This window comes from Colossoma macropomum, unplaced genomic scaffold (assembly GCF_904425465.1).
Source record: "Colossoma macropomum unplaced genomic scaffold, Colossoma_macropomum, whole genome shotgun sequence".
Taxonomy (NCBI): Eukaryota; Metazoa; Chordata; class Actinopteri; order Characiformes; family Serrasalmidae; genus Colossoma; species Colossoma macropomum.
In genome coordinates, this window is record NW_023494785.1 from 313896 (window position 1) to 427516 (window position 113621).

A 113621-nucleotide genomic window follows, 5' to 3' on the forward strand; every position below is an offset into this window, starting at 1 on the left:
CTTTAGTTATCGGTTAGTAAAGAATTTAATAGGGTTACATTAGGCAGCTAGGTAGCTGATGCTAATGTCATGTATGCCAGCAGTGCCCTCATCAGCACACTCATCAGGCAAAGTGATGGTACTGCATGGTTTTCAATGTCTGGGTTCTCTGGAGGTCTAGACTAGTGGACCACCTCAGCATGTAAACACATGTTACCTGCGCTCTCTGTGTGCTATGGGATGTTGCTGCCGGGTGATGAAGGTGCTCCCCCACACCGGGCTGCTGTGACTGTTCCTCATCCAGCCCACCGGGGGCGCCGGAGGGTACGCGGCGCTGCTGAAGCCGTGCTCCGACTCTGTCTCCGTCGCTAAAGACGACGCCGAACTGCCCATCGCCACGATGACCGAACTGCCAGAAACAGCACGTGCACTACGGTCAGGTGTTCTCAAACCTCTCCTCAACCAGTCCAGATCCAGCAGTCTCCATTTCATACATACATCACTGGCCTCAACAGCATAGCCTCCACTGACCACTCAGACTGCTGGACACATCTGTCAGATTGCCGGACCGAACCCTCAGACTGCCGGACTGACCCCTCAGACTGCCGGAGTACCTCTCAAAATGCTGGACTGACCCCTCAGACTGCCGAACTGACCCCTCAGACTGCCGAACTGACCCCTCAGACTGCTGGACACTCAGGGAGCCTGACCAACCCCACGAACAACCTGACTGACCTCTCAGACTACTAGAAAGACCGCTCAGACTGCTGAATAGACCCCTCTAACTGCCTGACAGACCACTTAGACTGCCGGACAGACCACTAAGACTGCCGGACAGACCACTAAGACTTCTGGACAGACCACTAAAACTGCCGGACAGACCCCTCTAACTACCTGACAGACCACTTAGACTGTCGGACAGACCACTTAGACTGCTGGACAGACCACTAAGACTGCTGGACAGACCCCTCTAATTACCTGACAGACCACTCAGACTGCTGGACAGACATCTAAGACTGCTGGATAGACCAACTGCCTGACTGACCACTCAGACAGCCAGACTTATCACTCAGACTGAAGGACAGACCCCTCAGGCTGACAGAGCGACTGCCTGTGGGTCACTCCTCCGTCCACTCCGGTCCACTCTCTCCCCCCCTCCTCGTAAGAGACGGTATTCCCAGAATGCCGTTCGGCTGATGCTGCCTCCTCTCTCTGGCCCACTTTTGCGCTCCAAATTAGCCTCCGACCCCCTCCGCTGCGCGCGCCTGCGTCCCCTCTCCGCCCGTGTCTCTCGTGCAGTGTATGACGCGCCGGTGTGCGCGAGGCTCCTCTCGGTGCCGCAGCTGCTGTGGAGATTAGCCTCCGTGTAGTGTGTGCGCGCGTTTGTGTTTAGCATTAGCCCCGCTAGCACTGCGGGAAGAAGGAGCCTCCTCGCGCTCCTCGGAAAACAGATCTCGTGCAGCCTCGCTCTCCGAGCCAAACGAAGGACGAATATAAACCGGCGGGTTTTCCCTGGCGCGTGTGCGCGCGCGATAATATCCCTACAGATTCCCAGAGCCTCCTGCAGAGGAAGATGCGTGCGCGTGCCCGTCCGTCCTTTCGCTTTGCACGAGATGCCGCTTATCCTCCGTCGCGAGCTCCAGCCAAAAAATGCGTCCTGCATGCGGGTCTCGCGCGCTTGAGGGGGGGAGAGAGAGCGTTCCCCCCCACCTCTTCTTCTCTATAAGGTCTCTCTCTCTCTCTCTCTCTCACCACTCTCTCTCTCTCTCTCTCACCACTCTCTCTCTCTCTCTCTCACCACTCTCTCTCTCTCCCTGATGCTGCTCTGCTTTCGCGAGGATTACTGCGAGTCAGCAGTGCGCATGCGCAGCAGCTCGAGGTTCCAGGCAGCGGAGAACAGGGCTCTGTTGAAGAATCCTGTCTGACTGAGAGACTGAAGGGAACCAGTGCTGCTGTTTTATGAATACACACATATATACATATATACACATATATACACACACAAACATACATTAATACACACACACACACACTATATATATTACACACACACACACACATATATATATACATATGTGTGTGATAAATTCTGTCGTTTCATTATGTGATATATATATATATATATATATATATATATATATATATATATATATATTTATATATATATATATAATCTATATGTACTGTTCCCAGCTGATCAGATACTCAACAACTCTTGATGGAAGCTGAACATTTAGAGAGTTAACAAATAACACACAACAAACAACACTCTACTGTACAGATTCAGAGAGGAAACCCAGCATTCAGCCAACACTCTCAGAATGATCATATTAACAATATAGAGCTTTTTAAATGAAACAGTAGAAGCCATGTCGCCCCCTACACTTCCTGTAGTGAACATTATAGAGTGCTTTTGTCAGTGGTCAGAAAGCGCTTTAAAGGCTAACTTTGTTCTTCCTTATTTGGTAGTTCGTACTGTAAAATCATCATATATATATATATATATATATATATATATATATATATATACATATACATACATACATACATACATGTATATATACACACACAAATATATTCTGAACCCTGAACACGTTTAGTCACTAAAGCCGTTCTTATCCATTATCAGGGCGTTGCAAGTTCACATTTTATAGCAGAAACGGTCATACGCCAGCGCTGTTCTCCAGCAGAACCTGATAAATCCATTCAGCCAATCAGCATGCAATATTCAGGTCAAGTGATGCAGCACTGCCAGCTGTTTTAGGCAGAATCTGAAACGGCTCCCTTCTCCCTACATAGTTTCAGCTCTTTACCTGCTTGTTAAAGAATGTTTTATACTGCATTTAAAAGAAACCTGTATCCATTAAATGGCTTTAACTCTGAAACATGAAATGACCTTTGGAATTATCTGCTTTTGCCATAAAACAAAACATAAAAAAAACAAAACAAATTTTTGGGTTTTGCAGAAATTGCATCTGCATATTATTTGTCATGTATACATTACTTGACAGGAGAATATCACCAAGTTACAGTCTAAACAATACAAAGGATTAGGTTCTAAACCCAAAGGCCAAACACTGACTTTGTGGTGGGCTGAGGGCCAAAAAAGGCAAAATAAAGCATAAATTAGGAACATCGGCAGGTTTCAAACTGATTTTTTTTAAATGTATTTGTTCAAAATTCTACTGTATTCTTACTAAAATCCTTAAAAAATACAACTTTTAATTACAAAATAAGGTTTTAATGAGTTCCATATATTATGAGAATATGTTGTCCTCTCTCTGGGTGAGGGGGGTGGTGTTAGGCTAAGTTTCTGGTGGGCCATGTCAAACGTCCTGATGGGCCAATAGCTCCACCCTAAAGAGTTAAAAACACGGCACGTTTTTAAAAAAGATTACGAGACCGTCGCGACTGACTTCAGCACATCTTACAGCCGCAGACAGCTCGTTATCGGACATTCAAATCGTCCAACTTGACAGCCATCAGCCATCTGTCAGTGATTCACGATACTATCAGCCGGCTGAAGCTGTATCAGTGAAACCCAGAGGAGGTCCGAGGTCAGCGATTTATGGATGGCACTCCTACAGATGTGATGAAATGATAAAATTCCCGAAAACATGAACTGATACGCATGTAAATGTCACGGCAGTTATTCCAGTAACGCTGTGAGGAAATACCACAACCACCCCGACTGGTCTGACAACAGCTGACACACAAACACACACCTGCTCAGGAGTGAACAGCTGCTGAGTGACCGCTGTGCACAGACTCTCTCTCTCTCTCTCTTTCCCTCTCTCTCTCTCGTTCCCTCTCTCTCTCTTTCCCTCTCTCTCTCTTTCCTTCTCTCTCTCTTTCCCTCTCCCTCTCCCTCTCTCTCTCTCTTTCCCTCTCTTTCCCTCTCTCTCTCTCTCTCCCTCTCTCTCCCTCTCTCTCCCTCTCTTTCTCTCTCTCCTTTCTGACTGTGTGGCAGGTGTTGAGTAACAGGTGATACTGAACATACAAGAGAGAGAAACTGAAGAGAGAGAAAAGAGCGGAAAAGACAGAGAACTAGAATGAGTCAGAGAAAGTAAGAAAGAAGGAAAAAGAGACAGAATGAGAAAGAGAGAGAGAGAAAAGAGAGAGAAAAAGAGAGAAAAGGAAAGGGAGAAAGAGACAGCAGGAGTGAGAAATAGAGAGAGAGAGAAAGAAAGCAAGAGGGAGAGAGAAAATAAGGAAAAAGAGAAAGAATGGAAATGAGAGAGAGAAAAGAGAAAGAGAGAGAAAGCTAAAAAAAAGAAAGGGAGAAAGAGAGAGTAGGAATGAGAAAGAGAGAGATACAGAGAGAGAGAGCAAGAACGAGAGAGAAACTGAAAAGAGAGAGAGAAAAGGAGGAAGGAGAAAGAACTGGAATGAGACAGAAAGAGACAGAGTAAGAAAGAAGGAAAAAGAGAGAAAGAGAGAGGGAAAAGAGGGAAAAAGAGGGGGCGGAGGGAGAGAGTAAGAATGAGGAAGAGGGAAGGAAAAAGGGAAAGAGAAACTGTACGATGACGGGCAGCAGCGTGTGATCACTGCAGCACACACTCAGTATCTGATTCAGTCACCTGTTACTCAGCAACACCTGACAGAGAGAGAGAGAGAGAGGCACAGAGAGAGAGAGAGAGAGAGAGAGAGAGAGAGAAAGAGAACAGAGAGAGAGAGAGAGAGAGAGAAAGAGAACAGAGAGAGAGAGAGAGAGAGCACAGAGAGAGAGAGAGCACAGAGAGAGAGAGATAGAGGGAGAGAAAGAAAACACAGAGAGAGAGAGAGTGACAGAGAGAGACAGAGAGAGGGAGAGAACAGAGAGAGACAGAGTGAGAGAGGGGGGGGAGAGACAGAGAGAGGGAGAGAAAGAGAGAGAAAGAAAACAGAGAGAGAGAGAGAGAGAGAAAGAGAACACAGAGAGAGAGAGACAGAGAGAGAGAGAGACAGAGAGAGAGACAGAGAGAGAGACAGAGAGAGAGAGAGAACAGAGAGAGACAGAGACAGAGAGAGAGAGAGAGAGAGAGAGACAGAGAGAGAGAGAGAGACAGAGAGAGAGACAGAGAGAGAGAGAACAGAGAGAGAGACAGAGAGAGAGAGAACAGAGAGAGACAGAGACAGAGACAGAGAGAGAGAGAGAGAGAGGGAGAGAAAAGAGAAGCGTGGTTGAATAGAGGTGTGTAACACGGGTGTAACGACACACATTCAGGATTAGATTCTATTTCTGATGCTGTCAGTGTTTGGAGAGTTCTTGACTCCACAGAGCCCTAATTCTGTTCTGCACAGGTCACGCTGACTCTGATAAATAAAGGTTCTCCAGTAGAACCGTTCTAGCTCCTGCTGCGCCGCCCTCTAACAAAAATAAACCACAAAAATCACAACCACTACCTTTTATAAGCTCTGCAGAAAAAAGCCCAGTCTTCTGAGAGAGAGTGTGAATACGGTAGGGCTGGACAATATGATGATAATTATCCATATCGAGATAAATTCCACCAGAATGTGTCAAAATCCATCTTATTTTTATCTCATGAACCCTGTATTTTACAGATCACACAAAAAACAAAGTAAATGTAATTAAAAGCTTGTCATGAACTTACAATGTACACATTTATACTAAAGTTGACATCAAAATCCAACATACATCAGTACGAGCATAAAAATTCCATCACAATACATCGTATTTTTGACATGTGACCGCTGCATTTTCGAGATAATGGCCATAATATCCAGTTGGGTAATGGAAGGGTTGTTCACTAATGTTTTAGCCAAGTCAAATAATGTGTGATTACTTGTAAATTTATCATTTTATGTCCCCTTAGACGTCTCTGAAGCTTTTCTGGGAGACTGTGCAGTTTGCAGTGGTCACTCCAACCAGGTGAAATTGAAACTACAGAAAGACAGGAAAGTTACGACCATAAACCTCTCGAGAAGCGCAGACTTATAACTGTAGGTTCATAATCACTGCTCAAAAAAGCCCAGTTATTACTGCTGCGTTCATAAAATCCAGCTGATGAACTGCCAGCTGAACATCTCTGGCTGCTGCTAACAGACTAACAGGTTTACGCTCTCTATTCTCTTTATAACTGGCTGAGTAAGTTAGCAGAGAGCTAAACGGCTAGCAGGCTAACGCTCCGATGATAAAGGACTCAGAGTTCAAGCCTTGACAGAAAGACTCAGGCCTAACCTAAAAACTGGGACACACAAAGTAAAGCATACGTTATTAAAAGCCTTTTACGAGCTCAAAATGTCTTTATTTAAACTAGAGCTGACAGCAAAATCCACACAGCGCTGAGCTAACCACGCTAGCTTGGCGCTAACATACCATTAAACTCCTACATAAAGCATTGCTATGTATTTGCACTAACTTACGGTTTTATGCCAGTACTGACAGCAGCACAAGCATATCGCTGCTGTTGGAACAAAACCCTGTATCTTCATTTTTGTTTTTTAGTTTTTTACATAATATAAAAATGCCTGTTTCTCTTTACATTGTGTGTCAATTTCATGATGAATGGACCGAAACAAACAGCCCAAAATGACCTGGAAAAAAGTCTGGTTCCACTGACTTACATTAAAAGTAAATTAGATTCCTTCCTTCTTCCTTCCTGTGTAAAGTTACCATTTTGGAAATATGAGATTTTGTTCCGACAACAGCGAAATGCATATAGTACAAACATGCTTGTATAACAATAATTATCAATAAATGATCGATAAATTCCATCACGATATATCATAATCCACCTTATTTGCGCCATAGGACAGCTGCATTTTCGAGATTATGGCTAAAATATCTGGTTGGGAAACAGAATTATTGTTCATTACAGTTTTAGCCAAGATAAATAACGTGTGATTACATGTAAAAGTCACTGGTTTATGTCCTGTTTAATGTCCCTGAAGCGTTTCTGGGAGATTTGCGGCGTTCCCTACAGCCCAGTGAAACTACAACTACAGCAAGAACAGGACAGTTCAGAACTTCAGAGGACGTATGAACGTAGCTTCATTATCACTGCTTGAAAAAGCCCAGTTACTGTTGAAAAAGTTGTTATTGTTGAAGTCCACGTACATAAAATCCAACTACACGATGAACTGCCAGCTGAACGTCACTGTTCGCTCCTAACAGACTCTCTTCAACTGGTTTACACGGTATATTCTCTTTATTACTGGATATTCTGCCCTCACGACAACAGGCTGAGCAGGTAGCAGAAAGCTAACCAGCTAACAGGCTAATGCTACAATAATTAAAAGTCCAATCCTTCACAGAAAGACTTAAAAACGCGACACACAAAGCCAAATGTTATGAAAAGCCTGCTGCAAGCATAAAATGTCTGTATTTAAACTGGACCTGACATTAAAAGTCAACAAAATGCTGAGCTAACCCCGCTAGCTTAGTGCTAACATACTGTATGAGGAGCAATATCTTAGCACTGGCTAAAAACAAAGAAAATAAACAAAGTAATAGATTTCTTCATGACAAATCGCTATGTAACGGCACTGGTTTAGGGTTTCAGCTTCTACTTCAGAGTGTTAACAAAATGGAAAAGTTTTATTAGCTTATTAGCATAAGTAATCGGTGTAGCTGTAAACAGGATCCTCTGACTAAAGCGCTTCTCTCATACAGGGTCAGATTTCTGTTGAAAAACCGATCAGCACAAAAGCATTTAACCAACCCGACAGTAAAGATTACTTACACTTTTATCTATTCCAACATTTCTATTGTGTTAGGATGTTATTATTTATCTGTCGGAACAAAACCTTGTATCTCCATTTTTGTCGTTTTTCAGTTTTTTGACATAATTTGAAAATGCCTGTTGGTCTTTACACTGTATGTAAGTTTCATGATGAATGGACCAAAACAGACGACCCAAAATGACTTGGAAAAAATTCTGGTTCAATTGACTTACATTAAAAATAAAGTAGGTTTTTCCTTCTGTTGTAAAGTTATCAAATCGGAGATACAATGCTTTGATCCGACAGCAGTGATATACAGACTTCACAAGAAGTTCTATCCAGAAACTACTCAAAGTATCACAGGACGCAGGAATAAAGTGGACAGGCTTTTCTGAGTTGTAGATGTCGTCAGTACTTCTAGAAAACGGACTAACTGCACCATTAGTCCTGTTTACCTGGATGTAGTGAAGTGCAGTGTGGGAAATGTTCAATGAAACTCATGCATAATTTTCTGATAGTATTTTTCTTAAAGGTGGCACTACTGGCTATTCCAACTGTACACCGATCAGACATAACATTATGACCACCTTCTTGTTTCTACACTCATTGTCCATTTTATCAGCTCCACTTACTATATAGGTGCACTTTGTAGTTCTACAATTACAGTTCAGTGGTTAGGACCCCCATGGACCCAATGGTCTGTAATTGGACAGAGCTGATAAAATGGACAGTAAGTGTAGAAACAAGGAGGTGGTCATAATGTTATGCCTGATCATTGTATGTCTACGTATTTAGAGTCGGTGTATATATTTCTTTTTTCTTATACACACACACACACACACACACACATACACATACACATATATATATATAAACTGAAATGTCACAAACACATTCTTACATCTCCGTCATGCTATGAAATGCTGTGTGCGTTGCTAAGTACACGCCCTGCTGAGAATAAATAACCATGGAAACCATTAAACGTGTCTGCTCGTTCCTGGTGGTTTTGTAATGTGTTCTGTGTTTTAGTTAATGGCTTAACAGCTGTTCTGATTCCAGATGCATTTGATGGTTTTATGATTTTGTGAGAACTACACACTTTAAAAAGATGGTGCTTCAAGGGTTCCTTAGTAAAGGCAATGGTTCTATTTAGAATTATGTGTTCTACACAGAACCACTTCATGCCTAATTGGTTCTTTGCATGGCGAAATGGTTCTTGAGATTGATGGAGAATGTGTTGTAATGGGTTCTATGTAGGACCTTATTGAAAAGGGTTCTATATAGCACCAAAAAGGCTTCGTCTATTGTTACAAGCTGGCATTGTAACAATAGCAGAACGCTTTTTCATGCTATACAGAGCCGTATACAAATAAATGGAAAGAACCATTTAAGCATGCAAATGGAATTAATATAGAAATATATATTGTTCTAAACAGAACCACTGCCTTTACTAAAGAACCCTTGAAGAACCATCTTTAAGTGTGTAGGATAACTATACCAGCTGATGTTAGCTAGACCCAGAAACAACAATGTCGGCACATAGTGGAATCATACGAAGAGTCCTCATTAGTACCTAGTGTTGTACCGGTTAGCTCTGTTAGCTCATCTGAAGAGGCAGCTTCCGCTACTCACACATCACAGAAACCTACCACTATTTTTCAATAATAAAACACGTTTTCGAATGCATTTCTCTGCATGCTCCCAGATTTTTGTGCTACACAAAACCAAATTTTCCCATTTTTTTACAAAAAGAAAGTGTTTGATGTAGTGTGTAAACATAGGGTTCGAGTATAGTTTACACCTCAGTCCATACAGTCCGAATCAGTCTGGACTGATTTTAGAATGAAGCATAATACAGGGCAGCCTATCAGAGCAGAGACCATTTACATACGTCTCTCTTGAAGGCTCAGTAACAGAAACAGTCTATTTAATTCTAAAGGATAGAGAAACATTGTAAAATGGTCAAGTAGAAATTAATTACGTCAGTTATTGGTACATGAACCAAAGTCCAGTCAGATTATCCAGGACGGACGTTAATTCCGGAAGGAGGGATGAGCATTCCGACTAATTTTGATATCTGAGTGTTCGTATGAGCTCCTGAACTGACATTCGGTTCATTTAAAACAGCGACAACAAAAGCAAAACAAAAATTGGACTAAATTGGACTAAACTACTGTAGACTGACTATTTAAAGAGGCTGCATTTTAGCTCAGTAATCAGATTTCTCAGTGCATGTAAACTCTTACTCTGATTTCTTTCAGATTTCTCAGTCTGAGCATGTGTGAAAACAGATGGTGGTACTGGAAATAAGCGAGCAGCTGATTTTCTGCAGTTATCGGATTATTAAGTGCTTGTAAACACACTCAGTGTTGGACGGTGATGGAGATTTAATAATTTCTACACAAGGTTTTTTCTCATCAGCAGACAACATGACCACCTAACATCAGCCAGAGCGGCTAACGTTTAGTCTAGTTAGCAATAAAACTGCGCTTTCTCAATCTCAGCCATGGCAACGCATAAACAAATACGAGGAATACAGTCACACTTTACAGGCCTGTTAAACAGTAAAACTATCGTTTCCCTGAATCGTAAGCCTGTAGATTTTCCTTGTCTTCCAGCAATGAAACGTAATGAATATGCGAATAGTGATTTCAGCACTCACATACTGGTTAAAGGACAATTTCACTCATTTCCTCAAAATTCCCCATAACTCATTGTGAGAGATGTAAACAGAGTGATTCAGAGTGGTTTGGTGTGAAATAGCCCAGATGTCTTTACAGTGGTGGTGACAGGAACCAGGGGTCGCCATGACTACAACACAGATATAGACATTTTATTTACTATCCAGAACCACCAGTGAACCTACACGAGTCTTCTGAGCTTATATGGAATGATGATGATGAAAATAGTGGAAAATCTGAAATAATACGTTTTCTTTGGGGACTATTTTGCCTCACAGCGCCCTGCATGTATCCCTCCACCATGAATGGAGTTCTCAAAAGTTCTCTAAAACTATCATAAAACAGTGTCTCAGTCATCAGGCAGTGAATTCATAACCATTTCATGTAGGAACTTTCTGTGAGGAGCTTTTAGAGGTGGACGTCTGGTTCCTATCACCACCACTGTGAACAGTTCTGACTCTGTAAGATTCTCTAGAACGGAGTGTTTCACACCAAACCACTCTGAACCACTCTGTTTACATCTTAACCATTCATGTAGGAAGTTTTGAAAAATGGGTGGAATTCCCCTGGCACCCTTGCCCACATCCCTAGCCAGGTGTGCCAGGTGTGAAAGGTGTGAAAGGTGTGAAAGGGGCGTGTACAGTTCCATTTTCACATTTGATTCCTCAAAGCTGTGCTGAAATCAGTACACCCTTCCGGACTGAGGGGGGACTCTCAGTGTGTTCAGAACCAGCACCGGCCTTTGGGTCTTTAAACTCCACCTTAAGTCAACTTTAATGGGCCTAAAGTGCAGCGCGCGCGCGCGCACACACACACACACACACACACACACACACACACACACACACACACACACACAGGACGAGTAAACACCAACGTGTAAATAAAGTTCAGTTCCGCTTTTGATTGGAATTGTCCGTTCCACCTTAAATGGGGCAGCAGTTACACTCTCAGCCTCAGGCGCCAGAATGTAACTGCTGCCCCATTTAAGGTGGAACGTAGAAGTCCAATCAGAAGCCAACTCCAGCTTCATCTCTCCTCTAAACACAAAACAGAGTCTCTTCTCCTTTTCTCTCTTTCTCTTCCCTTCCCTCCTCTTCCCTCTCTCCTCCTCTCTTTCCCTTTCTGTTTATGGGTGGTAAAGCTGGTGAACTTACCCGGATGAGGGCTCTGTTGTCTCGGTTAACTTTTACAGCCGCGATACAAAATAGCCAACTTATTCGTGCGCGTCCTCGCGAGCGGGGCGATCAAACAGCTCCTCATCTCGCCGCGCGCCCTCCTCTCCGCCCGTACATGGCACCGCGCGCCGGTCTCAGTGCGTTAAAGTGCAGTTTTAGTCTTTTTCTCTCCCTCCGTTTCTCTCCCTCCCTCCGCTCCTGCTCTCCGGGCTGCTCTCCGAACACTGCATTAATCCCGTACGCTACCTCAAACAGCCCCAGGAAGGAAGCACGGCAGCGAGGGAGGGAGGGGCGCGCTCCAATCCGCACACTCCTCCACTACCTAGGGCCCTAAGTAGAACGCTACTCTGGAGCGTGTTTTTTGCATTTACATGATTGTGTGTGTTTACACCATAAAACTGTACACGCTTAAAAAAGGTTCTGTTTAGAACCGTGAGTTCTATATAGAACCGTTTGCATGCTTAACGGTTGCCTGCATGATGAAATGGTTCATACATAGTATACGGTTCTACCAAGTACCAAAATGGGTTCCTTTGCTGATGTCAAGCTTGTAGCAATAGAAGAACCCTTATTGGGACTACATAGAACCATTTTCAAACAGGTTCTATACAGAACCATTTGCACGCTTAAATAGTTATTTGCATGTTGTAATGGTACTTCAGATTGATGGAGAACGTGTTGTATATGGTTCTATGCAGAACCTTTTTGAAAATGTGTTCTACATAGTACCAAAAGTGTGTTCTGTATACCACCAAGAAGGGTTCTGTGATTGTTATGATGTCAAGCCTGTAACAATAAAGGAACTCTTTTTGGTGCTATATAGAACCATTTTCAAACAGGTTATATACAGAACCATTTGCATGTTTGAATGGTTCTTTGCATAGTGGAATGGTTCTTCAGATTGTTCGGCTCATTTAAATATGTAAATAAGGTTCTAAACTGTATGTGTTCTCTAAATTTAACCGTCTCGATCAGAAATATAAACGACTACAAAGCGTGTCGGGTGGATAATGTCACTGTAGCGCATCCTGCTCTCTTAAAAAAGATGGTTCTTCAAGGGTTCTTTAGTAAAGGGAATGGTCCTACCCTGCTAGAAAAAACCAGCAAAGAACAGCAACACCAACAAAACCAGCATGTGTTAAGTTCCGTAATGCTGGTATTGTGGTCAACCAGTATGACCATGCTGGGGTGACCCGCAAAACCGGCACCAGACCAGCATAAACCAGCATGGAACGCTCGCTGGTCTGTAATGTTTTTTTGTTTTTTTTCAGCAGAGTATTTAGAACCAAGAGATAGACATAGAACCATTTACATGTTTAATGGTTCTCTGCATGGTGAAATGGTTCCTTAGATGGAGAATGTGTTGTATATGGTTCTATAATAGCACAAAATAGGTTCTGCCACTCTTACAAGCTTGACATTATAACAAGAGCAGAACCCTTTTTGGTGCAGAACCATTTTCAAAAAGGTTCTATATAGAACCACATACCACACATTCTGAAGAACAATTTCACCATCCGGAGAACCTTTTAAGCTCTAAATAAGACTCATGGTGGTTCCGAATAGAACCCTTTCCTGAAGAACTCTTGAAGAATCATCTTTTTAAAAAAGTAGTGCCCGCACTGATTTGTGGGTTTCGTAGTTTACTTGTAGTTTACGTGTATTTTAGTTCTACAAGAGGCCAGAGGGCGCAGGTCTGCACTCTCCGCTCCCCGCGCTGCGCACTAGCTAAGCGCCCTACTCACTGCACTGGTCCGCAGATTGGAGCGCAGCCCGAGACTCCGCCGCCGACTGCGCGAAACACCGCGAGAACACAGCAGCGCGCGCCACGAGCGATCGCGAACGGCCAATACGGAGTATACAGAGCTCAGAACGTCATGTCCCACAATGCAACCGCGTGCCCGAGGGAGGAGACCCGGATGTGGCGGGTCAGTTCAGTTCAGTTGACTCAGAGCGGACAAATCGCTAAAAACAGCCTGAAACACTAAAACTGCCTGATAAACTGGATTAGTCTCGAGTCTGTGAGTAAAGCAGACCAGCAGCTCTGTGTTTACAAACATGCAGCTTCATAAACCTCCAGACTGAGTTATAAACTCAGCGAGACGGCTCTGCTGTGTCTTCAGGGTCATTACAGGACAAAACTGTACTTTGTTAGGTCGATTAATTCACTATTTCACTATTTACTGTGTTTGTTTTCTCCACACTGTTGCTGGTTGCCGTGGTTTCCCCTGCTGTGGTTTCACTGTCCTGCATCGCCACCCAGTGGACACCGGAGGAAGCGCAGTCAGCCACGAATAATGCCCTGATGACTCAAACTGAAGCAGAAAATCAGAGGAACGTGTATTTTACTTTCCATCATTAATACAATGTGTGTCTTTGTGTATTTGCTTATGTTTAGGGTTAAGATTAAACATCAGGATCTGTATACTGAATGAATCTGCATTGAATTGATTATAGATTATCGTTCCCAAAGGAAATGATGTAAATCATGTAAATGAAGTATAAGATTTATGTAAATGATCAGACACAGTGAAATAAATAAGTAAAAAAAGAATATTTCTTTTAGATTTCTTACTTATGTTCAAATAAAGCTGTGCTTTATCAAAATAAAAGCTTGACATTAGAAGGTCACAGTGTCTCAGTCATCAGGTTGTGAATTCATAACCATTTGATGTAATAACTTTGTAATAAGTGTTTCTAAAAGACGCACTGGAAAGTAATCAGGTCATTTTTAGTTTTAGCACAAGTTTGAAGAATCATCTGTGAGGGAAATTTGAATGGACCTGAGTGATCGAAGCACTACTTCCTCAAATGAGAAAAAAAAACGGAAGTAACTCACCTGAGCAGGTAAAGAAGCCTCAGTAGAGAAGGAAAGAAGATTCCTGACACGATTTAACACGGTAAAATCATAACTAGCATAACTAGAAATGGAAAACTGAAGTGGAGGTTAAAGCAGATTAAAGCAGGAACAGGTTTTTATCCTAACTGATCGGTGGATTAAACTACTAGTCCTTTTTAAATGACTGACAGTCGAGACAAACATCAGAAATGTTTATTTGAATGGACATATTTAACTGGACTGTTGTCTGTAACCTTTGAGTGCAATATCAGTAGCTAGTTGGTTGTCAGTTTGCATGAATATACAGTCATATTAATGATGATAATGACACTGTGTGTTGTGTTCAGTTCATTAGTGTTTAATTTGAGCATCTTAACCTGTAAACAGCTTCTGTTACAGGCACAGCCATAATTAATATAATGTGTGTCTTTGTGCATTTGCTTATGTTTAGGGTTAAGATTAAACATTGAGTTGAATACAGATAATTGTTCCCAAAGGAAATTATGTAAAAGCATGTAAATGAAAGATAAGAGATAAGTATAAGATTAATGTAATTTATTTATGACACAGTAAATAAATAAGTAAAAAAAAATATTTCTTTTAGATTTCTTACTTGTTATATTCAAATAAAGCTGTGCTTTCTCAAAATAAAAGCTTGACATTAAAAGGTCACAGTTTCTTGAAGATAATGACTCATTTTTTCCATTGACTTACTAAATGAAAATCTTGAGAAGGTAAGTCTTTATTTTGACGTAATGATACTTGATTCTCAGTTCAACCCTTTACAGATGTATTGCAGGTGTGATGTGTGTTTGGTCTACAAGGACCAAATCATTCCACTTTTGAGTCCCTATAGTGTCTTTCACTCAGTGGGCAATGGTGGAAAAAGAGGCATCACACACTAACACACCACCACCACGTCAGTGCCACTGCAGTGCTGAGAATGATCCACCACCCGAATTGTACCTGCTCTGTGAGGGTCCATGGGGGTCCTGACCACTGAAGAACAGGGTAAAAGGGGGCTAACAAAGTATCAGAGAAACAGATGGACTACAGTCTGTAACTGTAGAACTACAGAGTGAAACTATATGGTCAGTGGAGCTGATACAGTGGACAGTGAGTGTAGAAACAAGGAGGTGGACTTAATGAAGTGACCGCTAGGTGTACTTCTCCACTACGAATACATTTAAAGCAGGAACAGGTTTTTGATCTCAGCTGGTTGGTGGACTAAACTACTAGTCCTTTTTAAATGGCCGACAGTGAAATATGTCGACACAAACATCAGAAATGTTTATTCGAATGGACAGATTTAACTGGACTGTTGTCTGTAACCTTTGAGTGCAATATCAGTAGCTAGTTGGTTGTCAGTTTGCATGAATATAGAGTCATATTTAATGATGATAATGACACTGTGTGTTGTGTTCAGCTCATTAGTGTTTAATTTGAGCGCTGCATGATGGATCTTCATAACTCCAGCAGAGGTGGAGGAACCTCTGACCCAAAGTGAGTAGCTTTACATCACTGCTTAATCTGAGAAAAACAAATAAGATCTATTCTGTTTTGATTAAGTTTATACTAAATAAGTTTTATTAAAGAGACTCATGAATTGAATAGATTTGTTTCTTCAGATTAAATCATCACTAATGATGAGAGTAAACAGTTGAGTAATGAGTCTCCTTGATAAAACTTATTTATTATAAATAAATAAAAACAAGACAATAAAATGGCATTTGGAATTAAAAAACGAAATTCCTAAATTCCTAAATCTAAATATGTCAATACATTTGTTAATATAATCTATTAATGAAGAATTAACAATTTTAATGGAAATACATTCAAATGTATTTTTGTACATTATTGAAAAAAATTAGGTAAAAATTCCTGCACGCACGTTACATACAGGAAAAGTACATAAACTGATCAATAAGATGTCACAATAAGGAGGTGATGGAGACAGGATGAAGGCAAGAGATTCAAGTTTAATAAACCAACACTAATACTAAAAAAACAAAAACACTCACAGCTGAGAAACAGGAAGAAAAGACAAAACAGAGAATAAACTCAAACAAAAAGCACTAACAAAAAAGAAGCTGATGGACACAAAACCAGACATAGGAAGATGGAAACATGGGGGATAGAAAAGACAAGACTAGAACCACCTGGACAGAGAAGAGTAACAAACAGTGCACAGGTAAACAGACTGAAGGGGGTAAAAACACAGAGACACGAACGAAAACAACGCCACAAGCACAAAGTCAGGAGTATTACAGTCAATTTAAAAAGCTATAAGATAGATCCAAACATTTAATCTCAACAAAGAGCTGTAACACTAGTGACATTGCTGTAGAAGTTTGGGGTATATTATTACTACTATATATATATATATATATATATATATATATATGAGAAATCATTTTTATTATTAATAGTAATTAGAAGTGGGTGCAGGACAAAATAGTCTCTGAATGAGGTACGCTTCGGCCCAGTCCCATTTCAGCCCTCACCCCTACCACTCAGCCCTACCCTCCGTTTTGTGCGTTCACGTCTAGGGGTAGGGTGTCCTGATCCTGGTTGAGACAGAGGGGTAGGGTGAAGTGTTGGGGCTACATGACTCTCCAAACAGAGGTTTTTCAGAGACTCCAAACAGAGAGATATGAGAAAAAAAGAAAAACTGCGAGACGGCTGAACCAGAGACCAAAGAAACACACAAATATGAGAATGTTCCCTGTTAAAAATGATGACAACTATCGTATTATCTTAGTTTAATGTCGTTTCAGTGTATTATGGTCATTTTCTTCATAACAAACATAAAAAGCGCTAATAGCATGCTAATGTCTCGGTAGCTAGCTAACTTTCCCGTTCCACCTTAAATAGTCCAGCAGTTCTGATGCCTGAAGCGCCAGAATGTAACTGCTGCACCATTTAAGGTGGAACAGAAAAAATTTGAACAAAAATCTGGTGAATATCTGACTTCAGCTTCATATCACTGAAGAATTAGGGGTGGGTGATAATAAATAATTGCCCCCCTCTTTTCAGTCATATGATGAACTGAACTTTACCCTCCTCTGCTGTCACAGCAGACTGGCAGGGTCGCCTACAGAGCAGCGCTAGTAGCTGTTAATGAAGTAACACTCTTTTTATTTGAGGGTTGTTCCATTTTGTAGAGAAAGATTTCAACTACTACCCCCTGTAGCTCACTTCCAAGGGGCAAGGTGACACTCAAAAACAAGGGGTAGGGGAAAAAATAAGAAATGGGATTGGGCCTTTCATAGTTAACCGTACAAAGACATTTAATAAATACAAGGACGACATACAACAATAATGAACTCATCTATATATAATTTACACCCAATGGGGTTCTAGAGTGTTAGAGGGCTGCCAACTCTCACGCACTGGCAGTGAGACTCACACATTTAAGTCTAATCTCACGCTCTCAAGCCACACATTTTCCATCTCTCCTCAAAACGACCTGCTGATGAACCTGAACACACATAAAGTTTCACACTTCTGCTCAGCACTGCAGCTTTACTGATCAGAAACACTCTGGACGGGCAGCGGTGGTTTACTTTAGTGCCAGTGAAGGAAAACACACTAGCTAATCAGTAACTGCTGTTCAGTGTATTTTCGATCAATGGAGGAGCCGGTATCAGTAAACTAATCGGTACTTAGTAAACTAAACATGACCAATAAACACAGGTCTTAAATGTAATGTGAAGAGCAAGAGCAGCATCCATGACTCCACACAGAAACACAGTTTACGCTGAATAAACGCAGTTCTGTCTTACTAATAAGCTAAACAGTTTTAGCTGAACAGCTAAAAGCAGGTTATTCTTACCCATCTTCACTGTGTAGCTGTTAGCTTTGAAATCTGTGTTTAACAAGTGCAACCAGGTGAGGAATTAGATGGCTGGTTACTGATAACAGACATTTTCAACTGATCTGTATTGCATGTTCTCTGTAACTGGACTGTATTCTGCCCTCAGTAGAACAGGCTGACCTGTTCAGTGGAGAGATAACAACAAATTATCAATACTGAACAAAAGCAGAGCTTTCAGTCTTTGTTCCTCTGAAAGCGTACATGTTGTCACTCCTCATTGTCACTTAATATTATTTTATGAGTAAATTAAGCAAAAATGATATATGTATACTCTGGATGTGAGTGATGTACAACCCCATTTCCAAAAAAGTTGGGATGCTGTGCAAATGTAAATAAAAACAGAATGCAATGATGTGCAAATCATTTATACCCTATATTTAATTGAAATATGACTAAATACATAAAAATGTATGGAAGTGTTCTGACAACACCAGTGACAAACATTTTTGGCATTAAAAAAAGTTTGGCTAAGGAAAATGTCAATTTTATGGTTATGGAATCCTGATTATGTTAATATCATTATAATCAGGATCAGAATCAAGCTTTTGGCCAATTATGCTTGCACATACAAGGAATTTGGCTTTGGTTACTGGGCATCACTGGCCCCTGAGCATTGGCCCCACTGGCCTGGTCAGTAATTCTTCCTTATATTGCACTTTTATGCACAATTTTATATTTATTGCAAAGTTTAAATGAATAAAAAAAAATAAAATACTAAATGTGGCATAAAGTTTGCACAGGCCACATTTAATGTTTTATTTTTTCACCATTTCAATTCAGCAAATAAACAGTAATTTTGCATTAAAATTAAAAAGGATGTTTGCTGTGTAGAGAATATGTACTTTGACAATGAACAAAATGTAATTTGACATGCCAAACATTTCTATATGACTGTGTAGCTGCTAAATCACACATGTACATAAACAATGCCAGTGCTATTGTACATACAACTCTCCTGTAGCACTGAATATTTATTAAATGGCAGATTATTTTTAGTTGATGATTATTTTAAGGTGATGTCATGCTCACTACACTGTCAGTATTGACTATTTGTTTTGAGATCCCGCCCCTTTGACAGCTCCATCAATCATTTTCCAGTCCAGGCAAAAATGACATTCTACATCCAATAAGTGTTGAGATGGTTCTAATATGCAAAAAGCACTCTCAACAGTCTCACAGACTCCAAGTGCAGCCCAGCAACCAGACAGGATGCAGAAAGCCTGCTGTCCAATAACCATTGTTGGATTCCAGCATGCAGTTGAATCTGCCATTAATTGAAGCTTGGCTTCACAAGGGTCCTGTGGGACATTATAGTAGGGTTCTATGGAATGAGCTTCAGTAGGGTTCTATGTACTGAAAGTATGTTATCAGCAGTTAAAGTGCTGTTGCATTAAAATATTAAAAACAAGTGTTGCCTTACTTAAAAAAAAACTCAAATATAATCTAATTAGTTAAATATGAACAAGGAATCTGTAATGTTTGTGTGTGATGTTTCTAGATTGCAGACTAAGAGAGCAGTTGGTCCTGTGTCCAGCTGTGTCTCTATGAAGAGCGACTGGTCTATGGGGAATCCTGTTGGTTTTAGCAGCATACCTGGGACCTCTGACCAAGAGTGAGTTATTATACATCAGTGTAACACAGAACTGAACTGAACAACTTCCTTTTGTTCCTGTTGCTCCATGACTCTGACTTTAACCCTAAGCAGTGGAGAAAGAGACTGGCCTGTCCAGTCACTGGCTGGATACAGCCATGTTTAACAATGATTTGTAGATATTTACAGACGATTATTATTATTTATAGTATTTATATATATATAGTATGATATATAGTATTTATAAATAATTATTATTTTAAATAGTATTACTACTGCTCTATTTCAGTCTAATTAGATTAATAATTAAAACTTCTTACAGCAAGAAGAATGTGAAGTTATTATCATCAGAAAGAAGCGCAGTCATTAAAATGGCTTGATTACTGAATTATGCTGTGTGAAGTCTGGATATGAAGTCATGGGAAAACTCTGAATATGATATTTGGCATATAAGCAGATTCATTAGTATTGATGGTTTTTGTGTTTCTGTGTTTAATCTCCATCAGGAAGTGCTCCGCAGATGCAGCACTGCAGATACACATGGACACACTGATGGTGGGAACTGGAAACCTGCAGCAGGATTCTTACCAACCTGTGCATGTTGTTCTACACAGAGTCTTAGAGAGACACAAATCCAGCATTAAAAACAAGTATGACAGCTTATTTGAGGGAATCAAAATAAAAGAGAATAAAACTCTTCTGAACAGGATTTATACACAGCTCTACATCATAGAGGGACAGAGTGAAGGAGTGAATGAAGAACATGAGGTTTTACAGATGGAGAAAACAGCTAGGAAACATTTACAAGGCACTGCAATCAACTGCTTAGACATCTTCAAACCTCTACAAGGTCCTAAGGAAGAGAAAAAAAAAGAGATCATTAGAGCAGTGCTGGCTAAAGGTCTCACACAGAAAGACAGAAAGGAAGACAAAGGACCAACAGTACAAAAGCTCAGAATAGTGGCCACCAAAGGCATTGCTGGAATTGGAAAAACTGTCTCTGTGCAGAAGTTCATTCTGGACTGGGCTGAAGGAAAAGCCAATCAGGATGTAGATTTCATGTTTGTGCTTCCGTTCCGGGAGCTGAACCTGATTAAAGATGACCAATACAGTCTTCATGGACTTCTGTGTGACTTCCATCCTGAGCTCAAAGATCTGGACCCAAAGATTTATGATCAGATCAGAGCTGTGTTTATATTTGATGGTCTGGATGAAAGCAGAATTCCACTGAACTTTTTGCAGTGTGAGACAGTATCTGACATAACTGTGAAATCATCAGTGGATGTTTTGATAACAAACTTAATCAAAGGAGAGCTGCTTCCCTCTGCCCTCATCTGGATAACCTCTCGACCAGCAGCAGCCAATCAGATCCCTCCTAAATACATCAACCGTGTGACAGAAATTCAGGGATTCAATGACCCACAGAAGGAGGAATACTTCAGGAAGAGGATCAGTGATGAAGACCAAGCCAAGAAAATGATCTCCCACATTAAGACAGTGAGGAGCCTCCACATCATGTGCCACATTCCAGTCTTCTGCTGGATCTCAGCCACTGTTCTTCCTCAAATCATGAAAGAGCAAAATACAGAAATCCCTAAACTCTGACTAAAATGTACTCACACTTCCTGATCACTCAGACCAACATGAAGAATGAGAAGTATTAGGAGAAAGATGAGAGAGATCCAAAGAACCTGCTGGAGTCCAACAGAACAATTCTTCTGAAACTGGCTGAACTGGCTTTCAAACAGCTGATGAAGGGCAATGTGATGTTCTATTAAGAGGACCTGAGAGAATGTGCATTGATGTCACTGAGGCCTGGAATTTGCACTGAGATCTTTAGGGAGGAATGTGTGCTTTACCAGAGGAAGGTCTACTGTTTTGTTCATCTGAGCTGTCAGGAGTTCCTGGCCGCTGTTTATGTATTTCTCTGCTATGAGAGCAAGAACATGGAGATATTGCAGCGGTTTAAACCTCGACACAGAGAGTGGTGTGAGAATGTTTCACTGGATGGGCCACTGGAGGGAGCAGTGGATAAAGCCTTGGAGAGTAAAAATGGACACCTGGATCTTTTTCTCCGTTTCCTGCTGGGCATCTCACTGGAGTCCAATCAGAGACGCCTGCAGGGCCTACTGACGCAAAGACACAAAAGCTCATAGAGAGTCACAGACTACATCAAGAAATTAATTAAAGGAGATGAAAAAGATAATCATTACTTCTTAACTGACAGATCTCTATCTACTGAGATCTTTTCCTCTGTTTGTCTGAAATGAATGACCAGTCTCTCTCCAGAGAGATTCAAGAATATCTAAAATCAGAGAAACACTCGGAGGAGAAGCTTTCTCCTGGACAGTGTTCAGCACTAGCCTATATGCTTCTGAACTCAGAGGAGGTGCTGGATGAGCTGAGCTTGAAGAAATACAACACCTCAGAGGAGGATTATAGGAGACTGATCCCAGCTGTGAATGCCTGCAGAAAGGATCTGTGAGTGTTATATATACATTAATAATACAGGTACACCATATGGCAGCTAAAAGATAATAAATCTAGTGTTTTGCTTTCACCATCTTATAATGAGAGGACCAATTTCTCCCGCTGTCCACTTTATTAGAAACCCCTCCCTTGTAGCTCCACCTTATGGGTGTACAGTCAGAGCCTTAGCCCATCTGTTGATGTATAATTTGTGTTGTGGGATAGTTGTTAAAAATTTCTTTTAATTTTACATTCTCTTAAAATTGTACTTGTTTACTGTGTTATTCTTTTGCAGATTAGCTGGCTGTTTTCTTACCACAAACTCCTGTGAAAAACTCTCATCAGCTCTACAATCAGCAAACTCTTCCCTGATAGAACTGGATCTTAGTAATAATTACCTGCAGGATTCAAGAGTGCAGCTGCTCTCTGCTGGACTAAAGAGTTCACACTGCAAACTGGAGTCACTCAGGTGAGATTTCTGTGAATTCTTTTATAAATCGTGAATGTAAAACAAGGCGTTCTTTGAGTATTACAAATATTTGTGTGATTACTGAGTTTTGACAATGAATTGTAAAATCTTCTGTATTTTCTCTGTGTTAGCAGATTAGCTATCTGTAATCTTGGTGAAAAATCTTGTAAAAATCTGGGATCAAGTTTACAACAAGTAAACACCTCCCTGAAAGAACTAGACCTCAGTAACAATGACCTTCAGGATTCTGGAGTGGAGCTCCTCTCTGCTGGAGTGAAGTGTTCACACTGTAAACTGGAGACTCTTAGGTGAACTTTCTTTGAATAAGGTCTTAAATGATAAATGTTAAGAACTTAAATTCAACGATGTTAGATGTGAAGAGAAAATGAGGCTGATATACACAGTTCAATCAATTAAAATTCACTAGTTGTAAAATCAGTCCACTATTAGAAATGATGGGAAGTAACAGTTTGATAATCTGAGGGTGAAACCTGTTCCTGAGTCTGATGTTCTGAACAGGATGTTCTGATTATGCTTGCTAGATAGCAGAAAGGGGAACAGTCAATGGCTGGGATGTGAGGGATCTGAGAATGCTTTGGGCTTTTCTCAGACACCTGTTATCTTTGATGCATTTGATGGGTGGAGGGGAAATATCAGTAAATCACTGTGCCTTTTTCATACTGTAGTACCTTGCAGTTAGTGATTTTGGAGCTGTCTAACCTAGATTATTGCTCTCCAACATGGATCCATAGACACTGGGGACAAAACATCTAAATAGACTTTCTTCCATTTCTTCCTTAGGAAGTGCAGTAACTATTGAGCCTTTTTAACAAGGCAACTCTGAGTAATCCTTAGAGTTAAAAATGTTCCTAAGAAAATCATCCATCTTAATAGATTGACAACAAATTAATTACAATGAAAAATAAATAAATTCATTTGAAACTTGCATGTCTTTTACACACTTTCATAAGAGTACCAGTGGCACCAGGCCTTATGGTTACAAATCACTCATGAAATGATCAGTTGCATGCATTCATTTGTAACCTACTCTTTACAGAACTCACAAGAAGTTATCTACATAAAATCTGAGGATAGTAGACAGTAGTCTGCCTACTTTACCCCAATACATGTAACAAGTCAAGATAGAGAATTCATGTAACAGCTGAAATATTTTCTCACTCTTACCAACTTAGCCACAAAGAACAGTGAATCCCCAGCCAAAACTTTCCAACAGCCATAATATTACATTATTTTCACTGAATGTCCATCAACAGCCTTTTGAGCGCAGATGGCAGTCTTTTAATTGACCTTAAACAAAAAAAGAGCTTAAATAGCTCTTAAAGAGATTAAATAGCTCCCACCAGTTTATCTTGTGTTGTCTCTCCTGTGTTACAGGGGAGATGCAAAGAGTATTTGGGGAGGAGTGGAACTCAGCAACAATCCACAATCCAAAGCCCATATATATGGTTCCAAACAAGGAGACATGCAACAATGTAATCACGTTAAACAAGCTCCCTCTGAACACAGAGCCCAGGTTTAGATGAGCTAAACCAAAAGTAACTGTTATTAGCATAATGCTAGACCAACATTTCCCAGGGTATGAAACAATAAATATCTAGTACAAGCAGAATATATGTTTGCATGAAAACTAGGCTAACTGGCCAAATATACAAATATAACAAAAAATATATTTAAAGTAAGCATAAAATATGAGGTTTCCTCCTAAGCTGCCTTAGACTGATAGATAGCATGTATTTTGCAAACAACTCTTTAACTTTTCCTAAGCTACTTCTTGCTTAAAAGAGTGTAGGGTAAGAGCAAACAGCCCCAACGGCCCCTTAAATGATAGAACATTCTTCAGTGTGGAGTACTTCTTTACTGCCCCCTGCTGCGACCTCGTGGCATATGCCACAAAATGTTATTGCCAATCATCATCATCTTACAATTTTACAATCAATTACATACAAGTAGCATTTTTATTTTTGAGTGGAGCACATTGAGTGGAGCTGCCCTTTGTCTCTTGCCTCTTCATGGCTTCAACCTTGCTCAGTTTAGTTAAGATACCATCCCCAGAGTTGACATGAAAACTAAGGATTTCTGCAGCAGGTTGCACTTTTTCATCCCTTAGGAGGTGTCTGAATACCTTTTGCAGATGATGGAGATGGCAGTCTACTGTGTATGAGTATATCGTGATGTCATCTACATAGACAAAACAGCTCTTTCCTTGAAGGTTTGCCAATACAGTTTCCATCAAGCTGCTGTGACAATGCTGCAGTATTTAATCCCACATTGAAAAACCACACATTTGAAGTGATCTTATTAGGCAGTGAATGCAGTTTTCATTGTGCTGGCTGGCTCCAGACCAACCTGCCAATAGCTACTCATCAGACTTAAGGTGCTGAAGATTTTGGCCCCATGGAGTGACTCTAGAATCTCTGTGGCATCTGATACCCATCAAGATACATTTCTGCCTTCAGTCTGTGGCAATTTGTACAAAACCTCACGCCTTCATCCTTTTTTTCTAATGATATCTCATGTCATCTATAGCCTCCTTGATAGTCTCTTGTTTTTTTTTAGGGATTTTCACTATGGTGGTTTGCATTTAGGTTTAGCTGTTGCTTGTCAGACAAAATGTCATCAGCTTGTTCTACTAGCCATTGTATGGCCAGCATTTTCTTCCTGGTTTCTTCCAGGTATCACCCTGGAAGTAAATTTCAAGTTTGTGTCTCAGAGGAAACTCAGGCCTACCACCAAGGGAAAAGCCAAATCATATCCTAGGGAATGCAGTAAACCTCAAAAAGCACCCTGGTGGCCTGTCTCTGGCTGTTGACAAAATGAAAGTCAGGGCTATGACATTTTTGGGTCATGCCTTTCAAGGATGATAGATTGGGTGCTGGTTGGGCTGCCAAGTAACTGATGTGTGGTGTACTTAGATGATCTGCTCATGCATGTGCCCAAATTTGGTGAAGCGCCGAGACGCACTGAGGAAGACTATTACTGCTATGTAAAACACAAATCTTAAACTCCAGTACAAAATGTGCAGTCCCCTCCACTGCAAAGTCCAGTTTTAGGGCCATGTTTTCAGTGACAAAGGAGTAAACAATGATCCTGAAAAAGTGGAGACTGTCCAGCAGCGGTCTTCTACATGCTATGTCAAACAGCTACAGAACTTTGTGAGCTTAGCATCCTACTGCTGGAATTTTAAGCGGGAATTTGTAAACATTGCAGCTCTATCACAACCAAGGGAGGGAATGAGCGAGATAGCCACTTCATCTACACATATGCCAGCAACAAAGATACATGAGGGATTTTGTTGTAGATCCAGAATGGAGAGAAAATGGCTATTGCTTTCTACCGCTATCCCCTCAGCAAGCCACAACCGAGTTTCACAGCATGAGCTGTTGGCCTTGGCAGCTGGACTCAAACACCTCAGGCCATATATTTATGGCATGCCTCTCACTCTGAGCACAGATGATGGTGACCTGGAAGATGCAGTTTAACCCTCGAAATGCTATTTTTTTAAATGTTATCTTTGTCACTACATTCCAAAATTGCTGCAGCAGCTATAAACATTTTGCACACCATTTCATTTGTCATTACATGTGTTGTGTTAACTGTGAAATAAAAAATGAGTTTTGTTACATTAGTAATGTAATGGGAGCTCAACAGGCTGCACCAGTAGTGGTGGCAGTGGGTTGGAGTATCTCAGTTCTGTCTTTGACATCTCAACATGAGACCGTGGATGCTTGTATTCAGTTTTCAGTCTCAGTTTCAGAATTGTTACACACCTACTTATCATACATTATAAGTTTTGAATGTTTTTATTCTTCTCCTGTAAAATTACCATGATATAATATTATATAATATTTGCCTTAGATTAGGTAACAGATAAAGTGCTATATACCATGTCCAATAGAACTGCTAGCCAATTCACAGAATTCTTCTCGTCCAATAAATTGTCTGGTTTGTAGGTGAAGTCCCGGATGCAGAGCATTCTAGCTGTGGGGCAGAATTTCACATACACAAACTGAAACCTTTGTGAGCACAGCAGCTATGAAACAATAGCAAGAGCAGAATGGTTTACTGAGACAGGTAACTGTGAAGATTAAATGACAACTGAACTACAAAACTCAGGGCTTTGTGGGATATATAGTAGTGATGTCATCCGCTTGCTGCCTGGGCTGTCTCATAAGTCAGTGCCTTAGAAGGCAACCTTGTGATGAAGGTACCTGCAGGTGAATTGAGTTTGAGACATGCTTTGAAGGCAGTGATACTTCACATCATTGCTAAGACATGACAGCTCACTGTTAGCTGTTAGCATTAGCCCTTAGCATCTTTTTCCAGAAAAGAATTCTTTGAAGAAGGCTAGTATGTTAAACTTTTTATAATCAGAATAAAAAGTATTTTTGTTTTTCTTTTGTATATGAACTGATCTTTCTCCTCCATTGAGTCAGTGCTGATGTTTTCTACATCACACTAAAAAGGATTATGGGAAATGTAAACACTGAAGGAAGTATCTATGCTGCCTTCAGAAACGGCTGAACACAGGAACCTCAGTAGGAGTGTTTTATACACAGAGAAATGAATGGGCAGATCTAAAAATGGCCAGCAGAAAGTGCAGATCTGCACTCCTTAGTCTTATGATGTTTAGCTGCAGCTGGTTCAGCTTATACCAGTCAACAAAGTCCTTCACCAGCTTCCTGTATTCCTCTTCCTGTCCATTTCTCATGCACCCCACAATAGCCGTGTCGTTCAAGAATTTTTGCAGACATCACTCAGTGTTGTACCTGAAGTCAGAGTTGTACAGGTTGAACGGGAATGGAACTAACACAGTCCCCTGGGGTGCCCCAACACTGCACACAGATGAGCTCAGATGAGCTAGCATCAGCATTTCAGGTGTTTTCATTAAGTGGGATGTCAGTGCAACCGGTCGATAATCATTCAGTGCTGTCGGTTGCCTTTTCTTGGGGACGGGAACCACACAAAATGTTTTCCACATAACTGGGACTCTCTTCAGGCTGCAACACAGAGTGAAGATGTGCTGAAGAATTCCACACAGCTGCTCTGCACACAGTTTCAGCGCCCTGGGTTCAATGCCATCAGGTCAATTTAATAAAGGCAAACATTGGAACGCAGCTGGCAAGGACCTGCTAGCAGAGCGATATGGCAGCCTGGCAGCGTTGACCGCTGCACTCCAGTGATGCTTTGAGCAGGCACTTGTGGCGTGGCTGGCCAGATGGCTGCTTCCTGAATCGCGAGTGGGCGAGCTGGTGGTGGAGCTGAGCGCGATGAGTAAGCAGGCATATCCGGCGTTCAAGGAGGCAATGCAGGAGGGAGGTTTTCATCTTTGTTGATGAGTTCATACCACTCTATTCACCCTTCCATAACTCAACTGAGGGGATCATACCATCCCATTCACCCTTCCTGAACCCTATTGAAGAGTTCTTCTCAGCTAGAGATGGAAGGTGGATAATCGCCAGTTGCAAAAGCATTTGTCTTCACTTGAGGTTGTGAATGCTTGTTATGAGGACAACATGGCTGAGGGTTGCAGAGAGTGTTTCTGACACATAAGAAGGTTTTTGCCCTCCAGTCCTTGGAAGCATGACATCAGGTGTCATGCTGATGAAGTGTTGCATGCACAATGACTAACATCATGTTATTTTTACAGACATCAGGCTTAGCTTTGTTTCATTTTGTGCTTGTGGCATTAATTAAAATTGTACAAATCATCTTTTTTTCTTCACATTATTGTGTGGGACAATATTTTGTTACTTTCAGGAATACAGGGCCTCATTCACCAACTGTTTTAAGAAGAAGTTTCTTCTTAAAACCCACTTACGCAGTTTTCACAAAGATTCTGACATTCACCAGTGTTCTCTTATTTGGGATTTGTTCTTTGGTAAGAACAGAATCTACACACACTCAAGAGCACAAAGGTGAGAACAGTTCTGCGCTTTAAGAACGTCATGAATCTGACAGAGACTTTTTCTTACGACCTTTCTCAAGAACACATTTATGAACAAACATAGGAGGATATTGGTGAATGAGGCCCACTGTTCAGTCAAACATAACATACTTTTAGCTTTATCTCAGGTTAGGTTTGTCCTGTAGCCAGTGATCAGTTAATTGGATTGTGATAATTACACACACAACCAAATAAGTGATAACTTTAAGGGTAACTCATTACTAACAAGGTAAATAGGCACTAATAATATGTTAATAGATATAATAATAATAATAATTATTAATAATATAATAATAATTTTTATATAGCTCAAAGTTTTTTACAGACAGGTGACAAAACATAGTTATACAAGAAATCATTAGTATTTATTTAGAATCAGAAGAAAATGAAAAAGATCTGTAAAAGATATGTAAAGAGAAGCTAGAGACATGAGATTCACTGGATGAAGATACTGTATTTAGCTGAAACTTGGAAAGAGCTGTTTTATGGGGTTTAAGTAGTATACAGAATGGAATATGAATGCTAGTGTAATCACTGATCTAGGTTTAAATTAAAAGTGGGGGGGCACCAAGCACGGAGACCTAATCATATAGCTACAGAAGTGAGAGTGCCTTACTGCCTCAAATCTTAAGGAGGAGATTGGCAGCCCTGTGTGCTGTTTAGAGGAGTGTCCTTGCATCACAGTAGAGCCCCCAGGGACGTTACCCCAGAAACAATAAAACAACTGGCCTGGATGAATGAGTGCAGTGAACTTCAGTTGGTTTGCGTTGGCCTCTCTTGAGGATGACGGACTCTTCCAGTTCTTCTGCAGTGGCTGGTGACATCAGTCCGCAGTTTAAAACCGTGCTGCTGAAGCAAACTTCTGTGATGGCTTGCTGGTTTATTTCTGTCCGTAATTCTTCACCTATGCTCACAGATTTCGCAATGACTCGTCACTGGCCAATCAAAACTTACAAAATGAATCAACGGAATGTAGTCTAAATGCAGCTCTGTTGGATTATTCAATGTGCAAATGCAGTAAGTCTGTCAGATTGCTGTGTGAGTGAAGAAAAAAAACGAACTGAACATAGACATGATGAACTGAGACATGAAACAAAAATAAAAATCTGCATATTTAAAGTGCAAAGTATGAGCTCTTCTTTTTCTTCTGTTACATCTTCCTTTCCTTGTTTTTCTTTGTCCTATTATATGAATGGAACTTTTTATAGGCAGAGCTAAGGTAGGGAAAAGGGGTTTCACACCCAATTTCCTAATGAATATGCATCTCTTTGTCTGAGCATCTGCTCAAATTCACCATTAAATAACTTGATGTACATCAATTGAGTGTGATTCCAAAGCATTGAGCATGTAATCCATACATCCATAGGCATGTAATTTCATATATAAACATTATTATTTTTCACATTTTACATATTACATTTTAATTTAAATATTACATACAACCTATTATATTTGAAATACTCTACAGCTATATGAAACTTCAAACAATCCTACTTCTATAAGAAACAGGAAATGAGAATTCTTAGGAAAAAAACATTATTTCAAGGTTAGTGTTAATTACCACTATAACATCTCTAAATAATGCTTAAATGAAAAAAGAAGTTAACACAGTACAGAGCAAAAGAAATACTGAGTACATTTTCTAATTATTATCAATATTTCCAGTGAATATTTAGGGGAGTAATACTTTATTACATTTTTCATTAAAAAAGTTACTCAAGTTATAAATTTACTTTCACATTTCTCCTTTGGTTAGGAAGAGTAATTAACATGATTAATAAATGGAAAGCAAATATGAGGTTAAAACATGATTTATAGGAATATATTTAACATACTTAACCTTATGAGATTTCTAAAGTTGATTAAAGTTGAGATGTTCTGAACTATCAAAATAATAATAATTTCAAATAATAAAATTGGCTTACAGTTTAAAAATTATAAAGTAATTATCAAAACTGTAGGGAATCTTCACATCCAACCATTCTGCATGGGGAAATATGAGTTTGAATTACACTGTCATGCCTCCCTCAAGCTTGGCTGTAACTCCTTGCTGCATCACTTGACTGAGGACTCACTGATCCACCTATCAGTGTTCCTCATCTCTGAACTAATAATTTCATAGACGTGTCCCTAGTTTTTGTTGTTAGTTAGTTTAGTATATATGCCCTGGCTATAGCTTAGGTTATTTGTGAAGTATCGTCACTCCTATGTGCATATCAAGCGTTTCTCCTACGTTCCTGACTGCTTTCCTGTGTATGACCCATTTTCTGTTTAAGATCTTGATTCTAGCTGTACCCCTTTGTTGTGTGTTGTTTCTCTGGCTTTCAACTTTCTGCTTTTGTTTATCGACTGTGATTTTGGATAACCCCTTTGGCATTAAAGATTATAACTCATTCCTCTGCTGCGAGCATCTGGTTCTGTCTGCCACTGTTACGTTCACATCAATAATTTAACCCAGAAACACAGACAGCATTCTTTCAAAGTATGATTAGGAAAGGGGAGTCATTCGATTTAACATTTGGTCAAAGATTGGCATGTCATATAGTTTGCCAGAGAGCAGGAGAATGAGCAGGATTTTTAACAGTCAGTCTCTGAAAGGACCTGAAGGAATTTGGAATGTGCGGGAGAGAGTAAAGAGAGGGACAGGGGTGGATGCTTTCCTAGAGTGTTTGCAAAAGGGATTTTGTGGGGTAATCCTATAGCATTGTAGACTCAGGGTTATCTGGTCATTGCTGTATTCTATCTTGGTCCTTGAGGCCAGGTCCTCCTCTTGCACAATGCTGCCATGATCTGAGAAATGTGGCAGATGAGGAGGGTTGAGGGAGTCCTTAGAGGATTCTGGAATAAACTTGGTTGGTGATTCCTCTTTGTATTTTAAGCCAAAATGGTCAACTTTGTCTTGGGAGTTCCGCTCAGTTTACAAATAAAAATAGCCAAATCTCCTACAATTCATGTAACCTATTGAACTTGTTAGGCCTTAAGGGACTGTTAGAAATAGTCCAACAGATTAAGAATTGTCATTAGGAATTGTCAGTTGTCAGAGATTTTTTGTAATTGTCATCAGCTGACTGAGGATCTGACAATGAAGCCAGTTGATGATTACAAAGCTGGCAAAGTGAAAAATATAAAAGCACTTCCAGCTCACAATTTCCACTGTCCAAAATCTCATTGAGGAATGACAGGGGAACAGTGTAAGTCAAGCTACGATCTGGAAGACCAAGAAAATTCTCAAAAAGAATTCCTCCTATGCTGGTCAGAAAGGATTAGCAAAAACATATGACAAAAACATAAGACAGAAAAGGATCTGTAGGGGGTTTAACTGACACAGGTGGTGGTGCACTGTTCTAATGTGGAGCATTGCTTGCACAAACATGATCTGTATGGAAAAAGCATCAGAAAAAAACCTTTCCTGTGATCTCATGAGAAATAAAGGAGCAGCATTGAATGAAAAGAACTCCTTGCCAACTGGGGGTGGATCTATTATGCTTGAGGATTGTGCAGGAACGAGTGTTGCAGGAAATGGAAGAATAGATTCCACTCAATATCAACAAATTCTGGAAGCAAGTGTAACACTGTCAGTCAAAAAACTGAAGCTGAGAAGAGGCTGGCTTCTACAACAGGAAAATGATCCAGAACATACCTCAAAATCCACTATGAACTAGTTCAGGAAATACAAGCTGAAACTTTTGGAATGGCCATCACAGTCTCTGAACTGAACATCATTGAAAAACTGTTGGTAGATCTTAAACACGCTCTGCATACAAGACAGCGGAAGAGAATGAATGCAACATTGAATCAGATGTTTGGTTCACTGAAACTGAGAGTTCAAGCCCGATTTAAAAGCCTTGCATACAGGCCCAGGGATGACTTATTACATTTTCTGTTTTTCCAGACACCTCCAGTGACTCTGAGGCCTCCCAAGATCATGAGCAGCCCACTGATTCACCAGCTCCTGCCAACCCTGTAACCTCCACAGAATAAAGACCTCCATTTCATACATCTGAACACTCTCTTCAACAACATTTTAACTCTGGCACTTTACTGTAACTAAAACCTTGTTGCACAGTTCACCTACAACTGTTTGTTGAGGGGTTGTGTTGGGGCCCACTGGCATCTGCCACTCAAAGAGGGTGAAGACAAGTACACTTTCTAACGTGTTTTCCCTCCATGGGGTGTTGGGATGTAACAAATAAAAAGATATTCAGTTAAAACATTATTTGTTATATTTCACTGGGGCTTCAATACACTTAAACACACTTCCAAAAATTTAACACATTATGGAACAACAGTACATTATCAGTATAGCACCTTAATGACAAAGTTTAAAGTAAATGATGAAAGGACTTTACATTCACATTTAGAGGGCTGTGACAAGCTTGACATGTTGGTGAAATCAAAGCTTAGGCATAGCTTAAAAAACTCACCAAGTCACAAAGATAACCTAGAGGATTATAGTAACTAACTAAAAACATTATGACATTGGGCCAGACAATAGATAATGGTACTGGATAAAATAGTTAAATATGTAGGCTTATAAATATTAACAACGTGGGCTAATACAAATTCTGCATCCACTTATCAAGTCTCATTAAGTCTGATGTGCACACTGGAAAAATATTGTGTAGCACACAGGCCCAAACAAGCACAATAATATCTAACTTGTTTACTTGCATTGTAGACAACACTGGATAATACGTTTTATACAGTTATGTAACTGATTTATTTTACAGAGGAAAAAAGCATGAAGCCAAAGTGAAGTCCCATTTCATATTTTGCAGGTTTGAAATCTAACACTCGTTTTAACCGATTTTTCATTTCAGTTCAAAATTTCACCTGCCTACAGGAGACTAGAATTAGTTATAAAACATGCAGGTGATGGCAACTGTTACCTTTTAAAAAGGCCAAAATATATCACATAACTAAAAGTGAAAAACATAGTTAAGTCTATTTGATATTGCTAAATCACTTGACATGGTCTGAGACAAGCGTGTGATAATTTAGGCTGGAATGTAGTTTCATGCCAATTGTTGAGGAATAAGCTTCCATTACTCGTTACCTACACTAGCCTTTTAGCTTCAGTGCTAAAAATAAAGAAGCAAATTTCAGGCACTAAACATGTCTTGGTTAATCAACTAAGTGACAAAGGAAAATTAGATTCTGTACGAAGCCATTGCTTTAAAGGCAATGCTCCTTCTCTCTGTGTCTGAAGACTCAGGTATTCTCCTGGGTAGAGAAAGCTATTCCATCTGACACACATAAACTGAGGAGCCATCCCAAACCCTAAAGCCCGCATGCAGGGGTTCAGTGAAGGTAGTTTGGAATGTATGTAAGTGAGTCAGTATGTGAGTGTCAGGTGAAACACTGTAGAAGGACAGAGTGCCGGCCACCCAGTCCAGATATACTCCTACTCTGTTGGAGAAGGAGGGAGGGTCAAGTATGGCAGTGTCCTTCTTATTGTGCCAGGCAGCGTATGTGATCTCAGAGTCTTCAGGGTCATAAAAACAACATAGACTCCAGGCCTTTTCATTCCATCCAAACTTACATTCGTCACTCTCTCCTTTCCTGATGATTGTTTTATAGGTCATTGCTATAGCAACCTCCTCTCCTGTCCACTCAGTCTCCCAGTAACAACGTCCAGTCAAACCCTCTGTACAGAGAACTTGCACACACTCATCAAATCTGTCTGGATGATCTGGATATGGCTGGTGCTCTTTCACACACGTCACTTTTTTGTTCCCCTCCGACAGAGAGAGGAATATATGAGCTGTATTTGGATCCAGATTGAGATCACAGACATCTGCACACAAGAAGAGATGATTAGAGAAGAGGACATCTCCAACATACATAAAATGCATGGTCAAATGTGTTTTGGTGAGTCTGAGTCAACTCATATCTTGTCCAGTAAAAGTCTGGCTTGGGATTTGGAAAAGTCAAATTCCAAATCCCAAGCCATCAAGTCTGAGTCAAGTCTGAAGTCTTTAGCTAAACAGTCCAAGTCAATTCCTAATTTCATAGCCATAGAGTCTGAATCGATTCCATAGTTCCAATAGACGCCAAAGATTCTGAGCCAAGTCCAGAGTGTCTAGTTGCAGAGTTCACTTTGAGTCCTGAGTCACTAGCCATAGAGCCTGAATCGAGGACAGTGTATCTAGCCATAGAGTCAAAGTAGAGTCCAGAGTCCCTAGATGTAGAATCTGAACTCATTTTAGAGTCTGTGGCCATACAGTCTGAATCGAGTCCAGAGTCCCTAGCCATTGAGTCTGGATTAAGTCCAGTGTACCAGCTGTACAGACTATAAATTGTCGAGTCAATAGCTATACAGTCTGAATCAAGTCCGGAGTTTCTACCTGTAGTCTAGTCCAGTATCTCAAGCCCTAGAGTCTGAGCCATTTGTTTGACATGCATCTCTTTTTTTTTAGTCAAAAGAAACAGAAATTGACATCCTGATGGAAGAATAGATTCACAGTATTGTTCAACATATGTGGTTATGCACATTTTAGAGTGACTTAAGCGAAATTAGTTACTGAGATATGATGCTAATGCATTATTTCTAAATTACATACATATTTTCTAAAATAGATATATTTTTCTGCATACAGTTTAAGTTACTTGAATCACAGGGCTGTGGAAAAAAATAGGGACTCAAGTGTGACTTAAGTCACTGGACTGAGATTCCCATCTCTGGTGTGTATGTGTGTGCATATGTGTGTTTGAACTTACATTTTCTTAGTCCTGGCTTGATCCTCAACATCCCAGCATGCTCCATTCTAAAGAGGAATGTGGAAACACATAAACAAACATATTAATGCACTCATTCAAATTATGAGCATTTAAACAATTTAATATAAGCAATGCTAATCATTCTCTTCCCAACAGACAACACAATGTTTTGGCATTTTCCCTCATATTGTCATGCTACTAGCTTTGCTACAAACTGACTTTACAGTCCAGCACAAGTTATGTTACAATGTCTGAAGAATTTGTTCAAAAACTTTCCAGATTAAAAAAAAAATCTATTGAAAGTTCAAAAATGGTGCAAAAAGATACAGTAAAACTGTTAAAGGATGTTTTCCACAGTATTGTATAAAAATGTTTTTTGCAAGTTTTAGAAAAACTAATTGGACAAGCAAAAACAGAATTATCCATATTAGTCTGTAATTTAATGAACATATGACTGAATAATAATAATAATAAACTTTTAGCATGTAGGCACTGCTCTATCCTTGTTACACTCTTGAAACAGTTGAAAACAACACATTCTGTCCTTAACAAGGTACATCGGAGTGTTCAGAATGTATCAAAACTATTTTCAAAAATAGCATTTTGCTGCAAATGTGAATGTGTGGTTACTTTAAATGTGCTTAACTAAAGATAAAGAACAAAATAAAATTGGAATTGTGGCAAGTTTGGACATCCAGTTAAGTCTCAGAATGCAATTCATTTCACCTTAAATGACTTGTTAGGGCTGGTTAGGCAGATCTGAAATTGTCATTAGGAATTGTCACCTAATTACAATTCTAGAGTGTAAAAAATTCTCTGACTCTTCAACGTTGTGCTAATACTAAACAGCCATGGGTTGAGGACTTATAAAAAATGAAAATTAAATGTTAATAAAAGCAGGATGATGGGAGAATCAAGGCAGCTATGGAAGACCTTACATATTTACAAGGATTACGTTATGATCTTTTTTCAAACTCAAGACAATGATAAGCAAAATATATAGAAAATCATAATTTTCAGGGTATTTACTGTTGGAATGCAGCTGACCCAAAAATTAAACCCTAAATTTCAACTTCTGAAAATAATACTTTTCGTTTAAAGTGAAGTTGAAAGATTTAGATTTATCATGAGTTTAATATTTAAATAAAAAAAACTTTATTCAAAAAATGCTGTCCCACATTTTCAAGTCACTAGCTTAAAAATAGTTTTAGTCCATAAGTATAGCCTTATTTTACCAACACTCAAAAACACTTTCCTTTTAATTAAGCTTTTTAATCATTTGGGAATTAAAGGCACTAATTGTTGCAATTTTGCAGGTGGAATTTTTGCCAATTATTGCTTGATACAAGACTGTAGTCCGTGGTCATCATTATCTGATTCTCCTCTTCATGATGCACCATACATTTTCAATAGGAGACAGATCTGGATTGCAGACAGGCCAGTCAAGCACACGCATGCTGTGTCTATGAAGTGACGCTGTTACAGCATCTGCAGAACAAGGTCTGGCATTGTCTTGCTGAAACAAGCAGGGACATCCTGGGAAAACATCATCTTGATGGCAGCATATGACTCTCTAAAATCACAGTCTCTCAGTTATGCATATGCAACAGTGATTTCCAGACTTGCCCTACATGGACTGAGATTTCTCTAGATCACCTGAATCCTTTCCCAATGTTATGTACAGTAGATGGCAAAAGACCTAGATTCTTTGCAATCTTTCATTGAGAAATGTTCTTTTTGAACTGTTTCCCACAACATTTGGCACAAAGTGTTGAGCCACGACCCATCTTTACTTGCAAAGACTGAGCCTTTGGTGGATGCTCCTTTTATATCCAATCATGAAACTATGACCTGCTACCAATTCACCTTTGTATTGGGGAATGTTTCAAAACAGTGCAACTTAAATATACTATAAACTTTTCACTCTTACTTTCCCCCAGTCCCAACTTTTTTGAGTGTGCTGCAAACATCAAAAATGAAAATTTGTTAATATTTACAAAATACAGTCAATTTGGTCATCCAACACATTAAAAGTCATTTCTGAGTAATTTTGGCAGTTACATAAAAGTTCAAGAGAATCAGCATATCACAGATTCTTGCTTTTATTGCATTTTACACAATGTCTTAACTCTTCTGAAAATGGGGTTGGTATATCCTTTGGACTCTATCTTGATTTGGCATTGTCACCTCTAGTGCTAATTAGGCACAATGGACACCTTGCACTTCAAATAATACTTTGCAAACCTTTTCATGGCCCACAACTCCACTCTGTGTCATAAGGCATCTTAGCACAACTGTACACATTCATACTATTCTGTAGTATACTGTAACCTAATGCCAACAACTCTAAATGTTCATATCATTCTGTGATATACAGAATAGCAAACTGGAGCGGAACTTCAGCAGCTTTAGTTCATCTCAACAGCAAACAGAGCTGAGCTCCAGTGCTATAATTTGATGGAAATGTAAAATGTTTTGTAAATTTGTATGAAATCCATTTAAATATTCAATGTGATAAACCACGATGAGAAATAAGTTCTAACCCCAAGGCCTTGGAGTTTACCCTGCACATTTAAACAATCATAATCATATAATTTCCTGAATGTATGACCTATAGGTATTGGTTGGTTAATTCCTGTCATTTCATGTTTTAACAAGATAAATAGATTTTATTAAATTATATTATTCCTCAACAAGTAGCCTGCAGTATTTGCCCTTATTTATTATTTTAAATCTGACATTCTATTTCAGGGTAAAGTTGAGTTGGTGTAGCCAGATACAGCTGTTAGAAGTTACTGAGGAAGCTAAATCAAACATTTGTTCATACATTAGTTCTGCTCTGTGTAACTGGGTTTTTACTGGATTTTATAAGCCTGGCATAATTATGATGTTCAGCCCATATTTTGCTAACTGACTGTTGCAAAATGTGCTGTAAATGCACGCTAGATTGATACATCTAAAGGGGCACTTGGATTAATTAAAATTGGGCATTGATTGCATTAAACTAGAACAGGCGTTGAATGCAAAGAAACTTATAATCCATAACACATTTCCATTTGTAAGTAGAAGAGAAGGCATTTTGTCATGATATGAATTTGATGGAGTTATTTTTGTACATGTAGTTTTATTTTGTGGAAAGTGAATCATTCACTTATACCTTTCCAGTAATTTGTACAGTAGTGTTTCAGCAGTGACAAATTAAGGCTTGGTCTTGAAGAGGACTTGATTTTTTGGGTTTTGGTCTTGATGCAGTCTCTCTCTCTCATTTAGACCTGGTCACTTCTCTCAGTATTTTGCTGTGATGATTTGTATACATGTACTGATATTGTACAGCTCATTTTTTATAACATTATAAACATTTATAACATTTATAAGTATGGTTTATGTTCAAATTCTGATGAACAAATGATTTCTTTATAGCTATTAATAGTTAGTAAATGTTTTACTAAAGAAAGTTATTTTAAAGGGTGACTGCTTAAGATTACTACCTTACTTCAGGGGTCAAATATCAAAAGCTTGTCCAAACAATAAATACGGCTTGTTCTTGTGAGGTGGAGGAACCAAACCAGATGGTTATGGATGATGTGAGAATGGACTTGGTGATTGCTGTCTAGAACTGGATCATCAGACTCTGGGGAAGGTTGAATTTCTTCAGCTGTCTCAGGAAGAACATTCTTTACTGTGCTTTCTTTGGTATAGGGACCATGTTCCTCTCCCACTTCAGGTCCCTGGATACAGTAGCGCCCAGGAAATTGAGTCACTCCACAGTGGAAACCATAGAGTCATTGATGTTGGGGAAGGGGCGGGGACAGAGAGGAGGTTGCTCCTGAAGTGCTCCTGAAACGTGGGTAATGAGACAGTGTGCTGAAGTCTGTAATGTTTTGGCATGCAAGGATTAGAGCCTGACTAGAGCCTTTCAAGAAATTCAATCCTTGCTTAATCCTGCTTGATCCTGAAATAGGCTCCAACTCCCACCACACTTGCTTCACAGAAACACACCATTTTGCTAGTCTTGTAATTTAGCCCTAATTTACCTTTGGTTTAATGACAGCACATTTTTGTCCAGAAAAGGTATGGAAACACACACACACACACAGACACACACACACACACACACACACACACACACACAGTTGTACACAACACTACATGCCTGAGTTTCTCCAGTTGGTATTGTGGATCCTCTAGTAGATCAGAGAGCATCTTCACTCCAGACTCTCCTGGATGATTATAGGTCAGATCCAGTTCTTTCAGGTTGGAGGGACTTGATTTCAGAGTTGAAGCCAGAGATGAAAACCCTTCATCTGTCACCATACAACCAGACAATCTGCAGACGGCACAGAATGAAATGAATAGTATTTCTCTAATGCTATGGGGTAAATAAACTATTAGTATTGTTACAATAAACTTATAGGTTTTGTACTAGGTTCTTGTAAGGATTAATTTGTGAATTATAGATTTTTGTATATTACATATCCATGTGTCCTCTTATGGTCTTTGTTGTATTTTTTATTACATGTGTGTGCTGTGTTGTGTACTACCAGCAGAGTTTCCCTGCATTTGGTTGCTGTGAAAACAATTACCACCAACATGTGATGTCTCAATCTACATCTCAATGTCTGTGAATGTACCTGTTTATTAAGACCAATGTATGTTTGTATGCATGTATCTATCTAAATAGAAATATGAAAGATGACCTTAACATGCATTACAAGCTACAGTGATGTCCCCTATGTGTAAAAGCCATAAGCATTAAATTATATTCCATTGTACCAACATTAAGAGTCCTATTTTCATGCCAGCACTATCAGCATTATATCTAAGGAGTTGATGGGCTGATGTTTTTGATATTGCAGCTATAATAAGCAAAAAGTCTAAATATCAAAACAGAGCAGACAAGTGGCAAAATGTTTAAGATCTATGGTAACTAATTCTCTATTGTAATGGTTAGTATAAAGCATATAATAAATGCTATATCTAGAATTAGCAGTTTAAAAAATCTCCACTGAGACTAACTATTATTACTTGGTGTGGTGTAAATGGCACATATTAACCTTTTTTATTAATTTTATTGCCGTTATTAAAATAATACTTAACACAATATCTGAATAACAAATTGCTACAAGGATTATTTTTAGGACAGTGTTCTTTGTGCTCTAGTAATAGAGAAATTCTTTCACAAATATATAAAAGACATATTGCTAAAGCATTAAAATTTAGAGATTGACAATTACTATTCAAGAACTAATCCACAGAAAGCTCACCTGAGAGTCTTCAGTTTACAGTGTGAACTCATCAGTCCAGCAGAGAGCAGCTTCACTCCTGAATCCTGCACATCGTTGTTACTGAGGTCCAGCTCCTTTAGGGAGGAGTTTACTAGTTGTAAAGCTGTTCCCAGATTTTCACAAGCTTTTCCCCCAAGATTACAGATCGCTAGTCTACCAATAGAGAGTAACCACAAAGATCAATCTAATCAGGAAAAAAACTCTGAATAGCAGTAAAAAGAAAAAGAAAATAGCATTCACAAGGTATATTACTTGCTGTGGATGTAACTGCAGTTATGTGAGTAGTGGATGATCACATGGATGTGCTTATGCAGTGGAAGCATCCCTGCTGTCCCAGCCACAGACAGAGACTTTATAGAAAAACAGTCACTCAGTGTCACTGTGAGTGATGTAACTGAACATATGTCTCCTCGTGTCACACAGCAGTCTTTATCAGGGACCTGGGGCCTCATTTATAAAGTTGTTGTGAATTCCAGAGTGACAGTGTTAATGTGCATAATACTATGGTGTGTGCAAGAAATATTCCAATTTCTATAACTGACTGTGAACTTGAGATAGCTGAGGTGCAGGTAACAGACCTCTAGCCATGCTGTTAACCACGTAAGATTTCCAGTAAAAATTTAGTGGAATGCAATATTTAAATGCTCCACTGCGATGCCACTGTCGCTAACCTTCTGACCCCAATAACAAGGGATCCCAACCTGTATTTCAGCATAATTTTGCCAATTCACATAATTTACCTGAGTATCTCCAGTTTACACAGTCCAGGAGAGAGCAGCTCCACTCCTGCATCCTGCACGTCATTGTTACTGAGATCCAGATCTCTCAATGAAGAGTTTGCTGATTGCACAATGGATGTTAGTATTTCACAGGAATTCATATTGAGATTACACCCAGCTAATCTGCAAGAGAACAGTAAGTACAATAAATATATATATATATATATATATATATATATATATATATATATATATATATATATATAGAGAGAGAGAGAGAGAGAGAGAGAGAGAGAAGTGGAGTCTGATAAATTATCTGATGAGGCTCATTTACTTTCAATGTAACTAAAATATTTAAATTTCAAATTGCATACATTACATACATGTGACTGAATAATATAGGTCAGGGTGGATACTTCTAATATTTTGGATTTCTTTTTGTTTTTACTGGTTTTGTCCATAATTAGTTCAAAAAGAATAAGTGATCTACTGTGAATTTGTGCTTTTTGACATATCTGTCAACTAATATATACACTAAAAAGGCCCTAAAAGTACACATTGTTTAGCTTGATTACAAATCTGATAGCTTGTCTTTTCTCAGAAATAGCTGCCAGTTGTTTCTGCATCACTTCCTGCTGTATCATCACAACTGTCAACAACAGAGGCCACATACAGCTGCTAGTAACCCACTGTTAGCTTTTATTATTTGCCCAGTGACATCTTCTAAAGTTAATGCATAGTCTAGTTTAACTGAACCGACATTCTTGGTAGGAGATCTTATCTGGCTCCATGAGACTAAAAACCAGTAAGCAATGTTTTATGGTTGACTGTTTCAGTATTTTTGCAGGTCACTGAATGTAGAGAGGTCTAAGAACCAAATAGTCTGCCATCTGATTTGATGCCATGGTACTCAAAGCTTCACATATTCTAATGCTAACTGAAAGGAAGTTTACCTGAGTTTCTCCAGTTTACAGTTTGAACTCTTTAGTCCATCAGAGAGAAGCTCCACTCCTGAATCTTGTAGGTCATTGTTACTGAGGTCAAGTTCCTTCAGGAAGGATTTCTCAGATTGTAAAACTGAAGCTAGTATTTCACAGGAGTCCATAGTGAGATAGCAGCCATCTATCCTGCAAAAGCAGAGTACATACAGAATACAGTTCAAAGAATTTGAAATCAAGTTGATTCTGTGTGATCAAACTCAATTTGTAATTACAGGATCATGGGACAAGTGTTCATGACCTGCATTTTGCAAATATGTAGCCTTTTTGACTGCTACCACTCTGTGATATCTCTGTAAAAAAAGAGAATGCACTTTCTTTAACAGAGACACTGCTTAAATATCTAACTGATAACTTCACACAACTACATCCAAAAGAAATGCATTTACTGGGTAGAAACTCTTTTGCTGTGACTGCCACTGTCATTTTAATTAAGTATGAAATATCCTGTTGAAGATAATGCAGATAGGTTGAAGATTTACAGTCCTGTGCAAAAGTCAGAGACCACTCTTCATGTATTTAATTTCCAGTCAAAATGGCCATTATGTACAGGTTATTCATGTTCCAGCTTCAGGAAAAGGGCAGAAAAATTGTATCTAACAAAATAATACATCAATCCTTCAACAAGTAAAGATATAGTACATTTAATTCTGGAGGCAGCTACTTAATTAGATATCTTATTTGGCAGCGTTTTATAACCCTACGAAACCCTAATGATATGTGTTTACAATATAGTTCTGTTGCATGTTTCCTAAAGAGATGAATGAAAGAGAGGAAAGTACATACCTGCTGCATGACTTTACTAACTGGCCACAGCAAAGGTTTAGACACCATACCCTTACAGACCATATTGTGGTCTTCTAACTGACATATATAAAGTGGTAACATCTATCCATGAGTTTTCAAATATTAGTACTTGAATTAAACACTCACATAGCCTTTCTGCAGTTTGTAATAGCTGGAATTAGTCTCCTATAACCCTCCTCTGATGCGTTGTATTTCTTCAGGTCAAGCTCGTCCAGAACTTCCTCTGAGATATGCAGCATGCAGGCTAATGTTGAACATTGTCCTGGAGAGAGCTTCCTGTCTACATATTCCTCAGATTTTAGATAGTCCTTGATCTCTCTGGAGAGAGACTGGTCATTCATTTCAAACAGACAGAGGTAGAGATTGATGGATCTTTCAGTAGGGAGACGTTTTCTTTGTTTCATTACTTCCATCATCAAGTTCCTCATCATCACTGACATCTCCTCCATTCCAACTTCATTTTCACCTTTAACTTGCTTTTGAATGTACTTTATAATTTTGTTGATGCTCTCTGAGCTGCTCTCTGTGTGTGTCAGTAGGCCCTGTAAGAGTCTCTGATTTGACTCCAGTGAGATGCCCAGTAGGAAACGAAGGAAAAGATCTAGATGTCCATTCTCACTCTCTAAAGCTTTATCCACTGCTCCCATTAGCAGATCTTCTAGTAGAACATTTTCAGACCATTTTGTGTTCAGTGGCTTAAAACACTGGAGTGTCTCCATGTTTTTGCTCTCGTAGCAATGAAACACAAAGAAAGCCGCCAGGAACTCCTGAAAGCTCAGATGAACAAAGCAGTAGACCTTCCTCTGGTAAAGCACACATTCTTCCTTAAAGATCTCAGTACAAATCCCAGAATAGACTGAGGCCTCAGTGACATCAATGCCACATTCTCTCAGGTCCTCTTCATAGAACATCACATTGCCCTTCATCAGCTGTTTGAAAGCCAGTTCAGCCAGATTCAGAAGAATGGTTCTGTTGGACTCCAGCAGGTTCTTTGGATCTCTCTCGTCTTTCTCCTCATACTTCTCATTCTTCATGTTCCTCTGAGTGAGCAAGAAGTGTGCATACATTTCAGTCAGAGTTTTAGGGATTTCGGTATCATTGTGTTTCATGATTTGCTGAAGAACAGTGGCTGAGATCCAGCAGAAGACTGGAATGTGACACATGATGTGGAGGCTCCTCGCTGTTTTAATGTGTGAAATGATTTTATTGGCTTGGTCTTCATCACTGATTCTCTTCCTGAAGTACTCCTCCTTCTGTGGGTCATTAAATCCCTGAATTTCTGTCACACGGTTGATGTATTTAGGAGGGATCTGATTGGCTGCTGCTGGTCGGGAGGTTATCCAGATGAGGGCAGTAGGAAGCAGCTCTCCTTTGATGAGGTTAGTCATCAACACATTTACTGATGACATCATTGTCATGTCAGATACTTTCTCGCGCAGTTCGAAGTCCAGAGAAATCCTGCTTTCATCCAGACCATCAAATATAAACACAGCTTTGCACTCATCATATATCTTTGGGTCCAGATCTTTAACTTCAGGATAGAAGTCACTCAGAAGTCCATGAAGACTGCACAGATCTTTAATCAGGTTCAACTCTCGGAATGGAAGCACAAACATGAACTCAATATTCTGATTGGCTTTTCCCTCAACCCAGTCCAGAATGAACTTCTGTACAGAGACAGTTTTTCCAATTCCAGCAATGCCTTTAGTCAGCACAGTTCTCACCACAGAACTCTGTATGTTTTCTTTTCTTTCATTAGCCATAAAAAATCTAAAGATTTCCTCTTCTATCCCAACTTTAGGATACTGTGCAGGTTTAAAGATATCTACACAGTTGATTGGAGTGTCTTGTATGTGTTTAAATCTGGATGTCTTCTCCATCTGGAAAACTTCATGTTCTTCATTCACCCCTTCACTCTCTCCTTCTATGATGTAGAGCTGTGTGTAAATCCTGTTTAGGAGAGTTTTATTTTCTTGTGTTTGGATTCCCTCAAATAAGCTCTCGTACTTGATCTTCATGCTGGTCTTGTGACTCTCAAAGACTCTCTGCAGGACATCATCCATTGGTTGGTAACAGTCCTGCTCCATGGATGCTTTGTGTGGATGTAGAACCAGACACTGAGGACAGTCAAACTCTCCTGGCAGAGCAGCATGGTCCCAGAAGCTGCTGATACAATGCCTGCAGAAACTGTGTCCACAGGTGATTGAGACTGGTTCTGTCAGAAGGTGGTGACATAGTCCACAACTGGACTGATCCAGAAGCTGGACATCCTTCCCCCATCTAAGAGGGACAAAGTGGAAAGGAGGAATATGAGAGCGTAAAGAATAGAAATTATTCTTAAGGAAACAAACACAAACGATAGAGAAAACATATTAATGACTCACCATTACTTCTGCCTTATGTTCATCATAAAGAATCATCCCACAAACAGAAATATATCAAATACATCAAATACAACACTGTTTTATGTTATCACATAATTGTATACTACATGCGAAAAACCACACCATGGCCCAAAGTTATTAGGCATTTCAGTGTAATAACACTGATCTAAGCTCACATCTCATAAGTTTACACAGTTTGTCAAAGGGCCCAGGGCTGCACATTGGCATTATTGACTTCACAGTTCTATATGTATCATGATACAAGCATAACAAAGTAATATGCATAAATATGCATAAATGGTCTGTTGCAATGATACAAAACACTAGATGTACAACAGACATTTTTGTCAAAATTCATAATATATATTTTTTAAACTACAGTAATAATAAATAAAAAAACGAATATGTGGAAATTGACAATGACCTTTTTTATTATACTTTATATTAGTGATTTTACCAATTTTATTCATGCATACATATGCTGCATAAAAGTAAATTCATAAACATTGATAAAGCCATCACTGTATCAATATGCATATCACCACAAGCTTATCCCCAATATACACCTTTGTCAGTATTTTGAACAAAGCCCTAATTTTTGCTTTGAGAATTTAGATAAATATAAGCCCATATCTATCCTGACAGTGTGTCTTTTCATACACAAAAATAATATAAAACAAGTCATATTCTACCGTTACTTATTAGGTTGAATGAATAACTGACTCTAAATGTAGGTATTGTGATATAAACTAAGTCTGTTCTAAAGTTTCTCATTAGGTTGAATGAATAACTGACTCTAAATGTAGATATTGTGATATAAACTGAGTCTGTTCTACAGTTTCTCATTAGGCTAAATGAATAACCGACTCTAAATGTAGATATTGTGATATAAACTGAGTCTGTTCTGCAGTTTCTCATTAGGTTGAATGAATAACTGACTCTAAATGTAGGTATTGTGATATAAACCGACTCTGTTCTACAGTTTCTAATTAGGCTGAATGAATAACTGTCTCTAAATGTAGGTATTGTGAGATAAACTGAGTCTGTTCTACAGTTTCTCATTAGGCTGAATGAATAACTGACTCTAAATGTAGGTATTGTGATATATACTGAGTTGAGTTCTACAGTTTCTCATTAGGTTGAATGAATAACTGGCTCTAAATGTAGGTATTGTGATATAAACTGAGTCTGTTCTACAGTTTCTTATTAGGCTGAATGAATAACCGACTCTAAATGTAGGTATTGTGATATAAACCAAGTCTGTTCTAAAGTTTCTCATTAGGCTGAATGAATAACTTGCTCTAAATGTAGGTACTGTGATATACACTGAGTTGGTTCTACAGTTTCTCATTAGGTTGAATGAATAACTGACTCTAAATGAAGGTACTGTGATATAATCTGAATCTGTTCTACAGTTTCTCATTAGGTTGAATGAATAACTGACTCTAAATGTAGATACTGTGATATAAACTGAGTCTGTTCTACAGTTTCTCATTGGGTTGAATGAATAACTGTCTCTAAATGTAGGTATTGTGATATAAACTGAGTCTGTTCTACAGTTTCTCATTAGGTTGAATGAATAACTGGCTCTAAGTGTAGGTACTTTGATATAAACTGAATTGGTTTTACAGTTTCTCATTAGGTTGCATTCTGTAAAAATTGTCTAACCTCACAACAGTAGCTACGGAAAAACATATGTGGGTGGAGCATAGGACAGGTTAACTTAAGGAAACAAACACAAACGATAGAGAAAACATATTAATGACTCACCATTACTTCTGCCTTATGTTCATCATAAAGAATCATCCCACAAACAGAAATATATCAAATACATCAAATACAACACTGTTTTATGTTATCACATAATTGTATACTACATGCGAAAAACCACACCATGGCCCAAAGTTATTAGGCATTTCAGTGTAATAACACTGATCTAAGCTCACATCTCATAAGTTTACACAGTTTGTCAAAGGGCCCAGGGCTGCACATTGGCATTATTGACTTCACAGTTCTATATGTATCATGATACAAGCATAACAAAGTAATATGCATAAATATGCATTTCTCATTAGGTTGAATGAATAACTGACTCTAAATGTAGATACTGTGATATAAACTGAGTCTGTTCTACAGTTTCTCATTGGGTTGAATGAATAACTGTCTCTAAATGTAGGTATTGTGATATAAACTGAGTCTGTTCTACAGTTTCTCATTAGGTTGAATGAATAACTGGCTCTAAGTGTAGGTACTTTGATATAAACTGAATTGGTTTTACAGTTTCTCATTAGGTTGCATTCTGTAAAAATTGTCTAACCTCACAACAGTAGCTACGGAAAAACATATGTGGGTGGAGCATAGGACAGGTTAACTTAAGGAAACAAACACAAACGATAGAGAAAACATATTAATGACTCACCATTACTTCTGCCTTATGTTCATCATAAAGAATCATCCCACAAACAGAAATATATCAAATACATCAAATACACTGTAGATCAGCTTTTGTCAGTGTGTAGCGCTACAACACAAGCAAGAATTTGTGAATATTTCACTGACACATTCAATTATTGTATCAACAGGTACTGATCCACCTCTGGCAAGGTGACTAAAAGATGGAACTGGGATCCCAGGCTAGAGCACTAAACTGTGTGGTCTAGTGTAAAGTGTGGTCTAGTCCTAGATTACCCCTTAGGTATTCAGACTTTCAGGGCCCAAGCCACACAGTAAACAAACAAATTTCTAATTTTAAATTTGTCACTGTGTTGTGCTTGGTCATAAGCCTGACACTCTATACATCTTTCCTGAAAGTCTGCTTTATTTTCTCCTCCAATCACTGCCTAGCAACTGTTCCACTATCTGCCATCACCTCAGTTAAGCTTTCAGTTTTTAGCAGTCTGTAAAAAATCTGTAAAAGCAAGACCTGATACTCTGATAAATTAGAGGATTTCATGTCTTCAATAAAACATAAATAAACACAACTACAAAACTGTCAGACTTAAATAAAAAAAGTTACAGCATTGTTTTTGGCAGATAGTCTGCTTCTGTGAACAAAGTCATCAAAGGTAAGACTTCGGCACCCATTGTGGAATTATGCTTTAGCTTAGGATACTTGATGGTTTTGTTTTTCATGTTTGCAGGTGTAGTGTTCTTCATCTTTGTTATGTACATCTCAGCTTTCAGATTTTAATTTATGTTGTCTTCATTGGGGCAAATGTTGTGCTTGTGAAGAGTGAACGCATGCTTTATAAAAAAGTACTGCATTGGTTGTTGGGTTTATTTTAACCTGTTCTTGTTAATGTTTGCATAATCTTACTATTGTTCAGTTTTACCATTATATGGTGTTGTAATATGTAGGATGATGACAAGACTGCTGTAAACAATAGGCTATAGCCTCATATAATGTCATAGTGGGACATAATATGTTTAGAAAATGTATTATTCTACAACTTGCTAAAGTCTTGATGCAACCAGGGCAAGTCAACACAATGACTTCTTAATGACAATAAATAAATGTCAAACAACTAAACGTTAGGCCACTTAACAAGAAAAATATAAAAATGTGTTTGCCTAGAATTTTCTCAATATATTAGTGTCCTAATATATATAATAATAATAATAATAATAATAATAATAGAAAATAAGGACACTCCCACATCATGCAGAGTGCCTGGCTCGGCTGTGCAACACCAACAAGTCAACCTGTCTGAAAGGCCAATTCTATATTGTCTAGACAAAGTCCAGTACACTCAGTTTATGATTTTAAACTGAATGATTTGCATCTTAAGCTCTATAGACATTTTTTTTGAGAGACTCAGAATCCTATGCCACACTATTTGAGTAAAAGAGACATTAAGATCTGATTCCCAGGTTGTCTTACAAGAGGACTGTTTACTGTTAAGGAATGAGTTAAGAGTTGTATAATACCTAGCAGCCTCTTGGCCTTTACCACAGTGTTCCAGGATCTGGTCGGGAATAACTGCCTTAGTAGGACATATTGTCAAAGAGCCAAAGGTCTGCTTCAGTATCTGTCAGATGTCTTATCTCCAGAATTGGTTTTGAGATAGATTAAATTGTTGTATAAGACAATCAAAGAACTTTAGTGAATCACTGCAGTATAGATCACCTATTGTTTTAATGCCTCTTTGAAACCATTCTTTCCAAAATAATGGGGATTTACCTATAAATAAGTCTGTGGTTATACCATATTCCAGCAGAGGAGGTTAGGTGTGGGTTAAACTGAAGGAGCGATGAGGCTTTCCTTCATATCCATTGTAGACGTGTCAAAATGAGGTGGCTTTTTTTGCTCAGGTCTAAACTTAGCAATAGTATAATGTATAGGGAGAAGGGGGTTGCAAATGAATGCTTCTTGTGCAAACCAAGTGGGGGCATAATGGCGATGTCTTTATACATTTTATGCTTCCTCATGCTCCAGAACTTTTTTTGATGGCTATCAAGACAGAAGTGTTGGCTGCCTCTGAAAAATATTCTGTATGTAATGTATGTAACGTGACGTAATAATATTCTGTATGAACATATATGTCCAAAAGTATCCAGACACCCCTTCTAATTAATAAATTCAGCTACTTTTTTTGTGCACCCATTGCAAACAAAGGCATTCACTTGCGCACCCACACCCTTTACAACTGCTATAGAAAAGCATAAATTTAGCAGAATGAGATGCTCTGGAGCCGCTGCACATGAGGGCACATGGGCTAGTGTAGTATAAAGTCGATGGAAAGAGAAGGAAATTACTTAAGTGATTGTACATTGTTCCTCAAGTATTGTTTTATTAGATTTTTATTTTACTAAAGTATTATTAAAGTTAAATGCTTCTACTTTTACTCAGTTACATTTCCAACAGAAAAAAACATTTTTTGTAACATTTTTTTTGAGTGTATTAAACTCATGCCAAGTATTGTGTTTAATTTAATGTTAAAACCATGAAGAGGATGTGCTGATTCTGAATGTTATCTGTCATGACTTTTACTTTTTACTTATATATACGTAAGTATGTTTTAATGCAGATATTTTTTACTTTCACTCAGATATATTTCCATACTTATGTGTACTTCCATTTTAGGCACATTTTCTACCCCTACAGTCTTTCAGGAGCATAATAAAAGGTTGATTTAGAAATCCTGTGTTGTTTTATTTACGTTACTTATTATGTTTATATCATCAAATACTTTAATGTTTAACAAATCATAAACCATCGATCATAGCACATCTGTATTTTTTCTATGTTAATCAGACATAACTGTTCTTATTCAGGAAAAAAAGTTTGAAAGAAACAGTATTATTTTACAGGGGCTCAAAAGTGAATTTTTTTGTGAAGGCATAGGGCCCTAGGTGAGTTGGTGTGGAATCACCCAATTGCTAAAACAGAATAGATATTTGGAGCCAACATGGTCGGAATAATACATAATCATTGGTTAATCAGTTAGAATTGTGGATTAATAAGGAATGGAATGGAATACCCAAACCTTTTGCTTAACTCAGTGTAGTACAACACAGCATTTTGTAAGCTGTTACTCAGCCCAGGAGAAAATCTCCACAATCTATATGTAAAATCAGAGCTTTTATTTCACTATATTAAGCATTTCACCAATGAGTGACACTAAGAGTCAACTTAAGTAGAATTAGAAAATTGAAGGCCAAATCTCTATTTAAATGAGAAAAAAGATTGCTACCAATTTGCTAGAGTTTTCAGAACCTAAAAGAAAGCTATAAGGTGTTCCACAAGGTTTAGTTTTAAGTCCCTTAGTGTTCTCTGTTGATTTACAGCACCAAAAACATGTAATTCACAAACACAATGTTGACTTTTTACACTAGTGATATGCAGTCATATGCATTAGTTTTTAGAAATTAGATTGTTTAAAAACCTATAATCCATATAACCTACAATCCATCAAAATGAGGAAAACATGAATAGTTAATCTGGTTACATTAAACAGTAAAAATAGCACTCCACCACTTTAGCTCTATATCATGTCCAGGCTGTTCACCATTCGCCTAAATGTGGTCATATTTGTGTCTCACCTCGGGTAAGCAAAAGTTCCCTCTTTACTGAAAGCAGGAGGGTGAAACATTGAGTGGTCACTCTTCTTAGAGACACAGCTGGGCTCTGGAGAATCTGCTCTAGATTTCTGTTGTCTACAAATGAAAGTACACACACGCTATTTAAATTATTGTACTTGGAGACACAAGCATAAATCAGCTGCAGAGACTATTTTTAATGAAGGAAAATGCAACAACAGTAAATTCATATTTTAAACTGTATCTAGATTCCAGCAGCCCTTAGTATCAGTAAGTTCTCAGATGTCTTCAGTAACAAAATAGAAAGTATGAGAACCAAAATTAAGCAGCAGACTATAATCAGTCATCCATGTGCCAATAAAGATTGATGACAGACAATCTAGAGGTCACAAATTACTGCGCAAACGTCTTAGGCACTGAAGCAAATGGCTTTAAAATGGTTCAACGATGCTCAAGCCATTTCATTGATTTGTTAAATTCCACCACCAGCACATCTGATTTATTTGAATGAAATATTGATTAGCCATACCAGATACTGGTGATAACTAAAATTAATAATGGAATGTAAATGAACAAAACTGAATATATGACATCATCATTTATTATGATAAAACTATTTTTATATATTCTAATATTAGTGGTTTTCTGATCAAATAAACACTTACAGCATATTTTCAGGTGACTAAAACTTTTGCACAGTACTGCATGTGCCAAGAGTGTTTTAAAGAATTTGGTTCCATTGGTGTTAAAGAGCTTTATAACTTGAGTTTGTCCTCTAGATCAACTACTTGTGTTCTTGACTTGATAGTGATTTGAGAGCCTTTACTAAAAATAATTAACTTATCACTCAGAAGCATCATAGCTCAGAATCAGTGCTGGCTGTCTTACTTGACAGATTGCTACCAATTCTTTAGTCTAAATAGGGAGTTTTCAGAACCTAAAAGAGAGCCATGTGGTGTTTCACAGGGTTTATTTGTCCAGGCTGTCATAATTTAGGTCCATGGTAGTAGTATTTCTGACTCACATTGGGTCAGTAGCAGTTCTGTCTTTACTGAAAGCTGGAGGGTGAAACATTGAGTGGTCACTCTTTATAGACACACAGCTGGGCTCTGGATAATCTGCTCTGGATTTCTGTAGTCTACAAATGAAAGTACACATATACACAATTACAAACCATCTTTCAGTAAATTTATCACAAACAAACAATGTATGCGATAAGTAGGCAAATAGTGTATGGCAAATAGTTTATTCCCTCACCCCAACCCATTTAGATACAGCTTGCAAACCAAACAGGCGGCATGCTGTGACCTAATTATTAGCACATTACTGGAGCACACAAAAAAGCTCAAAATGCACTTGACCCTCATCAGCTTTAGCCCCTGAAAGAAGTCTGCATTGGAATGCTAGCAATAAAAAGGAGAGAAAGGAAAAGCTCTTCAGCAATCTACATCAGAAAGCCAGCTTTTAAACTATAAGACATCTGCACACTGGTGTATCCCATTTTCAGTGCAATTTTTTCAGAATGTCCTGCTCAGGAACAACTGTCAACAGTTGTCACACCCACCACTTCCCACAAAAAATGTATATACAAATATAAATGTATATTCTGTATATCATACAGAATAAACAAACAACCTCACAAATACATTTTATATTACCAAAACACCACTAAAAAGTAAACTAATTTACCAGTCATCAGTTCCCAACTAGCTCTTGGCTCTAGTAAGTAGTGCAAAGACAGGAAGTGATTAAAGACACAGGATATTAGTATATCGTTACCACACTGTCCATACCTTTGATATGGCAAATATGTAAACTGCAAGACAAACAAAAGCAAAGAATGAAATAATGCTAAGGGATTATGGACACCTTACTAATTTTGGTTACATTGAGATACAGAGAAAATCATGAACATGTGCACGTCATTACATAGTAACTAGAGGGAAAGCAAACATATGCTTGTGCTCCTTTATATTTTATTCAAACTAAATAAAAGTGTGGGCGTGAGCTTGACAAAATCATATTTTCATGTACTTTTATCAAAATTCCCTAAAACAACTTTAGAGAAGGAGATCAGAAATTTAGCAGCATTCACATCATCACATTAAAAAAGATTTTACGTGTACCTCTTTTTTGCTGTTTTCCCACCTTGTGCCCATAAGCAAATGCCAGCAGGCCACAAAACCCTCATCTTTGTATATACCAATTTAAACTAAACCAATCAGGTCTCTGATGCTTGCTCCACAGTCCATGTGCCACAATCTAACTCATATTATTATTTTACTGCTTGTCTCTCGTTATTTACTCAGAATACTGGAAGGAAACGAGCATTTGTAAAGAGTGAAATGTTAAAGCAGAAGATTGTGCACACAGTACAGCAAACTGTGCACTGGAAAAAACATGTTGAATTCCCTCGTGAATTAGCCTGGTTCAGTTGTTTGGTGCGGACCTGAATGCCGGCAGAGTTGCATGTCAAAACCGAGCTAAAAAAAAAGTTTGACCGGTTCACACCATCCACCGCAGGTCTGAAAGCACCTCCCAGCTGACATGGAGATTCTGATTGGCTCTGCCGTTGAACTTTACTCTGCCTGTTCGTACTGGTCAGTGCTTCCTGCAGTTTAGGGAATGTAGAGGTTTTTTTGTGCACATCCTGAAAAGTTAAAAAGTTAGTGGGGTACTTTGAAAAGTGGTGGGTCAAATGCCCACTTGCCACTGTGGTTCTGGCAGCCCTACACATTTCAGTCAAAATGTTGAGAGGCTGCTGTCAGAAACAAAGTGTCAGGCACATGCCAGGTCATTCCCCTCCTAGCCTGCAGAGGTCTCTCTCACCCAAGTTCTAAGTCCTTTCCCTATCATCTGTTGCTTATTTTGCCCTAATTAATGAGCTCAGTATTGACATGTTTTCTGCTTGCCTGTTGCAAAGTCTTAATGTTTGCCTATGTCATGCTAACCTTAGGTTCTTACTCTTGCTATTCTCTTAAATTTGTATCTACATGCATTTACCTTCATGCATAATCAATCATATCTCGACAACATAAAAAAAATATTTTTTTTTTTAACTGAAATATTACTGAAATACTCCTGACTCTGCTAACTTTAGTGTGTTTAGCACTGTGTGTATGTTGTGTTATCTGAGATTATTTCTGGTATATCAGTGTAAAGGTTATCACTAAACTCATACCTTCAGAAGAATTGGTATACAACTGATACACTGGATGAAATGATGTATTGCCTAAAACTATGTGTGGGAGTTTATTGTTAACACTATTATTGTGCGGGAAATTTTACCACCACCACATAACCTCCAGAGAAACTTGCCTCCAATACAGGTTCTCAAATGAGATACAGAAAGTCTGGATTCAGATAAGTTACTGTACCGTACCACACTGTCTGGTGGAAAACTCATCTATCTCAGACTTTAACCTTTGAACATCCTGTAAGCACAAGGAAAAATGAACAACCAGTAATTTCAAGCACCACTTATGGAAGTCCAACAAAGAGCATAAACCACAAAGAAAACAAGCAAAATAAATAGATGATGCTAAAACCTCACTGGACTTAGCCCCCAGTTTGTCGACATGCCTTTCAGATTCATAACAAAGTTCATAACAAAGTAACTAGGAAGGTGGTAAGTGGACTCTAGCCCCCAAAAGTGATCTGTGTTGGAACATCTGCAGGAGAAAAAGGAGGAGAGAGAAAGCCAGCCAGCTATGCTGGAAAGCCGGCTTTTACACAGTGAAACACCTGCACCAAATTCTGGTGGAAAATCATTACCGTGTTCTGCTTCCCTAATTCACCTGCAATTACATAAGTCAAACAGGAAAAACACAAGGCAAGATAAGTGTCACAGACTCACAACCTGACACACAAACACACACACACACACACAAAAGATTAAATCAATGTATTTAGAGAGACAAACATAAGAAGGAACACATAATAAATTCCATTCACATATTTAACTCACAGTGTGAGTTTTACAGTGCTTTCTAAGATGTGTGTGATTTTCCTAATTTGTTTGTGATCCTCTTTTGTAACTGTAGTTTCCTTTAGGATTAATAAAGTTTATATAGTACTGTACAAAACTCATAGACCACCCTTTTCTTTATCTAATTTCCAGTCAAAATGGCCATTAAGTACAAGTTATTCATTTTGCAATTCCAGAAAAAAACTCATATTTGACAGAAAATTACGCAGACGCCTTCACTACTAAATATAATGTGTGTTCACTCTTTACTTTAGTGCAACCAGCTTCTAAGAGGAACTGAAAGTGAGTCTCCTGAAAAGAATGGAAGCTGGAATAAAGGGAAAGAGTGACTCATTGACTCACACAGCTGAGAGTAGATTTAGATGTTGAGGATTATGTGGGATTTTCTGTTAAATGTATGTTTTTTCTGACACTGAAAATAAATAACTTGTAATTAATGGCCTTTCTGACTGAAAATTAAATAAATGAAGGGTGGCCTCTGACTTTTGCACAACACTGTATCTATCTGGCCTGCTGATTCCCCATAGCATGCTGCTAATCACGCTGAGCTGATGCTACATAACAATCACATTCTAGAGCTGTATGCATGCTGAAAATCTCCCTCTGGAAACAGTCAGTATTTACAAAAGGGTAAAAATAGCACTCTATCATTTTAGCTTGTATTATGTCAAGGCTGTTGTGATTTAGCTTCATGGTGGTCGTATTTCTGACTCACCTCGGGTTGGTAGCAGTTCTCTCTTTACTGAAAGCTGGAGGGTGAAACATTGAGTGGTCACTCTTCATAGACACACAGCTGGGCTCTGGAGAATGTGCTCTAGATTTCTGTAGTCTACAAATGAAAGTACACATACACACACACAGTCCTTCAATTATTGTGTTTTTAAAGGCAGTAACCTTTAAATATTTGATCAAAATATTTAGGTAACATATGATCATCCTACGAAACCTGAAGAAAGAAGACTTATTTATAATAAGGCTTGTATCTACAGAAGTTTTCTCCACAGCATCGTTATAACTTCAAGTAGGTTGCATTAGCCATCTATGTGACATTTGGCTTTTGAACATGGACAATCATAATTCAAAACAATTCATGATCATTAGGAATCCTACAGTGAATGAATAAAGTTATTTACCAGAAAGTGAAATAATGGACTGCTCCAGTGCAGTCTAGCTGCAGTACTCTCTTACCTGAGGTCAATAGGAGTTGCTTCATTACTGAATGCAGGGAGGTCAAACACAGAGCTGTTACTCTTCATAGACACATAACTGGGTGCTGGAGATGCTGCTCTCTGTCTCCCGTCCCTGATGATATTAAATAAACAAATCAATGCACATCAAATAAAGAAGAAAACTGCACATATAACGTCACGAGGCAACACATCAGCTCATGTTGATGGCCTTGTGTGGGCTTAAGAAGAAAAGCTCTGTTTGAAATAGACTACTAGACAGCTCGCTTGCTGCCTTGTGGTCATGTGGCCCTGTGACCTAAACATTTTAACAGCCACAGATGTTTTCTAGGATTAATATGACTTTTTTCATTTAAAGAAAAATAAATAGTTAGATAAATGACAAAAAAAGAAAAGAAAAGTTGCTGCCTTTCTCAGTCTAAGGATATCAAGGAGCCCCATTAGCTTCCCCTGCAAGCCTTAATGTTGTGTTTACTTTGTCTACTTAATAAAGTTACTGCCTTGATAACATGGTTAAAACAGTACTAAAGTTAGTCTCATCCATTTCAAGTGAACAAAGATTGGGATGGTTCAGCAGTCACTAGGGGGTGCTTCTAAGGCCAACCACATGAAATTTGGTCTCCAACTTTATCTTTGGTTATATAACCATCTTTTTAAATCTGAAATAATTTAAGTCTTTGGATACTGCAGATGATTTTTTCTCCAATGAGACTTCCTGTGAATATCCAAGAACTCAGCCTAGATCTGCAAATGTGTGGATCTAGCCAGTGACTACCTTCAACTACTTTCCCATACAGGGAAACAGTATGCCAAACTGTTGGAATGTGTTTTTTAGCATCATGTATTGAACTAAGTTATCTAGCTGTGCTTTTAAATATGGTATAATTCACTTTGGAAAATGTGGATGATTTTTGTAACATGAAATTTTCAGTGGATATTTAGGAACTAAAAAGTCTAGACTGAGCCAGCTACTTCCTTAAACTACCTGCTCAGACAGGGACTTTGTATGGTAAACATCCATAGAAACACTGCAGCTCTGTTGTGGTGTTTGCTGGTGTGTGGAGTGACAGAGAGTGAAAGAGACAGTGAGAAAGCAAACGCTGGCATAATATTAGCTAAGAGATAAATACAGGGAATGTTTAACAAGAGGAGGTTATGAGACTCCAATGTAGCCTAATGTGTGTAAAATCAGTGTCAGTAAAGTTTTTTTGCGTTTACGTTTTCTGCAGTCTTTGCAGTCTTTGATCAAGCTTAAGGGAGAATTCCACCAATTTTTAAAAGGTTCAGATGTAAGCAACGTCATTCAGAGTTTATGAGTTAATTAATCATTATTAATTAGCCCATAAACATGTTAAAAATCATTAATTCACAGTTATAACACCTTTTGCCTCACAACACCCTACTAATAACGTCTTTTGTCAGTGATTATGGTTTTGTACAATGTGTTAGTTGAATGCTGATTAAACAATAACAAAACCAACCAGACTCTTCCTGTCAGTCAAAAAACGTTTCATTTCACTGTTTTTGTCCTACCAGGGTGCATAAAAACACATTTTAGGGATGCTCATCTGCCAGTTTTAGTAGCTTCTTCAGCATAATAATAGTGCATAAAATATATTTAGCATTTTACTTAACAAGATTTTTAAAATTTCAAATGGTTGAACTGAAACCTTTGGGAATATTTTAAAACTGGAAGTACAAATGGACAGAATGTTACTCACTTTAGGTCAGTGTTATGAGGCTCTATCATGGTCTGCTGATCACTGTAAAGAGTTTGTTCATATAAACACTCATTAGAACGAAAATGTCACTCCAACATCAGACAATACAAAGTGTGTAAATCTCTCATAATGATTTGTTTAGATCATTCAATTGGAAATGAAAATTTTATTCTAATTTCAGTGAAATGCAATGATAAATCACTAAAACAACCTAAACACAAAGATAAATCACTAAATCAACCTATAACACAAAGATAAATCACTAAATCTATGTAAACACAAAGATAAATTCCACATCAGGTATGGATCACCTCATACACTCAAATACTCCTCAGAAATCTCCTGTGTTTTTTTTAACTAAATAAAGAAAATCTCACTGGAATATTTTAATAATGTTTATTTAAAATATGGATATTCAAATGGCAAAAAAAACTTGTTAAAATGCCATCAATAGTTGTTTCTCTCTGAATGAACCTGTTAGAGGTACATTACTAGTGGCTATAGGCTGGACTCACGTTTCCTCGAGGGAGACAACTTTACTGCTGAATGATTCAGGATCTAATGAGGACAAATCACTCTTCACAGAAGCACAGCAGTGTGCTGGAGATGCTGCCACATCAGTCTGCAGTCTGGAAACATCGTATACAAACACAGTTCAAGATGCCACTCAAGTTCAGAAGAATATGTGAGTGTCTCGCAGTCAGTATCTGTTGTTTTAAAACTCATTAAAAAATTTAAAAAATCTTCAAACCAAATAACATTGAAAGTGTTTTTCAATGACATCATCAAAAATTATAGAACATAAAAGTGGAAATCATTTGACATCATACACAGTTTTGAAGACAACATTCAAGAAATCATTAAACTCTGCTATTTCTGCTTTTTCTAAAAAGAATTGAGAAATATGGCTTGATGCTGAACAACAATGACAGAGCTTCTACTCACTTTAAGCCTGAGGTTCCTCCTCCACTGTTAGAGTGGTGAAGCTCCATCTTGGAGTTGCTACTCTTCATACACACACTGTTAAACACTGGAGATGTTTCTGTCTGCTAAAAGTGAATAGTTCATCTTAAAGTTATGTAGAATACACTTGTTATAATCCAGGCTTTGCCCACAATAGCATTCTTTCATAGCTACTCTTGCTAGGTTGGTCTTTACAGAATGTTGATAAATGAACTATTCTCTTGATCTCATCACAATATCAGGACATAATAAACACAAAATTACAAATTTACAGAATTTTGAACCACATTTACAAGTGCAGTAATGGCACACTTATTTACAGGTTTGATATGACTTTCGATTCTGAGGTAGGATTTAATTTGATTTTAATATGTTATGTGGGAACACAACAAATTGATGAAATCAACAGTGTTGTTGAACACACAGATAACAGAGCTGTGTAGCTTTGGTGCACAACCCAAAAAGTAAAAACCACTTCACTTTCACACCTTCTAAACTGAGAGTTTCCTGTAAATTGTAAATCACTTGGCATGGCTGCACACCTGTAATGCATGAGAGAAAACACACTGCATCTACAGAGGAAGCTCAGCATGGCGAGTGACTCAGATACTAAAAGTGTAAGCAAAGCACATTATCTGCTTTTCAGCTCACTCTGTTTTAATAAGTTCAATAATTTTTTATGTATTTGTTTGTTTTATGTTTTTGTATATTTATTATGTTTCCTCTTAATAAATATTTAAACCATTATTATTATTATTATTATTATTATTATTATTATTGTTATTATTGTTATTATTATTATTATTATTACTACTACTACTCTTGTATAATATTAGTCTATAATAATTATTATTATTATCATCAGTTTTTAGCTGTGACTTCACTGTGTTGTCTTTTCTGCTGAGGTAATAATAGAGCCCTAACTAAAATTAATTTGTTTTGCTGAATGGCTAGTGATTTGTTCCCCTCAACACTTTCACAAAAAAATTTGAGCAGCTCCAACAAGCAATGTGGTTATTTCCATCACACAATAGAGATGTGCGCCATTTTACAATAAGGGCAGCAACTAATGAATATTCCCAAAAAGATTTATTGACCCATTATGATTTGAGTAATCAATTAATTGGGAAAATAAAAGGTGCACTTATTAGCTTGTTAAAAATGAACATTATAAACACATTCAAAATCATATTTACGGAAAAAGGACTTTTATCATCGACATAAAAACAGATGTTCGGCATTGCTCTTGAAAATGCTGTTTTAATCCGTGTGTCAATGCAGAAACAATAAACAAACATTATTTTCCCTCAAATAATACAGCTTTACCGTTAACAAAAAGCTTCAGAAGCTCAGATTTCAGTGATCTAAAACGCTATTTTTGAAGCCCAAATCATAACTGTTTGCACAGTTTGTTGGAGCTGCTCAGCAATTTTTCTTGTGAAATTGCTGAAGAAAACCGAAAAATAAAATCACAAACCATTCAGCACCACAGTACACTTTCACCACGACTCGATCTATCATTACCTCAACAGAAAAGACTACACAGTGAAAACAAGTCACAGCTGAAAAACAGACAGTAATAATAATAATAATAATAATAATAATAATAATTGTTTAGAACAAGAAACACACACACACACACACATATATATATATATATGAACTGAAAAACAAATTTTAAGATGATACTGTGGAACTGTGGTTGCTTGCCTCTATTGAAAAGATTTTTTTAGTATTTTAATTATTTAAGTTATTTAAATTATTATTTTAAGTATTTTAATTGTTCACCATAGTTATTTCCATGATTAATATTATTATTATTATTACAAAGCAAATCAGCGTGTACTTTGCTATTATGGAGATATTAATATCAGATATTACAGCACAGCCTTTCCAGTCTCAGCTTTATTACACCATTTTGGTACAGCTGTAGAAAAAGACTGTGAAGTGACTGTCAGGCTTGTGGATCAAATGACAGAAAGTCCAGTTCCTCTAGAAGAGGACAGCGGTCACATGGTAATCTAAAACGGCTCAGAGGTGCTTTATGTTTGGATAGAAGACACCCGGAAACGGAATGGAGAGCTTCTCTTAAATGGTCCTTGCGTGCGTGAGCAGCTCACTTATCACGCATTGGAACGCCACTGCTGGGAGCCTGGACGAAGGCGAATCCACGGAGAGTCCGAAGACTGCGCAGAAATTCTCTGATCAAGCGCCGTTCTGTGCGCTTTCTTTCAGTACACCATCAGTGTACTTCCGTCCCTCTGGCCAAACAGCGCTACTGCACATAGATCTGCATTTACTCTGTGTTTTTAATCGACGCGCTGCTCACAATACTCGTTTATGAAGCCCAGATCAAACAACACTGTGCTTTAAATTCAGAGGCACGCTGCACGTCTATCAGCATAAAATAAAATATATATACATATATACTGTATACACATGCAAACTACTGCCCAACTGATGCCATGTGTAACATTTACATACAAAATCAGCAGAGTGCGGGCTCATCTATTGTTACTACTTACGCGCCAGTGTTCTTGCTTTAAGTCATATGCCGTACTTATGAAGTGTTAATCCCAAACGCTGAGATCTTCGTTCTCACACAGGTAAACTTTACTTTCACTTTCAAGCAAGTCTTGAATTTGGGGTGGATTCACTGTCAATCATTTGGCATCGGCCAATCATGTTTTACACAATTGCCTGCATCGGCCAATCACGAAACAATCTGTCAGTTCATGTCGTTGCCACCTGTCTTAGTTAATGTAAACAGAAAGTCTTCTTTAATGTAATGATTTAAGCTGTATTTTAAACATGTAAGGATCATTTTCATACCACGCAGAAGAAAATTAATAAAACTAACAAAGTAGAATGAATTTGAAAAGTTGCAGGTGGGCTTCATAGGGCAGCCTGCTATTTGGAGACAGTGTTGGCTGGGTGAATAATTAACTGGATATTTTATTTATTTATTTATTATTTAGAAAAATGACATCATTTACTGACGTTTTTTTGATCTGCACAAAGACAAAACTAAAGTAGCCTAGAAAGAAATAATTTCAAACAAAACCATAAAGTTGTACATTTTCCTCCAGTCTGACATCATCGCAAAGGATGCATGGAAAACTGGGACAGACCAGACTGTATCTAAGCTGAATCTGAGCTAATTAGCTAGCTTTTTTAAGAACATAAAGTACAGTCATGGCCAGAAATATTGGTGCCCTTGCAGTTTTTTCCAAAAAATTGTTGAAATGAAAAAGCTTTATTATTAACATGTGTATTTCTCATGTAAAATCACATGTGCATTGGGAGAACCCACAAAAACTGAGTTTGAAAATGGCCTTCACAGTATTGTTGGCAGCCTTTAGATATTGTTAGAGATTTCAGGCATGTAAATCTCCTTTAATTAAACACACCTTTGATAAATCACAGGTGTAGGCAATCTCCAGAGATCCTAACCCCTTAAAATCCCAGGCTTATTACATATTAAGGCTTATTATTCAATAACTGTTTAAGTAGATTTTATAGAAAGTAGTTTATCTTAATGCAGTCATAAAAACCTATGGGGAGGATCTTGTGCTGGTTTTATTAGACTTTAGGGTATTCTTAGACTTTAGGGTATTCTATGTGCAACAACACTGTTTTATGATCATTTGCTGTCATTATTCCTGAAGAGGTAAACAGAGCATCTTTTGGAATGTTTTTAAGAAGTCTGGCCCAGGAACATTACAGCAGTAAACCTTTTATGGCCTAGATCAGAGTGACCGACAGCTTGATATAGTTCCTAAATCCCACTTATGCTGGAAAATTAAAATAAATTAATATTTTTTATAAACAACTCGCCATATCCAAATAACAAAATCTTGTAAATTTGATGATTAATGTGCAGTTATGCAAAACCAAATGAAATGTATGTAACATCATGCCATGAAAAGTTCAGTACAACACTGATGATGACTTGTGAATATGTGCACTGCTGAGGAGAACAAGAGAACATGTCCACTACTAAGGAGACTGTTCAGTATTTATTCCTTGAAAGAGCATAATAACACAGAGATAAACAACTGACTCTTCACATGATTTAACAGTCCTTCAGGCTTTAACATAAACTGCAGTGTTTGTAAAGAAGCCATTTGTTGAGTTCTTCTTTACAGTCTGTCAAAACAGTTTGTTTGCTACAGACTGTGTGCTGATTTTAAAATCCTTAATAAACAAGTATTCAAGGTGTTTTTGTTTAGTAGTCTTTTTTTTTTAATAATTTAATGGGTAACTATTTGTTATGGTGTTTACCCTCTGGGGAGACTCCATTTGGATTTGCCAAGCCTTGTCTGGCTTGCTGCAGCTTCATTATCACACAACTTATCATACGTACCCCCTCATTTTGGTTTTGAATTTACTAAGTCTTGCAGTTTCTTTACATTTCTGAGCTGGTATCATTGTGTAGAGATTTCCTGTGTTTAACCTAGGGGCACTGGCTGGACATGTAAAGATCCTGGGCTCAGGCCAGTTCATTGTAGAATTGTTTTGGGATATTGTCCTCCAGATATTTTTAATTAACCTTTAAAATGTGCAGCTGCTACTCTTTTTACACATCAACAAAATGTGCAGAGATTCACCCGTGTTTACTGGGTCGTAAACAAAATCATAAAATAAAACAAAAGAAGATTTCCTATACACATTTCAAATGTTTTGCTAACAGAGGAACATTTTATTTATTTTTTATTTAGTTGTATATATCAGTTTTATATATATTCAAAACTAAATAGTCATTCAGTAAACTATTTTTGCCTAAAACAAACAAGAAACAATACATTTAATTTTAAATATAAAATATAATATTCAAAGAGATATTTGAATCAGACGTTTACCTGGTTTTACATGAAGCATCATTCTATAGCAGCAAACTGATCTGTTATAACTAGTTGACTAGTTATAAATGTAGCTTTTGTGAATTAAATTGTCAGATTTTAATGTTGAAGTGAGCTAACATTAACTAACAGTTCTGAAATGTGAAAAGAAGGCAGAAACTCGTGAGCAGTAAAGCTAGTTTTATTTTTGTATATATTATTACTTTCTGCAGTAGTTTTAAGTGATAGGTGCAAATTATTAATATGTGCAAAAAATATTATTATTATTATTATTATTATTATTATTATTATACTGGTAAAAGGCCCAAATACTGCAGACCAGTCACCATTAACATATTAGTCCTCTGTAATCTTCACTGGCTTCCCAGAATACAAGTAATTGATTTTAAGATAGTAATACTTACATTTGAGGCACTTCATAGTTTAATCCCTTCACATCTCACTAACCTTCTTCATGATCACTTTCCAGCAAGATAACTTCACTTTTCTGCTAGACTACTTTATGCTCCTCATTTTAGTCTCTCATCTATGGGAGCTTGTGCTTTTAGGACACCATGGCTTCAGAACTCTTTTCTTCTACAGCTTCACCTTCAGGACAAGCATTTGAGAAAAAATAAACCTTACTTGTTGACCATGCTATACTCCTAATTGTGTATGTACTGTGTCCTTGAGGTCTTGAAAGGCACATTTTAAATAAAATTGGTTCTTCTTCTTATCATTATTATTATTATTATTATTATTATTATATACACAAAATCACAGAGATTGATTTTTTGCTTAATCAAAAGCTTTTCATAGAAATTAACACATTGATCTGGACAGGAAAAAACAGAAAACAGATTATGGGAGTACTAGTAGAATGAAACATGAAACATAATATGGTGTTGCTTTAGGACAGGGGTGGGGAACTGCACAGCATAGTTTGGTGATTTCCCTGCTCAAGCACACCAACTAAACCTGGTAATTAACCAATTAATTGAATCAGGTGCGATTAAGAAGGAAAATTACCAAACTGTGCAGGAATCTAGCTGTCTAGGACTTCCCCACCCCTGCTTTGTGTGATTACTTGACAGAAGAAAATGATCCACAATTTTGCAATAAAATTAAAGTCATGTTGTCAGAAATGATTTTAGAAAAATGTAATGTTTTAAAGAGTGAACATGAGAAATACCTTTTAATGTATTTAATTCAATTTCTGTGGATTTATTTTATTTTAAAATCACATTGAGTATTAATTCAGTATTTCATCCTTTGCATAGATTAGGTATCACTTCCATCCAAAGTTTAAGTGAGTTTAATTATTCAACAAAAAAAAATCCATATTGATGCCTTTAATTAGGTATATTTAGTTTCCAGTTTAAAGGGATCCAGAATAAGGACTGCTGATCACACACAACTCAAAAGCATATAATACACAGCAATTTGGTGAGAATGAAGATTGTGTAATTAAAGACTGCTAAGGTGGCTTTTGCATCATTTATAGATGAAAAGGTTTGGCAACATTACTGACTCCCATTTGTCATTGTGCACATATAGAGAAGAGCTTTCACATCTATGAACTACTGCATTGCTAAGAAATGTAGTGGATAAGATGCAGAGAAACTAGTTAATATGTTTATTACATCTAGGTTGGACTGCTGTAATATCATGGTATCTGGATTTTCCAGTTAACATACTGTTATTAACAAGTTTCAGTTTATCTAGCTGCAAGAACAAGAAACTTTGATCACTTTAGCTTGGCTGCCAGACAAATTCTGAATTGATCATGACATGTTTTCATCAGGTTATGTGTCATCCTGTATGTGTCCCACCATGTTCTGTATCTACAAGAGATGTCCAGTTCTGATCCGGGTCTGATGTAGGCATTTTTTAAGGGATCGAGTATAAGCTATTTTAAGCCTGGTCCACATCCAATCTTTGTTAATGTTATTTTACCCCACTGCACTCTATTTATGCCAAAACACTTTATATATTTGCCTAAATTGGATTGGTTATACCGACATAAATATACTTGACGTGAGCACTGTACAGCTGTATTATCTAGGAAAATAAAAGTATCCGATTTGGTATTGACTGATACTCAATATCAAAGTACACAGACTAGGATCGGAGACCAAAAACTAGACGGGGACATCTCTAATCTCTACCATTCTGTATGTGTTCCATCGTGTTTTATGTCTACCATACTGTCATGTATGTGTTCACTATGTTTGTATAGTGTTTCTGCATGAGTATTTTTGCAATAATCTTCTCTGCCAGTTCCCAGTAGAACAAACAAATAAAAGTTGGAGAAGATGTCATTCTTCACTGTGAGGCAGACACAGAAGAATTACCAGCTACTTCATAGAAGAATGGCTATATATTAGATTGTGTGGAGGGTAAGCACATCATGAAAAAACTGGTAAATCATTTGTCTTGAAAATCAAGAACGTTGGGGAGAGTAATGAAGGGAAATACACCATAAACCTGTAATTACACAGCACTATGGACCTCGGACTTATGGACTTAATATGTAGAAACAGCTGGGCAAATCCAGTTGTTTCAATGAGCTACAAGCCAGAAATAATTGTTATTGATTAATGCATACTTTTGATATCAGCAGTAGTTACTAATCTTTCTGCTGCGTATAGTAAGGATTTCAAATCTGCTGAAATAGATAGTCAGAGATCTGTTATAAAAGTTAAGAGGAAACTATTTTTGATCCTTTTGCATGAACCTTGGCCATAACAGGAATGAAAATATATGTATTACATGGAATATATTTTTTCTGATAAAATAATGTTGTCAAATATAGCCATAGAAAGTGGGTGAAATAATAACCCATTAAGCCTCCTATTCATTTTTAAGCACTTAAACTACATGCTTACTATGCAGTTAATAATCTTAAGATTTATTTCCCAGTATCCACTATGCATTATTCAGTATCTACTATGCATTATTCAGTAACTGCTATAAATGTTTCAATATCTACTATGAATTCTTTAGTGTGTAATAGGAATTATTCAATATCTACTATTAATTATTCAGCAACTACTATGAATTATGCAGTATCTACTATGAAATATTCAGTATCTACTATGAATTATTCAATAACTACTATGAATTACTCAGTAACTACTATGAGTTATTCAGTATCTACTATTAATTATTTCAGCAAATACTATGAGTTATTCAGTAACTACTATGAATTATTCAGTATCTACTATGAAATATTCAGTATCTACTATGAATTTTTCAGTATCTACCATGAATTATTCAGTATCTACTATGAATCATTCAGTATGTACTGTGAATTATTCAGTATCTACTATAAATCATTCAGTATGTACTGTGAAATATCCAGTATTTTCCAGCCAGTCATTAGCCTCCTAAGACTTCACTAAAACAATGTTTGCACTGCATATGGATATGACAATTAACCACATATTTTATTTAATTTTCTTGAAAACTTACATTTTTAAGATGTTGACACACACAATCTTCTCCAGAGCATCAGTTCAGTTGTTGATCATTAAAGAGAGTATGCAAATCACCTATGGGCTATCGAGAACCTTGCCCTTCTTTACTGGAAGCTTGGCAGGGCACTTGGTTCACTGCCAAAAGTTCCCTATGGCTAAATGTCAGCTTACCTGACCTAATAAGTGATTTTCAGCACTCCTACATAAACATTTCACTTGGCCGGGGAAATATAGCAATTGTGAATATTGAGCCCTGAGGGGGGCTCACATTTTTATAGCCTGGGGCCACAGAATTGCTTAATCTAGCCTTGACAATCTATCAAAGTGTTTAGCAAATGAAAGTGTAGACACTCGTGCTGTAGGTAAGGCGAAACTCTGTCAGTGTACATCTGAGAGTCTGTTCTGAGTCTGAGAACTGGTTATATGCATGAAAAAACAACCTCCCCACATACACACACACACACACACACACACACACACACACACACAGCATAGAGCTGAAAGTGAAAGTAGAATGAGCTCATGAATAAAGAGAGACAGAGCAGTGCAAACACATCCCAGAGCAGAACAAGAGACAGAGACACTCAGAGGAAGGTCAGCAACACACCTCTAACAAAGGTAAGTCCAGCTACTGTATCTGAGTGTGCAGTTCTTTAGGTTAAAGACTTAACATATAGATGAACAGCGTAAATGATCCGTCAACCTTTATTAACCTGCTATACTTTCAAACTTAATTTTGCACAAATCTGCTGTCACTGTGTGAAATTGAATGTATACTTTCAAAAAATGCTGACTTTTGCTCTGACAAAATATAAAGACAAAATATTAATATAACACAACTCAAACTTATGATGAAACTGTGTAATAAATGAGAAAGTGACCAGGTATATGAATTCATTAACACACATATTAACTCCAAGTACTCTAGAATAAAAAGGAGAAAATCAAAATATCAAACTGAAAAAGTGAAATAAAACTTATAGACTGCAGACAAGAATGTACTTGTGTGATTCACATGTCCAAGCCTGCTCACCTACCACAACAATGCCTAGAAAGCTGAAGAAAAAAAATCAAATGGATAGTTAGCAATAGCAATAGTGAGCAATGTTTTAATCGATTGTGAAGTACTTAAAATACAAACAGATGACTACACACAGTAACTGAATACCTCAGCTTATAAACGCCTTATGGCATCATCAACAATGTTACTCTGATTACAAATGACATCTTTCATTTTGGAGGATGAGAGAAACAAGTGCTGGAAGTGCAATGAGAGATACTCAACGAATAAACACTTAACAGTTGAGTATCTAAATAAATTGATACTCAGAATCTACTTGTTCGATTTTAATTTCAAAACAGGAGAAACGTGTGCAGCCAGTTGTCCCTCAAATGGCATAAACCAATCAAAATTCACATTTCCATATATTAAGTATTCAATAAGTAAAGTGTTTTTGTTCATACCATACTTGGTGTGCCTCAACAACTAATGGGAAACTTTACCCAGACACCATTACATTACATGAGTAGCACTGATTTAAAACTGACAGACATGATCAAAACCATGGTGTGAAAATGATGCTGCCCAGACAGCAATCAAGCAATGAAACCAACATTAAATCAACATTTAAAGCATCTGTTTAACAAAAAAATAACAAAATACTGAAACTACCTCGATCATTTATCAACAATTTTAATCCTATTACTACATTAAAACATTATCTAATAAACCCTGCTTTATCTAAAGCAAGAACAGCAAGCCAACTAAAACAACAAAACCAGTCAAAATGTTTCATTATTCAGATTTATTGGATACAGGACGTCTGAAAGGATGTAGTGTATTTTTTTTTTTAGAAAAATCTTCTGTGCACCAGATACTGTCATGTGAGCAAAATACTGTGCAGTCTGAAACAGACCACATCCTTTCAGGGCACAACTGCACACTCAAGCTGTCAGTGATATTAATTCTTAAACACCAAACGACAGTTTTATGAGATTTTTTTCTGAAAACTAAAGCAAAGACTGAAGTTGTGATTTTAACCAGCTAGTCCATTTTTGCTTGAAAGCATTTCTAATATCCACAATATCCTAGCTGTCTTTCAATCATGAATTTTTCTTGCATATTCTACCAAATGATCTTGTAATCAATGTCATTGTGACATTGGTGGCCTTTATCAATAATTTAATGTTGCTTCAACCCACTACTATGTATTTGCCTGTGCTGTTGCTTGCCTGTTTTCTGACCCCTGCCTCTGATGACTATGAGGTTTGGATGGCCCCTAATAAAGCTCCTCAGCACATGCAGTTTTCCTACAAACCCCTTTAGTTACAGTATATATGGATATTGTACTGAACTAGTTCAGTAGTTTAAAACACATTTCAGACCTTTAACTGATCTTGGAATTTAGACTAAAATCCTTTTGCTTGTGACCCTATACCTTAATATTGTTTATTTTATCAAAACTCTACCCAAATTTTACCAGATGTGTCAGTAGTGACGGTTTCGGTAACATTTTTAGGTCACTTTGAGCTCAGAAACTCAGCCAGTACATGACCAACAAACACAGCTTTGAACAGCTGTTCACACAGAAAATCATCATATCAGTTTACGTAACTGCAGGAGATGTGTGGTTCAGTGGTGACAATTCTTAATGTTCCACACTGATTTTCAGACTTTGGGACACATTTACTTCAAAACAATGGGATCTAACTGCTCACCATGTGGCCATGAGGGGCAGGGATGCAGCCTCACCTCCTGCTCTAAAATGCAGGGGCATGGCTAAAATAAGGCCCTGCCTATGGACTAAAACTCTGTTTCAGTAGCGACATTAAAACATGGGGCAGCATTTTTTAATTTAAAAATTTAATCTAAATCTTTCAACTTCACTTGAAAACAAATCAAAAAGATAAAAAAAAAATCTGTATTATTTTTCAGAGTAAATTTAGAGGTTAGAGGCTTTGGGACAGACACCACCCAACAGAAAGTACACTGTAAGTAATGTTTTGTATATATTTAGCTCATTAATATGTCTAATTGTAACGCTGGGTTTGCAAATCAGACATGTGCGGATAAAAACGAACCTGGAAGATTTATTTAAAAGGAGATGAACAGGGTTAACACCAGACCAGGTCAATAACCAGAAGAGCCAGATACAACACATAGGAGTAGGCGAAAACGGAGTCGAAAAAACAGACGAGGGTCGTAACCGTAGAGGAATCATACACAAAACAACAAAGCCAAAAACAGGAGCGAGAATCGGAAACCGGAGAAAACAAAGGGAGGTCGAAACACAGAACAGCAATCAGGAAAATAAACGGCTTGGTACGCACTGACGGAACAATGGCAACACTTCGCAAAGATAAGGTTCAAACAGACAGGTAGATATACAGAGCAAAACAGGCGGTGATGATTAGTATTCAGGTGACTGTGATCTGCTGGGTGGTTTGTGTTAGGCTGGAAGAGTCTCATGACTGACAGAAGGATTCTGGGAAGTGGAGTCCTTGATGGTACGAGTGTCCGACTGAGCCCCAGGAAGCGTGACACTAATAATGTCTTGGGTTTAGATAGATCAGAACTACGGAGCCCCAGAGGGGACAGAGGTAAAAAAATAATTAATTCGAGTGAACGTTTTGCAGTTTGTACGCACGTTCTCTCTTAGTCGTGGTCACGATTTCTTAAATCGTTCCCTCGTTTTCTTTTAATCGTGCGCACGTTTTCTTTACTTCGTGGGTTCGTTTTTTTTTTTTGTAATTCGTGATCACGGTTTTCTAATTCGTTCTCTCGTTTTCTCTTAACCGTGGTCATGTTTTATTTTTAACTGAACGCTCGTTGTTTGTGTTTTGATAACAGCTCCCTGAGACCCGTCTGACGGGCTTTGATGAGTTAGATTGATGAGATGATGGACAGAGATGCTCTTTCGGTCTGATTCTGATTTGGGGGGTTATGAGGAAACTGCAGCTCCTCTTCACAGCGAACGGCCCACGGTGTTTCTGCTCCCGGACAAGCTGCGGTGTTAGAGACCATCATACAATTACAGGAAGAAATGATCAGAGTTTCAACATCCTCACATTAACATATCTCCTTCTAATCCATAGATCTATTAAACTCTCTCGCCATTTGACCTCATCGCCCATGAATGTGTCTGTGTGTGTTTAATTTGAGTTTGTTGAAACGTTGACGCTGATCATTTTGTCCTGTAATTGTGTGATGATCTCTAACACCGCAGCTTGTTGCGGGAGCAGAAACAGCGCTAAGCGTCTCTGTTAAATATGATCATTAGACAGTGCAGTTTGGTGAAGACTGTGGTTGTAGTTTATTGTCTTCTTTCATTTCACCACCAAACTGCAGCTGCACTGATGAATCTGAGGGCCGTTTGCTGTGAAGAGGAGCTGCAGCTGCCCCAGATCAGAATCAGATGAGCATCTCATTATCTCATCAATCTAACACGTCAAAACCCGTCAGACAGTCTCAGGGAGCTGTTAGCTGCTTCACAGGACAAATAACACAACTTGTATCACTACATTGATTTTGTGCACAAATAAAAAATAAACAACGTGCGTTCAGTTAAAAATGAAACATGACAACGATTAAAAGGAGAGAACGAATTAGAAAATCGTGATCACGAATAAACAAAAACGTACCCACGAAGTAAAGAAAATGTGTGCACGTTTAAAAGAAAACGAGGGAACGATTTAAGAAATCGTGACCACGAATAAAAGAAAACGTGAGTACAAACTGCAAACGTTCGCTCGAATAAATTTTTTTTTTTTTTTACCTCCATTCCCTCCGGGGCTCCGTACAGAACAGAATCACTGTAAATATCTTTTTTATATCTAAATATGGACTGAGAGATGCATGAAAGAGATTAAGGACTGTTTTGAGAACACTGGCAGGAGTTCTTTGATAGCTGGGATAATGAACATGAACCGTGTGAAACTGCTGTTTCATATATAATTTTTGTGAGGCCAATATAATTGAGAGTAAAATAGTAAAGGCAAGTGTGTCCAGTCTTATCCACAAATGGCCAGTGTGGCTGTGGGTTTTCATTCCAGCAACGCAGGAACATGCATGATCAGTTGTTGAAGACTGAGACTGACTGATTAAACAAGTTCAGCCAGAATTTAAGAATAAATCAGCCAGTTTACAAGTCTCAGGACACCACATCTAATAGTGAGTTATTAAGGTAGTTCAAGAAGTCAGAGTTTCAAAACTCATTTAAATATGTTACAGGAACAACAGACAGTGGACAAGATCTATATTTTTATAAAGTATTTCCATTTTTTTCAGACTTTTACTTTTATTTCACAGTAAAATACATTACTTTTTACCTTAATATTATTCATAATATAAGAAAAAAAGGTCCACTGTCATAAATAAACCAAGTCAGTTATAGCGGACCTTTCACAAAATCCTTTCCCTGAGTACAAAGCGCCAGATGTACTTCCAAATGCAGGCATAGTGCAGAATGTGCCTTGAAGTGTCTGCAATATGCTCCCACATTGTGCCTGTAAGTAATGTTCAATGTAGTAGGACTACAGCTTTCCACAAACTGTATGTAGCTCTGCCCACTAACTGCTTGTTCATAATGTGCAGGGTTTCAAAGATGTCATGATAAAACTGAGCCATCAACAAGCTGGAGTCAAAAGTGAAACTGAAAGTTCAGTCATGAAGAAAATGTTCTAGCCTTGTCTTCTCACAGGTGTACATCTGGGAACTGTTTTACTTTTGCTGCTTTTCACTCTGCTTAGTTTGAGTTCAGCTACATTTTTGAACCTATTGTAGCCAAATAGACATTGAGGCCATAAAATTGGCCAATTATTATATAATATACTTAAAGAAAGGTTAGATTTGGGGTAGGAACTGTACTCACTAGTCAGAAATTCAGTGTTTTTCTATTAACTGTTTTATTCATTTTTTAATTGTGCATATTAATCAAACATAGGTTAGGTAAAAAATATATCAAAACATGAAACATGAATCAATACAGCACTGTTTTTTTTTCAAACATGTACATTAATTAATTAATTAATTAATTAATTAACAAAAGGAAACTGACATTCAGTTTCACATATCAAAGATTTCACGCAGAGGTACAAAGTAGATGTTCAATAAACGGACGTGTCAATTTATTAAAATTATATTACTTGATTTGGTGAAATTAAGTTTTAATCCTAAGGCCCAGTTTGATATTATCATTCAATAAGCAGTTAAATAAGCACTTAAGAGGCATTTCAAAAGCTGAAATGGAGAAAATAAATTATCAATAATTATGCATAATATCCATAATTTTGCAAAAGGTATGAGATAGAAGACGAAGAAGATACGGGAAACACAGCGTTACAAACAAGTGCTCTTTTATTAACATGCAGCAGAGGAGACCCACCGCCAGCACTAACTGATATGGTGGGGAAGCAAGCAAGTCACCAACAACCACACTGTAGTCCATGGTAGATATGAAGACCCACATAACTTCTCCACAGCCCAGCACAAAACAGAACACATAACATTGCAGCACCTCTAAACTGAACATCAACTATTTATACATTTAATTTATACATTTAATTTATACATTTAATTTATACATTTAAAAATCAACATGAAACTAGACACCACCAGTTGCACAAACTTTAATGAATAAAGCAGAATATATAAATCAGCCACATTTCCATTATCATCACTAGGGGTGCGGGAAAAAATCAATTCTTAGATGTATCGCGTTGCAGACGTGAACGATTCTGAATCGATTCACAAATGTCAAAAAACGATTTTCTAAATATTTAATTTATAATAATGTTGACGGAACGCAAAAGGTGGAACTTGGAAGTGGGTAAGTGCAGCGCCCGGACAGTCTGTGGCACATAACAAAAACACTACTGGAGAAGCGAGAAATCCGACCAGCTCCCTCTGCATTAAAAGCCAGGTTAGGTCAGGAGTCACAACACAAATGATAAGAAGAGCCATTTTGACCTTTCAACAAAAATCAAACCAGCTTGGGAGCCACAACATTTAATGTCCAGCATGTCTCAGTATGTGATAATGTCCTAGTATAGACTAAAAAATATAAACGAGAGCGCAGATCTACTTTACTCTGCTTTAAGCTTTAATAACTGCTTTGCTCCCATCTCCGGCAGAAAACTTTTCCTCAAAACTAGAGCAGCTTATTGTAAAATGTCTCTCAACGTTCGACTGTTTTACGAGGCTGAAGTCACTTTTTATTCTCCAGCTTCTTGTTCGAATTTTCCAGTTCCACCTTAAATTCTGAATAAGGCGCTGAATGTAAATGCGGCACCATTTAAGGTGGAACGAGAAAATTCGGAAGAGAAGCGACTTCATCTTTGACTTTTTAGTGTTTGACAGTCTCTCATTGCAGATTTAACTTGCAAGGAAAGCAACTGCGCTGCTTATAAATGCGAATAATGCATCGTTGCCATGTGACCTGCAGTCTGCACGCCAATTCTCAGTCATTGCTTTCACTCTATGTTGCACGTGTCCCATCTCGAAGATATTTTACTGACACAGTGACCCCCCACCCCCGTCTCTACAACGAGACCAAAACTGAAGTTATACAATCACTAAAAAAAATGGGTAGGACGGCTGTAACGTGCTGTATGGACATTCATTGCCACTGGATCTTATTTCACCGTAACTGCGCATTTTATCGCAGATGAGTGGCAGCAGCGTCTCATGTGCTCCAAAGGCAGTGAATGAGAGCCTTCCAGTTCACTTGCCTCATCACTTCCATTTGATTTATTAATAAAAGATATTGGAAGTAAATTCATTATGGGTCATTACAAATACTTTGCTTTAAAACTACCCAGTCCTCAGACAGTGAGAAAATAGAAATGATGTATAGAAAAAAAAAAAGATGCATCGAGATGCATCGATAATCGTTTTATAATTGCATCGCAGCCCTCTGAATCGTAATCGAATCAAATCGTGAGGTGCCTAAAGATTCCCATCCCTAATCATCACCCATTTTTGCATGATCCTGCTTTTTTACACAGCCATCCCTTAAATGCATATTAATGAAGAAGAGAAGTGTATTCTGTGTTCATTCATAAAAATGGCCAAGAAAAAGTTTAGGCTTGTGCGCTAGTTTCATACATAACACAAGGACAGAATGCATCCGATTTGCATCTGATGCCTCTGCACCGGCTTGTCCAATCTTACTTATCAACAGTAAGCAGGCCCAGGCACCTCCAATAAGGTTTCAGAATGAAAGAAAATGGCACAGTGTTGTACGGTGCAGTTTGAATGCTGTGCAAAATTTTACATACATAATGAACACAACAGAACAGAATTACTCTCTTTAAAATGTCTCAAAATACTTTTGGTATTTAAGTACATTTAAAAGCAAAACATTCTTATGTTTTAAGCAAAATATATGTACAAATAAAAATATTTTTCCTTAATTTGAGAAATTCTTTTAACAGCAATATCTCTACTTTCACTCAAATACTGGATCTGTGTACTTTGTTCATAATTAATGAAAGAATCAAAAGGGTTAAATTCTTGAAACTGTTTCCCAAATCTGTAGGAACATTTCTGTGACCATCTTTATTTCCTGGCTAAAGTTACACATTCAATATGTAGTTAATTTTTTGTCTTTATTTTCAAAGATTGAAACATGGGATCTTCAATGCCTAAACTAGGTGAGTTGAAATTCAATTATCAAATTAAACTGAATGAGAGCACTCTCAGTGTAAGATGATTTGATAAAAGACACTCTGAATGTGTACATGTATAAGAGTTTTTCTAATAATCTCTACCTTTTTATAGAATTTGTCACAGTTTTAGCAGACAAACATGTGAAAACTGGAGAAGACATCAAACTTAGCTGTGAGGCAAACGCAGAGGAATTAATGGTAACTTGGGAAAAGAATGGCCAGAAATTGGATTGTATACAGGGCCATATGTCCATGAAACAAACTGGTAAATCATTTGCCTTGGAAATCAAGAATGCTGAGGAGGGAGATGAAGGGAAATACACTCTAATCCTGAGGAACAAATGGGGCAATGTCTCATGCTCTGCCATGGTCACTGTTGGTACGTAAGAATTTTGTACTTAAGGGTTTATGACACATACAACCCAAGGATAATATGCTGTTATTGTTTGATATTTAATGATATTTTAAATTTTTTTCATAAATTGCTAGACTAGAGTGAAATACTAGACTGAAAATGCAATAATGTTGATGGTGGGTTATTCAATTGCTTATTATTGAATCTAAAATAATTATTAGCATGAGGCAGCCATGTTTTTTATTGATTGTCTGTCCTCTTCAATTCATGCTGAATGCTAAAATTCTGACAGCCAAGAAGACAGGCCTAATTTTCCTTAAATTGAGTGGGATATTTACTATCAGATGAAACCATGTAAATTGCAAGATAGAGCTGATTATTATTATTATTATTATTATTATTATTATTATTATTAGTGTATCTATTGTTATTATTTATCTGTTTAAATGTTTATTGGTTGCTGATCTCTTTTATTTTGAGTTGAAGATGTTGAATTGGAATGGACCCAGTTTTACTAAGGGAAGCACAACCCTCTGTTACCTATGGGAAAAGAAATTTGCACTGTTGGCTTGAATACTGTTCACCATGGAAATAAAAACATGCATTCCAGGATAATCAAGCTGTCCCCCCAAAAAATTAACACTAAATTTGCAGTTGTTTTTTAAGTAATGTCTTACTTGCTTCTTGGTTCAAAATATGTATTTTCACAGATAAAGTGCTGTAAATGTTGCATGAATTTGTCTGGAAAACACATGGTAAAAATATAGAGAGGGTTTTATGTCTAATCCATTAAATACAAACCATTTGTTGTTGGAAACATTTTTAGAAAAGTGGTACTATCATGCTAATATTGCTGCTGCACATTTTGCTGGCTACTTTTTCAAACATGTTACATTAGTGCTTTCATTTAACTCAAACAGAAGAACAGTTACCATTACAGGTAATTGCTGCATTAATAATTCCGTTCATATTGTAATTCAACTGTTTATTCTAATGTAAATTATCAGAAATATCTCTTGAAATAACAGTCAAAATCACTTAAATAACGAATCCCAACAGCAGCATCTGAGTTCCCCTTTGATTCAAGTGTCTAATGGTTTGCTCCATCATTGGGTGAACTTTTCGATTGTATCTGTGGCCGGGAGTCCATGAAATCACGTTTTAGCAGTGTCTTGCAATCTAGAAAGTCCTAACTAGTGGATGGGAAGTGTATAAATTGGAAGAATAACTGGCTACAGTTTTTCAGTGTAATCACAGATGTAACTTATTTTATGGGCTTTCTACTGGCAACTTCAAACACTGTACAATAACATATGCATTTCTTGCAGAACTCAATGAATGGAGGACAGTAGAATGGAAGTAAGTCCAATTAGGTCATCCTTTAATATCATGTAATATGATTAATGATAAAGCAATGGCAACATATATCTTTAGAGTCTCTGTGCAGGTTCATTTATGTGTATGCCAGGGTGACCTGCTACAACAGCTTGCAGTTGTGCAAACCTCAATTCTAAACATGTTGGGAAAGCGGTGATTAGTGCAAAAAATCAACTATGACCTGTATTTAAATGAAAAACAGTACAGAAACAAGAAATATAATGTTTTATCTTATCAGCTTCATTGTTTTTAGATATATAAGCTCATTCTGAAATGGATGCTTACCAACATGTTCCACAAGAGAATGCCTAGTCCTTTATGAGCAAGGATGGGTCAAGGCTCACTGCTTTTCCAAAAATATGTAATATCACCAAAAGATTCCGGGAATGTGGAGAAATCTCTGTGCATAAAGGGCTGAAAACTACAACTGAATCCCCATGACTTGCTTATTTGTTCCTGCATCCACAGATGAAATTAAGACTGTATTATATACAGTTGAAGCCATACAAAGGTGGCTGAAAGCATTGTTACCTGTGATGTTCTTGGAAGGCTGGGAGGAGTGAGGACACTGGGAGCAGGGTGTGGAGACACAGAGTATTCTTTTATTTTTGAGAACAACACAAATAACTCAGCTTTTTTAGCTCCTGTCAAGTCTTGATTTCTCTTCTCTCTGTGTCTCCACTGGTCTCCTTCTCTCTCTCTCTCTCTCTCTGGGCTCTGCCACCTACTGAGACATGACATGGCTATAAATAGGCTGGCAGAGACAACACACAGTTGAACCTTATCAGCTAGTTAGCCCACTGGTTCATCGTGACTAGTTCTAAATCTTGCATGTGACACTTGACCACGCCCCCTCCTCCACAGTAACCTTCTATTTTTTGTCTTTCATTTAAGGTCAGAGGCCCCTGATGTAAAGTTCTAGCTTCTAAGAAACAAACAGTCAAGCTTTCAGGTCCTGAAATGTCCTATAATTTTTACTGCAATACTGGTTGATTGTAAAAATGAATGGAATGGACATTTTTACGATGTAATTCAATGTAGAAGTACACCAGAAACTGGCATTTTAGGACAAGTTTTCGCGAAAAGACCCAAAACTTGAAGACATAACATTTAGAATGGATGTATATTTACAATGAAACAATAAAGGTCTTTTCAGTATAATACAGGTCACACAGATTTTACTAATCATGGCTCACAATTATTAACATCATACATACTCTCCCAACTTTTTTAAAATTGAGGTTCGTATTTGCATTGGTACAGTCCAATAGCAAATATATGTTTTGTAAATAATATTTGCTAATCAACAAGTTTATAATTATATCTTGCTGTAAAGCCATTATGAAAACACTCTGTGCCTTTATGATCTGAATACAGTGTTGCCGTCTGACTGGACTTTGTCACCATGTTAAAAATCAGGCTAAGCAGACAGCACCGCTTTTAGTACTAGAAAGTCTGGTTTGAATAAATCATACTGAATGTGCAACAGAGAACCAACAAGAAAATTAGATAATGCTAATGACCTGAAGACAATACACATTCAGGAATGTCTCCTAAGTAGTGTATCTTTAATTAATGTGCTGTTAAAATGAGAATATTTGTGTGACATAATAGTAAATGGAATATATATATATATATGTGTGTGTGTGTGTGTGTATATATGTATGTGTGTGTGTGTGTGTTAGAATCAAACTTGAGTGGTGTTTGAGTGGAATATCAGAATATTAGCAGCTGTCGGCTCTATTCTACAAACAGCCAGAAGCATTATAAAATCAAGGTGATTAAATCAAGCGTAGCAGAACCATCTTTATTTTTATAGTATATTTTTACCAAATGAGTATTGCATCATTTGATATAAACTACAGTCTCTGGTTAACCCTTGTGTGGTGTTGGTGTGTTTGTTACTCAGTGGTCTGGTGGACCCACCACATTATTGTTTTTTATATCAATACAGCCATAACAGTTTATGTAAAAATACCAGATGAACCAGAAGTGGCCAGCGTAGGGTTCTCCTTTAGCAGCTGTAGCCAGTCAGCAGCCTGTCCATGTTGTCCACACACACACACACACACACACACACACACACACACACATATATATATATACAAACACACACACTAACAGCAGGCCATGTAGGAGGAGAACAGAGTGAAGGACACAGCACCTCCACACTTTTAATCCCCGCAGGTTCACCCAACACCACATGTGGAATATAAATGTGTGGGGGGTGAACAGAGTGAAGACACTGAAAATGGGTTATTTTATATGTTCTTCACAGAAAATGAACAAAAGGCCAAGAAATAATAATATATCGCATCATATTTTCTTTTGGTAAACACTGAAAATGGGTCCCACAGACCTGAACACCACACAAGGGTTAAATACACTGAGCACATAAGCACAGTGTGCAACAGAAAACATCACCAGTGGCAGAACGGAGAATGTTATTTCAATTATGTCATCCATTTCGTATACTGAATTGCTCATCACTGATATAATTACTTATTTGTGAGATTAATTACAACAACTTAACTGTGCACACAATCATACAAGAAAAAAACTTTTAGAAAAACATTCAAAGTGAAGCTTGGATTTTCTTTTCTCTATTAGCGTTTTTTGTTTTAGATATGGCCATGAAATACCAGAATAATGACTAAAATGAAATGACAAATAGCTCTTTTAAATTTATTTTTATTTTTGTCACAAATTACTTATGCTTATGTGAAAAATGAAATGTAGGTATTTTATTTCATTTTGGCGGGATATTTGCGCAGTTGATTGGAAAAATAAATGGCAAAAAGAGGTTTGCATTTACATTTAATTGTTTTTATTTTAATTTCTTTTTTGACTGGATTTGCCTCCCATACTCGGAGTCCCGTAACTTTAAAAAGACTTTGTAACTTTACGTGGTGACACTTGAAAGATGGTAATAAACTCCAGTAATTAGTAAAGACATTTGTGCTGAAAGAGAGAGGTCCAGACCAATACATTCTAAATCAGTTTTAAAAGCCCACTCTGACTGGGAACATTTAATATTATCCTTAATTTAAAACATACCACCACCTCTAGCCTTCTATCTTTTCTAAAAATATTATAACCTACCATATCCCCCATTGCTGAAGAGTTCTTATTCAATCATATTTCAGATAGATATAAACGTTCAAGGTTTGAATTAGAAATGACAGTTTTGGGCCATATGTATGTACAAATGCACTTACAAAGTGTTTAAAATAAATATTTAATTTACTACGGATGTGCATAGGACCTGCAAACTGCACAAAGGAATGCCTACTAACTTGTGAAGAGAATTTGTAGAAAGAAAATGCAAATGTTTATACAACAATGATGTGTAAATCATTTAAAACCTATATTTCATTGAAAATAGTACAAAGATAGCATAACATTTTGAAACTGAGAAATTGTGTTGTTTTTTGAAAATATATGCCCATTTTGAATTTGATGCTAACAACATGTTCCAAAAAAGTTGGGACGGGGGCCTGTTTACCACTGTTTTTCATCACCTCTTCTTTTTACAACACTCTGTAAGTGTTTGGAAACTGAGGAGACACTGCTGTAGTTTGGATTTTTACCCAGTTTTCTCCCCAAATTTAGTCGTCTCCAATTCCACCCGCTAGTTAGTACTCCCCCAATCACACAATACCATCAACGCTAGGAGGGTGAAGGCTAACAAAGGCTTCCTCCGAGACCTGTGAAGCGCCGCAGCATCTTTACAAACTGCTGCTCACGCAACGTCACTGGACAGCTGAATGCGCTCGGAGGAAAGCGTCAACTGCCAGATCTGTTACATCAGCTAACAGACTAGCGTCGCGTTAAGTGATGGGGGAGAAGGAGGGGCCATCCTACCACCCACAGAGAGCGAGGCCAATTATGCTCTCTTGGACTCCCGGCTACAGACAGCTGTAGCATCACCAGGGATCGCAATCTCCTGATGATAGGACCAACGCTTAAACTGTTGCGCCACTCGGGAGCCACTGCTGTAGTTTTGAAAATTAAATGTTTTCCATTCTTGTTTCATACAGGATTTCAGCTGCTCAACAGTTCAGGGTCTCCTTTGTCGTATTTTTCATTTCATAATGTGCCAAATGTTATCAGTGGTGACAGGTCTGGACTGCAGGCAGGTCAGTTTAGCACCCAGACTCTTTTAACACAGAGCCGTGCTGTTGTAATACATGCAGAATGTGGTTTTACATTGTCTTGCTGAAATAATCAAGGCCTTCCCTGAAAAAGACGTTGTCTGGATGGCAGCATATGTTGTCAAAACATGTATATATCATTCAGCATTAATGGTGCCTTCACAGATGTGCACATCACCCATGCCATGTGCACTAATGCCCCCCTATATCATGAATACTGGCTTTTGAACTGTGCACTGATAATGAGCTGAGTGGTCTTTAGTCCAGAGGACACAGTGTCCATGATTTCCAAAAAGAATTTCAAATACTGATTCGTCGGACCACAGGACACTTTTCCACTTCCCCTCAGTCCATTTTAAATGAGCTCTGGTCCCAGAAAAGGTGGCAGCGTTTCTGGATCCTGTTTATATTTGGTTTCTTCTTTGTGTTGTATTTGATTGTGCAGTCTTTCACAGAGTGGTGAACCCCTCTTCATCTAAACTTCTGATAATCTCAACCTCTCTGAGATGCTCTTTTAGACCCAATCATGTTATTGACCTGTTGCCAATTAACCACCAGGTGTTTTTTAGCATTACACAACTTTACCAGCCTTTTGTTTGCGCCCCTTCCCAGCTTGTTTGGAACGTGTTGCTGGCATGAAATTTAAAATGGGCATATATTTTTCAATAAACAATAAAATTTCTCATTTTCAACATTTGATATGTTGCCTTTGAAGCATTTTCAATGAAATACAGGGTTTAAATGATTTGCACATCATTGCATTCTGTTTTATTTACATTTTTCACGGCGTCCCAACTTTTTTTGGAAATGGGGTTGTAAATGAACATATGTTAATAAATAAATTTCTAAACATAGTTCCAACCTAAACATTCTGCAGGGGTGTAAAACTACTCCTGAAAAAAAAGCAGAATTTCTGAAACAATAACACAGACGGCAAGAGCCACATTAAAGCATGTATATGATTCTGATCCTGACACTGGAAATAATGTCATTCTTTTTATAAATAATCTTTAAGCACATTTAAAGCTCTATTCACTGTCTGCTGCCATTGTCTCCCAATAACAGACTACTAACACTACTGCAAATTTACACCTACTGCAGTTTTGAATGACAGAGAAAAATCCAAGCAAATCCACTGCTATTTGCTCAAATCTCTACTTATTGTCTGCATAATTCTCCCACATTGTGCAATCCTACCTCAAATATGCATATGCCTTTTGTATTTTACCATGAACATAGTACATAATCTGCATAATTAGGCTTGGGCAGAATGCGTCCTATTTTCATCTAAAACTGGCACAAAAAGCTTAGTACATGGGGCCCTCTGTGTGACACTAGTACTATAAACTGATTTTTCTTTCTCCTTTTCTCTTCCACAGTCAAGTTCAAATGGTCAATACCCTCAATGCTTTTAAAATTAGGGATGACAAGGTCAAAGAGCTCCGCTTCCTTCTGCATGGACCAATTGGAGCAGGAAAATCCAGTGTCATAAGCTCCATTAGAACCATCTTTGGAGGACGCATTCATGTCGATTGTCCTGCTTCTTCAGAAATAACAGAGTTTTCTACGAGTCACACATTACAGGTGAGTGCACAGTGTTAAGTGATGTTTTTATGTCTTCAGGTATACAGATTGCAACATGTATTTAAACATTGATCATGTTTGCTACTGTTACACAACCATAAATATATTTTATGTTCTATACTGTTCTTTTTTTCAGTTTGAAAAATATCAATTTCGAAATGCGCAGGATGGATTGCTTCCTTTTGCCTTCATTGATGTTATGGGTGTAGAAAGTAGAGAACATAATGGGGTGCACAGTGACGACATCATCCACATTTTAAAAGGTCACATCAAACAGGGTTATGTGGTAAGATCAGAGCACGGTGTTAGCCAGCTTCATAATTTCTGAAATAAATGAAATAATTAAAAACTAAAAGGAAAATTGTATAGAAAAATATACAGTATATCTGTTTTACAACCCAAGCCAACATACTGCAACCATTAAGATGCTGTAATCTGCTATTTGTATTTCCTTCAGTTCAACCCTGTGAAGCCAATGACTAAAGATAGCCCATGTTACCTCAAAAACCCCAGCATGAATGATAAGATCCACTGCTTGGTGAACGTTATACCAGCAGACAAACTCTCAATGATTAAAGATGACTTCATAAAAAAAATGAAGACAGTTGGAGAAAAAGCAATCAGAATGGGTAAGTCCAGTCCTTAAAAAATCTAATTAGATTGATTTAATCAAATCAGTGTTTACTTGGCAATATTTATATAAAAACATATAAGAACATGGAAGAAATTCATATGTATTCAGTGGCATCACAAGAACTGCATGTACTCACATTTTTGAATGATTGAACTGCTTGATCAGAACTGACTAAAAGGGCAGTGATGAGGTGGTGGAGTTCAGAGTTCCCCTCCTCATTTCCTTCTACTCAAGCCATGGTTCACATTCTCAACTGTTTTAATAGACATCACCATGAAATATGCTCCTTAGGATCGGTGCAGGACAAAATTCAACTGGACAGGAGGACTGCATTGGCAGCAGACATGGATCCCCACCTGATAGAAAGCCTGTGCTTTTATCATGCAAGCAGTCTTTGCCCAGCTCTCAATGGAGTGTTTAATTCAGCTGACTCGGTTCAGCTGAACTGGTTAGTCTTTCAACCAATGGGAAAGCTGGTTAATTTTTCAACAGGAGAATTACAGTTCACAGAAATATTTTGTGGAATAATTCTATGAGCTTCATTCAGTGATATACACCCAATCAAACAACAAAATAAGAAGGCATCTTAAACCTCCCATAGACTAAATAACTCTGACTGAACCCCACTTTATCTTCCCAAAAATCACTGTGGCTGACAACTTACTGGCGTGACCCTGGTGTGACCTAATGGATTGCCTCAGCTTTATTCACTATGCTGCAGAGGGAACAGCAGTAACAGAACGTTGGGCCGGTCCAGGACTTTTGTGGGCCTCTCTCAAAGGGGCCATCTCACCCAGTCCTCTCATGTTCAGCTGGTTCTGCAATAGCCTCTCAGTGATCCTTTCACTGGCCCTCGCCAAGCATGACAGGCTTCTGCATTCAGCAACAAGGACATTGTCACTTCCCTTCAGGCTGTCCTGTGCTAAGGACAAACTTGCGCAACACTACTCCCTACTTCCCACTGAACAAAAGTTCTGTGTTAAACATTGCAATTAAAAGTACACATCCCAATTAGATTTAGATTAGATGAAAACAAACTTATGAGTGTTTTGAATGCCTAATCTGCAGGAATCCTTCAGGTGGTCTTGATGACGAGAGTGGACTGTGCATGTCCACTGACAAAGAAAGATCTGCGCAATGTCTACAAAAGCAAGAAGATCAAGGAAAAAGTGAGTTTGTTGATGTAAGCGTTTGTGGACATCAGTGTGGAGATTTCCAATTACTGCGATGTAACTGACAAATGAATGACACTTTCTTTGTTTGTTTGTGTGTGTGTGTGTGTGTGTGTGTGTGTGTCTCTCCAGATGCGTGAGTGTAGTGTTTTACTGGGTGTCCCAGTGAACCATGTCTTCGCTGTGTGCAACTATCATGAGGAGACAGAAATCAAAGAGGAGAAAAACTGCTTGATGCTACATGCCTTAACAAAGATTGTACAGTGGGCTGATGACTACATAGCCAGATATTCCAACACACAAACATCTGTTGAAGGTTAGGTTTTGATCTGTTATGGGATAAAATTAACTACTGAGAAAATAAAGGCCTTGCATCATAATTTCATGATAAGCTATTATTCAGATATCTTGTAGATACTGTAAAGAGTGGCTTACTGTAGTACACTGGGTAGCACTAGAACAGGCAAAATAGTATTGGTGTTTGTGATAACAGCTTTGGCAGCATTGTACTGTGTTTATGCTATGACACTTTGATTTGATCACTTATTAAAGTGTTTTTTGATTGACTATGAACACAACACATCGCTTTGTGAACGCATTTACTGGATTTCCTCCTAAGAAGACAGTTCAAACGCATTGCCCTGCCTTTCTACAACACTTCTATCAACACTTCTGTCTCTACAAAACCCCAGTTCATGGGAAGGTAGGCTACTCATAAAATTAATGAGAAAATACAGCCAAATGAACATGTTGATTTATTAACTGTTACATGATACAGTACTGTGCCATCAATATGATACTTAACTATGAAGCTTCTTATGCTCACTGTAGTAAGTTATGAGCAGGTAACCCAATATAACAGCTTTAAACTACCATTAATTTCTCATTTGATCACTAATGTAGCCTACTACAGAGCTTGTAGCCTAAACTGAGCAGATACTGGAAGTAGGCCAAAGCATGCTGATTTAGCTAGCAATGTTACAAGAAGTCCAATTAAAAACTAATTAGGACATTTTTATGATTCTGAAAAAGATTCAGTTCACCAAATTTTGCCAACAAATCTGGAAAACTAAGAAACCCCCAGTTTCCCTAAAATCACATGCCAGTAAAATTATGCTCAAGACAGTTCAACACAGACTAGAGCCTTACATCAAAAGAGAACTGCCAGATATGCAAGCAGGATTCAGGAAAGGCAGAGGAACAAGAGATATCATTGCTACTGTAAGCTGGATCAGAGCACAAAGCCAGAGCTCCACTTTCCTGCCTGTCTTTGCCGGCATCGTCATCTTCCTCCTTCAGCCATCACTTGCGTTCAGCTTCGTCCTCGCTCGGACTTTGGGCCCCGCCTTCCTGCTGGCTCCAGCGGCTGTCATTGGGGCAATCACCTTTCCTATAACAGCATTTAATAATCGTTTGGGGACTAAAGACACAAATTGATCCAGTTTTTGACATGGAAGTTTTGACATTGTTCTGTTATACAAGTTTTCAGCTGTGCAACTGTGTGGGGCCTTTGTTATTATATTTTGAGTTTAATGGCCACACGTTTTCAAAGGGAAGCAGGTCTGGACTGCATGCAGTCTTGCTGTTGTAACTTGTGCAGAATGTGGCTTGGTGTTGTCATGATGAAATAAGCTTGGATATACCTCAAAAAGACATCAAATGTAGGTCAAAGTGTATTTATTTTGGAATTGAGTTGAGAAAAGCGGGACTGGAAGAAGATGATCAACAATTCCTGATTGGTGGAAGAAACATCAATAACCTTAGATATGTGGATGATACAATGCTCATAGCGAAAAATCTGGAAGACCTGAACATTCTTATAAGCAAAGTTAAAGAACAGAGTGAAAAGATGGAGCTTCAGCTCAATATGAAGAAATCAAAGGTTATGGCAGTGAGAAAGACTGCTAACTTTACCACTGTTGGAGAAGATGTGGAAATGGTGGACAGCTTAATTATTAGCATATCAGAGCTATCACATCAGGCACACTTTTCCCCTCTGGAAATGTGGCTGCACAGATATGGATGGATTTTGTTTTGGTGTCATCTAAGTTCCATCATTGGGAGTATCTTTCCAAATCAGATATTCTCTTTTCACAAGACTCCATGTTGCTCGATCTTTAGTCTACTTTACCTTTGATATTATTTTGTTCTACACACAGAGTAATTCTGGTTTTCCCCAAAACCTTTTCGTTGTTGACACACACAATCTTCTCCAGAGCATCATATCGGTTGTTGATCATTAAAGAGAGTTTGCAAATCACCTATGAGCTATCGTCAACCTTGCCCTTCTTGACAGGAGGCTTGACAGGGCACTTTGTTCACTGCCAAAAGGTCCCTATAGCTGAATGTCACCTTACCTGACCAGGCAAGTGATTTTCAACGCTGTTGTCCTGCATAAGAATTTCGCTTGGCCTGGGAAATCTGGCAACTGTGAACATCATTGAACCCTGAGGGGAGCTCATGTTTTAGCCTGGGGCCACAAAATTGCTTAATCTAGCCTTGACAATTTACCAAAGTGTTTAGCAAATGTTTAGCAGTGTACATCTAACAGTCCGTCTGTTGTTCTGAGGCAAACTGGTTGAATGCCTACCCCCCCCCCGCTCCAAAACACATAGCATAGAGCTGAAACTGAAAGTAGAATGAGCTCATACATAAAGTGAGACAGAGCAGTGCAAACACAGCAGAGCAGCCACTCAGAGGAAGCTCAGCAACGCACCTTTAACAAAGGTAAGTCCAGCAACTGTAACTGAGTGTGCAGTTCTTAGACTTAATATATAGATGAACAGCATAAATGATGTCAACGTTGTATTAACCTGCTATAGTTTTAAACCTATTTTGCACAAATCTACCATCACTGTGTGAAATTAAATGTATATTTAAAAAATGCTGACTACTGCCCTGACAAAATATGAAGACAAATTATAAGTATACTGCAGCTGTATCACTGCTGTCAAAACAAAAGGGATAAAGTAAACAGAAACTTACAGACCACAGACAAGAATGTATTCACATGTCCCTGTGTCCAACTTTATCCAGACACCATTACATTACATGAGTAGCACTGATTTAAAACTGATAGAGATGATCAAAAAATCAAAATGACGCTGCACAAACAGCAATCAAGCACTGAAACTGACATTACATCAACATTTAAAGCATCTGTTTAACAAAAATTAAACAAATACTAACACTACCTCGATCGTTTATCAACACTTTTTAAATCCTATGACTACATTAAAACATTATCTAATATATCCTGCTTTATCTTTAGCAAGAATAGCAAGCCAACTAAAACAAATTGTATCTCTTTGACCTAAAACAAACAACAAAATCAGTCAAAATGTTTCATTATTCAAATTTATTGGATACAGGACGTCTGAAAGGATGTGGTGTAGAAAAATCTGCTGTGCACCAGATACTGTCACGTGAGCAAAACACTGTGCAGTCTGAAACAGACCACATCCTTTCAGGGCACAAATGCGCACTCAAGCTGTCAGTGATATAAATTCTTAAACACCAAACAACAGTTTTATGGGATTTTTTTTCTGCAAATCAAAGCAAAGACTCAAGCTATGTTTTTAACCAGCTAGTCCATTTGTTGCTTGTAAGCATAGCTAATATCCACAATATCTTAGTTGTCTTTCAATCATGAATTTTTCTTGCATATTCTACCAAATGTCAATAGTTTAATGTTAATTCAACCCACTACTGACATTGAGTCAAGTGACACACTGACACTGATTTCAATCCATCTATTACAAGTAATATATACCTGGAGGGGTCTAAAAACCTTTCCAGACCTACGCTAAAAAATGTTTTTACAGAGTATAATTGCATGGGTCAGCAGATTTATAAATTTTACAGTGCCTCTGGATTCAGTACCAAAATCTTGGATTCAGCCAAAGGTAAACATGTAGTCATTTGTAGTAGAAATGTAGCAGAAGCTTTTTAGCCGGTGTAAGAGCAAAATTAGCTTTAGCATTTTACTGTTAGTACCTGTGAATTACTGACAGTAGCTTAATCTAATAACAAAAATATGCTAAAAGCCAAGATAACTGCTACGGTACCAAACACATTGGGACATAATTCAAAGATTAACTTGAGCATAGGGACTAGGGACACCAAGAGCCACACAGAATGGGCTCTATGGGGCACAGGGGGCACTAGTGGATCCCTAAGCTTAGATTAGACTCTGCCAAGAAGAGGTGATTTATAGGTCTGATCAGACTCAAAAACCAACAGCACATCAAATAGTGAGTTATTAAGGTAGTTCAAGAAGTCAGGGTTTCAAAACTCTTCTAAATATGTTACAGGAACAACAAACAGGGGACAGTATCTGTGTTTTTATAAAGTATTTCCATTTTTTGAGACTTTTATTTCACAGTGAAATGCAATAGTTTTTACCTCAATATTTTCTGCAAGATACTGTGAAAGAAAAAACTAATTATTTATAATATAAAAAAATGATGCACTGTCATAAATAAACCAAGTCAGTTATAGCAGACCTTTCATTAAATCCTTCCCCTAAGTACAAAGGGTCAGATGTACTTCCAAATGCAGGAACAGTGCAGAGTGTGCCTTAAAGTGTCTGCAATTTGTGCCCACACTTTGTTTGAAATCAATGTTCATTGTAGTAGGACTGCAGCATTCCACAAACTGTCTGTAGCTCTGCCCACTAACTGCTTGCTCATAATGTGCAGGGTTTCAAAGATGTCATTAAAAAAAACTGAGCCATCAACAAGCTGGAGTCAAAAGTGAAACCAAAAGTTCAGTCATGAAGAAAATGCGGTTTGCATCACGGCATGTTTCGGCCTCGTCTTCTCACACATGTACACCTGGGAACTGTTTCATGAATTTCTGTTGTGTGCAAGCAGAGATCTGGGAGATAACATGATTTACTTTTGCTGTTTTTCACTCCACTTGTTTGAGTTCAGCTACATTTTTGAAGCTACTGTAGCCAAACAGACATTTTGAGGCCAAACAATTGGCCTATTATTATATTATATACTTAAAGGAAAGTTTGATTTGGGGTAGGAACTGTACTCACTAGTCATGAATTCAGTGTTTTTCTATTAACTTTCATAAATTTTTAATTGTGCATGTTAATCAAATGCTTTAAGGTAAAAATGTATCAAAACATGAAACATGAATCAATACAGCACTGTTTTTTTTCAAACATTTACATTAATCAATTAATTAACGAAAGGAAACAAACATATTCAGTTTCACAGAGCAAAGATTTCATGCAGAGATACAAAGTAGATGATCAATAAATGAACACACTGTGTCAGTTTTTTAACATTTTATCACTTGTTTTGACCCAGTTTGATTAGTATTCAATAAGCAGGTAAATAAGTATTTAAGAGGCATTTCAGATCCTGAACATGGGAAAATAAATCAGGATCAATAATTACAAAATTATTTCAGGTACAGTTGTGAAATTTTGCAAGAAGTATGAGATATAAAGTTTTCAGTTGCCAGGACATCAGTGAGTTGACAAAGACTATATGTCACATTTCCATCCTAGATGTTATCCCTAATAAACAATGAAAACAATCCATATACCCACACATAAATTCACATGAATTCAAAACATTTCATTGGAAATTCACAGATTTATCAAAAATGTACTATAGATGTCAGATAAATAAAAGATATATCAATTTTATCATGACATCTTTCGCTGTTCTATTTTGTGATCAAGTCGCCAGTGTCTACCACTGTTTATTTTCACTATTCTTGTTTGATGAATATATTGTGGCCATAGTGTAGAAACCATGTGTCAAACACAAGGCCTGCAGGCCAAGACAGGCCCATGGCACAATCCAATTCGACCCGCAAAGTTATTTTGATTTTCTATTAATATTAGTCTGCCCTGCAATAGACTGGCGACCTGTCCAGGGTGTTTCCTGCCTTCTGCCCAATGACCGCTGGGATAGGCTCCAGCTCCCCCCACCACCCAGAAGGATAAGCAGTTTGGAAAATGTGTGGGTGTGTATTAATATTAGCCCATTTCACCATGAGCTGCACTACAGTTCCCAACATGCACTGCAATGTTATATGTGCTCCCAACCCCTCCCTAACAATTACGTATGGGACAGCACAAACAAACAAATAAACAACAACAAACACAAACAAACAAAAAATGGAGTCTAGTTTAAGCGAATGGGCAGTTAACAAAGCTGCTGTACAGAGGCAACATTTAAAGAGGTTTAACAGTGATCTGCAGTTAATTTAGTCTGTTGTTTTATATAAAACAATTTGCTTTTATTTAGAATTATCTTTGAATTGTTAGAGTATTTGGTACCTATTTTTTGCAATTGTAGTTTTGGCATATTTCAAACAAACAATGGCCAGTTAGGGGTCATGGCACAATGTTAAGTATAAATAAAATAAAAACACAGCTGGCCCTCAGATTTGTTGAGATTTTTTTTAATATGGCCCTTTCAGTGGTTAGGTTTGACACCCCTGGTGTAGAAGAAGAAGAAGATATGGGAAACAGCACTTCAACCAAGTGCTCTTTTACTAACTGATATGGTGGGGAAGCAAGCAAGTCACCAACAACCACACTTTAGTCCATGGTAGATATGAAGACCCACATAACTTCTCCACAGCCCAGCACATTACAGAACACATAACATTGCCACATCTCTAAAACTGAACATCAACTAAACATTTATACATTTAAGTTTCTCTCATCACTCTTGTGGATGTAACCATGGTGCTCCATGCTCACGCTACAATATTATTATGTACTTTATTCATTTTTCATCAGCTTGCTGTAGGGGTAAGTTGTAGTTGTAGTAGCTCTTGACATTTTTAGCTAAATTGCTCAGAAAAGTTTGTGCTGTAAAGTTGAAGGAGTTTAAATGTGTAAGTAGCTTGTATAAACATTACTGATCTTGCTTAGATTTTTTGTTATTTATTTGCAAAAAACAAAAATTTGTGAGTCATTTTATTTTCGACCTGCGAAGGAAAAAGTGTAAATGTAACTGCTTTGATTGTTATGCATCGACCCGTGTCACAAGACAACTTGGACTTCATTTCCCAGAACCCTCAGGAGGATCACGTGACGACGCAACTTCCCTCCGACTCGGAAAACTCAACGGACTGCATTACTCACAATACTGCAGGGAATCACATGACCTCTGGTGAGATCACGCGCTCCTGTCAGGTCTCGCTCACCTGAATACTAAATGTTTGCACCTGTGTTTAGAGTCATATGACTTAGTCAGATTAGCTTTTAAGCCCGGGCTTTAGTTTAGTTCTTTGCGAGGTATTGCTTCTCCAAGTGTTGTTTGCTGTACGTTTTTGACCATTGTTTTGTTCTTTGCCTTTTGCCTTTGCCCTTTTGTACTGTTGCCTGTGTTTGCTGATCAGTGTTTTTGGACCTTTCTCTGTTTTTTGACTTCGTTTTTGCCTTGCCCCTTTTTGACTTTGTCCGCTCGGTGATATGATCACTGCTTTGTTTTTGGTTTGTCTTTTGGATTTGACCCACGCCTGCTTTTTGACCACGCATCTGCCTAGCCCTATTAAAACACCTTTTGCCCTTTTAATCCGCGAGTGTCTGGTTTCTGACGAATCGTTACATTGATACGTTCTTTCAGGGTCTCTTGCCTCCATCTACACTCGGTCTGCTCTTAGCAACACATCTTTTGAGACAAATTTACAGTTTTAAAAGGCAGAGAAAAATCAACATGAAACTAGACACTACAAGTTGCACAAACTTTAATGAATAATGCAGAATATATAATCAGCCACATTTCCATTATCATCACCCATTTATGTATGATCCTCCTACTTTTTACACAGCCTTCCCTTAAATATGAATGAAGGAGAGAAGTGTATTCTGTGTTCATTCATAAAAATGGCAAAGAAAAAGTTTAGGCTTGTGCGCCAGTTTCATACATAACACAAGGACAGAATGAATCGGAATTGCATCTGACTGCATTGGACCGGCTAGTCCAATCATACCTATCAACTGAAAGCAGGTCCAGGCACCTCTGATAAGGTTTCAGAATGAAAGAAAATGGCACAGTGTTGTACGGTGCAGTTTGGATGCTGAGCAAAATTTTACATACATAATGAACACAACTGGAGAATTACTCTCTTTAAAATGTCTCAAAATACTTTTGGTATTTAAGTACATTTAAAAGCAAAACATACTTAGAATCAAAATATCATTTGATATATAAAGATTTATAGATTTTACAGTGCCTCTGGATTTATTACCAAAATTTTGGATTCAGCCAAAGGTAAACATGTAGTCATTTGTAGTAGAAATGTAGCAGAAGCTGATTAGCCAGTGTAAAAGCAAAATTAGCATTAGCATTATATTGTTAGTACCTGTGAATCACTGACAGTAAATATTTATTTACTTTAAAACAGACTATTGCAAAATGGTCATATATTTTTGGCAAAATATTCTTTTTAGAACGTTAATTCTTTGTGTAGTTCTGCAGTTTTCACCCAGAACGCCTTTGTACACTTCTGAGTTCATGAATTACGTAACAGAATGCAGCATGGGGAGGAACACTTTTGTAATGACAGTTGTGCTTCGGACCCCTTCCCCGAGCAGATGAATCCAATGATTGTGGGTGCAATGAAAGAACATTCAAAGAGAACTCTGTCTAAACTTGGCAAAGGATGTGAGTGAATTATCTATTCATTGTCATCACATCTTCATCAGTATAATATTGATTTTGTATTTGAGTTTTGAGCCTGTGTGTGATGTTAACTGGTGAAAACTTATTACGTGGTCTGAAAAACACCCAACCAGTCGCCTTAGACATTGTACAGCACTCAGCACTTCATGAGGAAAAAAAAAAAAAAGATAAAAAATAATTCACTGTCAGCAGTTCTTCTTATAATCTTTATTTTTCAGTGCGTGATTCTTTCTCCAAAATGCTAAAGCTAAAACAACATTGACATCACAAAAACACGATGGAAGGACCATTTGAAAAAGCCAACATCAAAGTCAGAGCAACCACACGTAACCACTGTGAGGTCAAGCTGTTCAGTGCTACAAAACAAAGTGAACAAACTCATCGTCTCCTCAGGGTCAAAGTGTTAATGGTAAATGAGTAACATGGAGATGCTATATGAGAAATTAAGCTGTCACAGACCAGATGTGATCAACAAGCGGCCAACTGTTGAAACCTAGCCATGCTTACTTCAGTCACTTGGACAATTGGAGTCTAGTACAGTCCATTAAAATTACACTTGTGCAAAACCTGGCAAAGAACTGCTCTGGTGGTGACTAAAACTTAAGAATTACAGTCCTTGGACAGATATTTAGATTTAACTGTTACTTCAAACCGATAACTGATGATGTATTTATTGTGTTCCAGAACAGCAGGACGTTTAGGTGTCACTGAACCACTGTGCTGAAACAACAGCACTGTATTCATTTTACTGCAATTCCCATATCGGTGCATTCCCATTTGAAATGGCTTTCTTCACTTTTCTGAAATAAAAAATCAAAGTTTACAGTCCATGTGTGGAAACTACACTGCGAAAACAGTCTGTTTTGAATTGACTGTTTTTGTGATGTCATAAAAGCTAATGCACCTACACAGATCCACCTATTCAGCCTACACAGTTTAGCCCCACCCATTCATGTTGAGGTTATAGGTGTTTCAGTTTGGACTATTTTTGAATGAGTAAAGGGAGCCAATCAGGACAGAGATCATACATCAGTAACAAAAACAGCCAGTTGTTGATAGATACATGAATGTACACATTATATGTGGACCTTTGCAAAATATATGTACAAGTGTACAAATAAAAGATTATTTTCTAATTTTGAGTAATTCTTTTACCAGCAATATCTCTACTTTCACTCAAATACTGGATTTGTGTGCTTTGTTCATAATTAATGAAAGAAACAAAAGGGTTATATTCTTGAAACTGTTTCCCAAATCTGCCGAAACATTTCTGTGACCATCTTTATTTCCTGGCAAAAGTTACACATTCAATATGTAGTTAATTTTTTGTCTTTATTTCCATAGATTGAAACATGGGATTTTTTATGTCCAAACCAGGTGAGTTTAAATTATTTAATAAAAACTTATTACATTATTATTACACTTATTAAGATAAGGCACTAGCCTTTAATTTAGTCTCAGGTTTACATGTGACATAGACTAGAGAAGACCACTAAAGCTCACCTTTGTGCTCTGTAAACAGCCATTTCATAGTGTTTTTGACAATTTCAGATTGTCAGAAAAAGGAAAGCCACAAAGTTGAAGCATAACAATCTTTCAACAAAAATACTTTAAAATGATAATAGGTATTACTTAAGAATTAAGAAAGTAGGAAATATGCTCTGTGCAGTTTTTTGGTAGCACTTTATTTCAAAGATTCATAAAAAACAATTACTTACGGAGGAAATATAGTCATAAGAAATGTTTGTGCACTCCTGGTCAAATGTGCTGTTGATTTTTTAAGTGTAAATAAGTTTCACATCCTCTACAGATAACACACCTCTGCACATTTTAATGCACAATTACTGATTATTTGTTAAATTGAACATATTGAGCAGAAAAATATATAAAATGTGGCATATGCAAAAGTTACGGCACATTTATATTTAATGTTTTCATTTTTAAATTGTGCACTAAAATTTAAAAGTAAAACACCATATTTAAGTGTGTTCTCTAAAGAGAATGTGTTAACTTGAAAATATGTAGTACTAATACTTACAAGAACAAATTGTAGTACTAATACTTACATTTTTTGCAAGATCATTGTAAGTACAGGTTAATTATCGTGAGAAATTCCAGGTACAATTTCAGCTTTTAATGCAAAGATGTCAGAAAATACTTTCAGTAAACCCATGCATTCCTGGTAGAGAAAAATAAGTGCACAAAGGTGCTCAGTAAATATCTTTTCTTCCAAGATATTCATTCATTCCAGATTAGATGATGTGTTTACTGGTAAGACCTCTGCAATACTGTGATGAGGGCTTTTTAAATGCACTCAATAATCCGATCATAATCTGATTACTCAAACGGTCATGTAAACACTATACTCTGATCTAGAAATCTGATAAAGTAATCCAATAAAGAGCCTGGATTTTAGCTCTGTAATCAGATTTCTCAGTGCATATAAACTCTTACTCTGATTTCTTTCGGATTTCTCAGTTTACGCCTGTGCAAAAATAGACTGCAGTACCAGAAATAAGCAGGCAGCGTTGCCGCAAGACGCAGCAAAACACTGTTGGAGCAGCGCTGAAACCAAATATGAAATGAAGGATTTAAATATTTAAATTTAAATAATCTTCATCTTCTAGATGATGTATGTTCATGTTTTCAGGTAAAGTGGTGTGATGTTTAAAAAAAAACCCCAAAAGTTGTGGCATTAAGTTTGAGTTGTACGTTACGTTTACGTCGCATCTTCTGTGAGTTTATTGGCCGGTTGCGAAGCAGAAATCTGATTACTGTCTGACTCATGTAGACCTGGAGTTTCCCCATTTTCTGATTACTCAAGTGTATGTAAATGCATTGATCGGATTACAGACAAAATCTGATTTTCTGCAGTTATCAGATTATTAAGTGCATGTAAACGCACTCAATAGGACTGTAAAACAGTGCTCCTTTCACGTAGTAATTACACAGTAACTTTTTTTTGTCTTTGTGGTAGCAAGAACATGCATGATGTTCACATAACCCTACATAATGCCATGGATCTGATCTAGGTTAATGGTAAATGGTATTGCAGTGTGAGATCTGGTTGAATGAGCAGAGAAAAACAAAAACAACACAGATATTTATGGCAAAACTGAAACTTTATTGTACTAATTACTAGTTACTTATTGTGCCATAAAATATTGTACTACAGTTAAATCTTGTCCTACTGGCATCCTGAGTATTTTTCAATGTTTTATCTCCCACATTTCCATAAAACTGTGATAGTGTCTTTCAAAAAGTACTACACAAATCAAATTAAACTGAATGAGAGCGCTCTCAGTGTAAGCTGATTTGATAAGACACTCTGAATGTGTACATGTATAACAGTTTTTCTAATAATCTCTACCTTTTTATAGAATTTGTCACAGTTTTGGCAGATAAACATGTGAAAATTGGAGAAGACATCAAACTTAGCTGCAAGGCAAACGCAGAGGAATTAATGGCAACTTGGGAAAAGAATGGCCAGAAAGTGGATTGTGTGGAGGGCAAAATCACCATGAAAACGGGTAAATCTTTTGACTTGGAAATCAAGAACGCTGAGGAGGGAGATGAAGGGAAATACACTGTAATCCTGAAGAATAAACGGAGTAATGTCTCATGCTCCGCCATGGTCACTGTTGGTACGTAAGCATTTTGTACTTAAGGGTTTTTGACACATACAACCCATAGATAATATGATGTAATTGTTTGATATTTTGGTCAATTACAATTACAAAGTATTTATATGAGACAGTCATACATGCCATACATGCCATATGTTGTTATTTTTAGAAGACCCAAGGCTATTCAAATATGCCATTATTTGACATGCGAATGCTGAAAGAAATTTGATATTTTTATGAATTAAGCCATTTAATCAAAAATGTACTTGCCATCTCCTAATTTTGTAAATATTTGCTTATACAGAAAGTGAAAACAATTGCTAGACAAGAATGAAATGCGAGACTGAAAATGCAATAATTTTGATGGTGGGTTACTCAATTGCTTATTATTAGTAAAAATTAAGTATTAGCATAAGGAAAGCTATGTTTTTGTCATTGATTATACTTTTCAATTCATGCTGAATGCTAAAACTCTAACAGCCAACAAGACAGGCCTTATTTTTCTTAAATGGAGTTGGATTTGATTTGGAAAACATTTGTTATTGGAAAAACCATTTGTTGTTTTTGGAAAAGTGGTACTATCATTCTAATATTGCTGCTGCACATTTTGCAGGCTACTTTTTCAAACATTACATTAAAAACATTTCAAACAAACATTACATGCTTTCATTTAGCTAACTCAAACAGAAGCACAGTTACCGTTACAGTTATTTGCATTATTAATAATTCACTTTGTTTTGTAATTATGTTCATCAGTTTATGTACAGTAATTACCATAAATAAACATGGCTTTTTACTTATAAAACAGATAATGATAAAACAGATAATCACTGATAATTCACAGCAATAAATGCTTATTCTAATGTCAATTTCTAGAAATATCTCTTGAAATAACAGGTCAATATCATTTAAACAACAAACCCCAACAGCAGCATCTGAGGGAAGCTCTGATTAAGATATCTTCACCCCATCATTGCCCCAACGTACGTCTGTGGCTAGGAGTCCATGAGATCAAGTGTTAGCAGTGTCTTGCAACCTAGAAAGTCCTAACTAGTGGATGGGAAGTGACTAAATTGGAAGAAAAACTGGCTACAAATCAAGAATATTAGAGTTTTTCAGTGTAATCACATGTATGGATATAATTTTATGGGTTTCTACTGGCAACTTCTCAGGATTTCTTAAACACTGTACAATAATGTACGTATTTCTTGCAGAACTCAATGAATGGAGGACAGTGGAATGGAAGTAAGTCTATAAGTCATCCTTTAATATCATGTAATGGGCTAAAAAGGCAAGGGCTACACACATCTTTAAAGTCTGTTTGTATATAATAGTTTGTATATAATATGTCAGGGTAACCTGTGACAACAGCTTGCAGTTGTGCAAACCTCAATTCCAAACCTGTTGGGAAAGCGGTGATTAGTGCAAAATCTATAACCTGTATTTAAATGAAAAACAGTACAGAAACAAGAAATATAATGTTTTATCTTATCAGCTTCATTGTTTTTAGATATATAAGCTCATTCTGAAATAGATGCTTACCAACATGTTCCACAAGAGAATGCCTAGTCCTTTATGAGCAAGGATGGGTCAAGGCTCTCCACTTTTCCCAAAATGCATAATATCACCAAAAGATTCAGGGAATGAGGAGAAATCTCTGTGCATAAAGGGCTGAAAACCACAACTGAATCCCCATGACTTGCTTATTTGTTCCTGCATCCACAGATTAAATTAAGACTGTATTATATACAGTTAAAGCCATATAGAGGGGGCTGAAATCATTGTTACCTGTGATGTTCTTGGAAGGCTGGGAGGAGTGAGGACACCGGGAGCAGGGTGTGGAGACACAGAGTATTCTTTTATTTTTGAGAACAACACAAATAACTCAGCTTTTTTAGCTCCTGTCAAGTCTTGATTTCTCTTCTCTCTGTGTCTCCACTGGTCTCCTTCTCTCTCTCTCTCTGGGCTCTGCCACCTACTGAGAAATGACATGGCTATAAATAGGCTGGCAGAGACAACACACAGTTGAACGTTATCAGCTAGTTAGCCCACTGGTTCATCGCCACTTGTTCTCCATCCCGCATGTGACACTTGACCACACCCCCTCTTCCACAGTACCCTTCTATTTTTTGTCCTTCACTTAAGCTTCTAAGAAACAAGCAGTCAAGCTTTCAGGTCATGAAATGTCATATAATTTTTAATGCAGTACATGCACTACATTTAAGCATTTACTGGTTGATTTTAAATTGAATGGAATGGATATTTCTACAATGTAATTTTATGTAAAAATGCACCAGAAACTGGCATTTTAGAACAGGTTTTTGCAAAAAAAAAGGTTTTGGTAAACATGGTTGTCCCAACTTTTTTAGAGCTTGCTTCAGACATAACACTTGGAATGAGTGTATATTTACAACACAATAAACACAAAAAGCTCTTTTCAGTATAATACAGGTCACACAGATTTTACTAATCATGGCTTACAATTATTAGCATTGCACATACTCTCCCAACTTTTTAGAATTGAGGTTTGTATTTGCATTGCTACAATTCAATAGCAAAAATATGTTTTGTAAGTAATATTTGCTAATCAACAAGTATATCTTGCTGTAAAGCCATTAAGAAAACTATATGTGCCTTTGGAATTTAGATACAATGTTGCAATCTGACTGAACTTTGTCACCATGTTAAAAATCAGGTTAAGTAGTCAGCATCGCTTTTAGTACTAGAAAGTCTGGTTGATCCCACATTATATTATGTGTCTCTAATAACTGTATAGTTACACATGAATAATATATGTAACAACACTATAACTACTGATGATTTAGTCAATGTTACACATGGATTACAGAAGTACTGCCTGAAGTGTATCTTCTACACAGGAACTTTCAGTAACACTTTCTATGAATGTCACCTTTGTAAGCATCTATAAACACATTCATAACATGTTATAATGCATTCATAAGGCATTATAAACATGGCTATAAATATTTATAAAAATGCATTACACGTTATAGCCATGTTTATTATTCATTATGAATTGTTAACATAATGCATTATAAGTACTGTTCATAACAAATTATAAGAGCTCATAAGTTGTATTTGTCCGCTCTAAGTAAAGTGAAGCGTACTGTACTAAAGCCTCCTCCAGTGTTAAGAGTGAGGCTTCAAGTTGAAGTATTTACTGAAGGATTTACTGAAACACTAAAACATTCACAGTAAAGCACATTACAGGCTTCAAATGTCAGAGTTTAAACTAGTGCTGCCATCAGTGTTTTACCCAATGTGGGAAAGGTAATGTACACCACCGTTAGCTTGGTATTTGTCTTTACTTTACGCTCTCTAAGCTGGGACTGACTTCCTTGGCACAGACATTATAACATCCTGAGTAGTTTTATACAGGTACTGTGTTATAAAGGAGTGGTAATATAGACATTGCTTTAGGGGTAGTGAAACACATTTAATTAATATCATAAAAGTTACATTTTAAGGTAAGAGAACATCTGCTGTACTGCTGCATTACAGAATGGTTTAAAGCTGAAATGCTAGCTAAATGTTAGGAAAGCTGGCAGATCCAGTGTAAGTCTCAATGTCAGTTATTACATAATTCCTTTTACTGCTGGAAAAAAAAAAAACTTCTGAAAAAAAAAACTGCTGTTGCAGTCTGATGACAAATATAATTACATTTATGTTATTACCATTGTGTAATTACATGAGAGAGAATAGGCTGTTACAAATTTTAAGGTACACTTGTGAAATTACATGAGGCAAAATTGAAGTTGATACACGTGTAATTACGGTGTACTTCTGTAACGGTGTACTGCCGTAACAGTGAATAAATCATTAGTAGTTACATTGTTTTGCATATGTTGTTCACATGTAACTACACAGTTATTTGAGACACAATATAAAGTGGGACCATCTGGTTTGAAGAAATTATATACTGAATGTGCAATAGAGGACCAACAAGAAAATTTCGAATGACCTGAACACAATACACATTCAGGAATGTCTCCCAAGTAGTTAATCATTAATGTGCTGTTGAAGTGTGGACATCTGTGGGTGACATCATAGTAAAAGAAAAATAAAACTGTCTGTGTTAGAATTGTGACTGGTGTTCGGGTGGAATATCAGAATATCAGCAGCTGTCGGCTCTACTCTACAAACAGCGAGAAGTATTATAAAATCAAGATGATCAAATCAAGTATAGCACAACCATAGTATCTGGTTAAATAAACTGAACACATAAACTCGGTGTGTAACAGAAAACATCACGAGTGGAAAATGTTATTTAAATTATGTTATCCATTTCATATGCTAAATCACTTATCATTGATATGATTACTTATTTGTGAGATTCATTACAACAACTGAATTGAGCACACAATCACACCAGATAAAAATCATTTAAAAAGACAATCAGAAAGTATAAATAAGAAATAAATGATGCAAATACTGTTTTTCCCCTCCAGACTTGTTTATTATAGCAAACAAATAAGACACATAGTGTGATAATTTAATGTACAATGCAGTACAATGACAGTTGCTGCATACTGAGAACAAAAAGTACAGTAAGTAAGAAATATCAGCAGTATTGGCTGCAATCAGTATTATTAACATTAATACCAAAATTGACACAAGGGTAGAAAAAGATCCCATTCACTATTCCATTTCAACATTGTAGCACATCCCTAATAGCTGGTTTAGTGTAATCCAAGAACTCCCCCCATAGTTCTTAATCTTTTCATTATCTAAATAAGCTAATCTTAAACATTGTTGATACCACTGAGGTATGCTCAGTTGTGTAGATGAAGTCAACTGACCAAGATGCATTTGCTTGCAACAGCGAGGGGACCCCTTATCAGTAAATCTTGATCAGCAGAGGGTCCATTAAATGACTCTCCTAGGACTAGGACTAAGGGGTCAAGCAGCACAGATTTATGTGAAAAATGCTTAATTTCCGAGCAGATCTGTCCCCAGAACTTATTAATATATGTGCACATATGCCAGAGTGACATATATTTATTTTGAAACCATAAATACATTTTTTTCTTTTTCTATTTCTTCTATCCAAGTCAAGATGGAATGATCGATGCCCTAAAAGCCTTTAAAATTAGTAATGAGAAAGTTGGTGCACTCCACTTCCTTCTGTACGGACCCACTGGAGCAGGAAAATCCAGCATCATAAACACCATCAAGACTATTTTCAAAGGACGTCTGTTCATCAGCTGTCTTGCTGCCTCAGAAAAATCTGATACGAGTTTTACCAAATGCGTGAGTACAAAGTTAAAACCTGATTTTCTATGAAGGAATATTACTCATTTAGTTAAAAATTAGAATCTTTAGTGACAGCACACTACATTCAACACAGTTTATTGATGGTAGCCTTTGAAAGTGACCGCACAAGGTGTCAGCAATAATATTCTCTTCATGCCATCTCATCCTGAAGGCTTATAGGTTGTGTAGATTAGCACATATTTTAGCACACGTATGTAAACTATTAGCAATATTAACTTTATTTTTCAATGTTCTGCTTAATTAAATGGTTAAAATGTAATCAACAGGGCATTGTAAGGCAAAATAGTCCCAGAGAACAGTTTTCTAATGTGTCCTACAAAGCCAGTCAGCTGTTCTGTTCTGCACCATTGGCAGCGTAATGCTCTGCCTCTCCTGTGTCCTAAGACTTGGGACTCGTTTCCCTGTTCATCACCCCAGCCTTTAAATGGCATATACGTATTAAGCAGGGAATTTGTAGTTCAATAGTTACAAACTGTAGTCCATTTGTTTCTCTGCATACTTTGTTACCCTGTTCTTCAATGGTCAGGACCCCCACAGGACCCCCACAGAGCAGGTATTATTTGGGTGGTGGATGATTCTCAGCACTGTGGTCCACCTTGTAGATGTAAAGTCAGAGACAATAAAACATATGGTCAAATGTAATAACACGTGAACTGTGCAAAAACCATGTGTGTTTAATTGCAATTGAAATTCCTGTTACTTTTCTTAAGAGAAATGCTAACTGTTTAATTGCTTGTCCAATTTCAGATCCTCTAGGAAAGTTAAAGGTTGTGCCAAGCCTCTTCCATTTAAAATTAATTAAGGTCACTTTGGTCCTTGCAACACTTTTATAACCAGGCCCTGATCTACACCTTGCCACAGTTTGATCACTGAGATCCTCAGACAGCTCCTTTCTTGGTTTTTGTCACTGTAAACTGTGGACCCTTATAGACTGAGGTGTCTGCCTTTCTAAAGTAGATCCAATCAATTCAAATTCCAAAAGGTGGACTCCAAATGAGTTCTAGATAGATCTAAAGGTTAAGAAAGCAAACATGATGTACCTGACGATAATTTGGAGTGGCAGAGCAAAAGGTCTGTATACTTCTGTGAATAAGATTTTTAAGTTTAGGATTTTTAATGAACTTTTGTAAAACTCTAAAAAACATGTTTTACATGAATGACATAATCTAATACTTTCTCAGGATTTTGAACAATTATGTCAAAACACTGGTTTATTTTCTTGAGATTTTGACTGATTATGTCAAAATAATATCTTACTTCTTGGAGATCTTGACTGGTTATTTTGAAATAATTGCCTACATTTTATAAGAAGTCAATGTCATTTTTGACATCTGTTTTGTAGGCATCAGTTTGAGGTGCCTTGCTTAGAGGATCCTATGGCTGTTGAATGTTAGAAGAAGGTTTGAATGGTTAGAAAATCACTAGTGGACAATTCCTAAAGGCAATTCTCGACCTGCCTGACCAATTGAGTTGATTAAGGCCTAATGAGTTAATAAAGTGCTGAGACTGGAAGGGTGTCTTTTGAACATACATGTCACAATTACTGTTTGATATTTATGTTTTTCAGTAAACCAAATGTACAATGTACACTGTACAATGTACACTGTAATAAACAACCAAAGCTATATTATCTATGACATTTTTACTTTTATTCAGTATGAAAAAACTGAAATTGAAAAGGATGGATTGCTTCCTTTCACCTTCCATGATATCAGGGGTCTAGAAAAGGAAGACAAAGATGGAGTGCATACTCAGGACATCATCAGCGCTTTAAAAGGTCACGTAAAAGAAGGCTATATGGTAAGATCACAACATACGCACTTCAGATTGAAAGATTGAAAGAGTGTTTTTCCTCTATATGATCCAAATATTTGCATTTCCTTCAGTTCAAACCTACTAAACTGACTGATGACAACCAGTATTACATCAAAAATCCCAGCCTGAATGATAAGATCCACTGCCTGGTGAATGTTATACCAGCAGACACGATTTCAATGATCAAAGATGATTTCATCCAAAATATGAAGAAAGTCAGAGAAGAAGCCAGCAACATGGGTAAGACAGTTCATTCAAAAATATACATCAATCAAATAAACCTTTGTGTTTTTTTAGTATTCTGTTTTAGTGTAAAGTTAAAAAAAGTGGTAAAAGTTCTCATTCAGAGCTGATTACAATAAAATAACTTCTTAAATAAATGTGTTTTATATGTGTGCCTTAACTGTCTCTGCTACAGGACTCCCTCAAGTGATTTTTATGACGAGAGTGGACCGTGTATGCCCACGGACAAAGAAAGATCTGCGTAGCATCTACAAAAGCAAGAAGATCAAGGAAAAAGTGAGTAATCTTGCTGGTGAGAGCTGGTGTGGACATCCATGCAGAGATTCTCAATTACTGTGATGACAAACTGACAAATTAATGACTCTCTCTCTCTCTCTCTCTCTCTCTCTCTGTGTGTGTGTGCGTGTGTGTGTTTGTGTGTGTGTGTGTGTCCAGATACGTGAGTGTAGCATGTCGCTGGGTGTCCCAATGAACTGTATCTTCCCTGTGTGGAACTATCACGAGGAGACGGAAATCAAAGAGGAGATAAACTGCCTGATGCTGCACGCCTTAACAAAGATTGTACACTGGGCTGATGACTACATAGTCAAATGTTCTAACAAACAAACATCTTTTAAAAAATGAGTGTTGATCTGTTATGCAAATAAAAACATGTTTTGAGACTAATCACAGCAGAGTAACCCGTAGGCTATGGGTTGACACCAGCGTTACCTGAAGAAGCTAGCTAACAGACACTCACAATATAACATATGCAACATATTTTAAGTTTAATAAATAGCCACCATTATATTCTAAAACAGCAGAGTAAGAGGAAAATAGTACAACCCCATTCCCAAAAAAGTTGGGACACTGTGTAAAATGTAAATAAAAACAAAATGCGATGATGTGCAAATCATTTAAACCCTATATTTTATTGAAAATGATACAAAGACAACATATCAAATGTTGAAACTGAGAAATTTTATTATTTTTTTGAAAAATATAGGCCCATATTGAATTTGATGCCAACAACATGTTCCAAAAAAGTTGGGACGGGGGCAACAAAAGACTGGTAAAGCTGTGTAATGCTAAAAAAAGACACCTGATGGTTAATATGATTGTGTATAAAAGAGCATCTCAGGGAGGCTGAGTTTTTCAGAAGATGAGGAGGGGTTCACCACTCTGTGAAAGACTACATGATCAAATAGTGCAACAATTCAAGAATAATGTTTCAAATAATAGCAAAGAACTTTTGCTTTTCTTCATCATCTACGGTACATAATAACAACATTAAAATATTCAGAGAATCTGGAGAAATCTCTGTATGTAAAGGACAAGTCTGAAAACCAGTATTTGCTGGCCGTGATCTTTGGGCCCTCAGGTGGCACTGCATTAAAAACAGACATGATTCTGTAGTGGAAATCACTGCATGAGCTCAGAAACACTTCTGAAAACCACTGTCTGTGAAAACAGTTCATTGCTGCATCCACAAATGCAAGTTGTAACTCTAAAATGCAAAGAAGAAACCAAATATAAACAGGATCCAGAAATGCTGCCACCTTCTCTGGGCCTGAGCTCATTTAAAATGGATTGAGGGGAAATGGAAAAGTGTCCTGTGGTCTGACGAATCAACATTTGAAATTCTTTTTGGAAATCGTGGTCACTGTGTCCTCCGAGCTAAAGACCACTCAGCTTGTTATCAGTGCACAGTTCAAGAGCCAGTATTCATGATGGTATAGGGGCCATTAGTGTCTGTGAAGGCACCATTAAGGCTGAATGATATATACATGTTGTGGCAACATATGCTGCCATCCAGACGACGTCTTTTTCAGGGAAGGCCTTCTTTATTTCAGCAAGACAATGTAAAACCACATTCTGCATTTTTTACAGCAGCATTGCTCAATATTAAAAGAGCCCAGGCAGTAAACTGACCTGCCTTTATAATACATTTGGTGTATTATGAAATGAAAAATATGACAAAGGAGACCCAGAACTGTTGATCAGCTGAAATCCCTTATCACGTAAAACTGTGAAAACATTTCACTTTCACAACTACAGCAGGGTCTCGTCAGTTCCCAAACGCTTACAGAGTGTTGTTAAAAGAAGTGTTCCAACTTTTTTGGAATGTGTTGTTGGCATCAACAATTCAAAATTGCCATGTATTTTTCCAAAAACAATAATTTCTCAGTTTCAACATTTGATTTGTTGTCTTTGTACTATTTTCAATTAAGTATAGGATTTAAATGATCTGCACATCATTGCGTTTTGTTGTTATTTACATTTTGATTATACAACATATTGTTGTAAATACAGTCCCTGTTTAGCTGAAGGTGAGTTGTGAAAAGCGGAGATCTTTAGCAGTGTTTAACAGCTGATAACACTTTTTTTAGTTAATTTAAAAATGAATGAAGATGACCAGTTGGATAAAGTATGCTCTTTGTTTGTACTGCTAACATTTTTCTCTTTCTTTCTGCTCTAAACTGGACATCTATGTAGTGTTTTTGTGACTGGGAGCTGAATCTTTTCTTTTAATTTGTTTCTGAGCTGAGAATCTCATAATTTATTTTTACTCTGTAATGTTATTAAAATGTTAAATGTTAAAATTGTTAATAAAATGAAAGTGGCAAAATAGAAGTATTTCATTATAGATGAACTCAAGTAAGAGTAAAACTACCATTACAGGGAAAAACGAGCTCAAGTACAAGAAGAAAAAGTGCTACATTTAGAAATAGTTGAGAAGTTTAAAACAGTTTATAATAGTGCCTCAAATACAGCTCTGTAATAATCTGGTCTCTGATCTAAATGCTAGATGATATTCTCACACCAGTCAAATGGAAGAAAAAACTCACTCATAAAAATTTGTGGATGAATACATAAATACTCCACCTTAAGAGAAACTGTTGTAAATCAGAACGCTTATGGAGGAAAACTAAATTGCAAGTACTTTATGATATTCTCAGATCTCCATGTACAATAATGCTATGGAAATATCCAGACAGTCATACCTCTCTAGTGTAATTAATAAACACAAAGATAATACCAAAATCCTTTTTCCACCATGGACAGATTAATTAACCCTAACGTTTCTGCTAGTGTGGGACATGGTAATTAATTTTCTAAAATTTGCAAAGACTTTAGAATTCATCTCAGCTGAAACAAGCTACTAAAATCTTCCTAATAGGCCTCCTACACCAGTAATGACATTTTTCTCTGCTATCAATTATCAGGAGCTCACAACTATTGTGAACAAGCTAAGTGATCTTGGCCCTGTTCCTACTTGCTTCCCTAAGATCGTTTTTGATTGTGTTCACAATGATGTTTTAACTACTGTGAACTGTTCTATGTCAACAGGTTTTTTTTCCTGAGGCTTTGGTGAAGGCTCTGCTAAAAAAAAAAAGTCGCATTGATCCTTCTGTACTAAATAATTTTAGATCAATTACTAACCTTAATTTTTTAAATAGTCTTAAACACTTAAATGCATATCTAATAACAAAAAGTTATATGAGAAGTTTCAATCAGGCCTTCCTTCTAGTCATAATACTGAGACACCCTTGGTTCAGTTTAAGAATGGTTTAAACCATATTTAATGAATAGACAGTTATTGGTTTCACTGAGAAATTCGATCACCAAAAAAAATCTTGTCATAAGGTTCCATTTTAGGGCCTTTGCTCTTCTTTGTACTTTGTCCTTCTGATAATCAAGACTTTGTTGACAGGCTGACCAGCTGTGTGTCAGACATTTCTCAGTGCATGTCACAAAATTTCCTACAGCTTCAAGACAAAACTGAAAGACTAATCCCTGGGACTAAAACTCCACTTTGTGTGAAACTCTAGCTTCACAGAGCAAACCTGAATTAGGAAATCTGGGTGTGATCTTAGACTCTGAGCTCTGTTTTATCTCGCATGTAAACACAGTCACTAAAGTAGCTTTTTATCAATCGAGAAATAGAGCGATGCAGAGGAACTTGTAGCATTTGTTCAGCAGAGTTGATCACTGTAATTCTCTTCTTACTGGAGAAAACACTTAATCTTTTACAACTCGGATCCTAACAACAACAGACCAGAGGGATCATACCACTCCCATTTGCAAACTGCAGAGACTTCCTATGTCTGCCAGTCACATGATTCAGCCAGACAATCGGCATTCAGTTACCTGATGATTGTCACCTGAACTCTAACTCATTTCATCTATGTCTACTAGTATATATATATATATATACACCTGTCTGTTTGTCATACACTTTGCATAGTATTGCCTCTGTGTTTTCCAGTGCATGCTCAGTGTTTCTCGTTTTGTTGTTCTCTGGCCTTGACCCTCACTTGTTTACTCACCACTCTTTTTTGCCTCATCCTATGTATTATGTTTTGCTCCTCCTGTTTTTGACCTGGCCTGGCTTTGACACTCCTCTTTTGGATCATTCCCTTTTACATAAAGCTTATGGCTTATCTTACATCCACGAGCATCTAGTTCATTCACCCAGTGTTACAATCGTAGGTCTGCAGATACTGACGTTCTGCAAACACTTTCCATAAAACACAGAAAACGTGGAGAGACTGTTTGTGCTGCTGCTTCTGAACTGTGGAACTCAGTGCACCTTTTATTAGACAGTCAAGCTCAAAAAATATTGCGTCACTTGCAACCTGACAAACAACAACAATTCTGTGTCACCAGCATAGCCACATAGTTACTGACGCTTACTTTGTTACCATAGCAACCCATGCAGATAGACTCGTGATGTCAGGACACATAAATCTGATCTGATCACTTGCAAATAACAGTGCAGACAGTTGTCTTAAAAGATCTGATTTAAGAAACAAATCCAAACTGTCTGAACACAGCCGAATAGACAGTAGGTGAAATGGACTGTAGTGAATTAGTACATTAGACTGTAAGTGAAATGCACTGTAGTGTATTAGTGAATGAGACTGTAGGTGAAATGGACTGTAGTGCAGTAGTATGGCTATGTTCAGACTGCCTGCCCAAATCAGATTTTTGGCATATCCAGATTGTATCCAGACTGATCTATGGTAGTATGTACAGCAAAAAACAAAACAAAACAAAACAAAACAAAAAAAAAAGAATGAAATCTGATTTTTGCAAATCTGATCCAAGCCACATTTGAAATCCATGTCACCAGAAATGGACTGAAGTGCATTAGTGAATGAGACTGCAGGTGAATTGGACTATTTGAGAATGAGGTTCAGGTTGAAACAGACTCTCCTGTTTTAATGACATAAACACCCACAGGTGACCATTCATGCAAAACTGCTCTTAGCAGCTGAAAAGATATTTCCATTCATGAAGACGAAAGGATGGTTTCTTCATAAATATTGAGGTAGGAAGTAGAAACTATTTTAAATGCATATATAATGTCCAGCGTACACAGTATATTCATCAGTCACAGAGTGATTTTGATCTGAGGTTTTTCTAAGGAAACTGTAGGATAATTATGAAACCAGCTTGGTTTATGTAAAAAGAGATTTATCTGATCTGCCAATCAGGATGGCTATATTGCTACACTGACATAAGCAAATAATATGAAAGAATGAATTCATTTATTAATATTTATTATAACACTATATTATATACACTATATACTAACACTCATTATATACACTATACCTCTACAAAATGAACCCCAGTTCTAATCCATGGAACACACCATTCGTCTCTGGCATAAACTCCCCAGCCACTTCTTCAGAAACCCCTAACTTCTAGCTTCACTGGTGTACAGTTAGATATTGTAGCCCGTCTGTTCGTGCACAGTGTTATACATCCTCTAGCCTTTCATCAATGGTCAGTTTCTGACCACTGAGACACTCTTTGCTGGATAATTTCAGGTGATGGACAATTCTTAATCAAGCAGTGACACTGATGTGTAAAAAGAACAATGAATAGATGGTACAGATATGTTGGGAGCTGGGTTAGTGCCAAAATGTACGCCATCTCAAGGGTCCTTAGGACTGGATTGAGAACCTCTGTTCTAAAATATTTGTTCTCAATGGAAAACAGATGTCAGTCCAGAAAAGCTTGTTTTCCTGAACTGAAAACCCATTGACTTTGATGTAGTTTGTCAGGACTGCAACGTAGCTGGTAGTTTTATTGGGTAGTCCTCTGCCATCTTGTATGTTGTGCAGCTGCTTCACACTTTTTTTAAACAGCTCCCTAGATTCTAGGTATTGACTAACTAAATTAGCTAAATAGCTAACTGGTTAAATAGTTACGTTCTAAGAGAGTCTAACCAATTTACTGAAATACTCAATGGTGTCTAGTTATTAACCGAGTAAGTGTGTGGCTCAAAGTGCTGGGTCATTATTTTGTTTAAAACAACTACATTACACTAAAATGACTAACAGGTTCTAGCTATTAAGCTAATAAAGAACATGCTAAAATATCGAGAAGGGTGTGGCTGCAGACCTGCACTCTCAGCCTGACGAGCACCGCCAGCCTATCAATGATGTCAGTGCTGGTCTGCCACGACAGAGTTTTATCGGTTTTATGAGGAAAAACTTTGAAACATGAACTGCTGGGCAACAAGAGCTACACTGAACATATATTAACATTCTCGTACTGATAATAAGGTAATAAATAAATATGGAAACTTTCAGGATGAAACCTACCACAACGATAAGATATGAATGTCGGGTTTATTAGCAGAAACCGCTGAAACTCATGAAAGCCTGAAGACGATTAGAGCTGTTAGGAATAAAACCTGATGGTTTTGCTTTCTGACAGGAATTGGCTTGATGGTTGCCACTACAAACCATTAGGAAATGAACAACTGTATCTGGAATCAGTCCCAGAACACCTGATTAAATGATTTGAATCCTTTACACTGTGATATCAACCCATCGGGAAAACACAGAGGACCATTAGTGACTACTGAAAACCACCAGGAACCAACAGACAATTTTAATGCGTTCTATTTTTTCAACAGGGAGGTACATTAAATGGAATTTTCTAATCGTGTTATGGATGAAAAATGGATTAAGTAATGATATCACTAAGCAGCAGCAGCCAAAACATAATGCACCATTGGGCTGCTTCTGTCATTGTGGCAGAGATTGCATTTGCGTGTGATGTCACTGTGGCTGAGAGTGCATGTCTGCAGTCAGACTCTGTTAAAAATATCTCATAATTGGATATTTATTTGGAGAAGCTAGCACACATTAGCTCACACTAAATTTTGTCAGATGCCAGCCTTGATCTTCTATGGGGGAGACAGAACACTGGCACCCAGACTGGCCCACTGCCACCACCAGAGGGAGGCAGATATCAACCTTCCAATCACAATCGGCTGACTGAGGCCTCCTGAAGCAGCTCTTTTGAGTCTCAATGTTGCTGTAACTTCAACCCAGGTCTCTGGGTGTGAAAGACCAGTGAGCTAGGTTTTGAGGTCTGGTTAAGTCGGGCTACTTATGTCAGGTTCAGTAAAATGTTTCAGATTACCCTAATTAGCAGTTATTTTTAAACTGTGCTGGTACAGCACAAGAAAATATATTTTAATATTTTATGTTATCAACTGTAAATATAGAACTGTAAATATTTTGGTATGCAACACATACCAAAAAAAGTTGTAATAGGGGCCTTGTAAGACGAGGAAGTTTGTAGATTTATCAAAAACACCTGTTTTGGAACTTTACACATGTTAACAAGTGAACAGGTGATGCTATCATGATTGGATATAATAGTAGGTTCTAAAACAGTCAAACTACATTATTTTATTTAGTGAGTTAGTATGGAGTATTAACTCCAATCTGCTGTGTAATAATTTAGGGTAAAATGGAAGTGCCAAATACCCTATTAGAAATTTCAATTTGGTTCAAATCTGGAGACTGAGAGGGCCATTGGTTTTGAATTCCATTGCAAAACTTCATGAATTTTTGTGGATTTTGTGTGTTTGGGGCCATTATCTTCATGGCCAAGTTTCAGGCTTCTGGCAGAGGCAGACAGATGCTGGGCTAAAATCTTCTTGTATATAGTGGAAGTCACTATACCATTGATTTTCACAAGAGCTCCTGGACCTCTACCAGCTAAAAACACCCAGAACATCGATTCACCACAATGTTTCAGGTATCAAGGGCTTTTCATTGTATGCAATCCCTGTTTTAAGTGATGATTGTGTGCACTACCAAGAGGAAAACATTTGATCTGACCACATCACATGATTCCATAATAACATTTTACAAAGTTCTGGCACAGAATGTGGA

General features: G+C 37.5%; 5 protein-coding genes across 8 annotated transcripts in view; 3 read left to right on the forward strand and 2 right to left on the reverse strand.

Moving 5' to 3' along the window:
• Positions 1-11768, reverse strand: part of capn15 (calpain 15) — a 54210-nt gene extending 42442 nt beyond the window's left edge. Inside the window, exon 1 of one of the 2 annotated variants that reach the window (XM_036580623.1) lies at positions 11483-11768. Coding sequence is in view for 1 of the 2 variants with exons in the window: in XM_036580615.1 (XP_036436508.1) it covers positions 197-471 (275 nt within the window). In the remaining variant the exon portion in view is untranslated. Of the gene's footprint in view, positions 1-196; positions 515-11482 lie in introns of those variants that run through there. The other variant, XM_036580615.1, reaches the window with a different exon arrangement.
• Positions 11769-15458: 3690 nt separating this feature from the next.
• LOC118813230 (NACHT, LRR and PYD domains-containing protein 3-like) lies at positions 15459-22706 on the forward strand. The gene is made up of 4 exons (XM_036578448.1): positions 15459-15845; positions 19718-19831; positions 20317-22291; positions 22575-22706. Exons 1-3 carry the CDS (start codon positions 15796-15798, stop codon positions 21413-21415), a joined length of 1263 nt encoding a protein of 420 aa, XP_036434341.1. The 5' UTR covers positions 15459-15795; the 3' UTR covers positions 21416-22291; positions 22575-22706.
• Positions 22707-31458: 8752 nt separating this feature from the next.
• LOC118814828 (NACHT, LRR and PYD domains-containing protein 12-like) lies at positions 31459-62147 on the reverse strand. Of its 3 annotated transcripts, none has more exons than XM_036580644.1 (15): positions 62050-62147; positions 59507-59607; positions 59077-59190; positions 58562-58603; positions 56842-56955; positions 56369-56482; positions 52690-52803; positions 51669-51782; positions 43369-45522; positions 42391-42564; positions 41459-41620; positions 40698-40871; positions 39587-39760; positions 35434-35480; positions 31459-34510 (listed from the first exon to the last, which is right to left on the reverse strand). In XM_036580644.1, exons 2-15 carry the CDS (start codon positions 59572-59574, stop codon positions 33951-33953), a joined length of 4125 nt encoding a protein of 1374 aa, XP_036436537.1. In that variant the 5' UTR covers positions 59575-59607; positions 62050-62147; the 3' UTR covers positions 31459-33950. The 3 variants fall into 3 exon arrangements, with proteins under 3 accessions (XP_036436537.1, XP_036436529.1, XP_036436546.1); XM_036580636.1 differs by having other exon boundaries at positions 59507-59610; XM_036580653.1 differs by lacking the exons at positions 56369-56482; positions 56842-56955; positions 58562-58603; ... (1 more) ...; positions 59507-59607; positions 62050-62147 and adding an exon at positions 53355-53466.
• Positions 62148-68413: 6266 nt separating this feature from the next.
• On the forward strand, positions 68414-86247 carry LOC118813236 (interferon-induced protein 44-like). The gene is made up of 9 exons (XM_036578460.1): positions 68414-68462; positions 76464-76496; positions 76624-76890; positions 78195-78225; positions 83777-83981; positions 84118-84267; positions 84439-84610; positions 85684-85784; positions 85920-86247. Exons 2-9 carry the CDS (start codon positions 76472-76474, stop codon positions 86106-86108), a joined length of 1140 nt encoding a protein of 379 aa, XP_036434353.1. The 5' UTR covers positions 68414-68462; positions 76464-76471; the 3' UTR covers positions 86109-86247.
• A 2224-nt stretch (positions 86248-88471) lies between these two features.
• On the forward strand, positions 88472-106229 carry LOC118813244 (interferon-induced protein 44-like). Its single transcript, XM_036578473.1, has 10 exons — positions 88472-88514; positions 92839-92938; positions 95798-95830; positions 97834-98097; positions 99294-99324; positions 103152-103350; positions 105031-105174; positions 105261-105429; positions 105608-105708; positions 105868-106229. The coding sequence occupies exons 3-10, from the start codon at positions 95806-95808 to the stop codon at positions 106054-106056; spliced, it is 1122 nt and encodes a 373-aa protein (XP_036434366.1). The 5' UTR covers positions 88472-88514; positions 92839-92938; positions 95798-95805; the 3' UTR covers positions 106057-106229.
• The last annotated feature ends 7392 nt before the right edge of the window (positions 106230-113621 follow it).

Excerpts from the sequence above, each read along its gene's own strand:
- LOC118813236 (XM_036578460.1), top strand. The coding sequence starts at position 76,472 with ATGGGATCTTCAATGCCTAAACTAG. Across the intron at positions 76,891-78,194 it reads CTCTGCCATGGTCACTGTTG|AACTCAATGAATGGAGGACA; the intron begins GTACGTAAGAAT and ends CATTTCTTGCAG. Across the intron at positions 83,982-84,117 it reads CTACGAGTCACACATTACAG|TTTGAAAAATATCAATTTCG; the intron begins GTGAGTGCACAG and ends TCTTTTTTTCAG.
- LOC118813244 (XM_036578473.1), top strand. The coding sequence starts at position 95,806 with ATGGGATTTTTTATGTCCAAACCAG. Across the intron at positions 105,175-105,260 it reads ACGTAAAAGAAGGCTATATG|TTCAAACCTACTAAACTGAC; the intron begins GTAAGATCACAA and ends CATTTCCTTCAG. Across the intron at positions 105,709-105,867 it reads GCAAGAAGATCAAGGAAAAA|ATACGTGAGTGTAGCATGTC; the intron begins GTGAGTAATCTT and ends GTGTGTGTCCAG.
- LOC118814828 (XM_036580644.1), bottom strand. The coding sequence starts at position 59,574 with ATGAAGAGTAGCAACTCCAAGATGGAGCTTCACCACTCTAACAGTGGA. Across the intron at positions 45,523-51,668 it reads GGAACTTTTGCTTACCCGAG|ATGGGGGAAGGATGTCCAGC; the intron begins GTGAGACACAAA and ends TGTCCCTCTTAG. Across the intron at positions 41,621-42,390 it reads TGTAAACTGGAGAAACTCAG|ATTAGCTGGGTGTAATCTCA; the intron begins GTAAACTTCCTT and ends GTTCTCTTGCAG.
- LOC118813230 (XM_036578448.1), top strand. The coding sequence starts at position 15,796 with ATGATGGATCTTCATAACTCCAGCAGAGGTGGAGGAACCTCTGACCCA. Across the intron at positions 15,846-19,717 it reads GGAGGAACCTCTGACCCAAA|ATTGCAGACTAAGAGAGCAG; the intron begins GTGAGTAGCTTT and ends TGATGTTTCTAG. Across the intron at positions 19,832-20,316 it reads CCTGGGACCTCTGACCAAGA|GAAGTGCTCCGCAGATGCAG; the intron begins GTGAGTTATTAT and ends AATCTCCATCAG.